The 116,671-nt window shown below is 44.3% G+C and overlaps 3 protein-coding genes and 1 pseudogene across 8 annotated transcripts; 1 reads left to right on the top strand and 3 right to left on the bottom strand.

The window, feature by feature from the left end:
- The first annotated feature begins 204 nt into the window (after positions 1-204).
- PITX1 (paired like homeodomain 1) lies at positions 205-5,503 on the top strand. Its single transcript, XM_072841066.1, has 3 exons — positions 205-395; positions 2,632-2,864; positions 4,909-5,503. The coding sequence occupies exons 1-3, from the start codon at positions 230-232 to the stop codon at positions 5,449-5,451; spliced, it is 942 nt and encodes a 313-aa protein (XP_072697167.1). The 5' UTR covers positions 205-229; the 3' UTR covers positions 5,452-5,503.
- Positions 5,504-17,293: 11,790 nt separating this feature from the next.
- On the bottom strand, positions 17,294-55,426 carry CATSPER3 (cation channel sperm associated 3). Of its 4 annotated transcripts, XM_072841111.1 has the most exons (9): positions 53,505-55,426; positions 51,485-51,638; positions 32,212-32,446; positions 31,139-31,378; positions 25,851-26,033; positions 25,036-25,176; positions 24,567-24,686; positions 23,548-23,705; positions 17,294-22,610 (listed from the first exon to the last, which is right to left on the bottom strand). In XM_072841111.1, the coding sequence occupies exons 3-9, from the start codon at positions 32,302-32,304 to the stop codon at positions 22,505-22,507; spliced, it is 1,041 nt and encodes a 346-aa protein (XP_072697212.1). In that variant the 5' UTR covers positions 32,305-32,446; positions 51,485-51,638; positions 53,505-55,426; the 3' UTR covers positions 17,294-22,504. The 4 variants fall into 4 exon arrangements, with proteins under 4 accessions (XP_072697212.1, XP_072697213.1, XP_072697211.1 ...); XM_072841110.1 differs by lacking the exon at positions 32,212-32,446 and having other exon boundaries at positions 18,208-22,610; XM_072841109.1 differs by lacking the exon at positions 32,212-32,446 and having other exon boundaries at positions 18,208-22,610; positions 53,625-55,426.
- Positions 51,096-51,266, bottom strand: LOC140642065 (U2 spliceosomal RNA; annotated as a pseudogene).
- A 4,388-nt stretch (positions 55,427-59,814) lies between the features above and the next one.
- On the bottom strand, positions 59,815-113,632 carry PCBD2 (pterin-4 alpha-carbinolamine dehydratase 2). Of its 3 annotated transcripts, XM_072841113.1 has the most exons (4): positions 113,504-113,632; positions 109,923-110,054; positions 61,273-61,353; positions 59,815-60,059 (listed from the first exon to the last, which is right to left on the bottom strand). In XM_072841113.1, exons 1-4 carry the CDS (start codon positions 113,576-113,578, stop codon positions 59,964-59,966), a joined length of 384 nt encoding a protein of 127 aa, XP_072697214.1. In that variant the 5' UTR covers positions 113,579-113,632; the 3' UTR covers positions 59,815-59,963. The 3 variants fall into 3 exon arrangements, with proteins under 3 accessions (XP_072697214.1, XP_072697215.1, XP_072697216.1); XM_072841114.1 differs by lacking the exons at positions 109,923-110,054; positions 113,504-113,632 and adding an exon at positions 77,271-77,403; XM_072841115.1 differs by lacking the exons at positions 109,923-110,054; positions 113,504-113,632 and adding an exon at positions 71,579-71,725.
- Positions 113,633-116,671: the final 3,039 nt, after the last annotated feature.

Genomic DNA, 116,671 nt, shown 5'->3' with positions numbered 1-116,671 from the left:
GAGAAACCGCTGCCGCCGCCGCCCGCCCGGCCCCGCAGCCCCGGGCGGTCCATGGGGCGGGCGCGGCGTCGCTGCGGGCCCGGGCAGCCCTGGGGGGCAGCCGCTTAGGCGCTGTGCTCTTGTCCCCGCAGGTCGCAGCCAGGGCGGCCGGGCGCGCCCGGCCCCGGCCCCGGCCCCGGCCCCGGCCCCGGCCCCGGCCCCGGGAGCGCCCGCCGCGGTCCCCGCCTCCATGGACGCCTTCAAGGGGGGCATGAGCCTGGAGCGGCTGCCGGAGGGGCTCCGGCCGCCGCCGCCGCCGCACGACATGGGGCCGGCCTTCCACCTGGCCCGCGCCGCCGACCCCCGCGAGCCGCTCGAGAACTCCGCCAGCGAGTCGTCCGACACGGAGCTGCCAGGTAAGCGCGGCTCGGCCCGGCGCGGGGCGGGGAGCGGGGCCTGGCGCCCGCGCCGCACGCTCAGGTTGCCCGAGCCCCGCGAGCTCCGGGACCTCTTCTCCCGGCCTCCGTCGGACCGGGAGCGCGGAAATCTGCGCGCTTGATGAGACGGAATTCCGTGCTCTGCTCCCAGCCGGTGCCCACGCGCCCAGACCCCGGCAGATGCAGGCACCGACCACGGGAGGGTCGGCCCGACAGCCCCTCTTGATCGGGAGCAGACGGAGCCGGAAGAAAAAGAATTCGGTTTGCGCAACGAGTGCCCAGGGGGCCGCTCAGACCGCAGGACAGTAGGTGGAGAGAGGAACGGGGCGGCGGGCGAGAGACGCTGCGCAGGGAGACGGGGTCACACACCCCGACAGGCGGTGGGCACGGATGGAGAGGGAGAAATCCAAGAGAAGGGGTGGCGGGAAAAGTCACAGAAACAGACTGCGGGGAAGGGGGGACCACCTCAAGTAGAAAAAAAGAGGGCAGCGAGGGCGAGCGGGCCAAGAGGTGCGGCTCAGCTGGCGGGCAGGCCCCCCTCGTGGAGGGACCCGGGAGCCGCCAGGCCGCCCGGCCAGGGCCCGGCTCGGCTGGGGCGCGTCTCCCTCCGCGCCGCCGTTTTGCCCCCCGAACTCAGGCTGCTCCCCCGCAAGCTGGCCGCGAGCGGGGCCGGCGGGTGGGCGGTGCGGGCGGTGGCGCGGCGGATCCTCGGCCGCTCGCGCCCCCGGGTCTCCCGCTCGGATCCCGCGCTCCCCGTCCCGCCGGGCGCCCTGTTCCCCGGGTCGTGGGCGCCTCCGCTGTGCTTTTTTCTTAATCCACCGCTGAGTGTTTCTCTACGCGTTTTTAATCTCTATTTGTTTCTGTTTTGCATCTCTAAGTGACTTTCTCTGAGAGGTTCTGTTTGCTTGGCTAAGAAAAGCAATCCACGCTGGACTGTACTTTTGTTTTCAAAAGTTTGAAGCGTGGCCTTTGGTTGGTTTTTACTTTTTAAAATCTGGAGAAATATACAGCGAGCGATTGCTTTTTAAAACCAACTCCGTGAGGATATATTAAATTTTTTAACTGTGTTTTTCGATATAGAAAGAATCACTACGCGAGGCATATTTCTCTGGAATTTAAAACATCCACATGCAGCATTATTCTTGGAGATTTTTAAAAGTCAATCCAAAATGGCGCGTTTCTCCGGGATTTTTTTTTTCAAAATCCATTTGCAGCAGTGTTAGTTTGGTAATTTATCTAACTATAGTGTTGTATTTCCCTGCGACTTAAAGACTATCCCTAGAAGGGCATTATTAGGAAGGGGCTAAAAAAAATCTATCTACAACAGTACATTAAGTTGTTGTTTTTTTTTATCCCGGAGAAATAAATGCCCGCGTCTGCCTGGAGTTTATACGCGTACAGCACTGTATTTAGTTAGGGGTCTGTTTGCACGGAGGTTTCTTGCTTCTTAATTTGCATTTGCTCTGTGTTCCTACCTGCCTATTTTTAATAGTTTGTGAGCCTTTCCATGGTGTTGGGATAGAATTGAGTTTATCTGGGCTTCTGTATTTTGTTTTTAATTTTTTTGTTTGTTTGTTTCAATGTGTCTATGACTGAATGTGTTTTGTGTACCCTGAGAGAGCGAGAGGCTAGAGCCCCAGGTCACCTAGACAGAGTGTGTGGGTCTGGGCTGCCGCCTGAGGGCTTTTCTGGGCCTCTGGACTTGAGGCCTGGAGCTAAGGCTGAGAACACAGCTGTGTTGTGCCTGCCCAATGTGGCTCCCACACAGCCCTGGGGAGAAGAAAGTAGAGGGGCTGCAGGTTACCGCCTGGCTCCTGCTCCACCGACCCACTGGCTTCAGGCTAGCCAGATTTGATATCAGTTCAGAAGAGCAGAGACACCCCCAGATTTAAATGCCTAAAAGCCCTCAAAATTTCATACATTTGCGGGCGACATAGGCAGTAGGGCTTGAGCCTGAGCCGAGCTGCAAGGGCAGGCCCTGCCCAGTGGGGAACCTAGGCCGGAGCCTCGGGTTCCCTGGCTCTTCGGGGCCGTCCGACCAAAGGTGACTAGTGAGGATCAGGCACCCGACAGGCTCTTTCCAGCGGGAACAAAACTAGGGCTCCTGGCGGGAGGAAGGGCCGCCAGCGCTGATGGCTGGCGCTTCGGTGGAGCCGGGACGGGGTGCGAAAGGGCATAAACCCAAGGTGACTAGGGCCTGTCCTGCCCGATTCAGAGAAGGAGCGCGGCGGGGAAGTCAAGGGGCCGGAGGACAGCGGTGCGGGAGGCGCAGGCTGCGGTGGCGCGGAGGACCCCGCCAAGAAAAAGAAGCAACGGCGGCAACGCACGCACTTCACAAGCCAGCAGTTGCAAGAGCTGGAGGCCACGTTCCAGAGGAACCGCTACCCCGACATGAGCATGCGGGAGGAGATCGCTGTGTGGACCAACCTCACGGAGCCGCGCGTGAGGGTGAGCCCAGCGTGCGCGCCCAAGGGGACCCGTGCGGACCGCTCCTGGCCGGCTCTGCCGCAGCCCTCCAAAAGCTTTAGACCGGCGCTCAGACTTTGTCTCCGTCCCACCACTCTCCACCGGAGAGGAGGATTCAGCTTTAGGCCCGGGTGTTCCGGGTGTTCCGGCGGCTCCTGCTGTGCCCTTTGGTGGTTAGAGCCTTCGGCGGCTGTCGCCTGGCCTATCCTAGTGACCCTCAGGCTCTACTGCAGCCTCACCCCAAGATCTGTGGCCCCATGGGAATTTCCCCTGCCCTGCAGGGCCCAGACCCCATGCGGATGTTAACACCCTAGACTGCACGGAGGATTCCCCGCCAAGGGGGCCCTCGGAGCTGCGGGCCGCCTTCCCCCAAAAACGAAAGGGAAAGGCAGGTCTTGCCTGGCAACCTGGCAGAGGCCTGAAGGGTACCTAGGCTTGCAGGTCTCAGAACCTCCTGGGGCAGTGGTCCCAATCATAGCCTGCTTCTGCAGAAGCTCAGCACAGTCCCCACCTGACTGGTCTCCAGCCAGTCAGCCAGTGAGTAGCTGGACCCTTTCCCTGTTGCCCTTTCCTATAGGGCTGGGGTCAGGTGAAGGAGGAGCAGCTCTGGTGGAAGAGTGACCCTCAGGTCCAGTCCCTTTGGAGATGTAAGATCTCTGACCCGTGGTCAGACTGCACCCTCCCTCTCCTTGCTCTTTTTGGTTTCCAGTAAAAGCAAGAGAATAGAGGTTCTCTTGCCAGAGCCACAAGAGTATCATTTCTTCTCTGAGTGCGCAAATATTTAAACAGATAACTGGGAGGACGTCCCAAGCCAGCCCAAAGTGCTACCTGGCCTACTGACTCCCTGCTATAACCCCAGTTCTTGCCCCCTCCCATCAGGCTGGCCAGCCCAGTGGGACACGAGTGAAGACAGCACTCAGTAATCCTGTACTCACTAATCCTGCCCGGGTTTATGGTGGTAGGGGTGGTGTGGGGGTGGAATCAGGCAATGTCAGTGCGGGGAGGATTGGTAAAGGCTGAGATGCAGGGGTCCTGCAGGCTAGCTCAGGAAACTCAGCCCAGGGCTGGAGGAGGGCCACGGAAGATAGAGGGCACACAGTATGAGAATGGGAGGATGGGCAGGGACCAGGAGTGGGCAAAGAACAGGTTCTTACTAAATTTTGTGGGAGAAAGCGGAGGGGGGATTAGAGAGAAACTACTAAGAACTGAAAGGAAATTAAATATTTGCAGAGAAACGTATTTGGCATATATGGAGGTGGCAGGAAAGAAATTAAATAAGGGAGGGCGAAAGGATCAAATATTTGAGAAAAATAAAGAATTACCTATTTAAGAGAAACGGTGATGGTCAGATATTTGGGAAGACGGGGAAAACTAAATATTTGGGGAAGAATCAAAAGGATCAAAAGTGAGGGATAACGGAGAAAGGGGACTGGAGGGAAAAGAAAGCAGTTCAGATAGCGGGGTGGACCAAAAGAAAATAAACATCTGGGGCAAAAATGAGAATATCAAAGATTCCCAATTAAGATGGATACAGACTATTCGAGGAATGAAAAGGTAGATGAAGAATGAAAGGAGTCAGGAGAGCCTGTGTTTCAGGGAAGAAAAATACCTTTTGTATTAGAGGGAGAAGAAGAAGAATGGAATATTTAGGAGATAGACCGGGATCCCTTTAGGGGAGAAGGCCGGAGCCGGAAGAAAGCAAACGAATATTTGCTAAAATAAAAGAGGATCGATCCGTATTAGGAGAAGACATAAGATTTAACTCTGGGGAGAGGATATAGATCAGAAAAGGGGATAGACGAAAACTTTTCTGGGTACAGGAAAGGAACCCTTAACAGGAGCGCAGCGGCAGGGGCGGAAATCACGAAGAAAAGAGACGAAATTCGAAATCCGGAGCGAAGGCGGCGGCGGCGGCGGAGGGCTCGGGGTGGAGGGGGTGGAGGGGGTGGAGGGGGTGGGGGTGGGGGGGTGGAGGGACCTTCCCGCCCTCGGCAGCCCTGACCTTCGTCCTGCACCCTCCCCCCAGGTCTGGTTCAAGAACCGGCGAGCCAAGTGGCGGAAGCGGGAGCGCAACCAGCAGCTGGACCTGTGCAAGGGCGGCTACGTGCCGCAGTTCAGCGGCCTGGTGCAGCCCTACGAGGACGTGTACGCCGCCGGCTACTCCTACAACAACTGGGCCGCCAAGAGCTTGGCGCCGGCGCCGCTCTCCACCAAGAGCTTCACCTTCTTCAACTCCATGAGCCCGCTGTCGTCGCAGTCCATGTTCTCGGCGCCCAGCTCCATCTCCTCCATGACCATGCCGTCGAGCATGGGCCCGGGCGCCGTGCCCGGCATGCCCAACTCGGGCCTCAACAACATCAACAACCTCACCGGCTCCTCGCTCAACTCGGCCATGTCGCCGGGCGCCTGCCCCTACGGCACGCCCGCCTCGCCCTACAGCGTCTACCGGGACACGTGCAACTCGAGCCTGGCCAGCCTGCGGCTCAAGTCCAAGCAGCACTCGTCGTTCGGCTACGGCGGCCTGCAGGGCCCGGCCTCGGGCCTCAACGCGTGCCAGTACAACAGCTGACCGCCCCGCCAGGCCCCGCGGGCTCCGCGGCCGGCTCGGCGCCCGGGCGGGGCGGGGCGGGGCGGCGCGGAGGACCTGCAGCCGCGCCCGCGCCCCCCGCGCCCCCCGCGCCCGCGCCCCCCGCGCCCGCGCCGCCCTCTCCTCCCCACCTCCCCACCTCCGGGCTGGTTGTGTGTTTGCTTTTCCGGACCCCACTCTGCCCTCCCAAACGGGACGAAACAAACAAAAAGACGTCGGAGAAAAGTGCTGCGGAAAAAAAAAAAACAAAAAAAACAAAAACAAAAAAAACAAAACGGATGAGTTGCAATTTCCCTCGGGATGGCGCGGGTGGTGTGCGTGTTCGCTCCCTCGGGCCCGGCGGGCGGTTGCGCGGAGGGGACGCGGCGCGGGAGGCCGGCGGTCCGGGGAGGACGCCCTGGCAGCCCGCGTTCCCGCCGCGCTGGCCCCGGAGCGCGCGGCCGCGCCTGCGAACTGGACGTGCGGAGCCCGGGCGGGCCGGCCCCCGCCCCGGCGGAACCGGGGCGCCCCCTCCAAGCTGGGCCCGGCCGAGCGTACCTTAGCTCGGTTCGGATCCGAGTTGGAGCGGGCGCTGGGTCGGGGAGGAGGGGCGCAGCCTGGGGTCGGGGACTCGCTGTGGAGGGCACGCGCGGCCGCGGCGCGCCGCCCGGAGCCCTCGGCAGCCCGAGCACCGGGGTCCCGTTGAGGCTTACGGAGCCGCAGCTGGCGGTGCGGAGGAGGAGGTGGCGGGCGAATGGGGTGGGCTCGGCTCCTAGCACCCCCGCCCCCCGCGCCGCCGAGCTTCGCCGCAGGCCCGGATCCGCCGCTCCGCTCTCGGGCTAGGAGGCGGCCCCCTCGGCCGGGCGCAGAGCCCCCTCCTCACCGCCCGCCGTGCAAGAGTCGAGCCGGGAGAGCTCGGGGCGCGGCCGGGACACCCCCCTCCCCACCGCGCCGCGCCCATTTTGCACACCCGCTCTCCGGCCCGCGCCCCTGTTTACAGCGTCCCTGTGTATGTCGGACTGACTGTATAGAATATAAATCTGTCTATATCGACTTGTCCATGTACGTCTATTAAAACCATAGTACAAGCGTGCTAACCGCTGCCGAGCCCCGACTGCTTCATTGAACTGAGGAGGGAGGCGGGTGGAAAGGGAATGCGCCACCGCGGCCCCGTGGGTAGGGGACAGGAGCCCTGCGGCCGCCTCCTGGTGGAGTCCGAGGTGCTCTCTCTAACCACTGCGTCTCCTGCCCTGCTCAGCCAGCCTCCGCCAGGGCCCTGCTCCGAGCTCCCTCTGCGCGCCGGCTCAGGCGATGCACCGCTCAGCCCTAGCCAGCACCCCACGGACACCGCAGACTTTCTTCCCCAGCTGTGTTGGCGGACCCCGGAGCCCTCAGGGTGCTTTGTGGCCCTTGACCGCCCAGGCAGTTGCGGTGAGGGCCGCTGAGAGCTCCTTTAAGTCCTGAGGTTGCGTTTTCCCCTGTGGGCCCTGCCCTAGCTGTTCCAGGAGGACGGAGTGTCCATGATCCCCCAGTGTCTAGTCAGGGCCTCCCTCAGCCTTTTCTCGTAGAAATCCCACTCTGGGGCCTCCAGCAACGCTGTGCTGGAGAAAGTGATCATTGCACAGAATTAACATCTCACTTCCCTTCCACCCCAACTTAGCGGAAGGAGGCTGATGGTGCTTCCACCCTCCCCAGGCTTTGGAAACTACTGAACAAGACCAGCCTTTAAACTGCCTGTAAAATCCTGCTTCCCTTAAGTAAGTCACTTCCAATGGCAAAACAAAATGTTTGCAGCTGCAGCGGGGGAGGAAGGAGGGGTTGGTATTCGGCTGCAGAATCACCTTGTGACTGGGTTTGGCACTGCCCTGGAGCTGGACCCAGGCTAGCCCTAGTCGGAAGTAGGGCACAACCATAGGCTTAATCATGAGCTAATAGCTGGAGGGGCCCTGTGCCCGCGTTCTCAAACCAGGTCAACACTGCCTCTGAGGTCAGGAGTGTTGTCCCTATTATATAGATAGTGGAACTGAGACTTCACCATGCTTTGCAACAGGGCCAAAGTCACAGGGAGTCAACCATCTTTAGATTCCAAAGCATCTTTCCACGGTCTTCCCACATTTAGATGAGTGAGGAAGCGTCCTTCCTGGAGAACGACCCAACCTAATGCTGTAGGACTGACTTATAGTGTAGGGTCTGAGGCAGGCCAGAGGAGGGAGGAGGGAAGGCTGGGGCAGGGGGCTGGAGCCAGACCACCCCTCCCCCAACAGCTCCAGTCCAGAGCTCCGACCCCTTACTCCCTGGAAACATAAACACAATCACATCTGGACTCAGAGTGCCTCCCCCAGCCTCACACATCTGCTAAGGCCAGGGGGCCCCTGGTCTCAGTGGAGGGCAAAAGGCAGGAGAGACCTAGGAGATGGGACCCGAGGAAAAACAGAGGCAGAGAGGCCTCTCCCGTAAGTCAGACCCAGCCTCAGGTGACTTTGGCCAATAAGGGGCTCTGGTGGAGTCTCCAGTGTGGCTTTGGGGCCACAAACCAGACAGCTGCAGATATGGGTGGCAGGGGAACAAGCAGTCCCAGAATGACCCCATCACCCACCAAGGGCAGTGTGAGACCCTATCTTGGGCTCCACCCAGCTCTTCTGACCCAGCTCTTCTAGGGCTGCAGATAGCAGTATCCAGCACTTCCCAGCTGTACCAGCTACAGGATCATCTCCGAAGGAAGCCTGAGGAATATATGGGGCTCTGAAAGCCCAGTCCTCAAAAAAAAAAAAAAAAAAAAAAGGGCAAAAAGTCCTGGTCCTCGTCTACCTGAAGAAAATTGGGAAGGGGGTGTCATTCATTCATGCAACATTCATTTACTGTGTTCCTGCCCTTGGTGCTCAGGATCGAGTGCTGGAAAACAGTCCCTGCTCTCATGGACAAGTAAACAAACACGTGTATAATTACAAACTGGGCTGAGTGCTTTTGAAGAAAAAGAACAGGGGAAAGGAGTGGTCTGCCTGGAACAGGGTGCTCAAGCCAGGCTGTTCCGCAGAAGCGGGGCTCTGTCTCTGTCTTGAGCGCTATCATCTCTGGAGCCGGTTCAGGGTCCAGGGCCCAGTGCTGAGTGTATCCTCCTCGTGGGTCAACACTTTTACCTGCACAATGACACGAGGAGGAAGAGTTCCACCATCGCCTTTCCCTGATGAGGCCAGGTCACTTGCTGGAGGTCCCTAGCGGGAAGTGATAGAGTGGGTTCCAGCCCGGGCAGTGCCCACTCTGCCTTCTGCACTGGGCTGCCGCCTGCCATGCACCATGGGCAACATGGCAGGAAGGGAGAGGAATGTGACCTTGAAGGGATCATGACTTCCACTGGCCACACATGATGAACCCCAGGAAGGAGAAAAGCAGATCTGGTCCTTGCTTGGTGCTGGACACCCCAAAGGGCTGCCGCAGGTTTAGAGTTGTGAATTAGAAATAGGCGGGTCAGAGGCTGGTGCCCAGCACTTTTCTGCAGGCACAGTGGGGTATCGAGGCAAAGTGCACAACCACCAGAGTGCCCAGTCATTGAGAGGAACCCAGGTACCTCCCCTAGCTTTATGGCCCCAGCCAGGCTGTAGGCCTCCCTCGGTGCCATGGCATCCCTTCGTACAGCTGCCAGAATCATCTAGAAGGGGCAGGGAAGTCACAGCCGGAAGATCCGCCTGGGAGGGGGCACTGCCCAGCACATCTAGGCCCTGGAGGTGGCTTGTGTCATCCTCTAGCTCCACATGCCCGAGCCTGCTGCTGCCCTGGGAGAATGCAGCAGACACCAGCAGGGTACCTGTCCCAGTCCCTGGGAGCCAATGGGGGAGACGACAGTAAGGGTGGCTCATGCCCACCAACCTCCCCATCTCCTGGGCCAGTTACTTGGCCCTGGCATCCCTAGGAAGCTTTGCTGTGGTCTTTGAGAGCAAGGGTCTGAGTCCCGGCTCCCCCCTCTGAGTCGCCTTGGACAAGAGACAATGTCTCTGAGCCTGTTTCCTCTTCCATAAAAGGGAATAAAAATCACTTCACATAGTTGTTTAAAGGATTGAGGGAGATAACACATAAGACACTCGTTGTGGGGCTGGCATATGGTTATTACTGGTAGTGGTGGCAGTGTTATTAGAGCAACACATCTTGCCTCTCCCCGGAAGGAATGGCCCAGTTCCCCACTTTCCACACTAACAGGGCTTCTCTAAGTGTCTCAACAGAGAAAATGTCATATGGAGCCCCACTCCGTTTTTCCCTCCAGCTTTGCTTGGTGTCGTGGATGTGAACCACAAATGCCTTTCCCACCACATCCTACCCAGGGACCCATCCTGGCCTTGGACCCTCAGGAACCCAGCCCATTGTCCCCTAGCCAGGGACTGGAAGGCCTGGAGGAACAGGGCCCAATCCCTGCTGTCCACTGGGCCTGAGGAGAGGCACACAGGCAGTCAGGACTCTGAGAGATGAGCCAGGGGAGCAGAGGGGACCTTCAGCCCAGAATTCTCCACTAAGGGGTCCCTGCAACATGGGACAGAGAGGCCTGGACGCTTCATTTGTGCTCTATCGTCTTACTGATAGCTGACATCAGGCCCTGAGTCCAGGCCCCACGAAGCACTAGATAACAATTACAGGCTCACTCCTCAGGGGAGGGAGGGGCTCCTTCTCCTCACAGGGAAAGACACTGAGGCTCAGAGAGAAGCAACAGCTCGCCTGTGATGCCACACTGAATGAGACACAGGTGGGACCCACAATCCAGCCCTCTGATCCAGGTCCATGGTCCCCCTCCACTGCACTGTACACTCTCTTGACATTTGTACTGGGCAGCAGGGGATCAGGGGAAGGGTAAACAGTTATAATCCATTTCAATTCCTAATAAAAAGCTGGGCTCAGGTGTGCTCTGGGAGAGAAAGAAAGGCACCAGGCCCCCAGCATTTGCCTCCACTAAGCTCACTTGGCTCTGGAGGGAGGGCAACAGAGGGCACAGGTGACAGGGAGCCTGAGACAGCCCTGGGATGAGGGCAGCAGAATGGTGTGGGCAGGTGAGGGCACAAGGAAACTCTCTGGCTGGCGAAGGCTGGAGTATCAACCATCAAATCCAAACTCCTGTCTCCTTCAGTACTACAAACCTCTCATTTCCTAGATGCCTGCTTCCAGTTGGCCTTCCTCAGGAAGCCCTCCCAGGCTTCCACCCAGCCCTTGCTGGCCTGCCTCCTTGCCCCCTCACCACAAAACCCCACTCCTCACACTCCTGTGTAGCTGGTGTTGCCCAGAGCAGGTGTCTACCTACTGTGTTGCTATAGGAACTTCAAGAGACTCAGCCAGCCACCAGAGCCCAGCCAGGCTGGTGGGAGGGGAGGGGGTGCTGTGACCTGGGGCAGAGGAACAGGTCAAAAGCGATTGGGGTGGGGGAGCTGGCTCTGGCTGTCTCCATCATGTGGCCACATCTCACTCTGCACTAGCCCCTGCTGTGCACCATACATATTTTCTCTCTCTTTTTTTAAAAAAAGATTTTATTTCTTTGAGAGAGAGAGAGAACGAGAGGGAGGGAGGGGCAGAGGGAGAGAGAGAAGCAAACTCCCCACTGAGCAGAGAGCCCAATGGAGGCGGGGCTCAATCCCAAGACCCTGAGCCGAAAGTAGCTACTTAACTGACTGAGCCACCAGGCGCTCCTATTTCTCTTATGTCTCATTTTATAGATGAGGACGCTGAGGCTCAGGCACGTCATGTAACCTGTCCAAGGGCACACAGCTTTCAGGGACGCAGGTCCCAGCCTGACCACAGAACCAGCAGCCCTGTCTAGTGTGGACACAGCCTCCCAGAGGTAGGGCACTGGCAGCTAGGCGGGGAGGCTGCAGTCATGGAGAGTCAGCACGCAGAGGCGGACAGGTGTGCACAGCGGCACCTGGAGAAGTGTCTGCACCCAGTCACACTGGATAAACACCTGCTGAATAAAGGAACTGAGGGCCTGCCTTCCCTTCCCCCTCACTCCACAAAACGTATCTCGGCCCTTTCTCCCTCCCCCTGCTCCTTTCTAGCCTCTCTCTTGCTTCTTTCCTTCCTCCACACACACTTACTCCTTGCTCTCAGCACAGGCAGCTCTGGGCACTGCTTTTAAAGGTGAATCAACAGGGGCACCTGGGTGGTGCAGCTGGTTAAGCATCTGAATCCTGGTTGCGGCTCAGGTCCCGATCTTGGTGCCCTCAGATGGAGCCCCGCATTGAACACTGCAAGGGGCTCTGCAAGGGGCTCTGCACTCAGCATGGTGTCTGCTTGGGATTTTCTTTCTCCCTCTCTCTGACCCTCCTCCTGCTTTCTCTCTCTCTCTCTCAAATAAATAAACCTTTAAAAAAAAAAAAGTGAATCGACAAAAAACAAACCACCCAATTCAAAAATGGGCAAAGGATTTGAATGGACATCTCCCCAGAGAAGACAGACACATGGCCAATAAACACATGAAAAGATGCTCAGCATCACTACTCATTAGGTAAATGCAAATCAAAACCACAGTGAGATACTGCCACACATCCATTAGGAATAAAACAAAATATCAAGTGTTGGCAAGAATGTAGAAAAACTGGAACTCTTATGCACCCATGGTAGGAACATAAATGGTACAGGTGCCCTAGAAAACAGTATGGCAGTTCCTCAAAAAATTAGACATAGAATTATCATATGATCTAGCGATTCTACTTCTGGGTATTTACCCAAAAGAAACAAAAGCAAAAACTCAAAAAAAAAAATACTTGTACACCCACGCTCATTGCAGCATTATTCACAGTCCCAAAACGTGGGAGCCACCCAACCTGTCCATCAGATGATGAATAAACAAAATGGGGTCTATGCATACAATGGAATACTATTCAGCCTTAAGACAAGATATTCTGACACCTGCTACAACATGGACGAATCCTGAAAAAATTATCCTAAAGTGAAATAAGCCAGACACAAAAGGACAACTACTGTGATTCTGCTTATCTGAGATAACTGGAGAAGGCAAATTTATGCAGACAGAAAATAGGAAAACGGTGACCAGGGAGGTGGAATGGTCATGGCTTAATGGGTACAGAGCTTCATTTTGGGATAATGAAGTGTTCTGCAGATGGATAGTGGTGATGGTTGCACAACAATGTGAATGTAGTTAACGCCACTGAACAATATACTTTTAAAAGGTTAAAACAGAGGGACGCCTAGGTGGCCTCAGTCAGTTAAATGTCTGCCTTCAGCTCAGGTTGTGATCCTAGAGTCCCGGGATCAAGTCCTGCATCAGGCTCCCTGAGTGGAGCCTGCTTCTCCCTCTGACTGTGTCTCTGCCTCTCTCAGTGTGTCTCTCATGAATAAATAAATAAAATCTTAAAACAAAAGAAAGAAAACTAAACAAGACAGGCTATAAAACAGTATATAAGCACCATATCGTTTTTGCTCTTATATATGCAGAGGGAAATTCCTGGATGTGCAGAAAATGTTAACACTAGCCACTTTGAGGTGGTGGGAAATGAGGGATTTTTCTTTCATTTGTCCTTTCCAAGCGTCTTGCACTAAGCATGAGTTACTTTTGTAATGTGACATGAAACAATGAAGATTACTTTAAAAATACAAAGACCTGTGATCTATCAGCAGGACAGGGAGTGACATGCCCATGGGTCCCTGTCCTCACTCCAATGGGGTCAGTCATCACTGGCCTGGAATGACATGTCAACCCTCAGGATTCAGCCTCATTTGGGGGCCAGTGTGACAAGTATCAGGTAAACCTTTACTTTCAGATTCTTACAGAAATGAAATTTTTGCTTTCAAATACATTCTTCTTTAAATGGAGGCCAAATTAATAGGTGCCAAGAGGAATGTTTGGAGAGAATAATAATTTGTAACTCTCTCTCTCTCTTTTTTTTTTTTTTTGGCTAAGCAAAAGGGGGGGGTGTCAGGGTTTAAAAATGGCTATTGTAGGCAGGGAGTCCATCCTTGTCCCATGTGTCCCTTGCTGGCCCTCTTGGTCCCCCACCACAGGTCCTCCAACTCAGCAACCTCTGTGCACTCCTACCTTGACTGCACACACACACACACACACACACGCACACATATGCACACAGGGTGTGCCTGCCAGCCAGCATGATCATGGAATCTTTATTAAAGAGGTCCAAATTACCAAGGTTTTACTACACTACTAAAAATAGTCATGCTTACTTAGCCTGCTTAATAAGCACACCATTTCTAATTTTTCTGCCTGAGTAAACTAAAACATCATTCCAGAAATACATTTTTACTTAAACAAGAAGGCTTGTTTTTTTCTTCTCCGTTCATACATTTTCCCCCCTTTCCCCTTCTCCCTCCTCTCCACCTCTCTCAGCTCCCTCAGCCCCCTGCCCCCTCCTCATTTTTAAATTTCAAAACAGAAAGGGGGAGAGTAACAGTAATTTGGACTTGGCTTTCACACAAAATGGGCCAATTTTTTTTAAGTGTTGGTAATTTGTCCTGAAAATGGATATAGGGAGTGGGGCGGGGGAAGCTTTGAAGAATGGGGTTTTACGAGAGGAAAATGAGGCCTGAGTGTGCGGGAATGTGTGCTGCACCTTCCCCTCGTGCCTGGGACAGTGCGGGCACGTGTAATAACCACAGCTAATAGCACCATTATTGCTATTATCACATTATATTATTATGATCCATCAGAATCAGACAAAGCATATTAACCCATTTAATTGAACCAAGGGCTTAACGTCCCAGTGACTTCACGGAAAGTGCTTGGCAAACTCTCCAAGACACTGTAGCCACAAAGCAGCCGGCCACTTTGCTGCTTGCCAGGCTGTGGCAGGGCCCAGTGAGGGTTTCCCCAAACTGTTCCCGCCTGTGGCCTATCTGGGAACCTTCCAGGACACACTGGGATGGATGCTTATCCCCACCCTTACTCCAGCCTTTTCATGCACATACCTCTCTGTCCCGGCGGATAAACGCAATCTAATAAAGGATAGATTTACATGAAACACCCCACACACACACACACACATACACACAGTGTGGCCCAGGACCCCTCCTCCATCCCCAAAGCTGCCACTCCTTTGGAGTCACCAAGGCATACACTATCCATGGTGAATGCCTAGCTTCTCCAGAGCTTCATGCCAACACTTCCAAAGCTCCTTGACTCTCCCACAGTCCGGACCCCAGGGTGGGGCTGCTGAGGTCACCCCTGGCCACCCCCACCCCAAGGCCACAGAGACTGACCCAGCCCAACAAAAGAAGGATACTAGCAGAGCTGCAGCTGGTCCGGGTGCCTGGGGGAGGCCTGGGCCCCCCCGGCTTCCAGCCCTGGACTGGGCTTTCCTCCTCTCTGGGGCCTGGCCTTCCCTTCAATGGACCCTGAGTGTCCCCCTCTGTCAAACAGGCGCTGGGCCTGCCTGCTTGCCTCGTGGGCTTCGATGTCAGGGTTTGAAGAGACCCTGGATGTGACCAGTATGGAAGGTTCTGGGGTAGGCTCTCTCCTCTCACTGACCACCTATGGTTGGAGACTTTCCACCAGCTCGGTCTCCCGCCCCTCTACCCCGTCCTCCACCATGGTGGCCCTGCCAGCCCGCCCTAAGGGAAGCAGCCTGCTTTATTTCACTGGGGATGACAACACCCACGAGGCCTTAGAAGGGCTACTGCAACACCCCAGATCCTCCACTGGGTCAGGAGCTACCACCTGAGTGACATGGCATCGCCTTTCCACCCTGATGTCCATGTCCACTGGGCCTGGGGTGGCCAGGCACAGGATGGTCCTTCCTCTGCCTCAGCTCAGCTGACGTCCAGGGAGTGTGAGGGCCCAACACAAGCACATCACAGAGATTGAGAGTATGGGCTCTGGAGTGAGACAGGTTCAAGTCTCAGCACCGCCACTCTAGTGCCACATCCGCCTCTCCAAGCCCCCTCTCCTCACCTGCAAAATGGGGAGAGTGATGAAAAGGCAGAGTGTTTGCCACCATGCCTGTGACACCAGCTTCAGCTCGCTCCTAGGTCTGTACTGCCCACTCCTCCTCTATCCCCCAGGACTCAAAAGCTCGCATAACTCAGGCAATCCATCACTGGCATCCAGGTGTTAGGACAAGACTCCCAGGCCACCACCCTCACCCACTGGGACTGAGAGAGGAAGTACCTGTGGGTCTGAGTTGAAGGTCAGGTACAAAAGGCCAACGGCGAGAGCAATCTGGGAGGGCTTCCTGTGAGAGAGAGCCTGGCCCTGAGCCTCAAAGGACAAATAGGACTGGAATGAGTGTGCAGGAGTGGAGGAGTACAGACTGAGTCCTGGCAAAGGGAGCATGGGAGGTTTGGGGAGAGGAAGGGGGAAAGAGATTGGGGAAGTCCTACGTGCCAAGCGAGGGGAGTGAGGCCTCTCCTGGGTGGCAGGAATCCAATCTGGCCAGGTTACTGCCCTGCTTCCACGTTGCCAAGCTGAACACTCAAGTTCCTCAGGATCTGGCTCCAAACTACTTCCCCAGTCCCACAACACCCCCACCCCCACACCCCATACACTGTGGTCACATTTGCTAAGCCCTCTATAGCTCTACCATCATTCCTTTGTGCATGGGGTTCCTTCTGCATGGAATGCCCTTCTACATGTCACAGGTGTGGGTACATGTGCACACCCTCCCCACCCAGCTTAACATTTCGTTCAAGGTGAAAATTGTGTGATTTTCCCTGATTATAGCATACATATTCATTCTTAAGATTCTTAAAGTTCTGGGGCACCTAGGTGGCTCAGTCAGTTGAGCATCTGCCTTCGGCTCAGGTCATGATTTTGGGGTCCTGGGATCGAGCCCCGCGTCATGCTGAGCAGGGAGTCTGCTTTTCCCTCTCCCTCTGCCTCTGCCCCTCCCCTGGCTCACATGCTCTTTTGCTCTCTCTCTCCCAAATAATAAATAAAAAATATTTTTAAAGGATTTTATTTATTTATTCATGAGAGACAAAGAGAGAAAGGCAGAGACACAGGCAGAAGAAGAAGCAGGCTCCATATAGGGAGCCCGATGTGGGACTCGATCCCAGGACCCCAGGATCACACCCTGGGCCAAAGGCAAGCACCAAACTGCTAAGCCACCCAGGGATCCCCTAAATAAAATATTTTTAAATTTTTTTGTAAGTTCAGAAAAGTGTGAGGACAAACTAAACCACCATGAGCGATGTCCTCCCAGATATCCCTCTATCTACATATGTGTGTAGGTACACATACATCATATATGTGCACACACTGTTACATACAGGATATCCTGTCATGCGTTGCTCAAGAAGCCACTTTTTTCACTCAGTATGAGATCAAGAACATCTATTCTTATTAAAAAAATCACTATTTTTAAGAGCCACATATACAGATTCATAAGAACTTAACCAGCATCCTCACCAGTGGGCATTTAAGTAACTTCCTGTTTTCCTTTCTTTTTTTTTTTTTTTTAAGGTTTTATTTATTTATTCACGAGAGACACAGAGAGAGGCAGAGACATAGGCAGAAGGAGAAGCAGGCTCCCCGCAGGGAACTTGATGAGGAACTTGATCCCGGGATCACCCCTGGAGCCAAAGGCAGATGCTCAACCACTGAACCACCCAGGCACTCCAACTTCTTGTTTTCTTCCACTGTCTCTCTATTATAACAGGCCACAGTAACACCCTTATCCATGCATCTCTGTGCACTAGTCATTTGGCACCTTGGGGTAATTTCAAGAGCAGAACTATTGAGCCATGGGAACACGCACATAAAAATCCAACCTGCGTTGCCGTAGGAGAAAGCCACACCTATGGGCACGGCCAGAAGTGGACAAGGGGGCTCATTCTCCATATACTGGCCAATACTAGGTTTTGTGTATTATCTTTGCCACCTGGAAGAGAACAAATATTGCATTGCCACTTTGTATATGTGGTTTTATTTCTCCTTTTCAAAACAAAATACAGATGGTGTCATGTATGTACAGTTCTGTGACTGGCTTTTCCCACCTGCCAACTTTCATTCCTTTTCTGCACACTCATTCAAGGGTCATGGGCAAAGCCACCTACTCGAGCCAAGAGACTCACAGAGTGCCCCCTTTGGGTGCCGACAGCTTCTACCCTTGCTCATGAATTATCTGTGGGTACAGGGGCAGGCAGAGAGCCAGAAAAAAACAGACCTCAAGGTCACCACCCAAGGCCAACCTTCTGGGTACAGAAACGGCTGGGTCTGCTCTACAAAGTACTGACAAGGCTGGCTCATCCCACCTGCCAAGTTCACTCCTGCTCGGCACATCCCCTCTGCTGGCCAAGCCTTCATGTGGGCAGACTTCACTGAAACCCAGGGAAGGGTGACTTCTAAGCCAAACCCTCTGCTGCCCAGGCTGTAATTTCCTGATTAGGCGCAATAGTCACAACCCTTTCATGCACACCGACTGCTTCTTGCCTTCCTCTCCATCTCTGAGGCTCCCAGGGCCAACCCAGGGGACACTGGGCCAGCAGACTTCAGAATCGGGCCCTGCTCTGAAGGCAATCATGGCTTGAATCTTAAAATTCAAAAAATAGCTTTGAAAAGAAAGATCAAGGTCACTGTGAGGCTGTAGAGCAGAGGGTATGTGTGTAGCCTGCATTTTGCCCTTTAATGACAATCCTGGCCAAGTGATGGTCCCTGTGAGTGCCTGCTTACCCACTTATAAAATCTTCCTTAGAAGATTGGTGCACAGCTTCATAGGAGAAGGGCACACGCGCCAGACTTGCACGGCTGTGAATCCTGGTTCTTCCTCCGTAGTTGTACAGACTTGGGGCAGGGAGTGGTTTCCATCACCTTTCTGAACCTCAGTTTTACCAGTTTAATGGGAATAACAAAAATACCTAAGTGTTGCAACAAGTCTCAAATCATGTATATGAAAGTATCTTGTAAACACAAATGCCGAAAAAAACAGAATAGAAGGCGTTGTTTCCACTGTCAACAAAGAGAATGGGCTATACCTTCAGAGCCTGGGCCCGAAGCCTGATTGGATGCCTCCTCCTCTGGAGGCCTTTTTATGAAGAGCACTTTTTATCCCAAACCACCAAGTAGGCATCAAGGTCCTGCTGGGGAAGGAGGGAGTCAAGGGCTATGTGTGCTGAACTGTGGGGCAATGGGGTGCCTCTGTTGTGAGAACATCATTGTCCCGTCACTGGTTTACAGAGGCTAGGGTCAGTCCAGTTTCCCAAGAGTTCTAGAATGGACTCTTCATATCTCTTTGGCTTCTTCCACACTTTGTTTTCAGACTTTGGTTTCACTTCGCAAAAATCCAGCCACATGTGGTACCACCACCCCCAGGGCCACTTCACCTAGAGGCTTCTGAGCCCAGCTGGGGATTCAGGCAGTGGTTTGCAAAGCCCTCTTTAACATTTCCCAATTTTAGCTTGAGAGGTCTCTATTAGACAGAATGATCTTTTGGCCAAATATAATCCAGATTCCACATGGTCAAATCTATTCAGGGGGTTCCATTTGTAAAGGGCACAGTTAGCAACCAAAAGTCATCCTAGAATGATCCCAAGCATGACCTGCCTCTCTCAGAGGACATCAGTGAGGATCCAGTTCCCACCCCCTTCAAGGACACCTGTCATGTCCATTTCTCCCCTTTGCAAGCCTCACACTCCAGCTGGGTCAGAACCTCTGCTTAAAAGTCTCTGACTCTTGGTCCTCGGCTTTTGCTTTCTTCTTCCCTCCCTGTCCCAGTTCCTGTTGGTGTAGATCCACCGTAATCTGACTGGTCTCTTCACCTGCTCTCTGTTCACCCTTTACCCTGATTCTCCATCACGGAGAAGAGACCTAGAAAGCACCAATTAAGAAAGCATTCAAGCTCAACAATTCTCTTCCCTTCCCTGTCTAGTCCTGGCTCTCCCCCAACCCCCCAGCACTTTGTCACCTAGAGTCTATAGTAAAGTCACAGACAGAACTCAACAATGGTGAGGGGTGGGGCTGACCAGCAGAGCTCCGGGTAGCAGAACATGGGGAAGAGCGGGGCAGTCACATGTGGATAAATCTGTCTCGGTCACATGGGGTCCCCTTTCTCATCATTTCCCAAGCCCTGGGACTAGAACTAGCAGTCATTGCTCTCCCTTCTGGGTAGTCTACTTAGAAATTCAGAGCCATCCTCTCTCTTGAGAGCCTGTGAACCAAGCAAACAGGCCTAGGCAACCTGGGGCCAGGCACAGAGACCAAAGCAGGGAGAGAGACCACTGAGAGTGGAGTGTGACTGGGTAAAGGGCCTTTTAAATTAGGAGGGGTCCTGTCTCATCCACATTTGAAGAAAACACAAGGTGTGCAGTTTCTAGCATCTCCATAAGATTTCTAAGGGCTGTTGGAATAAATAGAAGAGAGTTTATATTCTCACTCACTGCCCGGATCTCCATAATATAGGGACTGCTTCCTGCTGTGGAATCAACAAGCAGTTTAAAAAAAAAAAAAAATCCGGCCACCTTCCAAACACCTCCAGCCTTGGATTCTAGATCCTTCCCACAGGAGCTAGGGGAGGACCTGAGTGTGACCAAAAGACTCAAGCCCCAGGTCCCCAGCATTCCAAGGCAGCTACCAAACCACCAGGCTGGCAGAATGCAGATGAACGAGCCATCTGGGGACAGCTCTGCTGGATCTGAAGGCTGGGGGTTGGTGAGGAGGGTCCTGCTTTCCACTGCCAGGCCTGGGCAGGCAGAGCACTTCTGCCCCAAGCAAATCAATTGAAAGTCGTGGCCAAGCCTGTTTGAATTGGTGAGGACCCAAGTGGGAATTCCAATCTGCCAGTGTTTGCTCTGCAGACGAATAGAGCCAAACAGAAATGCTGCTTTGGGACTTTGCGCCAAATATCCGCTGGCTTGTTCTGGCAGCGGTGCTGGGCCAGCCCTCCACACGTCACCCTCTCCTGGCTCTCTGCTCTGTGACAGCCTTCTACTTGTGCCCTTAAAGGCGGCTCGCCCCGGCACACCGCAGCCCAGAGTCCTGTGCCTGGGACTCCCCTGCAGGGACACAGGCCTTCCAGGTCCTGCGCCATCTGCCCATTCCATGCCAGCTCCCCGTAGAGACCCCTTCACCGCCCACCCCCAACACAGGTTCCTGACCTCTGCTCCCTGCTCTGGGCACCACCCTGGTGTTGGCCCCGTGCTTCTCTGCACCTGACCAGCACGGCCCACTGCAGCTGGCCACCCAGCAGAGGCAGAGCTGACAGCGAAGCAGCACAGGCCACAGCTGACCACAGCTTTCCTCACAGCCTCACACATGTTTCATTTGATCCTTAGAAGTGGGTCCATTTTATCAGCCCATTTCTCAGAGGAAATAGCTGAATTTTCAGAAGATCTAGCACCTTGCCTGAGGTCACCCAATTACAGAATCCTGACCTCTACATTCCAGAACCGTAGCACTTTCCGACTTACCTCCCTGAGGCTGATTTTTTAATCTTTTGTTCACATCCAGGGACCTAGGGCGACTCTCAGGATTCCTGGTGAGAGCAGGAGAATGTGTTTTCATATTCTCCTGAGCAATGTAGGCACACAGCATGCCAACAGTGTGCACAGCAGGGCGGGCAGCAGCAATGCCTGCTTTGCCTCAGGCCTGAACCAGAGCCCTCCAATGCACTGGCATAAGCTCTTCTGCGCCTCAGGAAACAGCGAGGCTACAGCCCCTGCCCTCAGAGGGCTCCCCTATAGCATGGTGATGGGTCTCACCCTCCAGAGCAAGCCTTCTTCGCACTTTTACACGATTTTCAATTTGGCCCTGAGAGTGTGAACATTTGCAAATGCCAACAACCTGAGTATCTTAGAAGACATGTGCTCTCTGCATTCAAAAAACCGTCACTTCCTCAGGGAAAATCTCTCCTCCAGTCTGGCTGGATTACTGCTTCCTCCGCATAACCGAGGGCCCCAAGAGAACCAGGATTGGACTGTGGGTTTCTCATTACAGTACCCCCAGGACCCAGCACAGCTCAGTAAGGAGGAGTCGGATGTATGAACAAAACCATGAGGAAAGGTTTCCATGTGCCCTTGTCCCAAGGCCTTGAAGGCGCTGTCACCCATAGTGGGAGACCATGGGTCCACACAGGGATTCTTCGTCCTGCTGCTCTGTCTTACCCCATGTGTTTTCTGCTGACCTGACTCCCCACTATGGGTTTGGGGCTTTGTTCCCCTCAACTATAGATGCCAGTGTCCTACCCCAGCTCCACCCAGAACATACTCCTCCCACTGTCAGACAGGGCACTGCTAAAGTGATGAACCTCCAGAACAGCCCCCAGAAATGGGAGCAGAGGGGCAGTGGGGGTGTCATTTCAACCAATCCTGCTCTTCCTATGCCTTCAGAAGATTCCATCATGGCTGGATCGAGGTAGTGCCAGGACAGGGGCAACCCTGCTAGTCACGTGGCCAGGAATGACACAGAAAATGTCACCTTTTAAGTGAAAAGTCCTAATTAACCATAGGAGGGGCAACAGCCCAAAGGGCCTGATACTGCTGCTCCGTGGACACCATATGAGATGCCCCAGCACTGCTGGTGGGCCACTGCCCCAGGCCAGGCTACTGTGAGCTCCATGCCCACACAATACAGTCCTACTGGTCATGACCACACCCATTGCAGCAACATGACCACTGTGAGCCTAGAGAAAAAGCAAAGTCAACTTCCAAAGAGGGGTCCCCAAGGGAGTAGGTACATAGAAATACTGCTTTCCCTGGTGTGAGGCACCCACAAAGAGGAGCCCAGCTTTAAGAGGTTCCAAGATTAGTGTGGTTATACCAGCCCAAAGAAGCCATACACACTTATGGGGTTGCTGGAGGCCTTTCTTTGTCTGGGGTCCTCCAGGAACCCAGTGAGCCCTCGCTGCTGGGGTCAAGGGATGAGACAGCCAGTATGACCCTTGCATGTGGCCTCTAGCCAAGGGCAAGTCTTGAGCATCCCTCTCTCCACTCCCCAGGCCTGAATGCATCATGTGGAATGGGGAGCAATCAGACTTCATGGGTGCCTACTCGGACCCATCCCGCAGTGGCAGGCAAATACCATGATCCCAAGTAACTGCAGAGAGGGCAATTCAGAAAGCCTGTGTTGAACAAGAGACTGGCTCGACCTGCGAGGCACCTCAGTGCCTGGCTGCCCACGCCCCCTCTACTTCTCATCAGCCTTTTCGGAGGACTGGGACTGCTTCTTCTGCGGCAGGTCTTCAAGCATCAGGCTCAACACGTGTACAATCTCGTAGTACAGCTCCTGAAGCCTGGAAGAGGAGCCAGAGGAGAGGGGGCCTGGGCTCCGGGCGGGGACTCCATGCCGCCCCAGCCCCACCCCCCACATGCTTGCACCTGTGGATTCACCACATCTGGTAGGTATGGGTTCAGGGAAGAGCAGGGACTATAGAACTGGATCAGATCAGCTAAAATCTGGGTCTGCTGCTCTGCCTGTGGCCCCCAGAGTAAGTGATTTTAACCCATGTGTGGGGTTGGTGACATTGTGTGAAGGTGACCAGACACTGCCTGGCCCCACTCTTAGGCCGCAAGTGGATGTTCCCTGACCCCCTCCTTGGAGTTCCTCCAGCCTATGAAGCCCTCCAGGGGGCTGTTGTCATGAAGCCACCCTGCTTTCATTCTCCCTCCCTTCATCAAGAGCTCACTGTGACTCATGCCCCTCCCCTTCCTGTTCAGTAATGGCCCAGGTATAACTCCAGCTGATGCACACGTAGCATAGCCTTGAGCCCAGCCAACTCAAAGCTCCACACACTGTTTTTATAGAATCAGCCCCCATGTGGCAGATGGGAAAGGGGCAGAGACCTCCCCAGAGTCCCAAAAGAAGGTTGTGTCAGAACCAGGCCAGGAGCCTCAGCTCCTGCCCTGCCAAGCAGCACTCTTTCCTCTGACTTCTCAAAAGGGGGCAGTGAGAAAGGGGCTGGAAGAGTCCAAGGGACCAGCACCTTGATACCAGGGGAGGGGCAGGGGGACAGATGCCTCTGGGTCACAGGCCTGTCCATATTGCAGCGCCGCCCCTGTGCACACAGAGTCCTGCACCCCCAAGAAGGACCTCGCTTCACCCACCCTGCACATCGGCCACCGCCCCCTGGCTCTCCCAGACCACCTGACTTGGCCCCACCCTGAAGGAAACCTCAGGACTAGGAAAGGCCTGGTTTCCAAGGGGCCAGGGGCAGCGGGGTGGGTACTGACTTGTAGACTGTGGTGTCCTGGTTGTCCAGAGTGGACAAATAGACATCGATGAAGGGCAGGCTGGTGCCAAAATCATCCAAGACCATGGGGTCTGTGTGTCGCAGGGTCTTCTTGAAGTTCTCCACCAGCTCACTAAAACTTTTGTAGTCAGCGTTTTTCTAGAGAGGGGAGCGTAAAGAGGGCAATGGAAATGAAGAAGCAATAGCCAAGATGCAGAGAGACCTGGGGACCCTTCACAAGGGGCCCAGGCAAAGGCCTGAGCTGACTTTTGGGTTCGCCCTGACTCCTTCCAAGCCTCAATCCCCCTGACCACCATAGCCTCATAAGCCACCATCACTGAAGTGAGTACAGCTGACATGGAAAAGAGCCAGGGAGAGCCCAAGTATGGCTGGGCGTGTTCTCACTGTGCCCTGGACAAATGGGCATGATCCAGACAGATGTCTCTAGCTCAGAGAAGGGTCTGAGGAGTGATGCACTGACTGCACAGGGGAGGAAGGGTGGAGATTCAGGACCCCCCAGCAGAGAACCCAGGGCTCTGCAAGAGGAGCTCAGAGAGCTTAGGCTGAAAAAAGAATGTTCCCTCCCCAAGCTTTCACAGGTGTATCATGCTTGACAGGAGACCTCCAGCCTGGTGTGCTTATCCTCACTCCACTTTAGAAAAACCAGGAGCACCTATCAGGACCTCCATGACCTCACTCAACTCCGTAAATGGGGCCTATGGGCTGCCTGGTGATCAAGGAGCCTCAGTCACAAAAGCATTCCAGGCAGTGGGCCTGGCAGTGGAGTTGTGCCCAGGGAGAAGGGAGAAACCGTAACTATAGTTCTCAACTCTCTAAGAGGTCCAGAGAAATACAAAAATATAGAGAATAAAGCCAAACTGTGGAAAACACAGAGCATTGGAACCTGCCCGGCCTAAGACCAGAGATGCCCAACACCACCTGCTGTCTACACTGGCCCCAAGGGCCTCTCTGTGGTCACTCCTTCAGGTCTGATGGTCCATGTGCCTGGAAATGGCCTACCTGCATCTGCATCAGCTTGCTGACCTCTTCCTGCTGCCGCCTTACAATCACCTGCTTCTCTTCCATGAGTGTCACATGTCTCTCCAGCATCAGCTCCCGCTCAAACTTTTTAATGGAGTCCTAGAGAGTGGAAAGATGGAGGTGAGACACAGGCTTTCACTGCCTCCCCACCCACCTACCCCCATCTTTCTTCTTCCCTAGCCTTGCATTGCTCCTCAGCAGGAGGAGCCCCACCCCATACAGGGCCAGCCTCAACTCAAGCTGCCATCTGCAGTTGCAGTGACTCCCCAAGCCCCTGTCCTGCTGACTACCATCACGAGACAGGAAAATGCACTGGCTCAGGAAGAAGAGCAGGGCTGGGGACAGGAGGGCCCACCTGACCACCTCCCCACCCCGTCCTGGACACTTGGCCTATGGCTCTGCCTGCCACACCTAAGCTGACCCCCTAGCCTCACAAGGGCAGCCTCACCTCAGTGTGAATGATCATTACACCCACGAACATACTGAGGAAGACGAAGGAGGCAAGCAAGATGAAGGTGATGGTGAACGTCCGGCTGAGAGGCAAGTTCCGACTGTCCAACTGCTCCTGCAGGTCTGTCCAGCCATCAACCTGCTTGGGCAAGGCAGGGTGTGCCAAGTGCCAAGGCTCATTGGGGCAGGCCTCCTCCTCACCTGTGCTACAGCAGCCCCAGCCCCACTGAGGAGGCAGCTGGCTTTGCCTTCACATCAGCCCCTCACCCACTGTCCAAGGACTCCAGTCCATACATGATGGCTGGGGATGCAAGGTGCCACTGGATATAGACACTACTGGCCAAGGTGCCCTGGGGGCTCTTCTCCAAAAGGCCTCCCATCCTTCCAAGAACTATATTGTCTCTCTGCAAGGCCCTCCTTTGGAAAGATTTCAGAGTCTACCCTTCCAGACTTGGGCTTTGCAGCTTGATTCTAGGTGGATTTGTGATAGCCTAGTCCCAAAAAGCCTATGTGACATGGGCTTCATTTCTAAAGTAAACTTAATCCAAAAGAGTTCTCTTTTGAGAACTCTTTTAAAGTTTTACAACCCTGTGGGACAAATGGGAATGCTCTAGGGAGTCACAAGATTAGAGAGAGAAATGGACCCCTGGGCAGGGCCCTGGCCTCTCCTGAGAGGCTAGCCTTCCATTTCCCCAGCCCAGCTAAGTATCTGAACATGAGGAGGACCCCATGTGAGGCTCAGCCTGTCCACACACCCAGCTGGCTCTCCCTTTGTAAGGCCTCTGCCCCCACCACTGTTCCCAAACACAGTACCGTGGCCAAGCTGAAGAGGGTAAAGAAGGCCACAGCCAGGTTCCCCCAGTTATTCGGGTCACCCTTGTCTGGAACTCCAAACAGGCAGAAGCCCAAGATAGCGAAGATGTACATGAGGAGGAAGAGCAGGATGAGCACGGAGGCCACGATGTAGGCTGTCTGCCCCACGGCAGTGATGAGTGTCTGCAAGGCAGAGGTACTGGGGCTAGGCCAGATAGCCAGACTGGGTGGGGCTCAGCGGACAGGTCCAGTCTGCCCAGACCCCAGCTGTCCCCAGTATCCAGTGCCAGGCCTGGCACACAGTAGATGTTCTATAAAGGGTTGGATGGATGGATGGATGGATGGATGGATGGATGGATGAATGGATGATTGTGAACTGTGTCCAAACTGAAGGCTGGACCAATCCAATAGTGGTTGATTGGTGCCTGGCCTCTATCCTCTGTCACTCATGGGCAGATGGTGCTGGTTGCCTCAGGCCTGGGTGTCTCTCCAGCAGCACCACTGGCCACTCCACTTGAGCCCTGGCCTGCCTTTGTGGTCATCGCAAGGTGTCCTGCTCCTGCCTCTCAGCTGAGGGCCAGCCCTGAATGCTCTGCCAAGCCCAGGAGGAGTAGGGGAGCTACCCTGGGAGTGGGAATGACGAAGGCTGAGAGGAATATGACTTCCCATTCTTTCTGGATTCTGTTTCAGATGCCCTAGAAAGTGGGCATTTGGCTTGCCTCCACACAGCAGATGCCTCCTCATTGTTCACTCTCTACACTCCACACAATAGGTGCTTAAGACATGGTCACCTACCTAGATGCTGCCACAGACATGATTTCAAGGCAGGTGACCATTATCATTTGTCACATTTCAAGATGAGGAAGCAGAGGCTTGGAAAAGCAAAGAGCCTTGGCCAGCATCACATTCCAATAAGTGGCAGAGCTAGAACCAACTCCTGAGCCCTTTGCCTTGTGCCACCAACTTCAACCATTAAAGCCTCATTTTCCAGGTCCAGAAACCATTTATTGGTTTCACACTATGAAAAGAAGCACTCGAGAGAGCTGGGCCCCAGGACAGGGAAGTGATGACAGTTTGGGATAATGTGGGAATCAGAAAGACAAGCTGAGAGCCCCGGCATTACCCTACGTGTGGACTGGCTTGACAGCTGCCCACAGAGGTGAACATTTCCTCTCTTTGGGAGAAGAAAATCAAGAGGTGAGATGTACAAAATTGCCTCCCTCCCTGTGACACAGAGACAGAACTTCTTTCACAAGAACTACTGCAGGTAAAGAAGGAAGTGGCCATGAGAAAATACTACACAGGCATACAGTACGGATGACGTCTGCCCAGGTGGGCCTGGAAGGGGCAGCCCTGAGCCAGAGAACCTAGAGCACCAGGGACAGGAGAGTGGAGGACTGGCCCTGGCTGGGGGCTGCACTTCCAGGCCAGCGTGAGGCCCAGTGCAACCTGAGGCCAAAGCTGAGCAGCCTCGAGAACAACAGTGGAGAAGAGGTCACGCTCACCAGAAGGCCTGACATGTGGGACTCCTGACAGCTGGCCCTGACAATGTCCTTCAAACACAATCCAGGCGGGCTCCATTAGTCTGCAGTCCAGAGGTACAGAAATCCAGTCCCAGTGGATGACTGCCCAGAACCCCACAGGCTGATGACTCCTCCCCATGGAAGTCCTGGGCTTTCAAAGCTATGACCTGGTTCCCATAAGTGCCTGATTCTGAATTCCCAAATTCTCTGGGGAAGCAATTCCTAGCTGCTAGCTCAGCCATCCAAAGCTCTAGGTTAAGCCACAGCTGCCCTCCTGGCCCTGGGGCATTCAGGGTAAGGAGAAGATCTTGAGGCATGGCAGGTGCCCAGGCCTGGCCACTCTCAGAGGGCCCTTCTGTGCTGCTGCTTAGATGTGTGGAAAGTGATGAGCTCCAAGAAGTAGGAGCCCAGCATCTGATGGTTGTTCTTTGGGCCTAAATACAGATGAACAGGGGTAGTGTGGCCTCCTGGTACCCAGCCAACAGAACCTCTTTGTGTGCAAAATAACAAGGAACTATTTCCTCATTGTCCAGGTTTATTGTCATGAGGTGGGGGAGACAGAATGTCATTTTAATTAATCAGAGGACAGGAGCCAAGAATTTGCCAGAGTACCAGCTCTGTGGGCTTGGAGGCTATGACTCTGTTAAAGCATCATTTAGACTTCAAGGAATATAAATTAGCACAGAGGTACAGGTCTCCACCTCCAGCTCCACCTGGCCAGTGTACAGAGGATGTGTAATTTAGAGTCACTTCTGTGCTCCTAGGGATCTGGGGTCCTATGATATCCCAAAGGCCATAGGTGAGCCACAGCCAAGTGGCCTGATGATCCCCAGGGAACAACTTTGGGATACAAGGCTCTGCTTAATGACAGAAACCCCTGAAGTCAAACATGGGCCATATGTCTGTGTGAATATTCTATCTGCATGCCCATGGGTCTCTGTTCATGTCTACAAGAACCAAAGGCTGTGGTCACCAAGCAAGCCAGGCTGAGCTTTGGGATAGATGTTGGCCAGTGGGAAGGGCTGTCCTCTCCTTACTAGATCCCTGCCCTGCAAATAAGGGTTATCCTTGCCACGCTGTAAACCTCAGGCCTTAGCCTCTAACAAGGCTGCCACAACATAGCTAAGATGATGCACTTGGCAGATAGCTCATGCCCTCAGCTTCACAAGGAGTCAGTCTGGGTCAGTGTCCCTGCCCCAGACCTCAGTCCTATATGGTTCCCTCCTCCTCACGCAGCCCTGGGCTTCCTTTCCCTCAGCTCACAGCCATCACCTTCTTCCTCACATGTTTCCCACCAGTTTCTGCCACTTTCATTCTGTGCTGACTTCTCTCCTGGCCTCACCTGAAAACCCTTTCCTTGGCAGGACATCATTCCTTAGCAGCCCTCTCAAGGGAAGCTGCCTATTCTTCCCAGCCTGATTCAGGAGGCCACCCTTGCCTCTCTCTCAGAGACGCTATCTCCATTGGTGAAGCTCCTGCTTCTAGAAAGAGCCAGCCTTCTAGCTAACCATTCCCCTTCATGTCTTGGAATCTCTGCCTGCAGGATCCACAACATGCTGCTGTCATCCTCGAGGCCTTCAGTATCCCTATGGAATATCAACCATCCCCCAGGCCTCTTTGTCCCTCAACTCCTTCATCTCCAGTGACCTTTGCACCAATTTAGGCCTCCACTATCTTGGTGTCTGTCCAACAACTGCACTAAGCAGACTACATTTCCAATCGCCTGATTGTGCCCTCAATCTGAGGTATCTATCACCCAGTATCTGCCTCCCAAGGACCTCCAGTCTTTTTTCCTGTCCACGTGGACTCCAATGCCTGGCACCTCTGACACATCCCTCCCCTGCTTCTAGGACACTTTATAGGGTCCATCTCTGGCCTACAAACAATGGGAGCCACTCTCAGCTTTGAAAGGAAGGCTGCCATGATTTGATGTACCCTTTAGAGATTCTCCCCAGCTGCAGGGGCATTTCTTTTTTTTTTTTTTAATTTATTTTTTATTGGTGTTCAATTTACTAACATACAGAATAACCCCCAGTGCCCGTCACCCATTCACTCCCACCCCCCGCCCTCCTCCCCTTCTACCACCCCTAGTTCGTTTCCCAGAGTTAGCAGTCTTTACGTTCCGTCTCCCTTTCTGATATTTCCCACACATTTCTTCTCCCTTCCCTTATATTCCCTTTCACTATTATTTATATTCTGCAGGGGCATTTCTGCCCCAGGGCTCTCGCAGGAGTATGGGAAGCCAGTGCAGGAATCCTGATGAAGGCGGGTGAGAATGGTGAAAAGATGATGGGCAGGGTGGGGTGGGAGGAGGTGATAAGATGTGGACAGGTCACTAACCACGTAGGAGGCCGTGCAACAGGACTTTGAGACAGAGGCCTCAATGCTGACACTCAAATTTATGACCTGGCAGTTGAATGGGGGTGGGGCACAGCCTTCACAAAAAGATATAATACAGAAGGAGGGGCTGGAGTCTGGGGATATGACTTCGGGAGAGCGATGACTTCCAGCTTAGACAGGATGGGTTTGAGGAGCATGTGAGTTGTCCAGGAAGCTGTGAGTCTGAAGGTCAGAGAGAGCCATGGGCAGGTGAAGATCCCTGAAATGTGGAAAAGATCACCCAAAGAGGATATGCAGAGTTAGGGGAGCGGCGAAAAGAACTTAGGGTATAGTCCTGAGAAAACCGCACATAAAGACCAGGCAAAGCAAGCAGGCACCCAAGAAGTGCTCATGAGGCTGGAGGAACAGCAAAAAGAGGCAGTGAGAGGACAATGGAACTGGCCAGTGGACTTGGCAACAAAGAGATTGCTGACAACCTCAGAGAGGCTAGTTCCTTTGGAGGGAAGAAGCCAGGGCATAAATGACCAGTGAGGAAGCAGGGACTAGGAGTTACAGACACATCTTCCCAGGATGCAAGGGAAGGAGAGGAGAGGAGGGCTGGCCTGAGTTTGGGAGAGGACACACAGCCATGGCACTACATGAGAGCATAAAATGAGTGAATGGGGATCTGTGGTAGGGGAAGCTCTTTAACATTCTCCTCATCTTGTCCGCCAGGCCTGGGACTGCTAAGTGTAGGGCCCAGGTCCTAGACAGAAGCCCAGGCCTGGCTGGGGGCAATCTCTCAGCAGAATAGGCTGACACACACCCTAGCTGGTCCAATGAGTCCAAAGCAGCCCCTTTCGGGAGAAGCGTGGACACAGGGCACAGTGCCAGGGAAACATACTGTCCCCGAGGTGAATGCTCAATGGCAGGTTGGGTCAGTGATGAAGTTTTTTCTGATACCTTCTGAGCAAAGAAAAACTAGTCACCTCACGACCTCTCAGCGGGAGCACCATCTCTAGAGCTGCCTGAACAAAGTAATGAGATTGTTCTCATCCAGAGAAGCAGCAGATTTTTAGCTGTATGGGGAAAGCATACAACTGAAAGTGTGTGACCAGTGCCACCAAAAAGCAAGAGACCCCTGGGAACATAGTTTAAAGGCCTTGCACCATGTAGCATGGGAGAGAGGAAAAGTTTGTGTGGCCACTGGAGCCAGCCACACCTCTCAAATCTCAGCTGTGTCATCTAACTGCTGAGGGACTGTGAGTCTCAATTTCTCCATCTGTAAAACAGAGATGATGACACTTTTCCTCATTAAGATTAGGTGAGATACCATTGGTAAAGATCAACCTGCCATACAGTAGGATTCAGTAACTGGATGATGGTGGTAGAATGATGACTTCATCAGGGGCTAGTGGGCAGACATGGCACCCCTAGGTCACTCACCCGGATGCCACGGCTATAGGTGATAAGTTTGAGGATGCGCAGGGATTGCATGCCATCAGCAATGTTGAGGTAGGGGTAGTGCTTGCCCTTGAATCTTCGGAGACCATAGGGGATGAAGATTGTGATGATGATGATTACATCCAGCAGGTTGTAGCCATCTTTCCAGTAGTTGATGGGGTCCACGTAGAGCTTCATGCAGAACTCGGAGCTATAGATGGACACAAAGACCAGCTCTGAGACCTGCAGGGATGTCAAGGGTTAGATGGTCAGGCCAAGCTGCAGCACCCCATAGTTCTGTCCTCTCCCTACCTGGGGCACCCAATTGGCTGTGTGCATCTTGGGGAGAGTGTACTCCTAGGTCCCCTGTGTGTGAGGGAAACCCAGGCAGAGCCCCAGGCACACAGTGGAGACATAGTATTGTGCCTGATTCTCTTCCCCTTCTGCGTCTCCCCTCCCTGCAGCCCTCAGCCCTGGGGGTCACAGCCAGGTCACACCCAGGTTGCTCAAGAACGACGGACTGACCAGAAAACAGAATGACCATCTAGACCCCAGTATAAGGCAACTCAACATATCAGGTGACCTGAATGTAAGCTTTCCCAAAGAGAAGATCCCAAGAGTTTTCTGGCCCACCTGAATATTCAGGAATAGAGATGAAATACTCAAATATCTACTAATATATACTAGTAATGTTCATCACAATACTGAAAATCAGTTAACTACTTCTGACGAACATTCTGCTTTTTTCCCACTTTTACACTTGATGAAATAATCTAATCTTATTCAAATTTTCATGCATCTATAACTTCAGGTGAGCAAAGATTGGTTCAAAGAACAGAGAAGTTAGCATACTAGAAGAGAAAGGGGAGAGCAGAGCAGGAAATGCCGTTGGAGGGGCAGGCCACATAGGGAAGCCCTTATAGGCCTGGTGAGAGCTTTGAAGTTTAACACCCACCTTGGAGGATTCTGAGCAAGGGAGTGATAGGAACTGATTGGCATGCTTAAGAGACCTCCGTGGAAAAGAGACTAGTGGGAAGACTGGCAAGACTGACGACTAGTGGGGTGGGGGGACTTACGGAGGAAGAGGCAGGTGGCAGGCAAATGATTAGACTGGGGGATGGTTGGCATCGAAAGGAAGAGGAGAGAGTGTGTGTTTTGGAGGCTACCATGTCAGGACCTGGCTGCCGGAGTTGGGGTGTTCAGGAAAGGCAAGAGGCCAAGGAAGACTTTAGTGCTTCAGACAGAAGGGTCAGCGGTGATGCTTTCTCGGAGATGAATTTGGGGTGGGCTGAAGTGGGCTAGAGAGAGATTCTGGAGGGAAACAGAAAAGTTTGTGAGGTATGTCACCTTTTCAATACATGTCAGACACTACCACTGGAAAATGTAACTCAAGCCATAGCTACCCACTTAGATAACATGAAGGCAGCTGGTGTTTTTTTTTTTTTTTTAATTTTTATTTACTTATGATAGTCACACACACAGAGAGAGAGGCAGAGACACAGGCAGAGGGAGAAGCAGGCTCCATGCACGGGGAGCCCGACGTGGGATTCGATCCCGGGTCTCCAGGATCGCGCCCTGGGCCAAAGGCAGGCACCAAACCGCTGCGCCACCCAGGGATCCCCAGCTGGTGTTTTTATTTGTCCTGCATACTTGTGTCTGTGGCCCTCTACTTGGCAACCATTTACATACCTTTCTATTTTTTAATGACTATGTAATATTTAAGATACACAAAAAGGTATAAAGAATAATATAATGAACCATATACTACCACCCAGCTTTAAGAAATAAAATATTATTACCATTGTAGGTAGTCTCCACTGACCAAGTCCCTTCCCTCTCACAAAAGTAACCCTACTGTAAGTCGGCAGCAGGTCATGCTCATGTATTTTATACTCTTACCACAAAGGTACCCCAAAAGTACATGGCATTTTTTTTGCATTTTTTATACATTATGGAAACAGCATAGACCCTGAAGTATTCTTTGGCAATTTGTGTTTTGTTTTGTTTTGTTTTGTTTTTCATTTAAAATTACATTCAGGCGCCTGGGTGGCTCAGTCAGTTAAGCATCCAACTCTTGATTTCAGCTCATGTTCTCAGGGTCATGAGATTGAGCCCCATGCCCATTGGGTTCTGTGCTTGGCGGGGAGTCTGCCGGAGGGTCTCCCTCTCCTTCTGTCCCTCCTCCCACCAGCATGCACATGCACACATGTGTGCTCTGTCTCTCCAAAATGGATAAATCTTTTTTAAAATAAATAAAACTACGAGATTCATCTATGTTGGTATGTGTAAATGTAGTTTATAGTTCTACTACTATGTAGCAACACCACTCATGAAAATACTGTAATTTATTTAACCCGTTACCCACTGGGTGATATTTGGCTTGTTGGTAATTTTTACTATTGCAAACAACCTAAGAGTACAAAAAGTGAGTAAATTCTTGTATGTTTTATCATATCTGTGTATAAAGCTTCTCTCAGTTATATACCTCAGGGTAGAATTAGCAAGTTGTAGGATATGAGTAACTGCAACTTCACTGGATAGTGAGATGTATTTTCTGAAGCTATTGTACCAATTTATTTTTTTTAATTTTTATTTATTTATGATAGTCAGAGAGAGAGAGAGAGGCGCAGAGACACAGGCAGAGGGAGAAGCAGGCTCCATGCACCGGGAGCCCGACGTGGGATTCGATCCCGGGTCTCCAGGATCACGCCCCGGGCCAAAGACAGGCGCCAAACCGCTGCGCCACCCAGGGATCCCTATTGTACCAATTTAATACCAGCAATGTTCCCACTGTCTTCCCTGCTAACCAACGCTTCCCAGGGCTGAGCTTCTTCATTTTTGTCAGACTGATGAATATTTGTCATTTCTCTAATTAATGACGTTGGATGTCTCTTTATATGTTTAAATTGTAAACCACTTGTTTCTTATCTTTTGCCAAATTGCCTGCTGGACTGTTTTCGGTTTTTTCTTATTGGCCTACCAAATGATCACTTTTTCAGATATTCTGAATCCTGATTCTTTACCCGTCATATGTACTGAAAATATCTTCTCCTACACTGACTTATGTTTTCACCTTTTCAATGATCTTTTGATAAACAAAAATTTAAAATCTTAATGGAATCAAAAGAACCAAACTGTTTTTTCATGACATATATTTTGTATTATATACTATATATATATTATAATACAAGCTTTAAAAAAGCTTCCTGGGGCACCTGGGGGCTCAGTGATTGAGCGGCTGCCTTTGGCTCAGGGTGTGATTCCAGGGTCCTGGGATTGAGTCCCACATCAGGGGACTCAGCAAGAAGCCTGCTTCTTCCTCTTCCTCTTCCTCTTCCTCTTCCTCTTCTTCTTTCTCTGCCTCTCTCTCTGTCTCTCATGAATAAAAATAATTTTAAAAAATCTGTAAGAAAAAAAAAAAGGAAAACTTCCCCTCCTGAGATTATTATAAATATTCTATTCTAAACATTCTGAAGTGTCACTTTTCACATTGGGTCTTTAACCCTGTTGTGTACGCTGTGAGGCAGAGATCCAGTTACATGCTTTCCCCACACACACACCCTATGGTCCTAGTACTGTTTCTAGCAGTAGGTACTCTTTTGCCCCTCACCTACAGCGCCCCCTGACAGGTACCAGGTCTCTGTATGGGCCAGGATCTATTTCCCAGCACTCTTACCTATTGCACTGGCTTCTTTGTCTACTACGTCATCACTCTTGCCTTCATTACTAAAGCTCTACACAAAATTTTGTCTGGTTAAGTCTACCCTTTTCTCCCCCTTTTAACTTTCAAAGTCATCTTATTTGCTTTTTCTCTTTAATTCTTTTTTTTAAAGATAGATTTATTTATTTACTTACTTACTTACTTACTTATTTATTTATTTATTTATTTATTTATTTATTTATTTATTTATTTATGATAGAGAGAGAGAGACAGAGGCAGAGACACAGGAGGAGGGAGAAGCAGGCTCCATGCCGGGAGCCTGACGCGGGACTCAATCCCAGGACTCCAGGATCGCGCCCTGGGCCAAAGGCAGGCGCTAAACCACTGAGCCACCCAGGGATCCCCCCGCTGCTTTGTTTTTTTCCCCCGCCTTTTTTAAAGATTTATTTATTTATTTATTTATTTATTTATTTATTTATTATAGACACAGACAGAGAGATTCTCTTTGTTTCTCTAAATTTTAGCATCAGCTTTTGGCAACCCATGAAAAACACACTGCCTTTATTTCTTATTGGAATTGCACTGATTTTACAGATTAATTTGGGGAGATTGCATCTCTAAGAAATTGAGCTTTTCTATCCATGGTCTGATAGATCTTTACATTTCTTTGTCTTCTTTAATGACCTTTATATATTTGAATATTGTTTTCTCCTTAAGGATCACATAAATCTAGGGGCACCTGAGTAGCTCAGCCAGTTCCTGAGCCACTCAGGTGCTCGGGTCATGATCTCAGGGTTCTGGGATAGAGCTCCAGGCTGGCCTCCCTGCTCAGTGGGGAGCCTGCTTCTCCCTCTGCTCTTCCCCCACTACTCATGCTCCTGCTCACTCTCTCTCAAATAAATAAAATCTTTTTTAAAAAATCACAAATCTTTTATTAGATCTATTAGATTTTATTACATCTTTTGTCTAAATACTTTGCATATCTTGCTATTTGAAGTGCTGTTTTACAGTTAATATACTAAATGTAATTAATTTTATTTATTAATCATATATCCAGCAAACTTATTGGACTTAGTATTAACTTTACTAACAATTTTTTTCAGATTCTTTTGAGAGTTCTATGCAAAAATGACAGTATTTTTCTAATCCTTAAAAGAGAATACTGCTAAAGTTTCACCACTGAGTGTGAATTTTGATCCAAGTTTTACAAAGTACCCTTAATTGGGTTAAAAATAAGCCCTTTCTATTCCTAGTTTGCTAAGTTTTTATCTTAAAGGATATTCATGATAAACTTTTTTCTTCATCTTTTGAAATTATCTTTTTTTCTCCTCTAATATTTTAAGCTGGTTAATAAAATATGTAGATTTTTCTAATACTTGCATTCCTGAAAAAAACAAACCTGGCAATAACATATACTCTTTTTCATTCATTTTCTAATTCAGTTTCCTAATGTTCTGTTTGGGATTTTGTATTTTTTTAAATTTTTTTTAAGATTTTCTTTATTTAATCATGAGAGACTGAGAGAGAGAGAGAGAAAGAGAGAGAGAGAGAGAGGGTCAGAGACACAGGCAGAGGGAGAAGCAGGCTCCATGTAGGGATCCTGATGTGGGACTTGATCCTGGGACTCCAGGATCACAGCCTGAGCCGAAGGCAGGTACCAAACAGCTGAGCCACCCACAGATCCCCATGGGATTTTTGTGTTAATGTTCATGTAATTGGGTGTGATTTTCTTTCTCATACTGTCCTTGTCTAGTTTTGGCATGAAGATTATGTCAGCCTTACAAGATGAACTATATGTGGGCAGGGCAGGTATACTCATTTATCTGATCACTTGCAAGCATTTTATGTTTGAAATTATATCTTCCACGAATGTAAAACCATCTAGTACAGGTTAGTTTGTAGGTTTTGGGGATAAAGTTTTAGCAACTAATTCAACACTTTATACCCATTAAAAGAAATATAAGGACATATAAAAATTAGCTCAGTTTTTTGCTTTTTTGTTGAAAGTCAGTTTTGTCAATTTTTTTCTAGAAAATTATCTTATCTCAGCTAGGTTTTCAAATTTATTGACAAAATTATTAGATTTCTGACATCTACTGTATCTGTTATTTTAATTTTAAAATGCTAACATACATACATACATACATACATACATAAGCAAGCAAGCAAGCAAACAAGCTAGCTAACATGAGGGTACATGGGTGGCTCAGTGGTTGAGCGCCTGCCTTTGGCTCAGATCATGATCCCAGGGTCCTGGAATCAAGCCCTGCATCAGACTCTCCGCAGGAAGCCTGCTTCTCCCTCTGCCTGTCTCTGTGTCTCTCATGAATAAATAAAATATTTTTGAAATAAAATAAATACTTACATGAAGATATGCTGAGTGAAATAAGTCGATCAGAGAAAGACAATTATATGGTTTCACTCATGTGTGGAATATAAGAAATAGTGAAAGGGCTTTTAAGGGAAAGGAGGGGAATTGAGTGGGAAAAATTAGAGAGGAAGACAAATTATGAGACTCCTAACTCTGGGAAACAAATAAGGATTACAGAAGGGGAGGAGGAAAGGGGGCGTGGGGAAACTGGGTGACGAGCACTAAGGAGGGCACGTGATGGGATGAGCACTGGGGGTTATACTATTTGTTGGCAAACTGAACTTAAATAATTTTTTAAATAAATAAATAAATAAATAAATAAATAAAAATAAAAATAAAAAATAAAACGCAAGCCTAGTGGCGACTGCATGGCTCAGTTGATCAGCCATCTGCCTTCAGGTCAGGTCATGATCCTCGGGGTCCTGGGATCAAGCCCCACATCAGGTTCCCTGCTCAGCAGAGACTGTGCTTCTCCCTCTCCCTCTGACCCTCCCCTCTGCTTATACTCTTGCTCTCTCTCAAACGAATAAAAAATCTAAAAAAAAAAAATCCTAACATGATTCAGGGCTGTCATTTGTCTTGATTGTCTCATGAAGAAAGCTATTTTATCATCGTTTTCTAAGATCGAACTTTGGCTTTATTAATACTATTGAATCTTTGCTTTCCTTAAAAAAAGATTTATTACTTATTCACGAGACGCAGAGAGATAGAGAGGCAGAGACAGGTAGAGGGAGAAGCAGGCTGCATGCGGGCGGAGCCTGATGTGAGACTCACTCCCGGGTCTCCAGGATCACACACGCCCTGGGCTGAAGGCGGCACTAAACCGCTGAGCCACCCGGGCTGCCCCTTTGCTTTCTATTTCATTAATTTTTGCTCTTATCTTTATTATTTCCTTTTTTCTACTTTCCTTCTTTTCTTCTATTTTTCCTTCCTTTTTCCTTCTTTTTGATTTTATTCGGTTGCTCTTTTCCAAAAGGTCAGCTCATTAATTTTTTAAATTGAGGTATAATTCTTGTACCATAAAATTCATCATTTTAAAAAGTAAAATTCGTAAGGGGGGTTTAACTTTTGAGTATTCATAACCTTTGTTTTTGATTAGGGTAAAAAAATATATATATATAACATGATAAGTACACATTTACCCATTTGTAGGTGTACAATCAGTTCAGTGGAAGTAGTGCATTCACAATATGGTACAACCATCACTACCATCCATTTCCAGAACTATTTCATTTTCTCAAGCAGAAGCTCTCTACCCAATAAGCAGTACCTTCACATTCCCCTCTTCCCCAGCCCCCAGATAACTCCATTCTTTATGTCTGTGTTAATTTTCCTGTTTTAGGTACTTTAATACTTTCACTTATAGTGAAACCACACAATATTTGCCATTTTATACCTGGTTTATTTCACTTGGCATAATGTGTTCGAGGTTCATCCACATTGTAGCATGCATGTATCACAATTTCATTCTTTATAAAAGCTGAATAATATTCCATTTTACATATAGACCACATTTTCTTTATCTATTCATTTGTCAATCATGTGTCATGTGGCAATTCATGTGTCCACATGACTTGCTTCCACCTTTTGGCTACTGTGAACAATGGTGCTATAAACACTGGTGTACAAGTATCTGAGTTTGTTTCCAATTCTTTTGAATATACACTTAGAAGTGGAATTGCTGGATCATACGGCAATTCTATGTTTAACTTTTTGAGAAGATGTTCTCTAGAGCTTTTACATGATTTAACATTCCCACCAGCAATGCACAAATGTCCTAATTTCTTCTTGTCTACATCACTAACACTTGTTCTTTTCCATTTTGCAGTTTTTGTTTTCATAATAGTTGTAATAATTAGGGTGTGAAGTTGTATTTAATTGTGGTTTTGATTTGCATCTCCCATTCTAAAGGGATGACTAGTGATTCTGAACATCTTTTAATGTGCTTATTGGTCATTTACTATCTTCTTTGAAGAAATGACTATTCAAGTCCTTTGGGCATTTTTTAAAATTTAAATTGAATTTACCAACATATAGCATAACACTCAGTGCTCATCTCCTTTGGGCATTTTGTAATTGGGTTGCTCATATGTTGTTATTGTTATTACTGTCAAGTTGTGGGAGTTATTTATATAGTCTGCATGTTAACCCTTTATCAGATTCAGGATATGCAAATACTTTCTCCCTTTCTGTGGCTTATCTTCTCACTCTCTTGATAGTGCTCTTAGACTCACAAATGTTTTTATTTAATGAAGTCTAATTTATCTACTTTTCCTTTTGTGGCCTATGCTTTTGGTATCATCTCTAAGAATCTATTGTCAGATTCAAGGCCATAAACATTTACCTCTATGTTTTCTTCTAAGAATTCTAGCTTTTATACAGTTAATTTTTTAATACGGTGTGAGGTAGGGGTCCGACTTTATTCTTTGAATGTGGATAGCAGGCTGTCCTAGAACCTGACGAAGAGACTATTTTTTTTAAAGATTTTATTTATTTATTCATGAGAGACACACACAGAGAGAAAGAGAGACAGGGAGGGAGAGACACAGGCAGAGGAAGAAGCAGGCTCCATGCCGGGAGCTCGATGTGGGACTCAATCCAGGGTCTCCAGGATCAGGCCTTGGACTGAAGGCGGCACTAAATCGCTTGAGCCACCTGGGCTGCCCAAAGGTTCTTGCCCCAACTAAACAGTCTTGGCGTTCTTGTCGAAAATCAATTAGCCTACTTAATTTGGTTTTATCTCCAGAATTTCAATTGTATTCCATAGGTCTATGTTTATCCTTATGCCAATACCACACTGTTTTTTATTATATCTCTGTAGTCTAAAGTTTTGAAGTCAGAAAGTACAAGTCCTCCAACTCCGTACTTCGTATTCAGTAATATTGTTTTGGCTCTTCAGGGCTCTTTGCACATCCATATGAATGTGGGTATTCCTTTGTTAGGAGGTTTTTGATTAGTAATGTAGCCTCTTTACTTAATATAAGTCTGATCCAACATGTCAGTCTTCTATTTTTCTCTTGAGTCAGTTTTGCGGTTAGTATGTTTCTTGTAATTTGTCCATTTCATCTAGGTTGTCTAATTTGTTGGCATCCAATTGTTTATTCTTCTCTAACCCTTTTTTCCTATAAGGTCAGTAGTAAAGTCCCAACTTTCATTTCTATTATTAGTAATTAGAGTCTTCCCTTTTCTTTAGCCAATTTAGCTAATACTGTCAAATTTGTCAATCTTTAAGAAAAAAAAAAGGAAATTTTGGTTTTATCTCTTCTCTATATGTTTATCTCACTCTAAAATTTTTTATTTCCTTCTTTCTGCTAGCTTTCAGTTTGGTTTGCCCTTCTTTTTCTAGTTCCTTAAGGTATAAAGTTAGGTTACTAAGGTACAATCTGGGATCCCTGGGTGGCGCAGCGGTTTAGTGGCTGCCTTTGGCCCAGGGCGCGATCCTGGAGACCCGGGATTGAATCCCACCTCAGGCTCCCTGTGCATGGAGCCTGCTTCTCCCTCTGCCTGTGTCTCTGCCTCTCTCTCTCTCTGTGACTATCATAAATAAATAATAATTTTTCTTTCCTAATGCAGGCATCTACAGGTATGTATTTCCCTCTGAGCACTGCTTTTGCTGCATAAGTTTGTTTTTTTTAATTGAAGTATATTGAAATACAATTTTATATTAGTTTCAGGTGTACAACAGTGATTTGACACATACATTATGCAATGCTCACCATAGTAAGGGTAGGTATATGTGTCATCAAAGTTATTACAATATTATTGACTATAATCCTTATGTGTTATGCTGTGTGCTCATTTTCATTTACCTTACTTTCTAACCTCCCTTGTGATTTTTTTCTTTGACCTACTGGTTATTTAAGTTTATTTCCATATATTTGAACATTCTTCCAGTTTTCCTGCTATTACTGATTTCCAGTTTCATTCCATTTTTTTTAAACATTTTTTTTAATTTTTATTTATTTATGATAGGCACACAGTGAGAGAGAGAGAGAGGCAGAGACACAGGCAGAGGGAGAAGCAGGCTCCATGCACCGGGAGCCTGACGTGGGATTCGATCCCGGGTCTCCAGGATCGCGCCCCGGGCCAAAGGCAGGCGCTAAACCGCTGCGCCACCCAGGGATCCCTCATTCCATTTTTGTCAGAAAAAATACTTTGTATGATTTCATATTTTTAAATTTATTACACCTTGTCTATGGCCTAACATATGGTCTATCCTGGAGAACGCTCCATCTGCATTTGAGAAAAATCATTGTATTTTCTTAGTGAATTGACCCTTTTGTCAAAATACAATATCCTTGTCTCTTGTAACAATTTTTCCCTTAATGTCTATTTTGGCTGATATTTTAAACCCATCTGAGCTCTCTTTTCATTTCTACTTGCATGGAATAATTTTCTCCATTCTATTTTTTAAGATTTTATTTATTTATGAGAAACACAGAAAGAGACAGACAGACAGACAGACAGACAGACAGACACAGGCAAAGGGAGAAGCAGGCTCCATACAGGGAGCCTGACATGGGACTTGATCCCAGGTCTCCAGGATCATGCCCCGGGCTGAAGACAGCACCAAGCCGCTAAGCCACCGGGACTCCCCTAAAATAATTACTGATAAAGAAGAAATACCTCTGGCATTTTATAATTTTTTATATGTGTCACATCTCTTTTGTACCTCAATTTCTCTATTACGACTCATTTTCATGCTTGATTCTTTTGTAGTGTACCACTTGGATTCCTTTCTCTTTTCTTCTTCTATATATTTTTTAGTTCTTTTCTTGGTGGTTACTTTCATGATTACATTTAAGCTCTTAAACTTCTAACAATCCATTTTTAATACAACCTTAGCTTCAATAGTATATAACAATTATTTCCTTAGAATTTCATCTCCCCCTTTCACGTTTTGTTGTCACAAAACACATCTTTATACATTATGCACCCATTAACTATAATTATTGTTTTATGCATTTTTATTTTAAACCATATATACACATAGTGTGTGTATGCACACACATACACATACACACACACATATATAGTTACAAATTAAAAATATAATACTGACCTTTTATATTTACCTATGTAATTACTTCTATAAGTGGCTTCAAGTTACTGTCTAGTTTCTTTTCTTTTTTAACCTTCTTTTTGAAGATTTTATTTATTTATTCATGAGAGACAGAGAGAAAGGCATAGGGAGAGGGAGGCAGAGGGAGAAGCAGGCTCCCTGTGGGAAGCTCAATGTGGGACTCAATCCCAGGACCCTGGGATCACAACCTGAGCCAAAGGCAGACACTCATCCACTGAGCCACCCGGGCAACCCAGTTACTGTCTAACTTCATTTCCACCTAAAAGACTACCTTTAGCATTTTGTGTAGAGCTTCTACCAGCAAACTCTCTCAGCTTTTGCATATCTGGAAATGTCTTATTTTCTCTCTCTCTCTCTCTCTCTCTTAAGTAGGCTTCATGCTGGATGTGAAGCCCAATGCAGGGCTTGAACTCATGACCCTAAGATCAAGATCTGAGCTGAAATCAAAAGTCAGATGCTAACTGAGCCACCCAGGTACCCCTCTCCTTCATTTTTTGAAAGACAGTTTTGCTGGATATAGAATTCTTGGTCAACAATATTTTTCTCCCAGTGCTTGAAATATGTTCTGTCACTTTTTTCTGTCCTCCACAGTTTCTGAGAAACCAGCTGCTAATCTTATAGATAATACCTTATATGTGACAAATTGCTTCTCTCTTGAGAGTTCAAGATCCTAAGATTCTCTTTGTCTTTGGTTTTTGACAGCTCAATTATGTGTCTCAGTGTGGATCTCTTTATGTTTGTCCTTGGAGTTTACAGATTCTTGGATGCATATATCCTTTACCAAATTTGGGAAATTTCTAGCTACCATTTTTGTTAAATATTCTTTCTGCCTCTTTCCCTCTCTCACCTCTCTTTCTGGAACTTCCAATATGTATATGTTGATATGCTTGATTGTGTCCCACAGGTCTCTTAAACTCTGTTCATTTATCTTTCTTTTTTTTGTACTTTTTTTGTTGTAGTTCATTTATCTTCATTCTTTATTCTTTCTGTTCCTCAGACTAAGCTCAATAGATTTGTCTTCAAGTTCACTGATTATTTCTTCTACCTACTCAAGTCTGCTCTTGAACTCTCCAGTGAATTTTTCTGTTATTGTACTTTTCAGCTCCAGAATTTGTTTGGTTCTGTTTGGTTCTAATTTCTATCTCTTTATTGACATTCTCTTTCTTGAGACACTTTTTCTGGTTACCTTTAGCTCTTTGCCCAAGGTTTCTTTTAGCTCCCAGAGCATATTTTACACAGTGGACTTATTAAAGTCTTTGTCTAGCAATTCCAATGTCTATGCTTTCTCAGGGACAGTTTCTATTCATTTCTCCTGTATAAAAGCCATACCTATTTGTTTATTTGCACACTTAATTTTTTTGAACTAGACATTTTAAATATAAGGTAGTAACTAAGATTTTAATTATTAGAGAGAGAGAGAGAGAGAGAGAGAATGAGCAGAAGCAGAGGGAAAGAGAGAAGCAGACTCCTTGCTTAACAGAGATCTCCATCCCAGAATCCTAAGGTCATGAACGGAGCCAGAGGCAGATGCCCAACTGACTGAGCCACCCAGGTGTCCCTACAATGTAGTAACTCTAAAAATCATATTCTTCCCTTTCCTCAGAGTCTGTTACTTTTTCTGAGTAGTAGTTGTTTTTGTAAAATTGTATTCTTTGCAGGGTGCCTGGCTGGCTCAGCCAGTAGAGAATATGACTTGATCTCAGGGTTGTGAATTCAAAGCCCCACATTAAGTACAGAGATTACTTAAAGATAAAATATTTTAAAAACTGTATTTTGTCATATGTGGTATTTGAAGTCTCTTCCTTTAGCTAGTGTTTAAAGAGAGATTTTCTTAAATGCTTCAAGTGAAAAGAAGAAAAGGAGGGAGGAAAGAAGGAACAAGAGAAGGAAGGAAGGAAGGAAGGAAGGAAGGAAGGAAGGAAGGAAGGAAGGAAGGAAAGAAGGAAGGAAAGAAGGAAGGAAAGAAGGAAGGGATAAAGTAGACAATACAATTCTTTAAGAACAAAGTCTGCTCTACTGCTTCTGGACCCAAGGAGACCAGAGTCCCTCACTGAGAACTCAAGCTGCCATCTTTAGGACTATCACCATGCTGAAAAAGGGAGTGGGTCAGGGACATATAAAAATGTTGCAAAGTTTTCTTCACTTTTAAAGGTTGACTCTTTCTTGGGGCGCCTGGGTGATGTAGTTGGTTAAGTGTCCAACTCTTGGTTTTAGTTGAGCTCATGATCTCAGTCATGAGATCAAGCCCTGCAACAAGCCCTGGGTCATGCTCCAAGCTCAGCAGGGAGTCTGCTTAGGATTCTCTCTCCTTCTCCCTCTGCCTCTTCCCCCAGCACTCATACTTTCTCTCTAAAATAAATATTTTCTTAAAATAAAATTTAAAAGTAAATAAAAGTTGACTCTTTCTTGATTCACAGTTTACTCATTTGCTATAAAACTTTGACGATTTTTCAGAATTCTGACAGTTATTGCCTCTTTTCAGGTATTTTTTTGGGGGTAGATGGACCCCTTAGAGCTACCTACTCTACCATTTTCACCAATATCACTCCTTCATTTTTGAAGGATGGGTTTTCTGGATGTAGAATTCTTGGTTGACAGTCTTTTTATTTCAATACTTTGAAAACAACACTCCACTGCCTTCTGGCCACTGTAGTTTCTTGGGATAAATAAGCATTAATTTTATTGAGGATACTTTGTATGTGATGAATCACTTCTCCACAGGTACTCTCAAATTCCTTGACTTACAACAGTTTGTTCATGATGTGTCTAGATGAATTTCTGAATCTTAGAGTTTACTAATATTTTTGGATGTGCAGATTGTTTTTTCATCAAATTTGGGGAATTTGGGGCCATTGTTTCTTTGTATTTTTTCTGTCCTTTCCTCTCCTTCTGGGATACCATATTTGATGGTGTTCCACAGGTCTCTGCTCATTTTCATTCCTTCATTTTTTCTTTCTGTTCCTCACACTGGAGAATCTCAATTAATCAATCTTTCTGTTTTTCAATTTCTTCCTCTACTAGCTCAAATCTACTATTAAATTCCTCTAGTGAAATTTTCAATTATTGCACTTCTCAACTAAGGAATTTCTATTTGGCTCTTTTTAATAATTTCTCTATATTCTCTATTTGATGAGACATTCCTCTCATACTTTCTTTTAGTTCTTTAGATATGATTTTTCTTTAGTCCTCTGAACATATTTACAATAGCTAATTTAAAAAATCTTTGCTTAAGTAAGCCCAAGAGATGGGCTTCCTTGGAGACAGCTTCTACTGAGTGTACTTTTATTTACTTGTGTGGAGGCCATACATTCCGGTTTCTTTGCATGTTTCATGATTTTGTTGTTCTTGGAAAGTGGACATTTTAAATTATAGAAAATTGGAACCCTGGAAATTAGATGCTGCCCTCTCCTTAGAATTTTACTGTTGCCATTCCTTTTTTTTTTTAAGATTTTATTTATTTGAGAGAGAGAGAAAAAAAAAAAAAACATGAGGAAGAGTAGAGGGAAAGAGAAAAGCAGGCTCCCCACCAAGCAGGGAGCCTGATGCAGGGCTCAATCCCATGACCCAGGTCATGATCCCTGAGGTCATGACCCATGCCAAAGGCAGATGTTCAATCAACTAAGCCACCCAGGTGCCCCCCCTTTTAAAGGGACTTTCCAGAAGTACTTCTGTGAAGTCTGTATTCTTTATCATACGTGAACAAAGTCTCCATAGCTAACTTAATGGCCTGCTAATAAATGGATAGATGTTTCTATAAATGTCAGGACCCACTAAGTCTCTGAGCCTTTTCTATGAGGCTCTGAGTGTTGGGGCATATATTTAATGTTCTAGCAGTTTACATCTCTGTCTCAGCCTTCATTTTCTGCTTGCAGAGTCTCAAAATTTTCCAAAGGTGAGAGATCGGGGTCTTCTCAGAACTTTCCTGATGCCTTCATTGAGATCTTCCAAAATAGTAATAATTTCTCAGAGTTTCATAGCTAATCAAGGTTTTTCATGCATGTTATTTCCAATGACCTCACAGCCATCCTGTGTGTATTAATAACAGTGCTTTACAAATGTTGATGCTGAACAATTTCGAGATTAAGTAACTTGCCAAAAACCTCAATTCGTATAACACTGAAATCTGTCTGCATCCCTTCCACAGCACAGAACATCCCTGAGGCTTGCAAACCAGGGCCCTACAGGATGTATGTTTTGTGACCCATATGGCCTCTGTAAGGCAATCAAAGATTCAGATTCCTCAACTCAGCTTTTTCCCTGACTCCTATCAAATCCTATACCTAACATGATGTTCTACAGTCCATTACCAAACACTATAGAATACTGGTGTGGATGCACTGCCATACCAACAAGCTCACAGCAGTACCAAATGAACATTGATCCTCACATTTCAGGTGTTGATTAGGGTATTCCATCACCTCCATGATTTCTGACCCCACATTATGTTGATGCAGGCCATTTTTACCACCAAGAAAGAAATTTGTTATTTACCATAAATAAAGACAGAGTATATTTTTAACCATTTTATTTTACAATAAAACATACATATAGAACCAAATAAACAAATATATAGCTTAATAGACTGTTACAAGACCAATACCCCGGTAACTATCACCTAGGTCAAGGAAAGCAACTTTGTTCACCAGCCATCCCAAAAGTCCTTCCATGTGCCCCATTCTAATTACAACTTCCTTCCTTTCCCCCAAAGTGACCACTATCCTGATTTTCATAGTAATCACTCTCTTGCATTTCTCTATAGATAGGTACCCCTGTAGATCCCTGGAACTAATACTTTAGTCTTCTCCTTTAAAATTTTAAAAAATTTGTTAAGTCTTTTAAGTCTTCCATTCCTTTTTTCCTTTCAGTTTACTTGTTGATGAATCCAAGCAGTTTGACTGGTAGAATTTCCAGTCTGGATTTTGCTGACTACACACTCATAGTGCAGCTCAGTATGCTCCTCTGTCCTCTATTTCCCAGAAGTAGGTAGTTGGATCCAAAGGCAAGATCAGATTCATGCTTCATCTCTTTGGCAAAATTTTAGGCTCTGTTCTTTCATAGCAGGCATATGTCTGCTTGTCTCTCCTTTTATGACATATGGTAGCAGCCACTCATACTCATTGCCTAGATTCATTACTTCACCAGGGGTTGAAAATAGTGATATTTTAATTCTACCATTTTTTCATTTATTAATTGGGATACTTCTATAGAGTTTTCCTTACTGATTATATGGTCACTCAGTAATATGGTTCGTGTAAGGTCAGTAATGGTTGATTCTTTATCTTAATTTAATAGTTTTTTAAATAAAGGATTAGTTCTTTTTTTACTCTCCAAAAGCAACATTAGTTTTCTGGTTTCATTATAAACTTATGGATTGTTTGATGAGTTTCAATCCATTGTAATTATTATCCTTTTTGAAGCTCAAAGTGTCCCATCTTTTGCAAGTTGGAGTCTCTTCAAGTAGTCTCCTAAGTCCTTTTGATAGGACTCCCATAATCTTTGATAGCTTCCTTGTTATGTGTATGACAAGATATTCCTGATTCATCTGGTATATATTTTGCCTTGACTGGCAGTCAATCATTTCTCCTAGAATCCCTTAGAGAAACAGCATTTCAACATCACATTATGAGCACTAAAGATGCATAATTACTGAGTGGCAATGTTCTCGGTTTTTCATGGTTAAGGATAAAATACTTTAGTAATTTATCCTGACATTTCCAACTTAAATGTCAAAAGAAAGTTTTTAGTTATCTTTATCTGTTTGTCCTTTCTTCCATGAGTATCCTAGTTCTCAAGAGTACTGAAGATAATAGAACTAAACTGCCACATATTTACCCACCTGCTTTATTCCATATTATAGACTCAACAGTTTCAAAATGGCACTACTACTAGTGTCGCCACTAAATTGACTTCTAAAAATGGTTTAAAATTTGTTTTGCTTTAACTCTCCCCATTCTCCTCCAGTTTTGAGTCACACTATATCTTCACTGTCATGGGATAGATTCATTATATGCTTTCTTCTTGTTAACCCACAATTATGATTAGTTCTACCAATAATTGTAATTAGCATTCACCACCCATCCTAATGTTGATGTGTCTCTAGTCATCTTGGTTGGATGCAACTTATTCTTTGCCAGATTCCGAAGTAAGGGCTTAAGGGAACACTATCACCCAAGTGTTTTCATGATTATTGACAGTTTCTGTGTGTGTGTGTGTGATCTGAAAGTCAATTATAATGGATCTAGAATTCTTGGTTTACACTTTCTTCCCTTAAGTATCTTAAACACGTTACTATTTTCTTTTACCATACAGCATTATCACGGCAAAGCCTGCCAATACTTTCCCTTTCCTTATCAGCCCCTTTGCCCAGATGCTCACAATTTCCTCCATCCAATTTTTTACTAGAATGTCTTGGTGTTTGTTGTTCTAAATCCATATACTCAGGGGTGCAACACGTGCTCTTTCAATAAAGAATTTCAATTCTTTTATTTCAGGTAGCATTTCTTATAGATTTGTTTGCTCCATCCCTTAACTTTTTGTTTCAAATTCAGCGACTCTTATTATCCTTATGTTGGATCTTTTCTTCCCCCCATTTTCTTTGTCTTTTTAATCTTTTTTTCTGTTTCTTTTTTAACTTTAAAGTAATCTAAACCCAACATGGGGGATCAAACTCACAACCCCAAGATTAAGAGCTGCATGCTCCACTAACTGGGGAGCCAGCCAGGTGCCCCTTCCCTCATTTTCCATATTCATCATTTTCTCTTGAATCCTTTTTATTTCTTCATTTCTGATTGAGTTTTAAAAATCTCCCCCATTGGGGATCCCTGGGTGGCTCAGCGGTTTAGCGCCAGCCTTTGGCCCAGGGCGCAATCCTAGAGTCCCGGGATCGAGTCCCGCGTTGGGTTCCTGGCATGGAGCCTGCTTCTCCCTCTGCCTGTGTCTCTAACTCTCTCTCTCTCTCTCTCTCTCTCTCTCTCATGAATAAATAAATAAATAAATAAATAAATAAATAAATAAATCTTTTTTAAAAATCTCCATTAATCCAATACTTCTAAGCTTACCCATTATGTTTACTCACTCTTAGTTTCATCTTCATTTTTGAAGTGACTTTTATTTCTAATTCTTTCCTGAGTTTTGTTACCTCACCTCTGTTCTTTCCTATCTCATATCATTTTCTTTCCTTCTTTTTAAAAAGATTTTATTTATTTATTTGACAGAGAGAGCAAGCACAAGCAGAGGGAGAGGCCAAGGGAGAGGGAGAAACAGACTCCCCACCAAGCAGGGAGCTCAATCCCAGGACTCTGAGATCATCAACTGACCTGAAAGGCAGACACTTAACTGAGCCAACCAGGCACCCCTTGTCTCATGATCTTGAAAATTTACCTTGTTTTGAAATAACATGCTACAGTTTTTATCTGTTTTTTGGACATGTCTTTGTGGTGGGCTTCTACTATCTACATGGATATTATTCTGTACTTCATTCTCTTTTCTCGTTTCATAATTCTGTATGGGATTTTACCTCAATCTCTTTCTAGTATACTTTTTTTATATGACATTAGTTTTCCTGAACTTTTAGATGCTATGGCTCTAACTTCACATAACTCATCTGTTTTGGTGGTGTGTTTTAAGATGTGCTAGCTTGATTTTTAAGGTTTCTTTGTTCCATTCCCCTCCTCCAATTTTATCTGGGCCTTCTCTTCCTTCAGCTCTGGGTCTCTACCCTGCTCAATTTTTATTCCACTCCCACTATTTCTCCTAAGTGGGTGGAGAGCAGGGGGTGTGTCCCTGAAGGGAGCCCTAACTGGTCAGTCTTCAAAGTTCACAAGGTTTAGACTGTTCTAGGCCCTTCAGAAATTACTATGAACCTCTTGTACTAACCCAGTACTGGACTGAACAACACTCTTCCCAATATCAAATGCTGTACATCAATAGATGAATGGATAAGAAGATGAGATGTGTATACACACACACACACACACACACACACACACACACACTGGAATATTACTCAACCATCAAAAAGAATGAAAGCTTTCCATTTGCAACAATGTAGACGGAACTAGAGGGTATCATGGTAAGTGAAATAAGTCAGTGAAAGACAAATACTGTACAATTTCACTCATTTGTGGAATTTAAGAAACAAAACAGATGAACATAGGGCAAGGGAAGGACAAATAAGACAAAAACAGGGAGGGAAATAAACCATAAGAGACTCTTAATCATAGGAAACAAACTGAGGGTGGTTGGAGGGGAGATGGATTGGGGGAAAGGGTAATTGGGAGATGGACATCATTAAGGAGGGCATGATATAAGTAGCACTGAGTGTTATATGCAACTGAGGAATCACTAAATTCTACCTTAAATTAAGTAATTTAAGATTACTTAAGTTCTACATTATATACTAATAATACAGTATAGGGACACCTGGGTGGCTCAGCGGTTGAGCATCTGCCTTTGGCTCAGGGTGTGATCCTGGAGTCCCAAGATCGAGTCCCACATCGGGCTCCCTGCATGGAGCCTGCTTCTCCCTCTGCCTGTGTCTCTGCCTCTCTCTCTCTCTCTCTGTCTCTCATGAATAAGTAAACAAAATCTTTAAAAAAAAAAAACCTAATAATACAGTATATGTTAATAAAAAATGCTGTTCTCATATCAGCCCATATTTTCCAATTACTATTTTTTTTAATGTCCTCTGCTTCCTCTCAGAGACTCATACTGTGCAACTGTGGCTCAGAGTAAGGATATTTTTTTGACTAGTTTTGATTTCGATGCTGCCCATGGGTTTTTGGTTTTGCTCCCAAGTTGCTCATTTTTTTAAAAGATATATGTATATAATATCTACACTGACTGCTGAGTGTGGAGCCTGACACAGGGCTCAGTGTCACAACCCTGATATCATGACCTGAGCCAAAACCAAAAATTGGATGCTTAACCCACTGAGCCATCCAGAGACCCTCCAAGTTGCTTTTTTTTTTTTTTTTTTTTACTACACTTGATCTTAGCCAAAAGGCCGAGAAGTGATGCTTTTTTTTTTTTTAAGAGGAAATTCAGAGACTGAAAAACCATGTCATCACTGCTACTATTGCTATCATGTTCCTAGATTTTAGACTATATTTTTCAAGTCCTTGAGAATTTTTTCTATGGAAAATTTTCTTGAACGAAATGTCTTAAAATTTTTTTAATGTTTTCACCAATAAAAAGGATGAAACAGAAGAAAGTTAACCCATTTTGTCTGCTTACCTCAAAAAGTCTGAACAAGTTGTATTTTGTGTTATAATCAGTCCACAAGACTACAAAAAAGGCATTCAGTGAGACGATGCTAATCATCATTATCTTAAAGAGACGACTCATTATGACTCTCTTCACAAATGCCTGACATTGGGTATCTTTCCTCCTGTCAAAAAGTTGAATAAGAGGTGTGATTATCTTACAATAAAACTAGATCCCAAACATTACACACATTTGCAGAGACTAGGGTCTGCTTTATCCCCTCTGTCAATATAAATTTAAATATATTTTTAAATTGCAACACAATGCAGGGCACCTGGCGGGTTCAGTCAGTAGAGCAAGTGACTCTTGATCTCCGGGTCATGAGTTTGAGCCCCACACTGAGTACAGAGATTACTTAAATAAATGCATTTTTTAAATTGTAACACAATGCTAATTGAATGACCAATAAAATATGTATGATGACTCCTGAGTTGATCTGTTCCCACTTAGTTACTTAGTTCCTTTTCTTTGGACCTCTGGGGTGGTGCGGGGGAGAGGTTACCAATTCTTCTTAAGCAAAACAAAGCATTATCTTCATTTACTCATTCAACAAATTTTTACTGAGTGATTACAAATGCCAAGCAAGGCAGCAGACAGCAGGCACTGTGGATACAAGGTGAACAAAACTAAATATTGTCAGTCTAGTAGGAAAAACTGGTAATAATCAAATCATCACCCATACAAGTGCTCACAAATCAATGATTAAAAAACTGGACACCCTAAGAAAAAAATGGGCAAACACACAGTCAATTCATGAAATAAATACAAATGGTAATGAACTTCCCCCAAAATGTTTAGTAGCATTACTAACCAGGGAAATGCAAATTAGGTACAATGATTGTTTTTGCTTATGAAATTAGCAAAGACTTGGGGCTCCCTGAGTGGCTCAGCGGTTCAGCGCCACCTTCGGCCCAGGGCGTGATCCTGGAGACCCGGGATGGAGTCCCACTCTGGGCTCCCTGCATGGAGCCTTCTTCTCCCTCTGCCTGTGTCTCTGCCTGCCTCTCTCTCTCTCTCTGTCTCTCATGAATAAATAAATAAAATCTTAAAAAAAAAAAAAAGAAATTAGCAAAGACTTAAACATAATAGTATCTAATGCTGGGAGTAGTTACTGTGATGAGGCAGTCTCATAAACTGCCTGGGGGCATGTAAATTGGCCAACTCTTCTGAAAAGCCTTAGTACTGTTTGTATCCTTTGATCCAAGGAACCTATCCCAAGAGAATGCAATCTGGAATAAAGTGGCTTTGGCCAAACATGTTCATCCCACCATTATTTAAGTAGTGAGAACTTGGAAACACTTTAAAAGTCTAACAAAAAAGACTGGTTAAGTACATTATGGCATATCCATCTCATGGAATATTATATAAATACTAAAATATGCCTATGCACTTTCTATGGTTTAAAAAGACGTTTATGATCCACTGGGTGGCAACGGATAAAAACAAAACAAGATACACAATTCTCTACTCAATATTATCTCAACTGTGCAAAAACAAGTAGAAAAAACTGAGAAGGAAACACACCAAAATGTTGATAGTGCCTGCCTGTGGATGGTGAGCTTACAGGTAATACTTTTTTTTTTTTGGTTATTAATATTTACCTGTGCTTTCCAATTTTTCTCAAAATCATGTATTACTTCCCCACTATATGCAACAAATTAACACACTCTCCTAAAAGTAAATAAATACAGAATGTATATACTTTTATAATCTATAAAAACAGGATGTATAATTTTGTCTGATTTGAGGTCTAATACCTCCAAAAAAACCTTCAAATTTTCTAACCTAGTAGCTAATAAAAGGAAAGTAAGAAGGACAAAAAGATAAAAAGGACTAAACTGAGTCAAATGCAGTATATGGGTCAAATGAGAGAGTGACTGAAGCTGACTTAACTAGCCAGTCATGGTATTAAAGCCAAAGAAGCAAAATGTCTGGCTGAGCCTTCACCAACCTTACCAGTCACAGAAGGCCAGTCCTCAAGGGCACATACCTCGTTTTAGGCAGCGGAAGAGTATGTTTGTGAAGAAGCTAAGAGAACACTGGCAGCCTGCTCCCCTAAGCTGCCATCTGCACATTTCTTAAACAAACAATAGAAATAAAGAATATTTACTGAAATTTCCCGAATCTTGCACAGAACACCAGTGATGGATTATCCAACAGTGAGCTGGAAATGACTCTTGTTGTATCATTCTGGTAATGAAACTGTTGAGACATTTTCCAAATTTCTGATTTTTATTCCTTGATTATCTAACAAAAAAATCTCTGCTTAGGGATTTCCTTGGCATCCAGATTCTAAGAAGCCAGAGAGCAAAGCCCAGGAAGGGAACGCTTTGTTTATGAGGTCATTCTTGAACATTCTAGTACCTTACTAGCCTGGAGGCCCACAGAGTCAAATACTCCCTGGCTGATCTCTACCATCCACATCCTCTTAATGATGTGTTAGAGTAAATTAAGGGTCATATAAAAGGGAAGAGCAAAGTTCTCTGGGGGCTCTAAGAGCTAAGAGCATACATCCAGGGCACAGGACTGGAAACAGCAGGATGGACAGAAAAGATTTCTATGGATCTGGGGCTAGAACACAAGAAGTGGGAGGAAAGGAACAGAGGTTAGTCATGCCCAGCACTAGGTTATGGGGCGGGCGGCATGTAATGTGCACATATGACTCGCCTAGATAGAGCGTAGGAGCTCATGAGCCTGTGGGTCAGATATATTTTAAGTACAGAAGCAATAGTGTTTCTGCTCTGTTCAATTCTTGGGATCAGTATATTCTCCTTGCTTTCCTTCTTTTAATCTCCTGCAAATCTAGACAGAGCAATCTGGGTAACCCTTTGTTGTATTAAATCTTCAGTGGCTAAATTGATCATAGTCGTAAAAACATAACTTCTTGAACCATAGAACAAGCAAATGATCACCACAATATCTCTGTAGTCCCAGGCATTCTGAAACAAGTGTATATAACTATTCTTGGTAGGAAAATACTCTTGTCAACAACCAATATACTGAACTGGGAAATAACATATTTATTCAGCTCCTCCTATACCTCCTACTGCCTCCTTAGGGGGTCATATGCCCCCTAAGGCCTTCTTAGCTAATGCCCAACATCCCCACAACAGCCCTCTGAAGCAGCTGCTGGGAAAAAGCCTGACTCAGTACTCCACCTGAGTCTGTTTCCACCTGCCCCATACATCAATATGCCTATTCAAGTTGGGACACAGAGAAGGCCCTTGGTACATGTATGCTGTATGAATATACAAATGAATGACATCAGGGGTCCTTATGCTCACTCAAGCACCTGAGTGAGCATGGTGGGAGTCCATCTCCAGGAACCCCAATGGTATACTTCCATACCTTCCCTCTTTAAGCATCAAAAGCACACTTTCGGAGAGAAATTGAGAGGAGATTAAGAATATAAAGAATTCTTTCAAGATGCTTGGAGGGGTGAGAAAAGATGGCCAGCTGGAAGCGCAAAGTCCAATTGTTGTTAGTATACATCAGCACAGCTAAGCACAATTGAATGTGGTCTCTGAAGTCACTGAGGAAGATATCTAGTCTGGGAATGGAACTTCAGCTGGTGAGTAGAATCAGAAGTGAAAAGCTTCTCCAGGGCCAAGTGAAATCATCCATATTTTCTCATGAAGAGGTGGGCACAACAGATACCCTGGACAAGAAGCCAAAGGGCCATCTATCTCTTCTGTCCTTCCAGCAGCAACTCACATCGTGCCTGACTTCTGCATCACCACCCCAGCCACACACAGCTAGGGAAGTCAGCAGTCAAGCACGCAGGCATGGCAGCTTGGTGGCTCAAGTCCCGGGGCCAAGTGTCATTCCTTTACTTGTCTCAAGAACTGGCAATGAAACAAAAAGCTCACATTTTATAACCAAACCCTATTCCAGCTCTTGGTGTTTTGCAGGGAATTCCACAAAATTTAAAGTGATAGAGTTTAACCAGTGTCTTTTTGAACACTGGATGAGAAAGCATATAGACTGTTGCATAATTAAACTAGTCCTACAGGACATTAATGGGAGTCAGGTTTGTGTCCAAACACAATATACACACTGCTTCTTTCTCTAGAGCAAAAACATAAAGAACCATCCTTATTCTGTTTATCCAAAGATTTCCTAACTCCTATCGATGCCAGAAAGTAACCATTATTTTCATAACATTAACTTCAGTTTAGAAAAGGGAACTGTCAAACATCCCGCCACCTGTTTTGTTACCTGTGGAGGTCATACAAGGGGTCATAGTTCATGTCTTTGTAACTCCTCTCTACGCCAGAGATCATTTACAAAGAAAATGGAGGGAAATCGGAAGCTTACTGCATCAGAAAAAACACTGCCATCGCACAAGGATGCGGAATAGAAGGGAACCCAGGAGTCTCCAACTTTGACAAGTGTCTTCTGAGCTGAAATGTCAGTTACTTGAACAGTCTGGAGATTCGTTCTATTGCCATTTACCCTAGTGAGTACTTCCACAGCCTTTTACTATGGGATCGCTGATTCTCTAAAGTCTGTGAGTTCCAAAAGATGCAACAACCCTTAACAAGGACCTTACATCAAACCTTCTTGGAGCTGCTAATTAGTAGATGCACTCTCGGGTCTTCACCACTGCAGTCACAAGCCCTATCCTGCTCTCTCCATCGTGCTAATGTGTGGTATAGGTTAACAGCCAACAAGGTGAGCCTCTCACGCCTACATTCAAGATAAGGGGAAAAGTTTCCATTCAGGGTACAGTGAAACAAGTCAAAGGACACCAAAAGGAGCAAACAAATTCAGAAAGTCAGATACTCCACAGGACAACAACAAATGATCCCATTTTTACAGTAAGTCAATGACATGCGGAAAAGGGAGCAAAGGGGGGAGCTTGCTCATTGTAGATTGAAATGACAGAGACCGAATGTGATAGGTGAATTTCATGATTAGATCAAAATTACTGTCCAAAGGCATTCCTGACCTTCAGGGAAATCTGATTTTGCCTGGGTGTTAAGTGATACCAAAGAATCATGGTTTATTTTATTAGGTGTAATAATGGCATTATGGTTTATACAGGAAAATGACTGTATTATCTAGAGATATTTACTGAAGGATATAAGGGCAAAATGACATGCTATTAGGGATTTTTACATTTTAAAGCTATTTTAAAGCTTTTAAATGCTTTAGCAAAGAAAAATGAAGAATTCTATGAAGTAACTGATATAAAATCTTGGTAACTGTTAAATCTCAGTGCACAAGGGTTCGATGTACGATTCATTCTATTTTCTTTTAAGATTTTTATTTATTTATTCATGATAGACATAGAGAGAGAGAGAGGCAGAGACACAGGAGGAGGGAGAAGCAGGCTCCATGCCGGGAGCCCGATGCGGGACTCAATCCCAGGACTCCAGGATCATGCCCTGGGCCAAAGGCAGGCGCTAAAGCACTGAGCCACCCAGGGATCCCCTCATTTATTTTTAAATATGCTTAAACTTGTTCATGTTTTAAAAATTCATGTGAAAAAACTAACTGAGCTAAAAATCTTTGGTAATAAAATTTACAAAAGTTCCAAAATCTATAATATAGGAAAGAGTTTATAAAAACACAATACAGGGTGGTACCTGGCTGGCTCAGGTGGAAGAGCATGTGACTTTTGGTCTCAGAGTTGTGAGTTCAAGCTCCAAGTTGAGGATAGAGATTACTTAAAAAATAAGATCTTAAAAAAAAAAAAGTTATGCTTTTTCCCCTAAAGTAAATTTCTAAGAGGCAATAAACCTGGATCTCCCAACAGCTAAAGAACCTGGGTGTCTTTTGTCTCTCTTCTCTCAGGTACTGTCAGTTTACCACTGACAGTACCTGAGAGTGGTACTGTCTCCCCCAAGCCAACAGACTCAATCAAGAACCAGCTTCAGAGAGCTCAGCCTCCTTGTCCTGTTTCCATATGGTTTCTCGGACTAACGCCAAGGTTGGGTAGGGAGGGGAAGGTTTACTTGTTATAACATACAGATTTTTCTGGTCTCTGAAACAAGGTGGGTTACAAAGATGATCCCTATTAAATCCTGCTACCACAATGCTTCAAGGGATTAACACAACCTCCTTGGGCAGATATATATATTATTTTAATCTACATTCTAATCTTATTAATAAGTATATTCCATAGGCGCCTAGGTGGCTCAGTTGGTTAAGCATATGCCTTTGGCTCAGGTCATGAGTCCCGCATCGGGCTCCCTGCTCAGTGGGAGCCTGCTTCTCTTTCTCTCTCTGCCCCTCACTCCATCTCATGCTCTCTCTCTCATTCAAATAAATAAATTTTTAAAAAATTAAAATACATTAAAAAAATAAGTACATTCCTAGGGTGCCTGGGTGACTCAGTTGGCTGAGTGTGTCAGACTCTTGATTCCAGCTCAGGTCATGATCTTGCAGTTGGGAGATCAAACCCCACATCAGGTTCCGCACTCAGTGCGGAGTCTGCTTCAGATTCTCTGTCTCCCTCTTCCTCTTTCTGATAAATAAAATTGTTAAAAAATAATAAGTACATTCATGAGTTCCTTCAAAGAACACTGTAACTGTAATTTTTAAATAGACAACTTTTTTTTTTATTGGGGTTCTATTTGCCAACAAATAGCATAACACCCAGTGCTCATCCCATCAAGTGCCCCCCTCAGTGCCCATCACCCAGTCACCCCATCCCCCCACCCACCTCCCCTTCCACTACCCCTTGTTCGTTTCCTAGAGTTAGGAGTCTCATGTTCTGTCTCCCTCTCTGATATTTTCCATTCATTTTCTCTCCTTTTCCCTTTAATCCCTTTCACTATTTTTTATATTCCCCGAATGAATAAAACCATATAATGTTTGTCCTCCTCCGACTGACTTACTTCATTCAGCATAATACCCTCCAGTTTCATCCACATTGAAGCAAATGCTGGGTATTCATTAAATAGACAACTTTGCATTCCATTTTTTCTCCTATCTATGACACACAGAATAAACAGAGTTCAATCCTGTATAAAAGCTCAGTAGCTTCTAACTTGGTAGTAACAGACCCTTAGTTCAGGAGTCACAAACTACAGATGATTTTCAAAAATGACCTTTAGTTCCTCTTTAAAAAAAAAAAAAGATTTTATTTGTTTATTCACGAGAGACACAGAGAGAGACGCAGAGACATAGGCAGAGAGAGAAGCAGGCTCCATACCAGGAGCCTGATGCAGATGCTCAACTGCTGAGCCACCCTTTGTTCCTCCTTAAAAAAAGAAAAAAAAAAAAAGATCTGGGGCACCTGGGTGGCTCAGTGGTTGAGTGTCTGCCTTTGGCTCAGGTCGTGATCTGAGGTCCCAGAATTGAGTCCTGCACTGGGATCCCTGCAGGGAGTCTGCTTCTCCCTCTGCCTATGTCTCAGCCTCTCTCTCTGTGTCTCTCATAAATATATAAATAAGACCTTTAAAAAAAATCTTATTTATTTATTTGAGAGAGAGAGCACAAGCACGGGGAGGAATAGGTAGGGGAGAGGGAGAAGCAGGCTCTGGGTTGAGTGGGGAGCCCAATGTGGGCTCTATCCCAGGACCGTGGGATCATGACCTGAGCCACAGGCAGAGGCTTAACCAACTGAGCCACCCACGTGCCCTGACACTTAGTTCCCCCTTAAGGCAGTAAGTCAAATAATGAACTGCCAAGTTGGTCACTGTGATGGTGAATCCTTATAATGCCCCAAGTTGCCAGAGGCCATGGATAAGACACTTAGTCTTCTCCTTCAACTCCCTCTCTGAACAGGATATAACACAAGGTATTGTTACCCAATTTCTGTGGCTTTTGTAATCTAATTATGTAACTAAAATAGCTACAATCCAAATCAACTTCGGCACCATAAGATCGTTATATATGGTTAAAACCCTTTATCTACAGAGTTCACCATTCTTCTACTTCTAATTATTCTCCATCATAATGCCTTGGTAAAGTCACCATAATCACTTAAACTTCTGGGTTATAAAATGTGTGCATACTCTCACATCACAATTTCCAGTCTTTAAGAATGTTACTTCTTGGGCACCTGGGTGGCTCAGTTGGTTAAGTGTCTGCCTTCAGCTCAGGTCATGACCCCAGCACCCTGGGATCAAGTCAGGGAGCCTGCTTCTCCCTCTCCCTTTGCCTGCTGCTCCCTGCTTATGCGCTCTCTCCCTCTCTGTCAAATAAATAAATAAAATGTTTTTTAAAAAACTAAATAAATTAAAAATTTTTTAAAAGAATGTTATTTCTCTCTGTGAATATTGTGAAAATAATTACTTGAGTTGGTTTACCTCATGTATATGATTAGAAATAATGAGAAATCCTCAGGCCCAAGTTTAATCATGTTGTAATTAAGCACTGATTGTACAAAAGACTGTTCAAAAGGTGAACTTAAATTGACAACTGAGTTCGTTTATGTCAACTGCCTTTCACATACATGATGGCTAAGAGGCACACAGGGTTTGCATTTTCCAAGAAATCACACAGAAGCAGCTGCTTTGTCAATAAACGTGGCCAGTTTCACATCTCTCTTGGTCAGTCCGCCACAGTCATGCGAGGTTAGGGTTATCTGCACCTAAGAAACAGAGAAGCAGTTTTAAAAAGCTAGAGCTACAATTCATGCTACTCATTTTTGGTAGTTCACAAGTCATTTTATTATTCAACATTCACATCTAATACACAGTGCAGAGATTAAATAATTTACAAAACACTACATTATGAATAAGTGCAGCATTTCCAAAACCAAGTCTCCTGCAGGGGCACCGTGGGCTTCAGGCTGGGCCCAGCAGCTGCCCACAGATAAAAAAAAGGTCCTTTCACGTGAAGGGCAATCCAGTTGCCGGAATCTGTAATCTTGTCCCTCAAAAAAAAGAGACAGACTACGGTTCCATTTTGACTCCCATTACTTTAATTACACAACTATTTTAAGGCCACTGAGAAAAACCAAAGTATCAAATGTAGTATCTTAGGAACTACAGTCAGAAAAGCCCATTTCCAAATTAGGGAAATGGGGGGGGGGGGGTGGAGGAACAGACTGTGGCTTCTTGAAAAATCAATTAAAAAGCAAAAGTAAAATTATGGGCAGAGAGAGGCAACTAGGTAAGAAAGGTTTATCATGGTACCTGCGTATTCTGAATTATTCCAATAAATCACAAGTACATCAGAAAATGTTCTTTCTTTCAAAGAGAGAGAAAAGAGAATCATGCAGAAGTCTAGATAAGATACTTCAAATGGCATGACCATAAAGGCAAGGACATGGGTGGGGGGGGGCATGACTGTTCTTACTTTGAGCCCCCTTCAAAACTACTTAAAATCTTTCTTTTTAGCCTGCTCTTTGTCTAATGAAGGTCAGTTCCCACTTAGAATGTAGAATTTAACAGTTATTTTTAAAGCACAGTTCTTGAGTAGTTATTTCAGTAAGATAATAAGGCCATATCTCTCTTATTTGCTACATTACATTCAAATATTTACCTTAGGAGAGTTTAAAATGTATCTGCATGGCTGATTTTCAACTTTAATTCAGAAGCCTTATTTGGCCGAACTCACTCACATTAGTTTCAGTAGAAGACAAGCATGAAAATAAAAGAGTTTTGTCACTGCTCTCTTGAGTAGATCTGAGAATTTGTTACTAATTTGCAATAATACACAGGGATTCACAGCAAAAGAATAAAAGAACCCTTTCCTAAGCACAATGACACTTGACACATCATTGCACAGGATAACAAGGAAGAATGAAATTTCTTAAACTTCACAGTGAAGGTGATCCCCAAATAAGGCAATTTAGTTACCTTGTTGTACACATTGAACCATTCCGGGTGATGATTCATCTTCTCTGCTTGCAAGGCGACTCGGGACATAAAGCCAAATGCCTGCATAAAATGAAGCTGAAACTGATTAGTGGCACTGCCTTCTACTCTGGACCTGCCCGAGCGAGACCAGAGCAATCCAGCCCGATAAAGACAAGGCTAGGATCCTTAGGGAAGCCTGCAGAAATCAGAAATGAAAGGGATTGCTCTCCACAGAGTTGGGGTAACGGTGTAGCAGGACCATGACCTGCTGGCTCAATGTTGAAAAACAATCAGGCTCAAATAAACAAACCAGGAAATTGGTCTCACCCAGTGACCTGTCTGGACTATTTAATTGTCCTCAGGACAAGACTCGCCAAAATAGCACAGGAGTAATTTCCCTTCAACCAAGTACCCTGGATCTCACTACCTGGCCCTAAAGCTTCGGGGCTACTTTTCTTGGGTCACAACTCCATTGTGTTTGGTGAACAGATTGCTAACTAAGGCATCAATCCCAAAACTATGGAAAAATATCTTCCAAGTTTGTCTTCAGTAAAAGCGCTGGCAGAACTGAACACCTTCCCCATCCTATCTCCCAGACAGGGCAGGATGGGATAAAAGACTTTTTTTGACATGTAAAGGGAGACAGGGAAGTCTGGCTTGCCTGCTCTGGGTCTTCTTGGAATTGCTCAGCAATGCCATGTGGAACAGAACACGCTCTTCCTCAGGGCAGAGGATGGCAGATTTAGGCACATGAGTAACAGTGGCCCTGTAGGGCTCTGTCTTCGTTCCATAGGGAAAGTGCAAACCTAATTTTGCTAAGCAGAAGGTAAACTTGTCCTGAAAGGACAAAAAACTTTTCTTTTGCTTGCTTTCCAGTTTTTATGAAGGCAAATGCAAACAATAGGAGAGTCTGTCTCTAATGTGTCCAAAGGCAGAAATACTTGGTAAGACTCTAAGGTAATGGTATATTAACTACAAATTTACAGTGGAATTCACAGGGCAGTACTCATTGTAGCCACATAAATAAATATTTAACTACATTACCCCAATCCAGAAAAACTGATCTGATGCTAGCTGAGCTATGCTTTTTGGATCACCAAATTGACATAGAGCACATTTCCAAGTAAATATGCGAAGTATGGAAGATGCTATTTTAAACCATTCTATGTTATTCAAAATGGTTCCTATGTCAGAACAATTGTATTCCAGATAAAGGCTCCCATTTTGGCCTTTAATTAAAGGCCTGAAGGTTTTCCCTGTCAAGAAGAAAATTCAAGCAAAATCCATCTAATCACTCTTGGAATTATCAGTGGAAAAAAAATATTCACTCTCCTACCTCTTAATCTCATAATGTGATTCTCCAGATTCTGTCAAATGTGCAAAGTCTGTTTTAATTATCCAAATACAGAGTTAACCTGCATTAAATTATGTACAATGAGAATTTTTTAGTCTATTTGCCTATAAAGCATTATTCTTATTTAGCTTTAAAAGACTTTTATACTAGCACAAAAACAGACACATTGATCAATAGAACAGAAAAGAGAACCCAGAAATGGACCCTAAACTCAATGGTCAACTAATCTTCAACAAAGCAGGAAAGAATATCCAATGGCAAAACAAACAAACAAACAACAACAACAAAAAAAACCCAGCTTCTTCAACAAATGGTGTTGGGAAAACTGGACAGCCACACACAGAAAAATGAAACTGGACCATTTCCTCACACCATACATAAAAATAGACTTAAAATGGATGAAAGACAAATGTGAGACAGGAATTCATCAAATTCCTAGAGGATTTTGCACAGGCAGTAACTTTTGTGATCTCAGCCGCAGCAATTTCTTACTAGACACATCTCCAAAGGCAAGGGAAACAAAAGCAAAAATGAACTATTGGGACCTCATCAAGATAAAAGCTTTTGCACAGCAAAGGAAACAGTCAACAAAACCAAAAGACAACCAACAGGATGGGAGAAGATATTTGCAAATGATATATCAGATTAAGGGCTAGTATCCAAATCGATAAAGAACTTATCAAACTCAACACCCAAAGAACAAATAATCAAAAATGAGCCAGAAGATACGAGCCAAAGAAGACATACAAATGGTTAGCAGACACATGAAAAAAATGCTCAACTTCACTCAACATCAGGGGAATAGAAATCAAAAACATAGTGAGATACCACCTCATACCAATCAGAATGGCTAAAATGAACAAGTCAAGAAACAAAAATGTTAGAAAGGACGTAGAGAAAGGGAACCCTCGTATACTGCTGGTGGAAATGCAAGTTGGTACAGCCACTCTAGAAACAGTATAGAGATTCCTCAAAAAGTTAAAAATAGAGCTATTCTATGAACCAGATTGCACCACTAGGATTTACCTAAAGGATACAAACGAGGGATCCAAAGGGGCACCTGCACCCCAACATTTACAGCAGCAAAACAAACTATGGAAAGGGCCCAGATGTCCATCAGCAGATGAATGGACAAAGAAGATGCAGTATATATATACAGAGGAATACTATACTCAGCCTTCAAAAAAATGAATTCTTGCCATATGCAATGATGTGGATGGAAGTAGAGGATATCATGCTAAGCAAAATAAGTCAATCAGAGAAAGACAATTATCATATAATCTTACTCATGTGAAATTTAAGAAACACAACAGAGGATCATAGAGGAAGGGAGGGAAAAACAAAACAAGACCAAATCAGAGAGGGAGACAAACCATAAGAAACTCCTAATCGTAGGAAACAAACTGAGGGTCACTGGAAGGAAGGAGAGTAAAGGGGGATCGGGTAACTGGGTGATGGACATTGAAGGCACATGAGCCCTCAGTGTTATATAAGGCTGATGCATCACTGAACTCTACCTCTAAAACCAATAATACATTATATGTTAATTAAATGAATTTAAATAAAATTAAAATATGTCCACATACACACACAAAAAAACTTTCAAAAAAGTTAACCACAATCCCTGAGAAATAGTAACACAGTCATTAAGGGCATAGGCTTTTGGGGATCCCTGGGTGGCTCAGCAGTTTGGCGCCTGCCTTTGGCCCAGGGCGCGATCCTGGAGTCCCGGGATCGAGTCCCGCATCGGGCTCCTGGCATGGAGCCTGCTTCTCCCTCCTCCTGTGTCTCTGCCTCTCTCTCCCTCTCTCTCTCTCTCTGTCTATCATAAATAATAATTAAATAAATAAATAAATCTTAAAAAAAAAAAAAGGCATAGGCTTTTGAGCCAGGGAGGCCTGAATTCAAATTCCATCTCTACAACCTGTCATGTGAGCCTCAGTTCTCTAATCAGTAAATTGAAGATAATAATAAAAAGCTCACATAATCACCCTAATTAAAAATGAGGCTCCCTATGTGGAGCCTGCTTCTTCCTCTGCCTGTGTCTCTGCCTCTCTCTCTCTCTCTCTCTATCATAAATAAATAAAAATTTAAAAAAATAAAATAAAATAAAATAAAATAAAAAAATAAAAATGAGATATAGGATATAAAAGTACCTAGCACAGCACTTGGCACTGGGCAAGAGATCAATAATGGCAGATACTGCTACCCCAGACTGCTCTGGCCAAACTGCACGTGATAAACTTTATAAAATGTAATGACAGGTGAAAAGCCCTCCCACGGCCTTAAGAATCTAAGATTTCAGTTGTTGTCTCCCAGAAGAATAGCGCTTTCCTTTTCCCACATGCCATAAATAGAGACTGTAACCCACACACAAGGAAATAGATAACACACTATAGGGTAATCCCCTGATGCACACTGACCAGGGAAAACAGCCTAATGACAAGATACTAGTTGGGTAAAGTCAGTCACCATTCAAGTTCTTGGCCCTGTGGCCATCATTTCTTTTAACTATTATCTTAAAGGTCCAAAGTGATGTTTAGCATCCCTAACAACTTCCAAGAACCAAGTGGATCAAGGGATGATTTGAACATAGAAGTGCTCCTCAAATCTTTGATTACTAGCATGCCATCAGCATGGTAGCACAATCTATTTTAGCACAGAAATGACTTCAAAGAAAAAGCTCATTGGGGCACCTGGTGGCTCAGTCAGTTAAGCATTCAACTTCTGATCTCAGCTCAGGTCTCAATTTCTCAGTCCTGACTTTGAGCTTCACAATGAGCTCCACACGAGTGGAGCCTACTTAAAAAAAAAGAGAGAGATATATATATAGAGAGAGAACACCCAGATTCTAAGAAGTACATTGATCAAAGAAAAACTTTCTACCATATCTACATACAATGTGAAAAGAAAAAAAAAAGACTTCCAAAGATCTTCCAAATTTGTGTATTCCTCAGCTTTACATGTTTCCCTTCAACTATCACCTAATATTTGCATTTAATAAAATAACACAAAGCTTGATAAACAGGATCTACTCCTAATTTTTCCCTAGGGAAAGAACACTTGCTCCTGCTCTAGGAGCAAGGAGACAATTTCAAAATCCTTCTTCCATGTAACAGAACCAAATAATCCCCCAAATATTTATATTTTTAAATCCATAAATTAAAAACATTCACAACAATACACACTCAAATTAAAGTAAAAGGATTTCTGCAAGGAAGTGAAATGAGAGGAGAAGAAAAAAAGCAGAACCTCAAAAGGGAATTTTGATTATCTGTTATTAATAAAGAAGGAATATGACTAAACAGCAAAACTGGCAGATGGTGAAAAGCATCTGTCCTTTTTTTTCTACAATTTCTTTTTAAAGCCCTAGCTACTTGTTCCCAGGATGCCAGTTGGAACCTACAGGCCTTGAGCCAGCTAAAAGTCTAGGCTTTCTAAAACCATTCCATCAATAAAAACTGCAAAAAGCCCAAGGCAGAATATATACCACTAACAACCCAATAAGAAGCTTAGATGACAGGACTAAAAGAGTGGAAAAAATGAAACTGAAGTCAGCAAGAGTTTATAAGAATTAGAAAATAAGTACAGAAGACAAAGTAGATCTAACATATAGATAAATTTTGCGAAAAAGGGCCTCCTGGGTGGCTCAGTGGTTGAGCGTTTGCCTTCAGCTCAGGTTGTGATCCTGTGACCAAATCCCACATTGGGTTCCCCACAGGGAGCCTGCTTCTCCCTTTGCTTGTATCTCTGCCTCTGTGTGTCTCTCATGAATAAATAAATATTTTTTAATTGTAAAAAAGAGAACTATAAACACAGAAAGAAATGAGAGATGTAATTCAAAAAAAATTTCCAGAAATAAGATTTAAACTTATAGATTGCAAAAATTTAACCATTTCTAGATATCCTAGTTAGGTTAGTGAATTTGAAGAGTCACATCAGCAGTGAGCAACTAACTCACTCAGCTCTAGGAATATATTTAAGACAATTGTGGGGATTGTAGTCATGGAATGGAATGCAAATGTTATAAACTGTTAAAAGATATGGAGAAAAAAGAGAAGAAATAGGGAAGACAGATGAAACTGTAAAAAGCCTGAAAGCTGAGAGATCACAAGCATATTTCAAGGTATAAAACTAAGCACTAGAACTAAAAATAAAATGTAACAAAACTGCATGGTGAAGGGAAAGTAGGAGAAAGTAGAAGTTTAGTTTTGATACTGCTTAGTGGGGAGAACACTATCTAGAGAAATGCTATATATGGGGAGCCTGGGAGCTAGGTTGGTTAAGCATCTATCTACAGCTCAGGTCATAATCCCAGGGTCCTGGGATCAAGTCCCATCATTGGGCTCCCTGCTCAGTGGGGAGCCTGCTTCTCCCTCTCCATCTGCCTGCTAGTCCCCTTGCTTGTATATGTGCACTCTCCCCACCCTGTGGTTCATGAGAACCACAGAGAGAGAGGCAGAGACATAGGCAGAGGGATAAACAGGCTCCTTGCAGGAGCCCATTGTAGGACTCAATCTCAGAACTCCAGAACTCCAGGATCACGCCTGAGCCGAAGGCAGATGCTCAACCGCTGAGCCACTCAGGCATCCCAAATAAAATCCTTTTAAAAATAAAAATAAATAATAAATAAATGCTATCTAAAGAAGTAGAGGATTATGTCTGCTATTTAAAATTATAGGTAGGGGATCCCTGGGTGGCTCAGCGGTTTAGCTCCTGCCTTTGGCCCAGAGCGCGATCCTGGAGTCCCGGGATGGAGTCCCACATCGGGCTCCCTGCATGGGGCCTGCTTCTCCCTCTACCTGTGTCTCTGCCTCTCTCTCTGTGCATCTGTCATGAATAAATAAATAAAATCTTAAAAATAAAATAAAATTATAGGTATAACAGTATCCACAAGAATAAAAATAGTAATGGAAAAATTCACAATTAAGTGAAAGAAAACACAATTAAAATGAAGCAAAGAAAACACAATCCATATTATGATTTAAATTAAGGGCAAAAGGGATACCTGAGTAGTTCAGTGGTTGAGCAGATGTCTGCCTTTCGCTCAGGGTGTGATTCAGGGACCCCGGAACTGAGACCTGCATCAGGCTCCCTGTAGCAAGCCCTCTGCCTATGTCTCTGCCTCTCCCTCTGTGTCTCTCATGAATAAATAAAATCTTTAAAAATTAAATAATTAATTAATGGCAAAAAAAAAGGTATATTGGTTGCATCATATTTTATAAGACCAAACATCTTTCCAACCAATAAATGTAAAGAGCCATAATACAACTAATTAAAAAACAGAAAACTTGGGGCACCTGGCTGGCTCAGTGGTTTAGTGCCGCCTTCAGCCTAGGGCCTGATCCTAGAGACCCAGGATCGAGTCCCACGTCGGGCTCCCTGTGTGGAGCCTGCTTCTCCCTCTGCCTGTGTCTCTGCCTCTCTCTCTCTCTATGTCTCTCATGCATAAATAAATAAAATCTTTTTAAAAATGTAAAAAAAAATACTTAACTTATGATGAAGTATATCCACAATGAAGATTGAATAATTTTTTCCTTTTTTTTTAAGATTTTATTTATTTATTCATTTATAGAGATGCAGAGAGAGAGAGAGTAGCAGAGACACAGGCAGAGGGAAAGCAGGCTCCATGCAGAGAGCCTGACGTGGGACTCGATCCAGGGTCTCCAGGATCACGCCCTGGGCTGCAGGCGGCACTAAACCGCTGCGCCACCGGGGCTGCCCTTGAATAATTTTTTTAAAAGATTTTATTTATTTATGCATGAGACACACTCACACACACAGAGGAGAGAGAGAGAGAGAGAGAGAGAGAGAGAGAGGCAGAGACACAGGCAGAGGGAGAAGCAGGTTCCATGCAGGGAGCCTGACATGGGACTTGATCCAGGGGAGATCTGGGATCACGCCCTGGGCTGAAAGCGGTGCTAAACCGTTGAGCCACCAGGCTGCCCTAAAGATTGAATAATTGTGATGCTATACTACAAGTAACACAGCATCAAAATCAATGAGGCAGAAATGGCAAGAAATACAAGACAAACAGAAACATCTGTAGTGGAAACTTTACTTACTATTTCCTAACCCACAGCACAATAACCAAACAAAAGGAAGATGAACTACTTAAATATATCATTTAAAAAGTAGATCTAGTCCACAAAAAAATAAAAATAAATAAAAAATAAAGTAGATCTAACCAGTATACTTTCAACTCTAAACAATGAGAATATATCTTTTAAAATATCTACTTAACATTCACAGAAATTGGGATGCTTGGGTGGCTCAGTGGTTAAGCATCTGCCTTCAGCTCAGGGCGTGATCCTGGGATCCAGGATCCATCAGGCTCCGTCCAGAAAGCCTGCTTCTCCCTCTGCCTATGTCTCTGCCTCTCTCTCATGAATAAATAAATAGAATCTTAAAAAAATAATTCACAGAAATTGAACATACACTGTTCCACAAAGGAAATCTCAATCAATTCCAAAAAGTAGAAATAGTGCTGACAACATTCTCTGATAAAATTAAAAACAAAATGAGAAGGCAGAAGTAGCAAAAGTACTATCTGGAAATGTTTTTAAATTCTTCTTTTAAAGTCTTGATTCAGGGATCCCTGGGTGGCCCAGCGGTTTGGCGCCTGCCTTTGGCCCAGGGCGCGATCCTGGAGACCCGGGATCGAATCCCACGTCGGGCTCCCGGTGCATGGAGCCTGCTTCTCCCTCTGCCTGTGTCTCTGCCTCTCTCTCTCTCTGTGACTATCATAAATAAATAAAAATTTTAAAAAATAAAAAATAAAAAAAAATAAAGTCTTGATTCAGAGAAGAAATCAAAACAGAAACTGAATAGAAATTATTAATGTATGCACTATATATAGGACACATGTAAAACAGTAATCAGAATAAACACCTTTAAATATTTAAACTAAGAACTTATAAGAAAATAAATTTAAAAAATAAACTTGGGGAGGAAAACAAGAATGAATATAAATAAAGAGAGCAGGGGATCCCTGGGTGGCTCAGCAGTTTGGCGCCTGCCTTTGGCCCAGGGAGCGATCCTGGAGTCCCAGGATCGAGTCCCGCGTCGGGCTCTCGGCATGGAGCCTGCTTCTCCCTCTGCCTGTGTCTCTGCCTCTCTCTCTTTCTCTTCTCTCTATGTCCATCATAAATAAATAAATAAATCTTTAAAAAATAAAATAAAATAAAGAAAGCAGCAAATGTAAATGAACAGCAAAGAAAAAAATGGCAGAACTTTTAAATCCAATAGCTGAAACAATTATGTATTAGGAAACTGGCTACTTCATTTAAAGACAAACAAAAAGATATGGAGAAAAAGTATAGATAAATAAAACAGGGGCAGCCGGGTTGCTCAGTGGTTTAGCACTACCCTCAGCCCAGGGCGTGATCCTGAAGTCCCACGTCAGGCTCCCTGCATGCAGCCTGCTTCTCCCTCTGCCTGTGTCTCTGCCTCCCTCTCTCTCTCTCTCTCTCTCTCTCTCTCTCTGTGTCTCTCATGAATAAATAAATAAAATCTTAAAAAAAAAAGGAAATGAGAATAGAGAAGTAACTACAGATAAAGGAAATTTCAAAACATACAAAAAAATAAATTTTAAACAAATTCAAGTATTTATACAAAGAAATTTCAAAACATAGGTAAAACAGTTCTCCAATAAAAATTACCCCCCAAAAAATCAAAACTGACCCCAGAAGAAAAAAAAACATATAAACAAGAATAACACCAAAAAATGACAGTTCTAGCCATTTCACAGAGCCATTCTATAAAACCTTGAAGGCAGAGTTAACTCTAATACTAATTAAACTGTTCCAGAGCACAGAAGGAGGACATTTTCAAATTAGTTTTATAAACCACCATAACACTATGCCCAAATTCTCACAAAGATAGCATGTAACAATGAAAGTACAAGTTGATCTGATATTAAGTGAAATCTTAATAAATAAAACCTAGCAATATACTAAAAGAACAAAGAACCATGAGCAAATGGGATTTATTCTAAGAATGCAAGGAATGTTCAATATAAGGAATATACTCATATAATTTACCATATTAATAAATGTAGAGGGAAATCATATGATTTCCATAAATTCTGAAAAGATATTTGATAAATTCAGTATTTCTTATGTATTAAAATTCTTAATGAATTAAAAATATATGGGCCTCTCTTTTTGTGGTTATCAATGGTTTTATTTATAACAAGTAATGAGTACAAAAATTGCTTTATATTTGAAAGGTATATAGGAGCATGTAACCACAGCATCAAAATACATATACCAAAATTGGCTATATGGATAATGTATCACTGTTTGTTCATAATAGCAGCAGTTAGGAAGAACCCAAATTGGATCCTTCTTTAATAGACTATGTTCTCGGTCTAAAGGTTATATTCTTAAATGGAAAACACTAAAAGATTCCCATTAAAGTCAAGAATAAAACAAGCCAAAAAAAAGATCTTTTATACAAACAACTAACTAGAAAATATATTGGAAGAAAAGATCCCATCTAAAGTGGCACCAAAAATCACCTAGGAGTAAACTTAACAAAAAATATATGAATTCTATTGGCAGAAAACTTTAAACCACTCCTAAAAAAAACCAGGTAAATCTTACTACATTAAAAATTTTTTTCTATATAGCAATAAAAACCAACAAATGAAATTAAAAGATAAACAAGCCAGGTTTGCAGTACGTATTTCTTTAGCATATAAAGAACTCCTACAAAAAAAAAACAAACAAAAAAACAAAAAAAAAACTCCTACAAATTAATGAGAAAAAGATTAACCACCAGTTTTTTAAATAAGCAAAGGACATAACAGGTAACAAAGGAAGCAAATGGTTCCTAAACATAAAAACTGTTCAGACTCATACATGTTCAGAGAAGCACAAATTAATAGTAACTTTTACATCAACTATATCTCAATAAAGCTGCAGGGGGTGGGAACTAAGTTAAACTTACCAGTTTGATAAAGATCAAAATGTATGATAATATTCTGTTGATGAGGGAGGCCTGGGTGGCTCAGTGGTTGAGCGTCTGCCTTTGTCTCAGGGCGTGATCCTGGGGTTCTGGGATTGAGTCCTGCATCAGGCTCCCTGCAGGAAATCTACTTCTCCCTCTGCCTATGTCTCTGCCTCTCATGAATAAATAAATAAAATCTAAAAAAAAAAAAAATTCTGTTGATGAGCATACAGGAGAAAAGGCACTCACATGATGCTGGTGAATATTAACTAATATATCATCACTCTGGAAGAGAATCTGACAATATCCACCCAAATTAAAAATGCCTATGCCTTTCAGCTAAGTAACTGCACTTCTAGGAATTAATCCTGCAGGAACACTTATATATGACTTGGAAGAATGGTAACTGCAGGGCGCCAGGGTGGCACAGTTGGTTCAGCCTCCAACTCTTGGTTTCATCTCAGGTCATGATCTCGGGATCCTGAGATCAAGCTCCATGTGGGGCTCCATGCTCAGCACAGGGTCTGCCTGGGATTCTCTGCCTCTCCCTCTCTCTCTGCCTCTCCTCCCACTCTGTCTCTCTCTAAAATAAATAAATGGCTTAAAAAAGGGGGGGGGGGAGAATGGTCACTGCAGCACAGCCTGTAAGAGTTACAGGTTTTAAAAAGCTAAAGGTCCATCAGCAAGAAACTGATTAAATATAGGATGGTCCATTTACACACAGGAATACTATGCAGCCATTAAGAGGAATGAAGAAACTCTCTGTTGACATAGAAAAACCTCCAAGAAAAAAAAAAAAAAAAAGAAAAACCTCCAAGATACATTACTACATGAAAACCAAATGCATAACAATAGTCTGTGAATTGTACAAAGGAGAGGAAACTATATGCATGAATACCTCTGCAACCATACATGAGAGATTGGTAACTGTGAATGACAGCGGTGGAGAGGGGAAACTGGGTGGCTGAGAAGAAGGGACCAGAAAAGACTTACTATCTCTTTGGTGCCTCTGAATTTGTGCCATATAGATACCTGGTCTACTTTTAAAAATTAGTTTGGGGAAAAATGAAGACGTCATGCAAATGAAGATCTCACTCTAAAGGGAACTGAGATAGTGCAACATATGTAACCTGGTTCATATTAAAATATTTTGGCTCATGTTAGCTTCTTAACATATGCCTACCTGTTTGGGTGGGTTTTTAGTGCCAATTTACAACATAGTTTATCCATGAGCCATATTCTATTGAGCTATGGCCATTTCAAACAAACATATGGCCAACAAATAACATATAATGGCTGATAATAGTTTCAGTCTTTCCTCTTTTGCAAATTACAAACATTTTATGAACAAGTCAATGAATGCATGATGAAGTATGACTTTTTAAGTCACTCTGCCATATTAAGGAATGTAAGCACAACAATCACGGTAAATTGGGCCCAATGAAGTTTGTCATTTGGAAATCTCCAAACCATCAGCAATTAAAAGATTTTTCCATGAACCCCAAATCAAGTATTCCTAGGGAACTTTAATTTTTCTTAAAGTTCCTTTTGTTCCATTTTATTCCATGAAAATATGAAAGACTATCAGATGCACAAAACCAAAACAAAAACCCTGTATCAATCTGTGAAATGTTTAACAGAAGTACCCTGAATGTAAAATGCAGCTTCAGCCCAAGTAACATGTACAATTTATTAAAGTTCTAAGACTTAACTTCTAGCACATATTTACAATACAAATCTTTCATTACCCAGAGCAATTCTCTTTGATAGATGTTCTTTAAATCTGCTGCCTTTTATATTTTGATTATAGACTATTGTAATTATGCCCTAAAAAAGAACATATCTCCCACTAAGAAAATGAGCACCAGCGACTCCAAAGTAATTTCCCCAGTACAATCTCCATTAAGCCTCTAAATACTTCCTTTACTAATTCAATGAATTAGAACTCTATTGTTTGTGAATCACCTTTATGTTTGTAGGCCTACAACTCTTCTTTTAGAAAACACAATTGCTATGGAAGGAAAGGATATTTACGTCTGATTAGAAATGAAAACACTATTACATAAATCAGTTTGGGCATTTCTTCACGTCTTGAAACATGATCGGCAATTTAGTCTAATTGGTGATCAAGGAAACTATCTTGTGATCAATTAAAGTAATTACCAGATTCCGGCAATACAACCTACCTTAATTTCAGCTAGAGTCTGCACTTCTTCAACTTTAATTAAAAATAATGAAAATTATTAAGCAAAATGCACAGCAAGATCATTGCCAAGCACGCACATGTCACAGGACGGGGCCTTCCCATGGTGTTGTGACTGATCAACCACATAAACACTGCCTGGTGCACCAAGAAAAGGCATTCTTTGCCCCAGAATATTACATGACTCACCATGACTTTCTCATGGAAACACTGTTAACTGTTCTAGCCACTGCAAAGGGAACATCAGATACTAATTTGCCGGCAACAGAAGAATACTCTGGACTAGCAACATGAGAATTGTGAGGAACAGACCCAACCAAAGATGTATTTGATCCATGCTTTTTTTCTCCGAAGTGTCATTCATATTTTGAGCATGTTGGTCTAGTGTAGAAATGTTAGGGTCAGAGACCTAGATTGAAATCCTAGTGCTAAAAAAAAAGAAAAGAGAAAGAAAAGAAAGGAAAGGAAGGAAAGGAAAGGAAAGGAAAGGAAAGGAAAGGAAAGGAAAGGAAAGGAAAGGAAAGGAAAGGAAAGGAAAGGAAAGGAAAAAAAAGGAAAGAAAAGAAAAGAAAAGAAAAGAAAAGAAAAGAAAAGAAAAGAAAAGAAAAGAAAAGAAAGAAAGAAAGAAAGAAAGAAAGAAAGAAAGAAAGAAATCTTAGTGCTGCTATTCACTAGCTATCTGATTTCAGAGAAACCACTTAACATTTGAAGCGATCCTCAGTTTCCTATTATGTAAAAATGGAGTATGTGCCAAGCATTCTATGAGACGCTCAGTGAATGCTACTGATTATTATCATCACCAACACTTTAACTTTACAATGTCTGGGGCCTAGACAGGAAGATCCTTTCCAAACCTATGAGAAGAACCACTGAAGACCAAAGAAATTCACCCTCACAAGGATGAAAAATCAGAAACCTACTGAAAACTGTTTCTCTAAGTAAGTATCCTCATAGAAAGATTTCCAGTGGAAATGGCAATCTGTCGGTGAGCATATGAGGCAAGCAGGTGATTCCTGTGTCCTTGAAGAGCCAGACTAAAGACCTTACCTGAGGACCAACACCTAAGCAGTTTAGTATGGGTGTCTGGGGACAGACACAACCCCCACCAATCCCAGGCCACTACTCTACCTGCCTTCAAATTGATCCACTGTAGAGAATTATCTCCAATAATTCATGCCAAGACTATCCCACTTTTCTCTTAAAACTGGCTTCTCCGAGGCATCTGAAACAATGCCCACAAGGTACCAAATGAGCAGCTGGCTCTACTGTACTGTAGGCTAAATTAGTGCCCCTTAAGCTGTTGGTAATAAATATACAACCTGTGAGGTAGCATGCTCACTTCTAAACATTACCCTCAAAAGCTGTGCTCACAGAACCGTAACATTCCAGAGGCTTACAGAAAAGTTCTTAAGTCATCATTTTTGGCAATTACCGTAGTATCCCAAACAGCCATGTGGAAAAATAAGATAGCTTTTAGCTAATTATATGATACTATCTTCAAAAATATACTGTTAAATGAAGCAAGGTGCAAAACAGTTTTCTTTTGCAGAACTAGGATTTATAATTACATTAATAAATTCCTCCTGACTTCCTAGGCTAGATGACTACTCTTTGACAGAGGTCTACTAGTATCCACGCTTCTCCAGGCAGCAGAGTTGAACCAACATCAACACCTCTACCCACAATTATACCTAAGAGCCCATCATTTCTGTTTTGTTTTTAAGGAAAGTCCTCTAACTAGACAAATACCACATATCTGATGTGAGCCAAAGAAGCGCTATGGACAAGAGGATCACAAGCTGAGAATCTTTTCCCTAAAAAGACATGATTAATTTCCAAATTCCTCTGCATGTAAGTTTAAATTACATTTCCCCATATCATCATCAGCTACTATGGGGCATATCAACAGCTCTGTGTGATTAGCTTCATCTGAAATTTCTCACAATCCTTCAGTTTTGCTCTCTTGGAATCAGCACACTTCACCAGTTTCCTATCCATCATTTCCCTCTAAAGCAAAGTGAAAATATGGGTTTCAAAATCATCCCAACAGGAATTCACTAGAGAAGCCATTTACTTGGAGTTCCCTAATATCAAGTAACTTCTCATGCCTCCCTGTTGTCTCTACGGCTGCTTATGACCACCAGATAGGTGCTTGGGAAAAGCCTCATTGGAAGTTGTCTTTCCTAATCAGCTGATAATTCCTGTTTGTTATCCTTCAGGAGTCTCATGAAATAAGAGGTATGGCAAAGACTTCCAAATATTTTTTGCTTTGTTTTAGTCAAATTAGAATTCATGAATTAAATCCTTCAAGAATTAGAATTCAGGCTCCTTGTCATTGTCACCATTATGCAATTTATAAAAATTCAAATTTATATAGAAAAATATCCTTAGGCTTCAACTTTATGCATCCAGATCACTAAGATATATGGAATATCTAGCCAAATACATTTTTAAAAAATCAAATAACAGGCAAAATGGCAGTCTACTCCCGACCTTTTCTTCTTTATAATCAACTGGCTCCTTTTAAAGAGATGCTACTACTACCTGCACTATGTGATTCCAATATATTATCTGACATGATACTGTCCTGCCCTATTATTGTACCTAAGTTTAAATAGAGAGAAGGCAAAAAAGCTTCTGCTCCAATTGGAGTATTTTAAATTAAACTGAAAGTCAAGATCCTCCAACAATAAAACCAAAAGAGTTGAAGGAATAGAACAAGGGTTCAGAGCAGAAAGAACACCTACTCTCACAGCATGGGGTAGGGAGAGATGGTACTCAAAAAATACTTTAAAGAAACAAAGCAATACCTGTTTGGCTTACCTGTCCAGAAAATACATTTTCTATGAGCAGTACACATTTTGCAAAACAGAGTCTCATCTCACATCACAAAATCTGTAACTGTATAAAAAGGTCTATCCCACCATCAACAAATTCATACTTAGTCTTTGCTTATTTCTATATTGGATCAATTCTCCTTTTAAGGGTTTTTAAGTACAGTTTTGATGACATTTGCCAATATCTTCTGTGAGAAAAATATACCACTGAAACATTCAAGCCCGATCAGACCTCCAGATAATTCAGCAGAGGACCTCCAGCGATAGACGGCTGCAATGCATCACTGCAAGCAAACAGCCTGCCAGACCCACTTCTCAGAAAACACTGCCAATCCAGAAGAAGCCTGGTGAAGAAGGAGACCATCTCTTAACTCGTCTGTATTTATTTGTTTCAAAGTGCACACATAGGTTGTGAACTTGAAAAGGTCCCTGAACCTGTCAGAGTCTTCAGACACTGAGCTAAAGCAAACCAGAAATATATTCAGAATTTATCCTCAACCTGTTATGATGAGGCTTAAGGAGAGACCTTTGGATAGTTAAAAGATTGAAACTAGGGACTTTTTTGTTTCTGTTTTAAACAGTATTACTAAAGAATTGAAGAAAAATCTCAGGGCTGGACACACAGAGAGAGTAAAACAGACTTAGCACTTACCCTGCTTTTGGTATCAAAAGACTCAGAGGGTCTGGTGGATGGTGTCATCTCATCCTGAAAAGTTCTAATCCCAGCTCTGTCTCATTCTCTGGCCTTGAACGAATCCTAAACCTCACTCACCTCCCTCTCCCCGTCCCTGTAAATCAGAAGCTCTACTACTTAGCTTCACTGTGCAAGGTGTTCTCATAAAAACATGCAGAGTGCTTTGCACAGAAAACATGTTACTGGGCAATACTGCAAAGGTTCCAATCTGCTTGAATCCTACACAAAGTAATTTTATGCAATTTTTTTCCTCTAGAAAAGTTGCTCTGTGTGGCCAAGTAAACTTGGTTGCATCCTGGATATGAAGGAAAAAATTAAGTCTCTGTGATAAAAATTCACAAGTAAGGCTAACAATTCAGGAAATAGTAATGGACAGAAGAAATCTTTAAAAGAACAAATGCTTACTTAGGTCAATTCTTTCTACAGTACTCCTATATAAATTACCTTAGCTTCAATTGTTGATCACGTTGGGTTTTTAGGGTTTGGGGTATTTTTTTTAATCATTCATAATATCCTGAGGAGGGGGAAAAACAGTCTGTTTTCCTGGAAGTATATAAATGGGAAAGTTGGCTTTCCCTCTTTCAAGCAGGCTCCCATCCAGTCCCACCACGGAGCAGCTGCCTTCTCTGTGCACGTGAGGGCTGACGGGCCGGCAGCACCCGATGAAGCTCCATCTCCACACCAAGACCTGCACAGCTTGCCTGCAACACCACCGGAGAAGAACACCACCGGCTCTCACACACCGGCACAAAGAAGACACAGAGATGTTGCTGGAGAGGGAGTACTCTGCCACTTGATCCAATTCCTCAAGAGAAATGCTTCCCTTTTGTTTTTCCAAAGTTTATTATTGCATACCTTATGCAAATCCTACTTTCTCCATCGGGCCATAATATTTGAGAAAAACTCAAGTCAAATTAAAGGCTTCAATAGCCTTGCCAAAAGCACTGTGATTTTCCTATAAAAAAAATTATTCCAATTTGTTGATCTTACAGAGGATGAAACATACTGTAACAATCTTCATAATTTATGTCCTGTTGGGACACAAAGATTTAAAGTAACATAATACAGAGCCGCATCATGGCTAATCTAAACCACCTGACCAGATAAACACCAGCTTCCCTTCTCTCCTCAGCAAGGGCATTTCTGTTTATTGTCATATCATTTCCTCATTCTAGGAACATGCAGAATAAATGCAGCCAACCTGCATTTCAGTGGGAGGCTGAGCTGGCCTTTCCCATGTCAGGAGGTTTGTGTGCACACAGGTACCAGTACAATGTCAAGGGCTTACAAGACAGAAAACAACCCAGGAATTCCACCCTCAAAATCATTTACAGCGAAGCAAATATGGATTCGTCCAGTACAATCTGGACCAGGTGTGGTGTTATAAACCACAATCTTTGGGGTCGTTTTTTTTTTTTTTTTTTAACGTCACTGAAGAGGTAATTCTTTCCAACAAATTATGGTGCTTACTATGAGCCAAATTTTTATAAATGTTTCAATCATGCCTCTTGCTATGTTCACAAGCACTCCTGATCTGATTAACTAAACTGAAACACCCAAATTAACCAAGATCTTTTTGGAGGTGAGTAATCTTGGTAGAAGATAAAGACAAAGAGCCCCTGCAGCACTGACCATGGCCATTTCTGGTGCACAACTACACAGGACAGATTTTAAATTGGGAGGTTTCTCCAGGGTCCAAATCCCTTCAGCCCTTCTCACATATGCAAACCTTACTGGGCAGAGCAAGGTTTTTCAGGGGGACTTAAGGGAAGGGTTTAAAGTTTCAATCGTGAAAGAAAAAGTGCAGGAACACATGTGCATTCGGCAGATAACAATTCACTGAAAATATTTTAAAACAAAACAAAACGCCTGTCTGACTGAATTTTTATAAACGTGGTTGCGGAAGAGGAAAACAAACAATTGTTTAAGGATGGTTTCAAATGCTGCTCTCTGCTATTACTGAGAATTTTCAAAACTTTTCATGCTCCATTGGAAACGGCTCTGCTTCACAAGCTGTTCTTGTTGGTCCTGCCAAAGAAATGGTCTGATACACTTTATTGCAAGTTTATCGATTTGCTTACCCAAGCAAATATATATAATTACCTCTGCCTATCAAGACGGGTGTACAATAGGATTCCTCCACAGAAAGCAGTGAGATGATTAAAAGACAATGGGATGGGGGCACCTGGGTGGGTCATTCGGTTAAGTGTCTGCCTTCAGTTCAAATCATGAACCCAGGGTCCTGGGATCAAGTCCAGCATTGGGCTCCCTGCTCAGTGAGGAGCCTGCTTCTCCTTCTTCCTCTGCCCCTTCCCCTGCTTGTGTGCTCTCTTGTGCATTTCTATGAAATGAAATGAAATGAAATGAAATGAAATGAAATGAAATGAAATGAAATGAAATGAAATGAAATGAAATGAAATTGAAATGAAATGAAATCTAAGGGGATGAGATGGATTAGCAGACACCAGGCATGTGGGTCCTCCACCCCAGCTCCACTGGAGTGGCCACTGCAATGTCCTAATCCAGTTCCACCAGTTCCAGAATGTGCAGAACCTGAGCCAACCCGACCAGCACAGTTTTTCACTAAGATGTGTACAGGAATGAACACAGCAAACAGATACAATTTGTGTCACAACCTGGAGCCCTCTGATTTGTGAAATTAAAGAAAATAAATCTTGTGAAATCAAACAGAAAGTATCTTTTTTCAGACAATAGACATTCCGTAATGGGTTTGAATTTAACATTCTGCATTTTGTAAAAATTTAAGGTGACAGATTATAAACAAGCAATATTACTGGCGACATTACAAATTAGTGCTATCATAATAAGTTCTGGTAAAAGTAGGTCTTTTGCCTTAAAGCACTCACACCTTGGACTGAGACCCCACTAGCTAATTCTTGTTTTCATTATGTTTATACATCTTCCCACACTTCTAGTACCACTTCAAAATCAGCTCACAATGCTCTGAAATCATGAGGACCTAGGTCACTATGCGGTTCTCTGATGATGAAGAGCCTTATCCAATGAGCTACAATGTGACTGTCCTCAAGCCTTGACTTGTCACAATCCTGCATCTTCATTTTTTTCAATCTGTATGCCAAAGAGTTATCCTAGCAATTACATTTTTAGATCTATACCCTAAGGAAACTCTCACATCTGTACATAAGGAGACATAAGGATGCTTGTTACAGAACTGACAGTAATAATGAGCAGTGCCGAGAACCTAAATGTCCATCAATAGGGGCACCTGGGTGGCTCAGTGGTTGAGCATCTGCCTTTGGCTCAGGTTGTGATCGCAGGGTCCTGGAATAGAGTCCTGCATCAGGTTCCCCGCAGGTAGCCTACTTCTCCCTCTGCCTGTGTCTCTGCCTCTCTCTGTCTCTAATGAATCAATCAATCAATCAAATCTTTAAATAAATAAATAAATGCCCATCAACAGGGGGAATGGATAAACTTGGTTAATTTATTTACAATTGTATTTCATTTTCAGAGGAATAGAACATTTAAAAAACAAAGTACTATGTGAGAAGCAGATGGAAGAGTATTAGTCTAGGAATCCAAAACCTGGGTTCTGTACCCATACCTTGAGCAAGCTACAACACTTGGCTGGGTTAAGACTCCCTACGGACACTACAGGAGGTGATGTGTACCAATCACATAGCACAGTCCCTTCACACACAGAAATGTTCAATTAAAAAGAACAGCAGCTAATAATGATAGCCCATCACCATCTAGCAGGTTGATCATTTTTATTTTACAGAGAAGAGAACTGAGGCTGTAAGAGTCTAAGTCATGTGTCCAGAATCACACATCTCATCAAAGGTGAAGCTAGGATTCGAATCCAAGTATGCCCAACTCCAAAGCCCCCACATGTATATCTAGGACAAATCCCTGATGTCAGGTTATACTTTTTCCATTTATTTCCTTTACCTAAAAGTTAATGATAGCAAAAATAAGTTTCCTATACTTTTTACTTTCAAAGTTTATTTTAAAAAAAAAAGATTTTATTTATTTATTCATGAGAGACACACAGAGAGAGGCAAGAGACAGAGGCAGAGGGAGAAGCTGGCTCCATGCAGGGAGCCCGATGTGAGACTCGAACCCGGGACTGTGGGATCATGTCCTGAGCCAAAGGCAGATGCTCAACCGCTGAGCCACCCAGGCATCCCTTTCAAAGTTTAATTAAAGAGAAAAATTAAACAGAACAAAAACTTTAGAAAAAGGAAGAACTTTTATAATTTTTTTCCTATGCCTTTCCCCTCAACTGTCATAGTACTATTCATTTACTGTGTACTCTGAACATGAAAACATCTTACTCATTTTTCAGTTAGTTCCATGGTCTTCTTTACTTCTTTTTAGAAGCCACACAATCTCAGAGAGAATGCGTCATCTTCTCTTTGAGAAACTATTTCATGTACACAATTCAAGCACGTAGGAGACATGGATACCAAATATGTCTTTCTAAGTCAAGCCTTCTGAACATTAAGATTCTTTGAATTCTCTATCAATACATTGTGGAGTTTTAGGGGCAAAACTAGAAGACCAACTGTATAATTTGAGGTCTATGGAATAAATGAGACATCTTTCTTTAAATCTTTTTTTTTTTTCAACACGCAGTAAAAACATTAGATAATATGGTAAAGTCCTCTTTAGCTGAGCACCTATTAAAGCAACCAATTAGCACAAGTACTGTGCCAAAACTATGACAATTGAACCTGTAAAAACAAACACTCCACCCAACAAACTTCAAACAACAGGGACATTGTCGTCAAATCCTCCAACATGCAGGGAGAGTACGCTGTGGAAAGATCCCCAGAGTAGACTTCTCTGAGACCAAGGTTCTTATTGTCAAATATTTCTTCCAGCCACATGTGTGACTGGGGCTTGCCACTCACCCTTCATGCTCAGCTCTGGTTTCTCCAGGAAAGAACCACTGGCTGAGCAGCTGTGAAAAGGCCAAGCAGTCAGGAAGCAAAACTGCTATTACGTAGCTCTGACTTTAGTGCTTAGAGAAAAGAGTACAACAGACATCAAATGATCTCCATCTTAGGCTTTCAAAATGATGACACTGGTAGACCATAATGAGGTTAAAGTCTCCATTATTGTCTTGCTCCGCCTAATCTTCCTCAGGCACCAAGTGCAAACTTGGGGGCCCTGCCTGCCCTGAGATGTATTCTTCATCAAAACCTTGAGAATTATGAGCAATTACAAATTCAAATACAAAAAATATGCTGAGCTGTGATTGTGGAGAGTGTGATTGTGGAGAGTGGGCAAGGGATGCCTGGGTGGCTCAGAAATAAATTCGGGGGAGGTTCTGAAAGACATGTATGATCCAGAGTGCCATGTTTTATGAGACCAACGGGGTTGGGGCTGGCAGGGACTGCAGCACTTAACTGGCCCAAACCCTCAAGGCTCAGAAAAGCATGCCTTGCAATTTTTAGTTTGAATTAATTTTCTCTACTAAACATCTAAAGAGATGTTCTGCTTTAACTTTAAATCCTTCTGAGCCCACACAGAATGTTATGGAAAAGTGCCTAAATGGTCCTGTGATACATGAAGTCCAGAAACAGAAAAGGGGAACGTGTGCTTGAGGTACAGGCTTAGCACTCCCACCTTGGATACTTATTCCTCCCTGCCAGCCTTGACTTCCCCACCGCAACAGTAAGGGGGAAGACCAATGATGGCAGGGTTCCTCCTGCTGGGTGATGTGATGACCAGAATACAGAGATAAGTTCTGTGTTCGATGATGATGATGATGATGATGATGATGATGATAAGAAGAAGATTATTAAGATTCTTCTCAGAGCATAGACTTGGAGTCTCCTTCAGCCAGTAATCATACTATTTAGGAAGTAAGGGTTTGTTTTTTTTTCATGGTACTTAGGAGACAGTCTAGAGTTCTTTGTCTGGCATAAATAACTTACTTTGGATCTCAGAAGTGTTTTTATATGAGCTAGTAAAACTTTAAGGTAGTTAAGTATCCCATTTATCTTTCAGTTTCATATACTAGGAGAGTGGACACCAAGTCACAATTATCTGTCCCAGCCTTTCCAGAAAGAGCACTTTTGAACCTTCTTAAGTGTTTCATCTGTTGCCTTCCTTAGATGCAGTGAAGGCTTTGGGCCTGGAGATCATGTCCACACATGGTGGGTGCTGCAGAGGATTTCTGCAGTCACTGCTTTTTTAGCATAGACTGAGGTGAGGCACTTTGCATTACTTTCTCCTGACTGCCTCAAATTTCAGTTAAAACCTCCTTCAAAGATGATGAAGCTTCCTTTAACTCAGCAGATGACCCACACACATTATTACATGGGCATAACAGGTTATGGATATAAAGTTCTAAAAATTCCACAATCTCAGACGAAAAAGTTGAAAATAAGAAAATCAATGACCGTTATTAACATAAGCTTGTAATTAAGTTAGAAATCCTGTCTGGCCACTGTCTGTTTGTATACCACATACAGAGTATTACTAAGAAGGCAGAGTATTACTGACCAATGATAACTAAAAGAGAAGATTCTAGGTTGGTGTTTTCCCTCGAAATTCAGTACTATTCAGCACTTTCTTTAAATGTATTTCCTTTAAACAGTAAATATGGTCAGATATATTTCAAATATGGTGTTTTGTTAAAGACTAACACTGTAAGAATGGGTTTAACCTGAGGTACATGCATGTCTCAGTCCTTTGTATACCGAACTCTTGATTGCAGCTCAGGTCATGATCTCAGGGTTGTGAAACCGGGCCCCCACATCAGGCTCTGCACTGGGCATGGAGCCTGGTTAAGAGTCTCTCTTTCTTTCCCTCCTCCCTCCCCCTGGTCCTCTATTAAAAAAAAAAAAATGGATTAGCTTAAAAAAAATCCGCTCACCACTGACAATAGAGACGATGATGGTTACACGAATATATCTAATATTTACAGTCCCTTTAAATAAAGTCTTCGGCTTTCACAAGTATATATAGGCCCTACTTCATTGAGAATCTTAAAAAATTAAAGGTAAACAGATTTTTTTGATGCAACACCTTTCTGTTGCCACTTGTAAGTTTATGAGTTAGTAATGAGTAAGTTTGGTCCCACCAAAGCAAATGGGAAATGATTTGGGTTTTAACTCAATAACTTAAAACCTGGTAATAAGTTCCTTTAATAGCATTCTACATATACATTAAAAGTAATTGAACTTTCTAAACCTAATGCTTGAATTTCAGACAGCATTCAAGCATTCCTAACTTCACAACCTGCTAACTCTATCCCTTCCCCTGCACAGCACCACCTCAGCACCAGCTTCCCAGCCTCTATTTGCACAAAATTAAGTCAGAGGTTCATTTCCTTTACCCAAACTCCAATCCAAACTCCAACCCTGTGCTCAAGTGTCCCACCCAACCCACAAAACCACCATGTAACGGTCTCTGCTCCAAAGGGTGATGACACTCAACAGTGAAAATCGGCTCTGAAACTCAGTGTCGCTGAGAGCCACACCATATTACAGAGGCTACGTAGTTAGCCAGTGAAAAAGCGACCTCAGAGTACCTCTGCTGCCACTTCTCAGTGAGAAAATCACTTTTAGAAGCTAGTCAAAGCACCACATGGGGGGCAGCTAACAGAGCCGCAGCCAGTTTCATATCTGGTACCCAAGGCAGTGACCACAGTGACAAAGCCCGAGATGCGCATGACGATAAATACTGCAAGGCAGCAACATGGTAGGTAGAGAGGCTACAGAACTGCAGACCAAAAAGCAAAACCTCGAACCCCCCACTCCCAAAGCTAAAACGTTTCCTTGTGTGAGAAACAGAACGACCACTAACAATTTTCGGAAATAATGTTTGAATCTTGGCTCAATTGGATAATTTTGTTCTGCACCAAAGACAATTCCATTCAAATTCCCAAAGTCTACGGGTAGATCTATACTTATTTCAAGATATAGTTTCCTTCCAAGCCCAAAGAAATGAAAGGCAGAAACTGGCAAAAGAAAAAAAAAAAAAAAAACATGTAGAAGATGGTTTGCCATTTTATGAAAAACAAATGAAGAATTACAGTCACATCACACTGATAAACTGAGAGGCTGCCAGTGGTTTTCAGGGCAGATGTAACATTTTACCAAATGTGATTGTTTGTGAACGAAATAATTCTGATCAAAAACTTAATTGCAGCCAAAGTGAGCCCTGGGCTGTGTCACCATAATCCAGTCTGACAGGAAGCAGTGAGTGGAGATTCCTACTGTGAACGGAGCACATGTGAAAGGTCAGCTCTGGCCTGGAACTTCAAAACCGTTAACGTGTAAAACAGTGTGCATTAGAGCCCGGAATGGCTAACCACTGGATTAGCGGATGTCCGCTGTGTGGGTCTGATGTGCTTTTGGCAGGTAATGGTTAATTTGTAAATAGGCAAGGTATTGTAACTTTCTTCTGTGCCTCTTCCCAACACTGGTCAGCAGAGCCCATTCTTAATTACAGACCCAGAGTATTACAATATTAGATGTATATAACATAGACTCATTATAACAAAGTTTTGGATTTTTAAAGGATTCTTATTTTTTAAGAATTTGGTGAAGGAAAAGTTGCATGCAGTTAAAAAAAATGTTTGCTTGTATAATGAATGAAAAAATGTTTCACGTAAAATCTGTTTGTTCATCCAACACCAACTATATAACAACAGTCAAAATTTGCCAAGTGAGGATTTCATTACTAGAAATATAAACTTTACTCATATATACTCATATATACTATCATCTGAAAAAACAATTATACAATGCTGTTTTGCATGGCTTAAAACAAAATTCTAAAATGCAGTTAAGTACCACAGTTTTCATTTCTCAATGTGAGATGTTATTCATGAAAGAACCAAAGTAAACATGTTTTATGAGCCAGTGCATGCAAAAGTGCTTTATACATATTTTGTGCTATAAAAGTTGGCCCATTTGACTCTAAATTAGCCATTTCTACCATATCTAAACCAATTACAGTAACAGAGTATTAATGAGTGATAAAAGCTGGCACTGGGCACTTCAGTGATTCTTTTAGGATTTAACTCATTTCTGAGTTAAGGGTAAATAATACTTCTCTTTGAAAATAAGCAGGTCTTCTAAAATACATTTTATTTTTGTTCTCAAAATCAACCTTCTAAGACTGTGTCTTTGGTAGCTGGACAGATGCGGCTGCTGGGCCCTCTGTAGGCTAAACCTTGAGATCCTGAAAAAGGCTATGTGGCAAGGCAGACCCATTGCATGGCCAGCACTCTCATGATTCCTATCTCCTCCAGAACATCAACTGACACATTTATTTATTTATTTATTTATTTATTCATTCATTCATTCAGAGAGAGAGAGAGAGAGGCAGAGACACAGGCAGAGGGAGAAGCAGACTCCATGCAGGGAGCCCGACGTGAGACTCGATCCTGGGTCTCCAGGATCACACCCCAGGCTTCAGGCGGCGCTAAACCGCTGTGCCACCGGGACTGTCCTCAACTGATACATTTAAAAACAAAACCACACATATGCTTCTAACTGCAATGGAAGATGGAGGAGAAAAACTAATTGTGGCCAGCAAAATCTCTCGTTTCCACTTTCTGTACAGGATCTGAAACATTTAACATAACAGGAATATTTGGCATCTCCTGAACAGTCTGTCCCTGAAAATACAGGATATGCATGTATACCAATCTGCTGCTCTGTACCAAGCACCTTTCCAGACTCTGGGCCCCGTGACACTGTCCCTGTCCCCCTAGGAGCCCACAGTGTGGTAGGAGAGGACAGAAAGGCCAACTGTGAAGACCTGGTAAGAAAGGAGGTAGAAGAGTAAACAACTGAGAAAGTCTGGGTCAGAAACTGGTGCTGGGCACACCCATCTTCCATCTTCACCCCTCTTTTCCACATACCTCTGAGTGGACACTGCACTGGCAATCCAGGGTCACAAGGGCGGGGGGGGGGATGGGGAGAGGGCAGCTGCCCAAGTTAACCTAGAAGTGGACAATGATGTCATGATTTACCAACAAAATATTTTACAAGGCTCCAAACTGCTCATTACGGAAATTTTTTATACTGTTAAGTGATTAATTACACCAGGTAACACACTCAATGTATGTAATTTTAGCCTCACTCCAAATTATTTCTTCCATGCACTACCACCTTATTCTAGGCTACCATTCCCTTTGGTGAGGCTCAGGCTCAAAGAAGCTTGCAAAGGTCCCTCCAGAAGGATAATCAGCAAGGCAGAGATGCCTCCACACTGAGCTCCAACCTAACATGGGTATGCCCACTCAGGGTTATGAACCCAGTTCTGAGGTCCTGCAGGCTGCCTCACCCACGGGATCAACCCTAAGGACTCTCTCAGGAGCAAGACGACTGCTCAGAGACACTGATTATATCTTAATTAGCTTATATTTGTTTACATGTCAAAATACAGAATGTCCAGAAAGCTGAACTTATGCTTTCATTCAGTTCTGGACTATAAGTTAGTTTTCACGAATCCAAAGAAATATGTTACTGGTTTCTTTTTAAGGACTCACGTTCAAATGGGAGGATGCCAAAGAAATTAATCATTCAATTCTTATTTGTAGGAGTAGATTATCTGTAACTTGTAAATTATTTTGATTTACAGTGAATCATTATTGTATCCATAAATGCTGGAAAGTTGGTGAACAACATGATATAACGACACCCCAAAATAATTTTAGAACTGCAGGTGTACAAATCATAACACGTGGGAGATGACTCAAAGGATAATGGGGAATAAAACAGCTTAGAAGGGTCACATAAAGGAGGGAAAGGGGTGAGGGCATGCACCCCAATTTTCCAAGATGTCTGTAAAACCAAACTACTAATTTCTAGGCAGATGCGGTGGAGCAGTCAGGCATGGGCAGCAGAGTCAACAGTTACGTTCAAACAAGGGAAGGCAAAATGCTCCATAATTTACAACAACCCAATCACACTGCTCATTCTTTTGAGGTTAAATGCTACTGACATAAGCTACACCTGAATCCAATCAATGCAGAGACGTTGAGAAGATTCACACGAAAGGGCTAAATTTGTCACAAATGGGTTGGTTTCCGATCTTAATGTAGCCAAGTTGCTTTACTCTGACCTCCATTGAACAAATCAACTTAATGGGCACTAGGAGTGCTATAAAACTTAACAATGGAGTGATTTTTAACTTTTAAAATATAGTTATGAAGCAAAATGTTGGATAGCTCCTACAATACTGGAAATCAAATTAAATCTAGATGTTTTTTAACAGTCTTGACAGATATAATCCTAGTTACCATGTAAATTTATGGTAAGCTGCTGTGATATTAGCCACAGGTGCTACTTTTAATATATGAGCCGCATCTGGCTGGGAATAGAATTTCTCAGAGGACTGAAAATGACCTCACTATCAGACAATGGAAGGGAAAAAAACAAGACCACTGTGGCATATAAAAAGCTGAAGATGTGGTCCACAACTAAATATTTCACATAAAATTCATTTTAACTCTGCAGTTATAGGTTAAAGGATATTATGCTTTCAATATCTAAAAAGCATAGATATATTTCAACCAAATAGCCAAAAGATTAAGAATGTAAGACAGTTATGAATGCCCTGGCTACATACATAATACTGGTTTTCCAAACTTTGATCAATGTCAGAAAAATGATGCACGAAGACTTGAAAAGAAAATTCTTTCATGGTTCCCAAGAACACAACATGATTAGACATCACCAGGCATACCAAACCAAGATGTAACAATTACTGATCTCTACGCAGCAGCAACTCTCCAGCACCTGGCCAACATCACTGGCTGTGTTTTTAAAGTTCTTTGGAGTTATTCATCACACCCAAGAAAACATTCTCATCAGGTGAAATTAAAAAAAAAATCACTACAAGTATTTACCATTCTGAGTTTTAAAACTGCTAATATCACCCATAGACATCCACAGGGAGAAAGCACAAGTTTCTCTTACCTAACCAACTCAAAAATTAAAAAATGAGTATGTACAAAACATGGAATTGTTTCCTTTTAAGAAACTATTCCTGAACCATTTGAAAGCCATCATTTGCTAGAGAACTGGCAAGTGTGGAAATGTGATAAAGGATTTACAAAGATTTAATTTCCTATGAAATAACTCTTCCTGAATTAAACAAGCCTTCTTTATCTGAAAAACATCTCTAAAAGAGAAACATTTCTATGAAAATATTCCCTACATCATTCCACTGAGCTGTGAGAATGGTAGCTACAAAGCCCTGTAACATAACATTTTCCTTCTGACCTTCTCAAGTAACTTGAAAGGGCTTGATTTTTTAGCTTCAGGAGATCAATCTAGGTGATGATTTCTATTTACTTTAAAAAAAAAAAAAAGTAATTGGATCTATGCCTGATCTCCAAGGGCATCAAGACCCTGAATATCTTTAACCTAAGAACAACCTGGTAAGACTCCCTGATACTTTTGTAATCAACCGGCAGCATGAATATGGATCATTTAGAAAAGGTAGGGTCACAAAGCCTCAGCTGTGAAATGGTGGGTTACTGCAGAAAAGTACTGGTTAAATTACATATGGCCTTTCCGTCCAATGGAATAGAGAGAGAAAGAGAGACAAAGAAAAAATATGTATAAACATACATCCCACTATATATATATATACACACACACAAACACACACACATATATATATCCCATCAATGAAAGTCATGAAGTAAAATATTTTTTGTCAGAGAAAAATGTTCACTATACATGAAGGAAAAAAAGTGAGCAAAATACATCTACACTATGACCCCAAACCTATATAGATACATACATACATAGAAGTTATAGATTCACACATACTGCTTTTTAAGCAAGCAGAAAGATTACAGGTACATTTTTCTTCTTTGTACTTTTTTTGTGCTTTCCAAATTATAAAACATACTATGCCATCAGAAAAAAAAAATGTTGTAGTTTATTAACAAATTAAACATACTACACAGATGTAACAGGGTGCTGTCATTCCCAGAGGAATGAGAAAGGCCTGGCTGAGATCCATGGGGTATGCAAGTAATGCATACATGTTAAACCCTTCAACTGAAACCTTGCAGTTGTAAATAAATAGGAAGACTGAAGAAACTTGTTCTCGAGCTTACATAGCAGAACCACACTTTAAGACATCCAGAATTACAAATGCCCTCTCTTCTACACATCTCTATCCACGGCTGTACGGTCAGTGGCTCAGAAAGCTGGCGTCTCTCGGTGCAGGACAAGTTTAACCTCTTACATAGAGTTCTAATTTGCCAAGTAAAGTTTTTAGCTTTAACTCTATAGACCTTCATTCTGGAAATGACTTCCCCCTTCCAAGCTGTAGTCGACTTAGGGCCAATAACTGAATGATCAAGTATTATAAATGACTGTTATCAGGGCAAGGCATGGAGAACCATACAGTAATTTACAGGTCAAAATCCAAACAATACCTGGCTTCTCTTTTCTTCAAAATACACAAAGAACATGTAGCCTCCTTTAGGCCCTCCAAAATAGGCATTTTATCCTAAATGAAGAAACAGACTTGATTTTGAACTCAACAGCAGAGTTGGTCATTCAAAAGTCTAAGATATTCCGAAACAGGAAGCCCATCCACATCTTGAATTATTCCACAACCCTTCGAAATACAGATCCGTGTCAGACAAGAGCTTTGGCCTTAGGTCAGGAAGCCTGGCCTGGGAAGGAGACTACTGCCTCCTTCCTCAGTCAAGTCTGAGCAGGTTCCTTAACTTCCCTGTTACCACCATGACCAAACTGGCCTATATTACCTCCCAGGACCCCAAGAGAGACCTACTATCACTTACTGGATGCTCAAACACTCCTTGGTTCACAAAAACTTTTGTGATTCTCCAAACTCACAGAAACAAATGATTTGGCTACATTTCAAGTAAATAACGCAACATTAAGAGTTACCTATATACAGGGGCACCTAGGTGGCTCCAACAGTTAAGCATCTGACCTCTGCCTCAGGTCATGACTTCCGGGTCCTAGGATTGAGCCCCGTGTCGCATCATCCATCATCGCATCATTCAATGGGGAGTCTTCTTATCCCCCTCCCTATATCCCTCCCTCTGCTCATGCTCTTTCTCCCTCTCTCAAGTAAATAAAATCTTTTAGAAAAAGTTATCTGTATATAGAATGACCTTAAAGTAACATTTTTCACTTAATCAATATTTGTATAAATAATTCCCAAAAAATGTATTCAACGAATTTATAAACTTTTCTACCTAGAACACCAGGAAGTTTTTTTTTTTTTTAAAGTTGGCCAAGAGTGCTAGACCAGTGGTCATAGAAAAATGAAAAAAAAAAAAAAAAAGGACCTGGGATTAAAACAGAAATGAGCGCCTAATTGATAGCGGTAAACAGGTCTGTGCTAGTCTCCCAGCATTATACTTTCTGGAAGCTTGGAAGAATCTGCCATGGGCTCTCAGGATACTAAAATTCACAAAAGACAAAATTGTGGGTAGCCGGAGCTGTTAAACCAAAATCATAAGTGTTAACTTCAGCCTCTTATTATCGATGCAATTTACTACAGATGCCACAAGTGGCCCATTTCCTTCTCTGATACTTCAAAACTGCAAGCTGAACAAAGACAATCAATGCTGTTCTTTTGGGAAGTGCACCATGGCATCACAGATCATCCCTCATACACAACTACTTAGCGGCCAAAAATACCAGTCACCATTAGGAACCATCTGTGTCCAAGAGCAAGGAAATGAGGGAGGGGGGAAAGTCCCTAGTGAGAAAGGATTTTAGGTAATAACCTGTAGGAGACAAACAGATGAAAAATACAACTCCCTGGGGCTAAGGGCACTGGCTAAGATCACCTATGCTGAACCCAATCAAGGGACCTCATGTATTCAAAATATACCTAGGTCTATCTAAATTTAAAAAGAAAACAAAACAAAACAACCCACCTAGGTAACCCCGGGCTGGGTACTGTGGTAATGTACATAAGCACGACCTGAGTCTCGGGCCTCAAGGTGCTTGTATCTTAGGTGGGAAGAGACAAAGGTGAGTAGCTACCTCCCCCTGTTGCATGATTTAATCTGAACACATCGTAATTCTGTCACTGGTTCATTGTTAATGTGAGCAAACCACTTTGCCCCTAGGCCTTGGTTGCCTCATCCCTTCTCGGTCTAATGTTCATGAACTCATCATCAAAACGATGCTGATAGAACACCATAAACAAGGTAACTCAGGGGCTGAATTCAAAATGCAAGAACAAATAAGACTACTGTCTATATAACACACGGGCTCCCTCCTTTCCAGGCTGGCCTGTACAACCATATCATCCAAGCCATCCTCACCATGGCCTTGATGGCATCTGTGGCACTTAATACAGCGGTCATCCTTTGGTATCTCTTGGAGTCTCAGCAGAAAAAAAATTCCTCTCTGCCTTTTTTTTCCCCCTCTCTGCCTTTTAAAACACCATCCTCTTTGGGATTCTGTGATACAACAGCAACCTGACTTTCTTCCTGTATCATATCACTAAGTCTTTCTCAGTCTTCTGCTCCTCCTCTTCCTTCCAACCCCTAAACGTACTAAGTCCTAAGCCCCCTTCTCTCCTTGCATTACGCTTTCTGCCTGAGTGGTCTCCTCTATTACCTTGGCTTTTTTCCACACATACCTAAGACTCCCCAGTTACCCACAACCCACACCTCTACTCTAAGTCCCGAACTCAGACATAAAACTGGCTTCTTGAAGTTGACATCTGGACATCTCCTGGCAACTCACACATAACAATGTTCAAACCAGAAGTCTTGATCACAGCACCCCCATCATGTTCCCCTCCCATACTTCCCCAGCTTAATAAAGGCCACTTCTGACCACCCAGACCCTCTAGAAGTCATTTTTAACATCCCCTGCTCATCTTCCTCATCACCTATCACCACTCCTCCCTAGTCAGAGAATCTTAGATTTTCCATTTATAAAAATTATGTGTGGCATCACTGGCTCCTGCTCATGTAAGCTCCAAAATACAGCTCCAACCCCTCCAGCTCTCTGCTTGGCCTGTGTCACTGCCACAGTCCCAAATCCCCTGCTGGGCCTACCCTAATGACGAGGTCTCACCTGGATGGACACATAGCCTCCTTCCTATCCCCCCATGTGGCCTTTGTCCCCCGCTCCCTTCCGCTCCATCCTTTAAGTCCTCTAACTGGTCTTGGTAGAAAAAAGCATCAGTCCTTCATCCCCCCCACCTCCTTCAACTACGAAGTCCTTCCCCCCATGCCAAAAGTCTCGAGATACTCCTCCTGTTTCCCATAATACCTCACAATGGCCCCTCTTTGCATCTATCCCGCTATCCTTGTGCCTGTGCGTGTCCTCTGAGACGCTTTCAAGAGCATCAGCAATGCCAAAAGGAGAGGTAAACGCCACTTTCTTACTAGACTGTGCTCCAAAGTCACTGTCAGGTTCCTAACTGAAGATGAAGCATAGTTATATTGATGAATTTGATGTCATGGATAACCACATCAGTCAGAAAACCGTGAACCTTACGGGCAGGTCAAATGGACAAGGGGTGATCAGCCCTAGATCTGATGTGCAACTCAAAGATCTAGAAAAATGGCTGAATAGCCATTTTTGAAAATGGCTGAAAATGGACAATATCAGGGGGCTCCTGAGTGGCTCAATTAAACCTCAACTCTTGATCTCAGCTCAGGTCTGGATCTCAGGGTCATGAGCTCAAGCTCAAGCCTGGTGCTGAGATCCATACTTGGTGTGGAGCCTACAAAGGAAGAAAGGGAGGAGGGAGGGAGGGAGGGAGGGAGGGAGGGAGGGAGGGAGGGAGACAGGCAGACAGACAGACAGACCTGCTCCCATCCCTTTGATTTCATTGTACTGACAACCTAAGCTGGCATCATGGACCACTAAGAATCAAGAAGAAAACACAGGAAGGAAAATCCTGGAAGTCTTTTCCCAGGAATGTAATACATATGTGCAAATAAAATGCCTCAAGGGACAAAGGGGGGCGGTGCATCACCTTCTCAGTTCCTTAGAGAGACCTTCCATGATGGTTCTCCTCAGACTGAATTAGGTCTTAACCATTATTCTTTCTCATAACACTCTTTTCCATTGGAGAGGCAGCATCCATTCGGGCAAATGGTTGGGATCCGCCTGAGGTCAAACCCCAACTCCACTGCTTACTAGCTTAATCTAAACCTCAGTTTCCAATCTGTAAAATGAGGAAAATAGTCTCTACTCCACTTCACACCATTTTGTGAAGATTAAGTGAATAAATACATGCAGCATCCTTACAATATAGTGCTTGGCCCAAGGTTAAGTGTTCATTAAGCATTAGCTAGTAGGATTTTCCTCCATGGCACTTATCATAATTTACAATTATATAGTCATTGCTTTATTTGTTTATGCTCTCCCTCCACTCCTAGATCTAGTGAGCTCCATGAAAATGGGGACAATATCTGTTTTGCTCATCACCGCACCTCCAGTGTCTAGCTTAGTACCTTGCCTACAGTAAGTGCAGTCACAGCTTATTAGTGCTAAGTGCATAAGTGTTAGGAAAAACTTTCTAGAAGTGGGTGAGATGTGGACATATTGGCCTAAGATAGGTGGAATGGAACAAAGAAGGTGAATAATGGCTTAAAGGAAGAAAAGAATTGAACCAAGATGCTGGGGGTCTTGGCTCCAGCTCCAGCATGGCCACTATTTCATGCTCCATCTAAACCTCAGTTTCCCATGGGCAGCCCAGGTGGCTCAGCGGTTTAGCACCGCCTTCTGCCTAGGGCCTGATCCTGGAGACCCAGGATCGAGTCCCGCGTTGGGCTCCCTGCATCGAGCCTGCTTCTCCTGCCTGTGTCTCTGCCAATCTCTCTCTCTCTCTCTCTCTCTCTCTCGTGTGTCTCATGAATAAATAAAAAAAATCTCTAAAAAAAAATTAAAAAATAAACCTCAGTTTCCCCATTGCTTCAGTGAAGGGGATGACTAAATGACTTATTAATGAGAAATATAATAAAAAAATAAATTTAAAAAAATAAAAATAAAAATAAATGACCTCTTAGTTTTAATTTTTAAGAGACTTAAGAGGCCTCTGGCAGAGAAATAACAAAAGGTAGGGTTAAGGGCCAGCCTATGGGAAGCTCTGAAAACTTCTGAGAAGGGGTGCCTGGGTGGCACAGACAATTAAGCACCTGACTCTTGGTTTTGGCTCAGGTCAGAATCTCAGGATCATGAGATTGAGCCAGCATCGAGCTCTGCAATCAGTGGGGAGTCTACTTCAGATTCTCTCTCCCTCTCCTTCTGCCCATTCCCCCGCCCCATATTCTCTCCCCCCCTCCAAATAAAGGAATCATAAAAAAAAAATAAAGGAAAGAAAAGAAACCTCTGAAAAGATGGTGTCTTGTAATATAAAATAGGAAGGAAATGGGATTTTCTGAGCAAAGACCAGCTTGGTCACAACAAAGCTACATGGAGCCCACCAAACACAGGGAGGTAAAAGGCTGTGAGAAAGCTTGTACAGGAGCTCAAGGGGGAGATGAGGTGAACCCAGACCCCAGCACAGTCTTGGTGAAAGACACTGGGTTCTTAGGAACTGATAACCAAGATAATTCTTCAGTTTTAGGTCTAGGTGCTCAACAGAATGGTGGTACTGCTGAAAGCAACAAGCAAGTTGGAGGAAAGAAAGCGAAGACTGCTTTCAGATACTCTAAACCTGAGATGCCAAACCCAGGAGAGCCGCACCACAAGGACCTGCCTTTCCAATGTTTAGTCCAGCTCACTGAACCACACCTAGGGCCCACACTTCCCCAACACATTACAAATAAAATGTGCCCCCCTTTCCTATATCCTTCCTTAGCTCCTACCCTCAAAACAACCTATCAGACCTTTTTTTTTTTTTGTACCTATTATCAACCTTTCTCCAATTCCCTCTTTTCCCACTTTCCACCCCTGGTAACCACAAGTCTGATCTCTCTTTCTGTAAGTCCTTTTGTTTTTCAGATTCCACATATAAGTGAGATCATACAGTATGTGTCTTTCTCTGACTTATTTCACTTAGGATAATGTCCTCAAATGGTAGGACTTCCTCATTTTTTATGATTGAATAATATTCCATTGTAATATTACATCTTTTTAATATTATTCTAATTCCTGTACATTTAACATATGGTGCTTAGTTTCAGATGTATAATATAGTGATTCAACAATTCTAGGAGTGCCTGAGTTGCTCAGTTAAGTGGCTGACTCTTTGTTTCAGCTCAGGTCATGATCTCAGGGATGTGTGATGGAGGTCAGGCTCCACCCTCAGCAAGGAGTCTGCTTAAGAGTCTCACCCTCTCCTTCTGCCCCTCCCCCTGCTCCAGTGTGCTCTCTAAAATAAATAAAATATATATTTTTTAATTCTATACATCGGGGAATCCCTGGGTGGCGCAGCAGTTTGGCGCCTGCCTTTGGCCCAGGGCACGATCCTGGAGACCCGGGATCGAATCCCACGTCGGGCTCCCGGTACATGGAGCCTGCTTCTCCCTCTGCCTGTGTCTCTGCCTCTCTCTCTCTCTCTGTGTGACTATCATAAATAAATAAAAATTAAAAAATAAAATAAAATTCTATACATCACTCACAGTGCTCATCACAGTAAGTATACTCTTAATTCTCTTCACCTATTCTACTCATCTCCTATTCTCCCTCTGGTAACCATCTGTTTTTTCTTTAGAGTTAAGAGTCTGTTTTTTGGTTGGTGTTCCTTTTTTCCTTTTTTCCTTTGTTCATTTAGTTTTTGAAATTCCACATGAGTGAAATCATATGATATTTGTCTTTCTCTGACTGACTTATTTCACTTAATGTTCTACTTCCTAGTGCTACCTATGTTGTTGCAAATGGCAAAATTATGGGTATTCACGACCCCACTGTGTGTGTGTGTGTGCACGCATACATCTTCTTCTTTACCCGTTCATCTATCAATGGAACTTAGGCTGCTTCCATAATTTGGCTATTTTATTTTATTTTTTTTATTTTTTTTATTTTTTAAAGATTTTATTTATTTATTTATGATAGTCACACAGAGAGAGAGAGGCAGAGACACAGGCAGAGGGAGAAGCAGGCTCCATGCACCGGGAGCCCGACGTGGGATTCGATCCCGGGTCTCCAGGATCGCGCCCTGGGCCAAAGGCAGGCGCCAAACCGCTGCGCCACCCAGGGATCCCAATTTGGCTATTTTAAATAATGCTGCAATCTGGGTGGCTCAGCGGTTGAGTGCCTGCCTTCGGCTCAAGGCATGATCCTGGAGTCTGGGATCGAGTCCCACATCAGGCTCCTTGCAGAGAGCCTGCTTCTCCTCTGTGTGTCGGCCTCTCATGAATAAATAAATTAAAAATCTAAATAAAAATTAAAAATTTAAATAAAAATTAAAAATTTAAATAAATAAATATAGAGGTGCAGATATCCTTTCAAATTAGTGTTTTTGTACTCTTGGGGTAAATACTCAGTAATACAATTACTAGACTGTAGAGTAGTTCTATTTTTAATTTTTTGAGGAGAGTGGCTGCACCAGTTTGCATTCCCACCAAATGTAAGAGGATTCCCCTTTCTCCCCATCCTCACCAACACCTGTTGTTTCTTGTGTTGTTGAATTTAGCCATTCTGACAGGTGTGAGGTAATATCTCATTATAGTTTTGATTTGATTTCCCTGATGATGGGTGATGTTGAGCATCTTTTCATATGACTGTTGGCCATCTGAATGTCTGAATATTTCTTTGGAGAAATGTATGTTCATGTCTTCTGCCCATTTTTTAATTGGGCTATTTGTTTTTGGGTGTTGAGTTTTATGAGGTCTTTATGTATTTTGGATACTAACCCTCTGTAGGGTAGTCATTTGCAAATATCTTCTCCCATTCTGTAGGCTTTTAGTTTTGCTATTTCCTTCACTGTGCAGAACCTTTTTATTTTGATGTAGTCCCAATAGTTTATTTTTGCTTTTATATCCTTTGCCTCAGGAGACCCATCTAGAAAAATGTTGCTTTGGCTGATGTCAGAGAAATTACTGCCTATGCTCTCTTCTAGGATTTTAATGGTGTCCGGTCTCACAGTTAGGTCTTTAATTCATTTTGAGTTAATTTTTGTGTATGGTCTAAGAAAGTGATCCAGTGTCCTTCTTTTGCACATTGCTGTTCAGTTTTCCCAATACTATTTGTTGAAGAGGCTGTCTTTTTTCTTTTTTTTTTTTAATTTATTTATTTATTCATGAGAGACAGAGAGAGAGAGAGAGGCAGAGACATAGGCAGAGGGAGAAGCAGGCTCCATGCAGGGAGCCCGATGTGGGACTCGATCCCAGGACTTCAGGATCACGCCCTGAGCCAAACCACTGAACCACTCAGGCATCCCGAGACTGTCTTTTTTCGATTGCATATTCTTGCTGCTTTTGTCAAAGATGAGTTGACCATATACTCATGTTTGTTTCTGGGCTTTCTATCCTGTTCCATTGATCTATGTGTCTATTTTTGTGCCAATGCATACTGTTTTGATTACGAGAACTTTGTAATATAACTTGAAATCTAGAATTGTGATACCTCTAGCCTTTTATTTTTCCAGATTGTTTTGACTACTCAGGGCCTGTTGTGGTTCCATACAATTTTAGAACTATTTGTTCTAGTTCTCTTTAAAACGATGTTGTTGTTGTTGCTGAAGTAATCTCTACACCCAATGTATGGCTTGAACTCACAATCCTAAGGTCAAGAGTTACATGTTCTAAAAAAAAGAGTTACATGTTCTATCAACTGAGCCAGCCATGCATTCTAATACTGCTGGTCTTTTGATAGACCCCTTCTTGGCTAAGTTTATTCCTAGGGTATTTTATTATTTTGGGTGTAAATGCACACTGGATTGCTTCCTTAATCTCTTTTTATTGCTTCATTATTAATTTTCTTTACACTGATTCTGTATCCTGTGACCGTACTGAATTCATTTGTCCATTCTAGTAGTTTTTTGGTGGAATCTTCAGGATTTTCTATGTATAATATATGCCACAACTTCTGTACCTATTCATTCATCAGTGGACACTTAAGTAGCTTCCATGTCTTAGTTATGTAAATAATGGTGCCATGAACATAGGAGTGCAGATGCCTTCTTGAGTTACTGTTTTCATTTCCTTTGGATATATTCCCAGAATATATAAGTTAATGGAACATATGGTAGCTCTATTTTTAATTTTTTGAGGATCCTCCATATATTTTTAAAGATTTTATTCATTTATCTCTGCTACCCTCTCTGCTGAGCAGGGAGGCTGATGCAGGGCTCAATCCCAGAACCCTGGGATCATGACCTAAGTGAAGGCAGATGCTTAACCAACTGAGCCACCCAGGCACCCCTCCATATTGTTTTCTAGTGTCTATGCCAACCTTTAAGGACCAACTCAAAACTCTCCTTCTCAAGGCAGCCACACTCTAGAGTACACCTCCTTCAGTTTATTACTACCTCACATTTTAGTGTCTGACAACATGGAAATTTTAAAAATCAACTATCCTGTACAATTCGGATGTGCCACCTCCCCAACAAAACTGGAAGGTCCTGGTGCACCTAGGTGGCTTAGTCAGTAGAGCATGGGACTCTTGATCTCGGAGTTTTGAGTTCAACCCCCATATTGTGTAGAAATTACTTAAAAATGAAATCTGAAAAAAAATAAAAAATAAAAAAATAAAATCTGGAGCACTTGGATGGTGCACTCAGTGGAGTGTTCAACTTTTGGTTTCAGCTCAGGGTTATGAGACTCAGCCCTGCATTGGGCTCTGCACCAAGAACAGAGACTGCTTAAGACTCTCTCTCTCCCTTTCTCTCTGCCTCTTCCCTCTGTGCTCTCTCACTCTCTAAATTAAATCTTTAAAAAATAAAATAGGAGCACCTGGGTGGCTCAGTCAGTTAAGATCTGCCTTCAGCTCAGGTCATGATCGATGATCAAGACCCACACTGGACTCCCTGCTCAGCAGGGAATCTGCTTCTCCCTCTGCCCCTTACCCCATTCATGCTCTCTCACGTTCTTTCTCTCTCTCTCTTTCTCTCTCTCTCTCTCAAATAGATAAATAAGATCTTTAAAAAAATTTTTTAATCTAAGAACAAAAATAAAATATATATTTTTTAATCGGAAGGTCTGGGCAGAAATGGAATCTTGTACTTTTTTTACACTACCCTTCCACACTCAGAGTGCAGCTAGTCCCTCAGTGGTTGCCAGCTCAAAGACCTCACTACATTCACTGATTCCACCAGAGGCAGGCTCTGTGGCTCTCAGCAGGAAGACCATGTGGCTCCCTGCCCAGCCATGACTGGGTCTGTTCCAGATGCCTGGTATGTGTCCACGGCCAGAGTTGCAATGGTGAGGACAGGGCATTTGAAATCAGTTTGATGAACAATACAGTAGAAGGCCACAATCCTATCTTGCTGGCTGAGAGCACAGGAGCAAACAGATTCATTAGTGGCCTTTGCTGTTTTGATAGGATTGATTTTAAGGATACAATTAAATGACCTCTGATTGCTCAACAGTGATACCTGGGTTACTCTTAAACAAGTGGAGCTTTGTTTGTTTTAGCTGGTGAATAGTGCCTTTCTCAGGGAAGTGTTGTCAAACCCATTTAAGGTGGAAAGTAATCCAACAGATAGCCCTTGGAAAAAAGATTATCCTCTGGAAAAAATAAATGTAAAAACAAAACAACTTTCTGCATCATAGTAGGATCTAAAAATCTTGCTGTAGGAATCAGAGATGGGAGTCTGATACCCACTGTGACATGACCCAGTGTGACCACAAGCAATCCCAAGGTTTCGGTCTAGTTTGGTGTCCTGTGAAAGTCCATGAATTAGTCAAAATGGCCCATTCCAGCCTGGATCAGAAGGGTATCAGAGGGAATCCTGGGTGGCGCAGCGGTTTGGCGCCTGCCTTTGGCCCAGGGCGCGATCCTGGAGACCCGGGATCGAATCCCACGTCAGGCTCCCGGTGCATGGAGCCTGCTTATTCTCCCTCTGCCTGTGTCTCTGCCTCTCTCTCTCTCTCTCACTGTGTGCCTATCATAAATAAATAAAAAAAAAAAAAGAAGGGTATCAGGAAAAAAAAAAAAAAGAAGGGTATCAGGATGGTAAATTATCTGCAAAATGGGGGAGATGACGTGCTATTCTGTTTTGTTGACAAGAATGTAGGGGAAAGAGCAGAACACAAAGAGCTCCAAGATATGGAAAAGCCCCTCACCCACGTATCCACAGTGGTGGGCTGGATCCCTCCCAGGTGCAGAGGGCACCTGGTCATGCCCAGCCCCAGAAATGGTAGCACACCACTGTAGGGAGAGATATCAGCTGTTGAGGTCACATCCCAAGATCCATATTTTGAAAGAGCTGAATTTAAGTTTCTATGCCCTAATGCACCCAAACTGTACTGACAAAACTCTTGCTTTGCAAACCCGAACACTGTTTTTAATGGCTGTACTGAAGCAAAGGGCTGGTACACTCAAGAAATACAGACCAGAAAAGAATAAGACTAAAATACATTGAAGTTATTATTTGAGGTCTCTTTTAAATTATTTTCTGTAATTACTGAGCTGGCAGTCCATTGTTATTAATTCCTATTCAACCTATTTAAGCAGTCCCAGCAATGCAGGCAGAAAACAAATGCCTCTGTAATTTCCTAACTTTTGAGTGTTATTTTCTTGTCAGTTAAATTTAAAGCAACCCAGTTCTGATCACATTATACCAAGTTAATCTCATCTAAAGTGCTCTGCAACCCCTAACAGCTACACTAAAGTTTTGTACTAATGAAAGCAATTTACATAAATGAAATTTATGTCAATGCATTTCATGAAAAATTTTTTATTTTATAATAACTGCAGTACTTATATGATAACATCTGTTGATATTCACAGTCTAAAGCTGGCAAAGATTTAAACCCACAACATTTTCCATGCATCATGTACATTATCTGTGAAAAGCAATAAAAAAAAGCAATGAATGCATTAATCATACCAATATCATCTGCAAAGCATAAATCTGAAATGCCTTTCACGTCAGCTCAAACTGCTTTTTATTTTTTACACACCTGATTTGACGCCATCTGTAAAAGGGCAAGACAAAGACTGCTGAGGAAATTATATTTCTTGGCTGTTTGACTTTCACAAAATACTCAGGCTAAGTTCTGTAAACAGAAGATTTACTACATGACTAAGAAAAAGCGATGCAGTTAAAAGTCCATTTTTATGAAAGGCCCGTGTGATGGCCACAGCATTTTCACACTACACCGTGGTGCCATATTTGCATTTTTGACACCTGTTTTACATTTCCCCTTGTTCATCCATTACATGAGTTTTCACAAATACACATCAGCTCTAAACCTATTTTATGAGATACACAGCAGAAGCAAGACGCCAAATGATACCATTCTAGGCTCTAGTTTCCCTACCCTGTAGGTCACCAACACTGCTGTCCCAGCCACCGCCTGACAACACGAGCAGCATCCTGCCCAGGGCTCCCTGGAGCCCCAGGGGAAACTCCAAAGTGAACATCACCACAAATACACCACACAGATAGTTTAATTAGCCCCTCAAATGTTAGGTCAAGTTTGCTCAAATGTATCTCTCTACTCTCCATTCCAGTGACAGTGGAGGAAGCTTTCTTGGGTTTCAAGTTGGCAGAGGCTACAGAACCCATCAATGGGCACAAGTGGAGCAGAAGCCACCGTGCGTGGTGAGCATACAGGTTTTCACTTGATCTGGCTCCCAGACAGAGACATGAGCCTATATTAACAGCAGAGGACACTTTCTAAGCTACATAATGAATCAGCCTTGGGAACATCCTCCTGGGAGTGTTCCCCTACCTTCAACAGGCAGAATGAGTTTCCACTTTCAGGAGTGCTCAGATGTGACATTTCTATTATTGCACTGCTGACTCATAACTTTGACGTGCACCAAGTTTTGGCTTACAACAATGAACAATGAAACCTGAATTAATTCTTTCACAAAGAGAACTGTTGAGAGCCGTGTCCCACTGAGGACTGTTAAGATTTTCATTAACAGTTGTCTTCTGGTATCATCAAGGTTTTGACTTCACTAAGTGTTTCAAAATGTTAACCATAAGCCTATTATCAGATTCCTCAATAAAACATTTTTATAAAGTAAGTCAGCAACAGTAACTTTCAACGGCTCTACAACAGGAGCTCCAGGGCACAGGAAGGGAAACATTTTACAAACCCCAACTCACATATGGTGCTACTGCTGCTGGACACACAAAACGGGGTTCCCTGGCACCACCACCCTCATGGCCCGGGCCACTCAGAAGGCCCCTCCCCCGCTCCCCACCCTCTCGATGGCAACAGTTATACCAACCACAATATGATAAATAAAAAGTCCAACAAATGAAGCTTGGACCTTGTCTGCAAGCTCTATCCATGACACGCTGTGAAGCTGAAAAGGGCCATTTTTGTAGGGTCAAAATGGGCTGTTAACGAGTTCATGTGATTCACTCTAACAAAATCGAATGCCTTGAGGGCTGGTCCACTGGAGGAAGCACATACAAGGAACGGGAGCTCCTCCAGGAATTCAGGGAATCCCAAGTCTTTCTCCGAAAGTTCAGTCCCTTTCTCCTGAGTCAAAAGTGTTCTCTATTACCAACTGGAAACTCCTTGTATCCTTCTCCTGGAATTCTTCATTCACCCAAAAGATACCAAACCAGGCGAGGTATCCCAGCGCCACTGCTTACCTATTCCCGATACTAATTTCTTGCCATGCTCAACAAGGGTGGCTCTAGCATCCCCAAATAACATAATGGGGGAGCCCTCCCAGGGGGCTATGCTGCCCCGAGGTCAGTTCAGGATCCTGCCCTGGAGGGCTCCACCTGCTGGCATCCGGAAGAGCTGTTTACTGGGTTCCAAAGCCTCACCTGCTGCACCCACTTCCAAAGCTTCAAACTGCATCTGATTTTGCAGGCTCCCCACTTGGCCCCACACATGACAATACCTAACAAAACGGACCTTATGAGACACACCCACATTTCTAACTGAATTTTTTTTTTTTATGCAGTCGCCCTACAGTTGCCAAACACCTAAGAATCAGTTTATCTGTCACTGAGGGACCACTCTCTCCCCAAGTCTACATAAACAGAAGGCAAAACTCCCTTACAAACGTGCAGAGCCCACCATGTGAGTCCCAGCACTCAGAGCGTGGAGACCTGCAGCTCCAAGTCCCGGCAGCGCTGTGCCCAGACACTTCATGGATGCTCACTGTGCCGGTCACACTGCCCAGCAGCTCTCAGCTCAGTACTGGTCCCTCCCAGAGAGACACCACAGCTCCGGTGATAAAAACCTATAGCCTGGCCACCCACCAACACTGTAAGGATCCCCTGGGAATCCTGCTTTTACGGTCTCTAAATATTTGCACCCATCTGAGCTATCAAATGAATGTGCACTTTTTGGAACTAACCATACGCTGGAGTAAAACCACTAAGAAAAAAAAGTTCCAATGTATTTTGCTGGCTACTTATTATTAGAGAAAAACCTAGAATAAACCCAAAGTTTTGAGGAGCTTTTACCCAGGGTCACTAAAAATTTTTCTAAAAGGTATGGTTCAGGGCAGCCCAGGTGGCTCAGCGGTTTAGTGCCACCTTCAGCCCAGGACGTCATCCTGGAGACCCGGGATCAAGTCCCATGTCGGGCTCTCTGCATGGAGCCTGCTTCTCCCCCTGCCTGTGTCTCTGCCTCTCTGCCCCCCCCCCCACCGTGTGTATGTGAGTGTGTCTCTAATAAATAAATAAATAAAATCTTTAAAAAATAAAAAATAAAAGGTATGGTTCATTTTTTATAGCAATAAGAGGAATGAATTCTACAGCGAATTGTGACACCACTTCACGCACTGTTAGCAAACCATTTAAAGACTGTAATGCCCAACAAGTGTAACCTTCCTCCTGAAGATTTATTGTAGGTAAAAACACTATGTAGAAAACTGAAAAATGTTCATAACCTATAAAGAGGATAAAGAAGAATGTAATTTTTACCTGTATGTTCAGCTGAGACTATTTAAAGCATATGCTAACATCCAGGGTGGGCTGAACTCTGCCAAGGGAGAGAGGGGATCTCTTCTGACAGTGGCTCCCTCCAGTTTACAGAGTCAAGGCCAGGACAGGTGCTGCCACTGCCAGGAGCACAGGGGCCTCCCAGACTCTTGTTAAGGGCAGGGCTGCAGCCAGGGTAACATCGCCTCAGGGAGGTGTGCCTAGGCACACGGAAGTGCCGGCTCACGACAGAAAATTCAAGGCCAATGTCCTCATATATCCGTTCTGTACACACAGATAGTATCTAGAAGATAAACTTCTAGATTAGGACAAAAGGTATGTGCATTTTAAAAGCTGATACACACTCCTCAACTGCCCTCTAAAAAGGTGATACCCCACTGACACCCCCATCTCCTCCCACATCACAGCTGCAACCCCCCTCCCACCAGCTAGATTCCAAGCCCCAATGTTTTAATTCCTGTCCTGCACATGCCCTTACTTCCCTTGCCCCTCAGTTCCTCCAGTGGACTCGCTTAGCAAAAAGTACAGCCTTGGGGCACCTGAGTGGCTCAGTTGGTTAAGCATCTGCCTTCAGTTCGGGTCATGATCCCAGAGTCCTGGGATAGAGCCTCGGATTGGGCTCCCTGCTCAGCAGGGGGTCTGCTTCTCCTTCTGCTGTTCCCTCTGCTTGTGCTCTCACTGTTGCTTTCAAATAAATGGATAAAAGCTAAAAAAAAAAAAAAAAAAAAAGTACAGCTTTTATTAAACCCAACTCTTCAACTACTTGAATCCCAGTGCCCAAACAGCTGAACTTATGACCATAAATCTCCAGTGACACTGAAAACTGCCTAGACAGTAACCACAAACCCCTAATTAGTGGACTGTCCTAGCCTCCAAGATGCCTATTCTACTCTTTTTCCAATTTTCCCAGATGAACATTCCTCCCTCCCATTCCGGCTCATTCTCAATTAATAACCTCCCTTAAAAAATAGAAACCATCAAAGAGAATTATCTCTACTTCCCAGGACAAATGTAGCAACCAACCTTCATCTACATTTATATTTTCTGCCTTCTTTCCAATGACAGTGGATACACCGGGTGCCGTGTGCTGCTACTTGTTCATTCCATCCTGTGCTCTCTTGCCAACCACGTGCTCACAATTATCCCTTCTGACGATTCCCAAACCAGTATCTCCATTCTGACCTCCTACCTCACACATCCAAGAGCTGACCTGCTACCACCACCTGAGTGACTAGTAAGTATCTCACACCTGCCACATCCAAAACAGGATTCTCAACTCTCTACCCTGCCCCCATCTTCCTCAACTCAGTAAATGACACCAACAGTACAGCCTATACCTCAAGCCAAAACCTTGGGATCATCCTTGACTCTGCTCTTCCCTCATATCCAATCTAACGGCAAGTCAGGATCGTTCTGTCTTCAAAATATATGAGGAACCCTACATTTCTCTCCATTCCACTGCTACCTCCATAATCCCCCATCACCTCTTACCTAGCCTGCCAGATGGCATCCTAGATAGTCTGCCTATTTCCCCTCTGACCCTCCTATTGATCAGCCTGGCTGACCAGCGAGGGCAATCTTTTTAGAACATAACTAAATCATGGCACTTCTATGCTTGAAATCCCAACAGCTTTCTTACACAGAATAAAATCTAAACTTTTCACCATACAGGCAAGGCTCCAGGGCTCTGGCCTCTCCCTCTCCTCAGCCCCATCTCCTACCAGTCTCTCCTTTCTGTTCACTCCAGAACACAGGCCTTTTGGCTCTTCCTCAGTCATGCCAAGATCATTCCTGCTTCAGGAAATTTATACCTGCTTTTCTCTCCTTCAAGAATGTTCTTCCTTTGGGTCTTCATGTGCTGAGCTCCTTCACATGATTGAGGCCTCGGATGTCCCCTCCCTGAACAGGGCCTGCCAGACCACCCCATCTTAAGCAGTGTGCACACCCCTCCATCAGCCTCCATTCCAGTATCCTACTTTGGTCTTCTCTGTGGCACTTATCTCTACCTGAAATTATATCATCTACTCATTTGCTTATTTGCATATTGTCTATCTTCTCCATTAGAACAGGAGCTACCTGGGGATCCCTGGGTGGCTCAGCAGTTTGGCACCTGCCTTTGGTCCAGGGTGTGATCCTGGAGTCCCGGGATCAAGTCCCGTGTTGGGCTCCCGGCATGGAGCCTGCTTTTCCCTCTGCCTCTGCCCCCTCTCTCTCTCTCTCTCTATGTCTATCATGAATAAATAAATAAAATCTTTAAAAAAAAAAAAAAAAAGCAGGCGCTACCTGAGCTTAGAATTGTGCCTGCCAGAGAGAAGATCTTAATAAATATGTGTTGAGTTCATAAATACTACATGTACAAAAAAAAAAAAAAAAAAAAAGCTGATTTTTAAGACTGCAACTGCATGAACAACTGATACATTGTGAATAAACTCTACCGCTGGAGAAAGACTAGAAAAGAAATGAACACTAGATGAAAGAAGTTGCAATAGTAATTGTCCTTAATTTATAACATCCTATTTCAGCATTTCCTCTGTTTTATAATAAAAAACAGTATCTTTTCTGCCCTAAACAAGAGGTTAGTGAGACTCTATCAGTGCGAGAGAATCATGACTCTAAACATAGGTTGTGAAACAGAGAAGGGCAACTCCTGACAGCCCGGGGCCAACCTGGCACTCCCATGGAGGTCTGGGATTAAACTTGAACATCAATACCAGATAAGGCCACTCCATGACCAGGATGGATTCAAAGAAAAACACGATCACACTGCAAGGTTACATGAACACAGAGAAAACATGAACATCGTCCACAATACAAAGTACCGAACACTCCCTCTCCCAGCTAGTGAGTACTGCTTCTTTGCCCATTTCAGCTTTAACCCACTGCAGTCTACTCTCCTTACTGGGAAGAGGTATTAAAATACAGAATCAGAGAACTGCCCATTTTCTGACAGCATCCAATCCAGACCAAACTATCCTTCCAGCACCATCTTCCTGAGAGGCCCCACAGCTCCCTGTGGTGTGCATTACCCCTCACAGAAACAATTACCACCGTGCTCAACTAAGCCCAGATGGGTCCCTGGCGGTCCTGGCTGGTGGGCATCGACAGGTGTCATGACATCAGATGCAATTATAGGCCACTGTACATGCAGAAGTCGTAAGAGACCTGGCTGGAAGACTGACCCCAAGATACAATCTCAGTGCTGGTTCTCTGAATACATTCCCTGACATTGGCTGATTTTGTTATCTGCCTCCTTCTCCTAAAAGCTGAGTGAAACAAATTTTTTTTAAAAAGTCAAATTAATAAAATGTCCTGATGAATTAATCAAGGATGCCCTACACAGCTTCCTTACCCTCCCATTTCTGAAAGCCACCCCAAGCACAGGGTTAGGGTGGGCTGGACAACTGACTCTTGGGCAGAGCCTGAGGCAACACCACTCAAGTACTTTAAGCCACATGTTCAAGCCTAATAAATTAGCCCAGGCTTAAAGAAGTCAGGCTGTACGCATGTAAGAATTTTAATAAGCCTGGAAAATGCTACCTAGAGCTTATACACGAGCTTACTGTACCAATGGGATTCCCTGCCACCAGCCACGGAGTGCTAAGCCCCTGACAAGAGCTGTCGAGCACATGGGGCAGCAGGGACATGGAATCGGCTTGGTCCAGGTCTCCTCAGGAGTTGGGAGACTCAAAGCAGAAGGCTGGCAGCCAGATGGATGGAGAGCAGAATAGGGCATGCAGCTCAGTGGAGCCAACGGCATTTACTAGGAAAACATGTTGAAGGTTTCTTTGGTGGAAACCTGGTCCTCACACACCCTTCCAGAAACCAGCAAACACCGTAATCAATGTCTGCATTTATCAAATGCCTGTTTATACCCAGAACTGTGTTAGGTACAATAGAGAGTTATTGAAGCAAACATGGTCTCTGCCTTCTAGATGCTGACACCTAATATAAATAAAAACAATAAATCTGTCCAGAGGATTACCAAACTAACTGAACAAACATGAAATAGTCAAAAGCACCAACTTTATATAAATGCAGTAGAGTAAGTGCTGAAGGGCAAGTTATGGGAGATGACTCTCTAAGCAGGGTGGGGCCCTAATGGAACAGTTACCTTGTGAAGGCTGAGTCCCCAAGGGGAGAGGTCAGCCCTTTAAAAAAGCTGCAAGGGCTGGCTCCCGGCTGTGGGAAAGGAGCCAATCAGAGGACAGGGTGAAGCTTGAGGGTGGATTTAGAGACTGAAATACATGTACAGGGAGAAAGAAAACTTGACCAGGGTCCAAGAAAAGTCGGGGAAATTAGTCCAGCAGGTGTATTTTTCTCAACTGCTTTTACTCAGGCCCTCTTCTGATAAACATAAAAAACTCATACTCCCTTTTAATGTTACTTAAAATTTGAAAGGAAACTAAATATCCTAACGAACACCAAACCAGTGGTTTCACAATCTGATTTTCCAAATGACAAAAACCACTCCCTTCCCCTACAGCTGAGAATCATCCTGTTGGATAGTAGCACCTGTCAACGAGGACAGAGCAACTGTCACTGAATTCTTAACAATCCACATGGGATCAGACAACCAGTAGTGTTAAAAAGACCTGCAGCCTACAGTGACACAAACAGATCATGGCACTAGCAAGAATATGTAATAATTACCTGATTAAAATTTTTAAAGGAAAACTCTTTGTAGATGGCATCTCTCTCATTTAATTCTGACCATCCTGCTGCTTTCAGGTCACGGATAACTTGGTTCCTCTCTTCTGTTGTCAAACCACGAGCATCTGCTGCCTATGAAAAGAACACATTTCATATCTGATATGTAGAAGTTTGTTTAAACTCAAACACATAATCCTTTACCTTACAGACAAATGCAAAAAATATCTTAAGGGCAACAATTTGTCACTATTTTTGGTTCCTTGGTTCTCAAAAAATATACAAAAACAAGGCTAACTCTGTACAAAATAAGCTGCCTCCATGGAATGTTGTCTCATGCACCTTACTGTTGCCTCAAACTTCACATTTCTGTGCCTCTGGTTTATTACAAGTACAACCATTAACCATGACCACTGGTCATCTTACCAATGGCCAGCATTCCGGGATGTGGGAAACTTGGTAAGCACACCCATGCAAGGAAACCCTGCAAGTCCACTGTTATGAGAATTAGAATTCAGGGCTCTATATTCATGGTCCACTGCTCTTTGTGGAGGCTCCCACACATCTTGGTAGACTTCACTGCTTATTCATATGGGTCTCAACTCTCTGGGCATACTATCCCCTTTCAGGTCTGATGAAAACTAAGCTCCAGAGAGGGGGGAGAAAAACAAATGTCCACTTAACTCAGGATTTGGGATAATAACTTCTAGGAGTCCACAGATCCTCTGGACCACAAGCAAAAAGCCCTTGCCTTAGTAAAGTGAGGTTTTTTCCAGGACACCAGGAAGACAAATCCCTCCAGTCTGGCCAGAGCACTGTCCACCCTGTTCCTGCACTCACCCTGGTGATGAAATTCACAAACCCAGAGTTCTGTTGGTTAACAGGCCCACATTTCCAAGCTATTTGTTTTTTAAGGAAAGAAATCTAAACATCACGGCTAGAGAAAGAAGAGAAGGATACTGTAGGAGAAGTCAAAAGAGCTTAGCTCTCCAGCATAAATGCCAAACAATACTTCCAACCATATCTATTTTCGGAGCTATTGAAGGCTCAGGTGAGAGAGGGACTGTCACCCAGAAACACAAAACGTATTATAAGGCGTCCTCACGAAATGCCAACTGGAGGCTGAGCTGGATCCTCCACTGTGAAAGTACAACTCGTTCCCATTTTAGAAATCCTGAAACCTTTTATCACTGACATTAATGTAATTAAGAGGGCAGAATCAGTGAAATTAAGACAACTTATTTTGGGCACCTGGGTGGCTCAGTGGTTGAGCCTGCCTTTGGCTCAGGGTGTGATCCCGGGGCCCCGGGATCGAGTCCCACAGCGGGCTCCCCATAGGGAGACTGCTTCTCCCTCTGCCTATATCTCTGCCTCTCTCTCTGTCTCTCATGAATAAATAAATAAAATCTTTAAAAAAAAAAAAAAGACAATTTATTCTAATAAAAGGAAAAAAAGGATGCTCATGAGCCAATTTTCTTGTTTCTGTTCCTTGCCAGGTAGCCACCCTTCCCACAACATAAGAAAAAAAAAAAAGAAAAGAAAAAAAAGTCTCTAATAGAAACATTTGAAGACTTCTTATCAAAACCAATTACTATTGGGGCACCTGGGTGGCTCAGTGGGCTAAGCATCTGCCCTCAGCTTAGGTCATGATCCCAGAGGCCTGGGATCAAACCCCGCATCAGGCTCTCTGCTTCTCCCTTTCCCTCTGCCCCTCACCCCACGCATGGTCTCTCTTTCTCTCTAACAAATTTTTTTAAAAAGCCAAACAATTACTGTTAATATTAAGATCCAAAACACTGGGACACCTGAGTGGCTCAGTGGTTGAGTGTCTGCCTTCAGCCCAGGGCATGATCCTGGTCCTGGGATCAGGTCCCACATCAGGCTCCCTACGAGGAGCCTGCTTTCTCCCTCTGCCTGTGTCTCTGCCTCTCTCTCTCTCTGTGTCTCTCATGAATAAATAAATAAAATCTTAAAAAAAAAAAATCCAAAACACCTATTCATTAGTTTTATAGTGACCCACTATAGGAAATAATCTAAAATTCTTATTAGTCACTTAAATATGTTAATTCAACTCCAAAAATTATGTAAAAGAATTTAAATTATCTGTGTCCACGCTGAGTAGCTGCCAAGAAAACCATTAACCATGCTGTGGGTAATGCAGCAGTCACCTGAAGTGAGCAAAACATGCCCACTGAGCTGATCTCCACATTCTCCACCCTGCACATCCCCAATGAGGGCAATGGTATGTGCTCTGTGCTTGGTACTTGCCACAGGTGTCTGCCCAAGAACAGGGACTGAGTCCAGGACTGTGAAATGGAGCCACTTCACCTACCTAGCACAAATGGTCCCCTTGCAGATACACCTTCTGCAGAACCCTTTATGATGGGCTTAATTTTTTTTCTGCAGGAGATGGGGACAGGGATAGGGAAGAGCATAGAGTCTGGAGAGAATGAACTTGATTCAAGGCCTAGCTTTGTCACTTTCAGGTGCGGTGACACTGAACAAATCACTTAGCTTCTCTCAATACCAGTATCCTCATGTCTCTATGTCTATGTCTATGGTGGGGGTATCACAACAACTACCTGTCAAACTTTTTTGAAAGGGTTAAAGAGATCTTGAATGTAGACACCTAGCATAGAGCCACCATGGCTTGGTGCAGCCACTCAAATCATGTCGTTTATTCATTCCTCTGAACCCCGTAATTTTACTGGATTATCAGCACCTTGGGTAGAGGTATGCTTTGGGACACGTTTAGGTGTCAGTAAGCACTCAACTCGTGCTCTCACCTTACTGGCCACGAAACAGAGTCCATCATCATCATTAAAATCTATTTTTTTTTTTTTTTTTAGATTTTATTTATTTATTCATGAGAGAGCCAGAGAGAGGCAGAGGGAGAAGCAGGCTCCCTGGGGGAACCTGACGCGGGACTCTATCCCAGGACCCCGGGATCACGACCTGGGCCAGAGGCAGACGCTGAGCCGCCCAGGTGCCCCCGTCGTCAAGCTACCTTAAATGAATCCCTGTTAAACACTTTCCAACTGCCCAGGGGGCTCTAGCAAGCGACGGAGGATGAAATGGGAAGTTTAATGCAACATTTCCCCACTAGGTGGTGCTGCGTGTCCAAACTTTCCCTCAGGTTCATTTATCTCCATACATTAATTTCCACGGCCGGTAAAGTGACGGGACGCTCTGCGGAAGAGGAGAGAACAGATCTGTCCCCTGTAAAATAGGTAAGTGTCCCTAATAATTCGTCCTAAAGCAGCACATCCACAGCAGCGCGCTGACCCCGCGCCGAGCGGCGTGGAGCCGGGCCCCGCTCTCAGCCGGCGCACCAGCGAGCGCAGCGCCCGGGCTCGCTAAAGACAGCTTTACCGCTACTATTCGTGCTCGTCTTTCTTTCTTTTTTTTAAGCCAAAATCGTCCTCGGTTTTGTTCTGGCGGGCAGCTCCGTAGACCGCGACGGGACACGCCAGCCCGGAGGTCCGGCAGGGGCCCCGCGCCCGCCCGCCCCCGCGCCCGCCCCCGCCCCGCCGCGGGGCCCCTCGCTGTCCTCCCGCCGCGCTCTCCTTCCCCCCGGCTCTCACCCCGGCCGACAAGCTCGCGCCCCGGCCCCGCAGAGTCGCCACCACGAGCCGCGACGTCCCCCGCGCCGCCGCCATGGCCGCCGGCCGAGGGCTGCCCGCCGCGCTGCCTGCCTGCCGCCCGCGGGGCCCACCGGGGGGCCGGGAGCCGCGGGGCCGTGCGAACGGCCTCCAGCCGCGCCGTCCTGCGGGCGCCCGCGCGGCCCGCCCCGGAAGGGCCCGGGCGCCTCAGGGCCGCCGACCGCGCGGGCGGCAGGGGGGCGGCAGGCGGGCGGCAGGCGGGCGGCAGGCGGGCGACCCCGCAGGCCCCGCAGGCCCCCTCCAGCCCGGGCGGGGAGCGGGGCCGGGGAGCGGGGCGGGGAGCGGGGCCGGGGAGCGGGGCGGGGAGCGGGGCCGGGAGCGGGGCCGGGAGCGGGGCCGGGGAGCGGGGCCGGCGGGCTGGCGCCGCTGGCTGCGGGGCGCTGGGGCCTGACCCACGTTCGCCGACGGTGGGCGCAAGGACTCCGCGGGCCGGGGCGCGAGGCGGTGGGCGCCGGGCGCGGGTCGGCCCGTGTCCCCGCCCGCGGAGGGCCAGAGCCACCGTGGACCGGCCCGGGGCGAGCTCCGCCGTGCCCGCCGGGGAGTCTGGGAGCCTGGCCCTCCGTGCCCCGCGAAGAGAAGCGCCCGGGGCGCGCTCCGCAGAGGAACGTACGCGGGTTATTTACGGAAGTGTGTCTCTTTCTGGAAAAGGGGGGGGGGGGTCTTTTATGTATTCACTAATATTTTATTCTTACTCCTTTTTTTCTTGCCTTTTTTTGCGATGGGACGCCACATACCATAAAATTCACCCTTTGAAGTGTACAGTTTACGGCCTTTTAGTATATTCACTTGGATCTTTTACTAGTTTAAGCAAATTAATGATACAGCCAAATTTTTAAAAAGATTATTTATTTATTCATGAGAAACACAGAGAGAAGCAGAGACCCAGGCAGAGGGAGAAGCAGGCTCCTGCAGGAAGCCCAATGTGGCATTCAACGCCAGGGCCCTGGGGTCATGCGCTGAGCCACCCAGGGTTCTATAATATAATCCATTTTGCCTAACATTTAGCCATATACTAGAGAATTTTTTCTATGCGTGCCCATTTAAGTTCAACTTAGCAGGTGCTAGCAGTTAATTTTTTTCACATATCGATTGGGGGATAAGCGTTTTTGCCTTAAAATATCCTAAAATTCAGACTTATGGCTCAATCCATATTCTTACCTTTGCCCACTTCACAAAAACTTAATGGAGGAATCTCTGCAGACCCTGATCGGATGTCACTGATCTCAAAGCATTCATCTAAGACATTCTAGTTTCCTTTGGTGCCTCAAGTGGGCAGAGACTGGAGACAGGATTAAAAGTTTCATTTCCAGTACTTAATTAGGTGTATACAGTTATGAAGAATACTCTGCAAACTTGCTTATTGAAGTGAGAACTGCAAAATGAACTGGTGGGTGTGAGGTAACAAGAGATTCCTGATCGGGAGACCTGGGTGGCTCAACAGTTGGGTGCCTGCCTTTGGCTCCGGTCATGATCCCAGGGTCCTGGGATCGAATCCCACATCCGGCTCCCTGCGAGGAGCCTGCTTTCTCCCTCTGCCTGCGTCTCTGCCTCCCTGTGTCTCTCGTGAATAAATAAATCTTTGGAAAAAACAAAACTCCTGATTGTTTTCTTTCCCTATATCCACTGTAGGAAATTGGCATCTCGGCTCTAGTTATGAAAAGCAGCAGCAGTAGCACACTAGTAGGGCCCCGGGGAAGTGAGGTGCACCAGTAGGGGCTGTGAATACTCTGGCTTCACACCAAAGTCTCTAATTAGTAGGATTTAAGTTCCTTAAGTAAAGATTTACTGAGCAACTTCTTTATAGTGGATACTCTTAGGAAAGGCGGTCTCCTGCTCACAGGAGATCTTTTAAGCCCTGTTCACCCATGTAAGAATGGGCCTTGGGCCTAGAACACTTCCTTACCGATAAAGAGCCCATGCAGCCTGTTCGAGGCTTAGCACCTTGTGTGGGAATATCCTTCCCTGATCCAGACTCAGTATATACTCCTTTATTCGTCTTAAGCATGTAAGTCAGATCGTCCTGGGACATGCCCTCCCCTTTCAGTATTAAGAGACTCTGCTGGGTGGGGGTAAACTTGTGCTAAGGCACTAGGGGCCCTCTGGCCTTTGGCTGCTGGGGAGGATCCACTGGCCATGAGGGACCAACGCACACTCCCGGAACTGATCTTGCTTTGTCTCTTCTGTAGGTATACACACACACACACGTAAAGGTTCAAATCCCTCAAATCCCAGCTTCGTCTATTTACTGTGTGTGACCTGGGCAAGTTACTTAACCTCTCTCCATGCCTCCATTTGCTCATTTGTAAAGGGAAATGAGCCATTCTGAACCACTGTCCCTTCCCGCCAGTAACCACCCCAGCCATAGCTGTCCACAACATAAAGCTGTAAACTCCTGCCCAACATAACATTCTGAGAAGGTGACTCAACTAAAGTTCTATTTCCAGAGAATTTAAGGTGCATTATGAAATGAACTACTCTATCTGGAACACTGGAAACAATCAATCTAAAAGTAACTTAGCAGGGGCCTGGGTGGCTCAGTCAGCTAAGTGTCTGCTTCTGGCTCAGGTCATGATCCCAGTCTCCTGGGATCAAGCTCCACATCCAGCTCCTTGCTCTGTCAGCCCCTGCTCCCCCTACTTGGTGTTCTCTCTCTCTGTCAAATAAAATCTTTTTTAAAAAAAGTTTTTCTGTGGTCAGATGTTGTATCTGAGTTTAAAGGATCTTAGAAACAGCTTTTCAAAAAGCTGGTATAGGGATCCCTGGGTGGCGCAGCGGTTTGGCGCCTGCCTTTGGCCCAGGGCGCGATCCTGGAGACCCGGGATCGAATCCCACATTGGGCTCCCAGTGCATGGAGCCTGCTTCTCCCTCTGCCTCTGTCTCTGCCTCTCTCTCTCTCTCTCTGTGACTATCATAAATAAAAAAATAAAAAAATAAAAATTTACAGTATGACTCGAGTTATAATGGACAATGTTTAAAAAAAAAAAAAAAAAAAAGCTGGTATAAATTTCATGTTGTCTCTTTTCTACATGTGTCCTAAATTAGACTAGAATCAACTGTGGGCAAGAACACAGTGTTACATACTTCTTTTGG

The sequence above is a fragment of the Canis lupus genome, chromosome 10, assembly GCF_048164855.1.
Source record: "Canis lupus baileyi chromosome 10, mCanLup2.hap1, whole genome shotgun sequence".
In the NCBI taxonomy this organism is placed as follows: Eukaryota; Metazoa; Chordata; class Mammalia; order Carnivora; family Canidae; genus Canis; species Canis lupus.
This window is presented reverse-complemented; position numbering and strand designations above follow the sequence as displayed.

What these genes read in the sequence shown, in the direction of transcription:
- PITX1 (XM_072841066.1), top strand. Translation starts at nt 230, where the DNA reads ATGGACGCCTTCAAGGGGGGCATGAGCCTGGAGCGGCTGCCGGAGGGG. An exon ending in GTCCGACACGGAGCTGCCAG is followed by an intron (nt 396 to 2,631) that starts GTAAGCGCGGCT and finishes TGCCCGATTCAG; the next exon opens with AGAAGGAGCGCGGCGGGGAA. An exon ending in TCACGGAGCCGCGCGTGAGG is followed by an intron (nt 2,865 to 4,908) that starts GTGAGCCCAGCG and finishes CCCTCCCCCCAG; the next exon opens with GTCTGGTTCAAGAACCGGCG.
- PCBD2 (XM_072841113.1), bottom strand. Translation starts at nt 113,578, where the DNA reads ATGGCGGCGGCGCGGGGGACGTCGCGGCTCGTGGTGGCGACTCTGCGG. An exon ending in CCTTTAAAAATTTTAATCAG is followed by an intron (nt 61,354 to 109,922) that starts GTAATTATTACA and finishes CATTTTATGCAG; the next exon opens with GCATTTGGCTTTATGTCCCG. An exon ending in GGTTCAATGTGTACAACAAG is followed by an intron (nt 60,060 to 61,272) that starts GTAACTAAATTG and finishes TCTGTTTCTTAG; the next exon opens with GTGCAGATAACCCTAACCTC.
- CATSPER3 (XM_072841109.1), bottom strand. Translation starts at nt 53,728, where the DNA reads ATGTCTCAACAGTTTCATTACCAGAATGATACAACAAGAGTCATTTCC. An exon ending in GCAAGATTCGGGAAATTTCA is followed by an intron (nt 51,639 to 53,624) that starts GTAAATATTCTT and finishes ACTTTTTGACAG; the next exon opens with GAGGAAAGATACCCAATGTC. An exon ending in CAGGACACCACAGTCTACAA is followed by an intron (nt 22,611 to 23,547) that starts GTCAGTACCCAC and finishes CTCCTCTTCCAG; the next exon opens with GCTTCAGGAGCTGTACTACG.